The sequence below is a fragment of the Equus quagga genome, chromosome 4 (assembly GCF_021613505.1).
Source record: "Equus quagga isolate Etosha38 chromosome 4, UCLA_HA_Equagga_1.0, whole genome shotgun sequence".
NCBI lineage: Eukaryota > Metazoa > Chordata > Mammalia > Perissodactyla > Equidae > Equus > Equus quagga.
The window spans coordinates 64,818,778-64,931,885 of NC_060270.1; the positions used below are offsets into that span (position 1 = coordinate 64,818,778).

Sequence of the window (113,108 nt, forward strand, 5' to 3'; positions counted from 1 at the left end):
TAATGAAACTTCAGAAAAAATAAAAGAATGCAGATATCTGAACACAAAGGAGACTGTGCTCATCTGACTGCACAGCTGGCAGAGAGTATATGTGTAAAGTTTTGCAAATTCTGTTCAGTCTGTGAACTCTAACCAAAGAAAATGAAAAGATCTTACCTGCTGATGCCCTGCACACCTGTACACCACACGGCTCACGGTGTGTGGTTTCCTTCCTGCGGTATTGAGGCTTGCATTGTGACAGGTTCGGTTACTTCTGTTTTCTCCAAACATGCAAAAGCGCTTTATGAGATGTTTGACCTTCTGGAGATGAAAGGAGCTAGTCTCCTTTCGGCGGGTGCCCGCGGGATGACTGCCGTTGCTGCCAGTCGTAGAAGAGATGTGAACAAGCCAGCCTGCCATAAAATCACATTTGCCAAGTGTGGGACAAGAAGAATGTCCCTCTCTAATTTGGAAATATATTGAGAATGAGAACGGAGCGAAGGATTGTAGTCAAACAGAAATTTATAAACTTTTCCTTCAGAACTGTTCGATGATCTGCGAAGAGGCCATAAGGATCCCAAAAAAGGGTGAACTGACTGCACCTGAGTTGTTCAATGTTATGTGTAGTAGTGACAAAAACTCACATAACGGAAAATGGCTGGGAGAAATAAAGCAAAATATCACTAAAAAAGGACAACCAATTTAAACACAACTCTCTCATTTCTTTACTAAAACTGGGACTTATTTGTAATCCAACTTTAATTTCACAAGTTCAAATGTCTCTGTGCTTTAAAACCATTTTCCCTGAGAGAGAGGTTTAACTTATGGCATCCAGTGTGCTTTGAATGTTTTAAAAGGATGGACACTTTAGACGTGGGTATCCTATATGCCAAGTTTATGGATGGGAAGGAGCCATCTGACAAACAGCTGGCCTACCAAACCAGCCTGTCGATACAAAGTAGATGAACACCTTTGGTGAGCTGGAAACTAATCCCTACAAGTGTAAAAACTTGCTGTGTTAGTAAGATGCTAAGTCTCCCAGGCCTGGACGATTCTATTGAGATGCCATCACATGGGACTGACAGCGGGAACCAGTGTAATGTGGGCCTAGTGGGAGCAGAGCTGCAAGTGAAAGCCTTTTACGTTTGACCACATTCAGTTTGCTCAATCCGTAAAAGTGTTTCCTAAAGCTGCAGGTGACGAAACAGAAAGAGGTGAAAATAGCCTCTGTATCACAGAAGAGAAATGTCATGGTTGCTTTTTATTAAATGTTGGTAACATCTGTTTAGTCCCGTTGTATTTACATTCTTTTAAAAAGTCTTACAAGTATGTTTCTATTTTTTAAAAAAACCTTATTTTTGTAGAGCAGTTTTAGGTTCACAGCAAAATGGAGGGGAAGGTACAGAGATTTCCCACATACTTCCTGCCGCCACACGTGTGTAGTGTCCCCAGTTATCAACATCTCCCACCACCGTGGTACACTTGTTATAATCCCCAAGTCCATAGTTGACCTTAGGGTTCGCTCTTAGTGTTGTATATTCTGTGGGCTTGGACAGCTGTATAATGACTTGTACCCATCATTATGGTATCATACAGAGCATCTCCACTGCCTAAAATCATCTGTGCTTTCCCTATTCATCCCTACTGCCCCTCCCCCCCAGCAACCTCTGGCAACTGCTGATCTTTTTGCTGTCTCCATGGTTCTGCCATTTCCAGAATGACATATAATTGGAATCACGCAGTATCATACACCCTTTTACATGGAGGTATCTTAATACAAAATTTGAGTAGCCAATGAGTTAAAATAAATTGCTGTATCAGAGGAAAGAAAAACACTCCAAAGCTATTTTTATATTTTTCACACATATTATTTGTTTAATTAGTCTATTTATTCTTGCCATTGTTACTAATCTTGTGTTTAAATAATAGCATTTATGTAACAGAAAACTAAATACTACAGAATATATAATTTCAAATAAACACCTTTTTCATATTTTAATATGTGTAATTCTAATATATATGATTTCAAATCAACTGTTTTTTCACATTTCTACGTTAAAGTAACACACGCATACGTATAATTATTTTTACATATTATACTATTATGGTGTAAGACGTGTGTAACTATTTTTTGCATATTACACTATGAGTGGGTTTGGGATCTGGTATGGCTGTGTCCCAGACTGGATCTCTAAAGTCGGTCCCCCGAATGCGTGTTCTCCCCCCTCCTCTGCCGCGGCTTGTTTAAGCCCCGACAGGCGGAGCCCACTAAGAGCCGATGGCCGCACTCAAGGGGCTCACAGTCTGATGCTGAAGTCAGACGCAAAACAGGCAGGCGGAGAGCAACGGCGAAGGTGCGAAGACGGAGGCTCTCCCGGCTCCCTCTGGGCCAGTCCTCCCCCAGCGCCGAGGAGGCCCTCTGGGCAGGCTTCGTGGAGGAGGCCAGCCTGGCCGGACCGCTGGGCGAAGGCGGCGGGGGTGGCGGTGCTTGGAGTTCGAGGAGGGGCGTGCGAAGAGGGGGCCACACCGGCCCCTGGGCCTGGCCTCTCCCGGCAGGGGACCGGCCCCACGGGCCCGTGCAGACGGGGCTCCCTCCTGGGCCCTCCCTGCGTCCCGGGCCGCCGGCCTCCGGGGTCCAGCCTCCCGCGAGGCCGCCGCGCCGCTCCCACGGCTCGGCGGAGGTCCCGGCCGGCGGGGCTGCTCCCGCGGCGGGGGCGCGCCCAGGTTCCCGCCTCGCCGCGCCCCCTGCCCCGCTGCCGCCCCCGCCGCGATCCCCCACCCCCGCTCCCGCCCCCGCCGCGCCCCCCCGCCCCCGCTCCCGCCTCGCTGTCCCCGCCGCCGCGCCCCCCTCCTCGCTCCCGCTCCCGCAGCGCCCCCGCCCGGCACCGCCCCCGCCGGCGTCTGCTGGCCGCGCGCCTCCCGCTGAGTCAGCCGGTGAGTCAGCGCCGCCGCGCCGGCCGCCGCGGGAGCGGGAGGGAGAGGAGCGGGAGGGGCCGGGGAGGAAGGGCAACTTCCAAAGCAGGGTTTGCGCCCTGTGGCCTGCAGGCCACATCCAGCACGACTTACGGTTTTGTTCAGCCCAGGAACTAAGAGTGGTTTTTACATTTTTTGATGGTTGAAAAATATTAGAAGATGAATATTTTGTAACAAATGGAAACTGTATGAAATTCAAATTTCAGTGTCCACGGAAAGTTTTACTGGAACAGCAAGCTCCTTTGTTGCCTAGGTCCGCGGCTGCTTTGCACAACGACAGCAGAGTCGAGCCATTGTGAGAGACGGTATGGCCCCCAAACCTAAACCGCCTACCGTCTGTCCCCTTCAGAAGGTTTGCTGCCGCCCTCCGCAGGGTGCCCTGGCCCCGGCTGCTACGGAGGCAGCTCTGCCTGTGCAGAGCACGTGCTGGGGTGGGCTTCCCACCCTGAGGAGCCCTTCCAGGCCCTCTCAGCTACCCCAGGGTTTGTCAACTGGCAAGACAGCCCTTCTCACCAGCGCCCTCTGTGGGGCTGACCTTGCTGGGCTCTGGGGCAGGGGGCTCCCGGCTGCAGCCTGGGGACCCAGGTTTGTCTCATACTGTCTCTGGGAGCCCTACGGTGTGTGGTGTGGCTGGGTCCCCATGGGGCACATGCTCCCAGCTGAGGGCTTGTTGCTCCTGGTTACTCGCTAACCTGCCAGTCCTCACACAGAGTCTCAAGGAACTCTGGCCTGCACACGTGTTGCCTGGTGACTCCCAGGAACGTGACATGCCCCATCGCCTGCCGCCTGGGGTAAAGCGTCTTGGTGATCCAGGTCCCAGCCTTATGAAAGTTGTGGTTTAAGGCAGTGTTTTTCAAACTTTTTAAAAAAACCTCAACCTTCAGTAAGAAACACATTTTACATGGCAACAATGTTTCACCAAACTATCCACCCCTATTATACCTGATGGACTCTTGCCATTGTCTATGCCATTTCTGTTTTTTAAAAGTGATGATCATGAAACACTAAATTGATTTTGTGACCTACTAACAGGTTGCAACCTATCAGTAGGTCATCCAGACGTGCCTGTTTCTTCTTTTCTTCACTACAAAGCACAGCGGCAGGAAAGGGCCTCCTTCACTTCTTGCCAGGGGCTTCCTGCCTCTCAGTCCCGGTGACTCCACTTGACTTCCTCTGACCTAAGACAGAGCCCCCAACCTCAATGAGCGATAAATACACGGACCTGTGTGTTTGTCCCTGGTGTGTGTGAATCCTGTTAACTGTGATTACCTGGGGTGGGGGAGGGGAGGAAGCGGGGGTCCGAAGAGTACTGACTTTTCACTGTACTTTGGTGCTGTTTGAATTTTGTGGCATATAAATGACTTTAAAATGTTTGTTTAAAAACATTTCAAGCCTACAAAAAAGTGTCAGGAACAAATGCAACAGTCCTGTACCCACCAGCAAGTTCACCCATGCTCCTGCCCCTTCTCTCCCCCAGACTCTCCAACCAGCCTCGGCACCTCCCCCTGGGAGTGGATGAGGCCTCAGAATTCTTAAGATTCCAGGCAGCCCTGACAACTGGTCATGTCAAAACTTGAGTTGAAAATTATACACTGTCCCCTCCTGACACTGTCTACCAGCACCCAGTCTTTTTATTTTGAAAATCTAGACTTACAAAAAAGTTGCTAATCTAGCACCCTTCACTCATACTGCCCCAGTGTTATCTCGTATAACCACAGTCCAAGGATCAAAGGCAGGAAATTAACAAGGATAGAATACTATTAACTCATCTACTGACCTATTTCAATTTTGCCAAATGTCCCCCTAACATCCTGTTTCTGGTCCAGGATCCCATTCAGAATCCCACACGGCATTTAGTTGTCACATCTTCGTCTCCTCCAATCTGGGGTGGTTCCTTGGTGTTTCCTTATCACTGCCACACTTTGGCCAGTTATTTTGGAGGACATTCCCCACTTTGGGTTTGTCTGATGTGTTTTCGTTACTAGATTGAGGTTGTGCATTTTGGGCAAGAATACCGCGGAAGCGATGCTGTGCCCTGTGTTGATGTGTCTGGTTACTGGTCATGGTGCCGTGGACCTCTTAGAGTGGGATCTCCCTGAAGTTTCTCCACTGTAAAGTTACTATTTTCCTTTGTAGTTAATAAACATCCTGTGGGGAGATGCTTTATGACATGTAAATATCCTGTTTCATATACTTTTTCCTGCTCATTTTACCATCCATCAATAATTCCTGCTTGCAACAATTCTTACTGTTTTTTAATCAAATGATGATTTTTCTATTTCCATTGTTCTTTCTGCATTTATTAATTGGAATTCTACTGTAAAAAAGAGCGCTCTCTTTCCCCCACTTATTTATTCCATTATCTTTATATCTGTATGAACTCTTGGATATGTATTTCATTCTATAGATTACAATCCATTATTATTACTTATTTGTTTTTGCGCAGATTGTACAAGGTTTGGCTACTGGGAGTCCGTGTGTCCTTTGCGTGCCCCCATCATCCTTTGAGCACTTCCTTACTGTCTAGCACAAGATGTTCCAGGCTCCTCTGGTACTTTCCCTGCACCAGCCCTGGAATCAACTGTTTCTGTAGAAGCCCTGGTTTGTTTCATTAGAGAATGGTATTTAGAAAGGAAGATATAGGCACAGTCAGATTGAGCTTGATAAAATGAAAATGCAGAACTGGGCTGGCCTTGGGGCAGCTCCGGAAGGCACAGGGCAAGCTGTGCATGGCTGGGGGAGGGGGTCTAGGCAGGGAGGGCAGGCTGGCTGCCCCATGTCCGGCTGGGAGCACTGTGAGGTGCGGCCTCCATGCACATACAGGGTGGGTTCGGAGCAGCACTGTCCCTCGTCCCTCGGTGCCCTGGGCTCCACACACAGCTTGCCTCCGGGGTGTGTGCCTGGGGCCTCGAGTGGGGAGGGAGAGGACGACGTATTTTCTCCCTTGCATCAGTACTGTGTGATTTTTTTTTTTTAAACCATAAGTGTCTATTTTAAAGATAGTAAAGATCTACTTTGCTATTTTTTTCTTTAACAAAATCTATATTTATTGTTTCCTTTTTTCAAACCGAAGGACAACATGGATGGACTGTTGCAGTGGAGTTCACCCACCCCAAATGGGTCTTTGCATGGGGGTCCAGCTGCACTCCAGTTTCGAATGATGAAGGCCTTGGGAGCGCCAGAGGGAGAGGCGCTTTCAAACTCTCCTGATTGTCACCTACAGTAAAAAAATGTATTTTACAACATGTCCTAGCATACAGACTCATATTCAACTTGAACAAAATTTCACAACACAATATTCATTCTTGTTATGTGTGACACATTCTATTTTCTATTACCCGCTAGTTTGATTTCACAACATACTAATGAATGCAGCAGGACCTGCAGTTAGAAAAACACCCCTCTGGGCCAACCTCTTATTGTGTGAACAGGGAAAGTGAGGCCCTCAGAAGGGGAGTGAGAGCCCAAAATGCTGGGGCTTTTCAGGATGTGTTGATATATGACCTTTAAAACAGTGCTGCATTTTTATAGTTATTGGGGAGAAGTAGGTCTGAAGAGTAAGAGTAGATTTTTAAAAAGTCTCAAAAGCTGGATGAAATTTGGCTAAAGGTCTTGAGCCAGAGATTTCTGCCCTTATTCAGCAGCCCCAAATTCCTGATGTTGGAAGGCCTTGGCTCTTTAAAATGCAGTAAGTGTCTCGTCCTTCATCTGTCATTTACCCATTACCCAGCAGATACTCACAGATGGTGCCGGGCAGAAGCAGGCCTGCAAGATGGAGGTGTGAGGGCCTGGCCCTCAGAGTGCTTTCATCTGCCAGGGGCAGATGTACAAGCCGCCATGGAGGACCCTGCCATTACAGAGATGTACAGGCTGGGAGTGGGGGTACTGAGAGGAGCCTGGGGGTCTAGGTCTGGCAGGATGGGAGTGTAATCCTAGGAAAGTCATCTTGCTGAGCCTCAGTTTCCTCCCCTGTCAGATGGGGAAGGTAAGACCTGCCTCCCTGAGTGGCAGTGAGGCTGGGGAGGGCCTCCGTGCCTCAGGAGAGCCTGGTGGGGAGGCCTGCAGGAGGAGGAGAGGGGGAGGCATCCTGCAAGGCCTGCAGGCCTGCAGGACCCCAGGGGCTCCCGAGCTGGGGCTGCCTGAGGACTTGGGGCCTGGAGAGCAGGGAGCCATGAGGATGACAAGGAGGGGCTGGAGGCGCACAGGCCCCAGGATGGAGCCTTGTCTGCCTGGCCACACAACAGAGTTTAAACTTCACCCCATGGGCAGTGGGAGCCACTGAAGTGCTCTCAGAAGGGGAGTGACATGGCCAGGTTTGTATCCTTTCCACTGACTCCTACAAGACAGTCCTGTGGCCTTAAGGAAACTGGCAGTCAAAATCTGACACCGTGCAGCGCTTGGGAGATACCCTGTGAGGTGACTCAGGCAGCGAAAAGGGAAGCTGGGGTCTCCAGTGAGCGCCGGAAGCGACAGCGGGAGCAGGCAGGCTGAGGCATGAAGGTGGCCAGCCAGGCGCTAACGGCAGGCCAAATTCCCCCTGCCTCCGGGCTCCGTCCTCGAGGGGCGCCCTGCAGAACCACAGTCCCCACACCCCTCAGGTGGGCCATGCGCTTGAGCACATGAGGTGGGGTGTCAGTGTGAAAAGACATCTGGGGGTGTGTACCAACAGACCTGGGTTCCAGGTATAAATTAGGTGACTTTAGCAAAGTTAGTTAACTTTGCCCCGAACTACAGTCTCCTCACTGTCAAATGGGGGGAGGGGGTGAGAAGGAAGGAGTTAATCTTTAAAGGCTGTTGTAAGCCCCCAATAAGGAGTCACTCTTAATGTGATCTCATATTCTCCTTTTACAGATGAGGACACTGAGGTCAAAGAGGTTAAGTGACTCACCCAAAGCTACACAGCGGGCAGAACCAGGAGCCCAGTGGTGGTGTGACTCTCTGTGGCCCATGTTCCTTCGGGAGGGTGGCGCTGCGGCAGGCAGCGATCCCCCGGCAAGGCGAGCCACGGCCCACACCCAGCCTGAAGCTACATGTGCCTGTGAACCTAGTCCCAGGGGCCAGAGTGCGCAGCGATGAGTCACCCCAGCCCGCTCCCACATGGAGACCCTCCTCCCCAGCCCGCACACAGGCTGAGACCCGGTTGCCAAGCAATAAGACACAACATGCATAAATACAATGCCATCCCTTGCTGGACCTCGGCGCAGGGCTCTTGTGCTGCGGTCTTTTCCTTGCTTCTCCCCTCCGCCCCTCAGCCTTCCCTCCAGCTTCCCCTGGGACAGTAGGTTTGATCCTCAGGCGAAGCGCTTCCAGACCCGAGTGAATGCGGACTGCAGTGTGGACTCGAGGGTGGCTGTGGAGTCTGCCTGGGCGAGGAATGGGACAAGGCTGCGCCGAGCAGGCGGCAGGAGTGTGGGCTGCAGACAGGGTGGAATGTCACCATTCCGGGTGGGTGGGCGCGCCGAGTGGGGGCATGACTTCAGAGCTGGCCTTGGAGGACGGAGGAAGGCTCCTGCGATGGGAGCACGTGCCCACTGCCCAGGGACGGGAGGGGCTCCTGCTGCTCTGGAACCTCAGGATGACGACAGGATCCCGTGGCACCTCTCTTTGAGCCTGCACACCTCGCTGACCTGTGAGTTGGTTTAGCTGCACAACGCCCTGAGGGCGGCTGCCGGAGTGGGCAGCCGCTTGCACACGGGGAGCTCATGCACTGACTGCGCGCAGGGTAACAACTGTTCGTTTAGGACTGCTCTCCTGCTCAGGCACCGGACCTGGGGCTGCATATCTATCATCCCGTTAACCCTCACAAGGACATTGTATTATTTTTTCCTCAGCAATAAAATTCACCAAATTTTAGGTGTACAATTTGATGAGTTTTGACAAAAGTATACAATCTTGCAACCACCGTCGCAATGTCCGTGACATAGAGTGTCGCCATCACCCCTCTGTAGACAGTCCCTTTCCCTTGGCTCCTGGCAACCACTCACCACTAGTTTTACCTTTTCGAGGCTTTCATGTAAATAGGATCATATGATACGTTAGTTTTCTTGCCTGGCTTCTTTCGCTTAGCATAATGCTTTTGAAATTCATTCATGTTCTCATTGGTTTGTTCCTTTCTTTGCTAATTAGTTGATGAATATTTGGGTTGTTTTCCAGTTTGGGGCTATGAAAAAAGCAGCTATGATGTACAAGTCTTTGTGTGGACATGTGTTTTCATTTCTCTTGAGGAAATACCTAGGAGTGGAATTGTTGGTTCATTCAATAGGTATTATCATCATCTCCATTTTATAGATGAAAGATCGAAGCTCAGAGAGGTTAAGCAGCTTGCCTGAGCTCACACAGCTTGGCAGAAATTCAAAGCCAAGTCTGACCTCTATGCCAGGTGGTCACCCAGAGGAAATATTTGAGTACATTTTTGAGTTGAAAGTACTCCTTTGGTCAGTAATTACTGTAGTACTGTGTACATCGGCTGAATTCAGCTGTGTTCGGGTTCACAGCTTGCATAAATAGACTGACACTGAACACAAGCTGCTGAGCACAGCATGTGCACAGGGACAGAGGTCACTCTTTGAGGGCATTTCAGCAGTGACTTCAGGAAGCTTAAGGGGCGGGGCTGCAGGGTTCTCATTTGTTTTGTTTTGTTTTGTAAAGGTGGTGTTAGCCCCACTGTAAGGTACCATTTCCCCTGTGTAACGAGTAATTCGAGAGGAGAGACTTGCAGAGTATGCATAGTAGTCTCCCCTTATCCACGATGGATGCATTCCAAGACCCCCAGGGGATGCCTGAAACCGTGGATAGTGCTGAACCCTATATGTACTATGTTTTTTCCTATATATACACACCTATGATAAAGGTTGATTTGCAAATTAGGCACAGTAAGAGATTAACAACAATAACTAATAATAAAATAGAACAATTATAACAATATATTGTTATAAAATTTATCACAGATCTTAGCAACCTCAGCATACGATGTTCTTCTTTCCTTAAGTTGAGAACTTTTACCTTTTCACTGAAAGAAAGCACTTTATGGCTTCTCTTTGGCATATCCAAATTGCCAGCATCACTACTCTTGTGCTTTGGGGTGGTATTAAGTAAAATATGGGTTACTTGAACAGAAGCACTGCGATACCGAGACAGTTCATCTGATAACTGAGATGGATACTAAGTGACTAGCAGACAGGTAGCACATACAGCGTGGATCCACTGGACGAAGGGGTGAATCATGTCGGGTTGGGATGGGGTGAGATTTCATCATGCTACTCAGCACAGCTTGTACTTTAAAATTTATGAATTGTTTATTTGTGGAATTTTCCATTTAATATTTTCAGATCACAGTTGGCCACGGTAACTGAAACCCGAGAAAGTGAAAGCGCGGATAAGGGGGCTACTGCTTCCTGTTCCTCATCAAGCTTTCACCCACTGGTGTGAATATGCATTTTGAATTTCCCAACTCCACCATTCCTTTTTCGTTTGCCAGCTGGCATTCTTCCGTCAGGAAGAGCTTTCCCTTCTTCCTCATGTATGCTTCTATCAGTATACTTCCTGAGTTATTTTATTATATGGGATATAATCCACTACTACCATTGTTTTAATGTTCAACATGTCCCTGATTTGGCCAGAGGCAGTCCCTTTAGGCTGACTCCTGTGTCCTTTTAACATGCCCCCGTGACTTTCTGAGCACTTCCTTACTCAGTGTAAGATGGTCCAGACTCTTGTACTTCTGCACCAGCCCTGGTCTCTTTCAGTGGAGAATGGCAGTCAGAAACCAAGACTGGGGCTCTAGATATACTCGTAGTTCCTGGGCTGTCTGACTCCGAGGCCCCCTCAGGCTACAGGGTTTGAAGGCAGCAGGTTAGGTGAAAGGCAAGGGCATGAGACTGGACTTGTAAGGAAGGGCTTAGGAAAACCTCGCCTCGGCCCGTAAGGGAAGCTTTAATAAGCGCTGGGTTCACTGGGTGGGGGAACCTAGACTAGGCCAATCAGGCAGCGCAGTTTCTTGGCTCAGAAATATCTCTACAAGCCTGATACATTTACAAACCTCCCGGGGGGGGGGGGGGTCACATCTTTGAGCTCTTCTTGCTTTGGTGTGAATTACTTCTGGGGAAGAGGACGTGAGAGGCTGGTTTGCAAGGATGGTGGTGGAGGGTCAGGGAGAGTAGGGGCAGGCGTGGCAGGGGAAAAGCGGTCTCAGGGGCTCCAGATGGCAGATTCTCTCCCACTGCAACAGAAAACTGCACAGATTTCTCCTGGCACAGACCCTGCGCTGTGCCGAAGCCTAACTGGCCAGCTGGCTCATAAAGAGCCTCATCATCCGAGTGAACTCCAGGGATGGTGACTCACATGGGGCCACAATCTCAGAGTTGGTCTCCCTGAAAATAACTGTGCCTTCTGGTGGTGTTCGGGCACCCTCCGTTCTGAAGGACCTGCTGGCTCCGCCGCTGACTAGGGGAGGGGCAGCGCTGGGCCTCTTGTGGGCACGGGGGTGGGGGGTTGGGGGGACGGACAAGTGCTATCCGTCTCTAATGGCTTATCCTATCGGTGCTCACTGCAATCCTGGGGCAGGATGCCTTTTTTTTTTCTGTCTTCCAGATGAGGACGCTGAGTGAGCCAGGCTGAGAAGAGAGGCACTGGCCTCTGCCAACTTTAGTGTTCTTCCTGGTTCAGCCTGGCCATGGCAAGGTGGCCGCTGATTGAGGGCACAGGCCTCACTGTCTGCGACGGTGTGAGCAGCCTCTGCTGTGTGAAGGGGCCACGGGGTCAGTAGCACTGCTGCCTCGCAGGACACTGAAGCTGGCCCTGCCAGCTTCCACCAGGGCAGGCATGATGGAGAACCAGGCCTTCAGATGAAGAAAGGACGCCAACCCTTGTGACTTGACTTGTAGGAACCAGCTGCAGAAGGAGCTACATGACACTGGGTTGAGGAGTATGATGAGCCTTAAGGATGAAGATGACTAACTCTTTACTCGTCTCTGCTGGTGTCAGCCCCCTTGATGGCGCCCTGAGGGGCTTAGGGTCCTGCAAACCAGCTCTGAGACGAGGCTGGCAGGGCTTGGAGTGAAGGAAGCCAGTGGTTTCAAGAATGACAAGGCTGAACCTGAAGGGTAGAGCACCTGGGGTGCTGGGAGAGGTGGGAGACGCACAAGGCACGGAGTGGTGGCGTAGGCATTTGGCCACCAGGGAGAGGCTCTGGGACAGAGCATTAGGGAGAGACCATGAGACATCGGGCAGCAGGGAGGGCTGGCCAGATGGACCCCTGTGCAGGGCCGCTCCATGAGGTGTCCCAGGAGCCTGGTGACAGCAACCCAATCTTTCTCTGCCACTTTTTCCTCATATGCAAATAAAAATAATCCCGCTGACCTACTTCTCAGGATGTTTGTGAAAGATAACTAATAAAACATGGTAAATTAAAGAGAGAGGAAGAGACAGAAGGAAAAAAGGGAAGAGGAAGAGAATAAGAAGACAATATAAACAGGAGAAAAGGAAGAAAAGATTATTCTCGTTTTGCTGTCAAGACACAGAAGTCAGAAGCTAGGAGTGGACTATGACGGGGATGCTGCAGTGGCAGAGACCGCCAGGAGGGCCCAAGCAAACGGCCAACTTCTAAAAAACAGGTTATTACTGTTAACAATTTGATGTTTTAAAAGCATATCTTTTACTATAAGTCTTAGAATGCACTAATTCAGATAACCCATATGATTTAAGCACGTGTGGGTCTTTTTCCAAAATAGGAAGTTCTCCCCCAATAGCAATCTATAATCTTCCGTTTGCATTTATCATGGAAGTGAGCAGAATCAGCTCCTGCTGGGACAAGGGCTAAGGAAATGAGAAGGGGCCATTCCTCCCCTGCATGCGTCGCACTTCTCAGAGTGAAGTGAGCATTGCTATCCCACGTGGGCTCGCTCATTCTGCCTCAAACACTAAGGCAAAAGGAAATCTCTCTACTGTGTTCCCCAGCAGCCAAGAAGCCGTCATTAGCTCTATATCCCTTTTGTGAACATCTTTCATTAAAAAGAAATTAGAATAAAGTTAAAATTTTAAGTATAGATACAAGCTACTCAAATTTATGTTTGTAAGTATGAGGGAAGATAAAGCAAAACAACTTATGCTGTGTAAGTGAAAAAAGCAGGATACACAATTGCATGTAGAGGATGATCACAACTATTGAATATCTAAAAATGAAAAACACCAGTACAACAAAGATCTACACAGACAGAAAAGACTGGATGGCAACAGAGCTACAGAAGGAAGGAGGGATGTTGTTCTTGTGTTTTCCACATTTTCTAATATTAATATGTATAATACAATGAGAATATGTAACAAACAATTTAAAAAAATATACGTACTAGCGACTGATAAAAGAAAGAATTAGAGATGATCAAGATCATAGAAGATTCAAGACAATCCTCTGTTAGAAATCTATTCATATGGCCTCTTTCCATGCTCAGAAAACTTCTGAGGCAATTCCAAACAGCAGAAATCCCAGAAATGCCTTTTCTTTGGTTGCGGAAGCACTGTGGACTTTTTATCAGAGGACTTACCTTATTAATGTTTTGTTTTTTGAAACAGCAAAGTGAGTTTCCACCCCACCACCTTGGGGATAACAATAACAGACTTTCCACAGGTCCTTGTACAGCACATGGAATGCCTAAGAGGTCCCGCTCCAGCTCCCCAAGTCCTGACTCCATGCATTTCTCAGGGCAGAGGCTGTTGGCTGCTTCACAACAGCCATCCACCCCTCAGCTCCCTCATAACCTGACCTGGATTTCTGTCCAGACATGGCCTGGTAGTGTGCCCAGCCCCGGGGCAAATTTCCTGTGGGCTGAACCCATCACGGTAACGCTGATCCTTCGCAGGCACAGGCATGTGGCCCAGCTACAGCCAATGTGATGCTATTAGGAGTAGGTTTAGCTACCAGTGACACTTAGCCCTCTCTCATGTGAAAGTACAGAAGAAAGTGGTCCGGACTGGGAAGGGGGTTCTGCTTCCAGCTCCACCATTCCTGTGTGACCCCCTGTCCTCACTCTTCAAGATGGCCTGTAGGTGTTTCAGGATGGAGGAAAGGATGAAGACAGAGGCGCAAAAGCAGTGGTCCCTTGAGCAAGGGTCTCTCAAGGAAGGTTCTTGGACTGACACCTCCACTGACACTCCCTTTGCCAGTGCTTGGTCACATAGCCGCATTTAGCTGCAAGGGAGGCTGGGAAATGAACTCTATTATGGGGGACCTATATGCTCAGCTAACATTTGATTACTGTGGAAAGAGAAGAATGAACTTGGGGGCACCAGTAGCAGACTTGGCTGCAAAAACAAAAGGGGCAGTCTTCTGGGAGGCTGATGTGAGATTGTCCTCAGGGAAAAGAGAATCCCAAGCACACCTAGCCTCAGACTTTGGTTTCTAATGTCATCCTCCAATAAAAGGAAACAGGGTCCCGTGGAGAAGTGGCTGATTCTAGGATTCGGGCAGGAAATAGTCAAGACGAATCTGGTATCTGATGATGCCAGAAAGTAAGGAAGTGCTCAAAAAATTTTAAAAAATTAAAACCCCACAATGATGGGGGTATGTCAAAGGGTCACAGGAATCAATGGAAGGAGCTCCTAATGGCCAAACATGGAAAAATTTGAGCAAGAAAATAAATAATGTAGTGTTGGATTACAACCCAAACTATAAAACCAATATCTGAGTCGATATTAATTTAAATAAATGATGGCATAGGTAACAGAACAAGAAGAGACAAATCTCCCATGCAGAAGAATTCCAAGGAATTTCTTAGATCCCCTACAGAGTATCTGCAGTGGAGCATAACTCCTTGGGTGCGAGCACAGTGACTGTGCAAAGAGTAGAGTATGGAAAGGGGGAAAGGGAGGGGAGCAACCTGACAAATGATACCTCAAAAGGCAACCGAGGTCAACTTCGACAGTCATAATTCATGTTGACAGTATGTACCTTTGGTAGGCTGTGGTGACAATGACACTTTATCCCTGTGATCTTCATCCCGAAAACCTATAACCCCAGTCTAATCATGAGAAAAATATCAGACAAACCACAGTGGAGGAATAGTCTACAAGATACCTGACAGTGCTCCTCACAAGTGTCAAGGTCATCAAAAACAAGGGAAGTCCCAGCAAGAGGCGCATAAGGAGATATGAGGACTAACTGTAATGTGGGGTCCTGGATGGGATCCTGGGACAGAAACAGGACATTAGGTAAAAACTAAGGAAATCTGAATAAAGTATGGACTTGAGGTAATAGTAACGTACCAGTATTGGTTAATTGTGACAAATGTACCATACTAATGTAAGATATTAATAGTAGGGGAAACTGGATGTGGGGTGTATGGGAACTCTCTGTACCACTGTCTTAATTTTTCTATAAGTCTAAAACTGTTCATTAAAAGTTTATTACAGAGAGAGAGAGAGAGAGAGAGAGTGAATCCTTCTCCTCCTTCCTGTGTGGGAGGTCATATTTTGGAGCTGAGGTATCTTCTGACTGCAGAGATGACCATTCACAGCTCTCAACACCTCTGGACCCATCTATTGGAGTTTTGTTATGTGAGAAAATACACTTTAGTGTTTAAGCCGTTTTGGGTGAGGTGTCTCGTTCCTTGCAGCTGAAGGCATCCCAACTGACAGTGCTCCTAGCCCTTTCACAGCCACTGCTGTGCTCCAGACTTCATCTCCTCACTCAAGGTTTTCAGCCTGCTTCCACACTCTTCCTTCCGCATCTCCTGGTTGCTCTCTTCCTTCTCTGGCTTTGCCCCCTCCCGGCATCCCTCCCAATACCCTGAAGCTAGCAACTCTTGCTATTCCCAGGACGGGGCATGTTTTCCTACGCTTCCAAACTGTGCACACTTGCTTCCTCCTGCCTGGAGTGCCCGCTCCTCCATCCTCATTTCTCTCAGCAAATCACTAGCCCTGACTGAAGTTTCCGCTGACCGTGTGTGGTAGGCGGAAGAGCCCTGCCTGCTGCTAGACATGGCCTGCATAGCCCTGGGTACTGGGAATGCAGTGAGTTGCACTTCTGTCATTAGGTTATATTGTACAACACAGTTGACTTGAAGATGATCTGTGTGGGCCTGATTTAATCATATGAACTCTTTAAAGGCAGAGAGCTTTGTTCTGGCTGGGAGCAGAAGAGGAAGTCAGACAGAGATTCATGTGTGAGGGGGATCTGATGTGCAAGAAATTCTCTGTTGTTGGCTTTGAGGAATGCCGGAGGGCTCTAGAAGCTGACAGCAGGCCCTGGCTGACTGCCTGCAAGGAAATGGGGACCTCAACCCTACAACCACAAGGAACTGAATTCTGCCAACAAGAATGGGGCTGGAAGCAGACCTTTCCCAGGCCTCCAGACGAGAACCCAGCCCAGCTGCCAGCTTGACTGCAGCCTTGTGATATCGAATAGAGAACCCAGCCATGTTGCTGTGCAAACTTCTGACCTGTGAGCTAACAAATAGGAGTTGTTTTAAGCCACCGCGTCTGTAGAAGTCTGTTATGCAGCATTAGAAAATTAACAAACCATACCTCCTCTCTGAAGTCCTCCCTCATTCCTTGAGCACACCTGTGACATCTTCCTCTCTGCTGCTGTGGCACCTCATACACATCCCTGCTACAGGACAAGTCACTTGGTATTATAATGATCCACTTACCAGTCTGCCCTCCTCACAAGATTCTGAGTTCCTGGGAGGTGATAGGGTCTACCACTTTATCATTGCAATCCCAGGCACAGAGTAGGAAGGCAAAACATATCTGTTGAATAAAGGCTTCATCAAGAAAGAGAAAAATCCCAAGATCACTAATTTGTAATCATATATACTGAAATAACCAAGGATGCTAGAGATTTAATGTGTAAGCAAGAGGAAAGGTCACCAATGTAAAAAGGGAATGGAGAAAAAAAAGACAATATTATTACCATACCTGTGGGTGTTTCTAAGGAACCAGCATGAATGAAGTCCCTGGTATGGTAGGTGAGTGAAGGAAGGGAAGGAGTGAGCAGAGCTATGAAGAAAAATCCATCTCTATATTACCTAGTAAACAAGCATTTATTGAATGCCTGCTATGTGGTCAGGCCAGGAACTGTGAAAAACAATCCCTCCCTCAAGGATATTGAGGTTCTCCTTTCTGTGGCATACCAGACTTAGAACGTTAGAACCCAAAGGAATCTTAAAGAGCTTGATTTTAGGGGCCAGCCCTGTGGCCAAGTGATTAGGTTCCAGTGCTCCACTTTGGCAGCCCAGGGTTTCGAAGGTTCGGATCCTGGGCGCAGACATGGCACCGCTCATCAGGCCATGCTGAGGCGGCATCCCACATGGCAGAGCCAGAAGGACCTACAACTAGAATGTACAGCTATGTACTGGGGGGCTTTGGGGAGAAGAAGAAAAAAAGACCTTGATTTTATGTGTATATAAGCTTAAACATCTTCCACTTTTTAAACAGGTGGGAGCAAACTGATTTTCTATTTAGCTCTCTATTTTTGTGGTCCTTCGGTATTGGCCCTTTTTCGTGTTGGCTGTCTAATTCTTTGCAGAGCAGATGAACTGTTATTTATCAGCTCAGCCTGATGGTCACTCGGGCTGTTTTTAGGCTTTAACCACTACAAACACCTGTCAATGAACATCTTCCTTCCGGCACCTTTGACATCTCTGCTAATGGGTCTGCAATAAAAATTCCAGGAAAGGGACCCAGGTCTTCTGTTATTACACGACACTCTCTCCCTCAGTTCCTGCCCCACGGATGCCAGCTTCCCTGACCCGCTAGGGCACCTCAGTTAGGGCAGTTGCTTACCTTTGGGCCCGGTGGGTGCCGCTTCCATCTCTCGCATTTCAACTGTTGTGGTCTGGAACAGGCAGGCAGGGAGTGGGATCCATAAAATGTACCAAGAAACCAAGCAGCCATTGAATGAGAGAAAAAATGGTACGGGAAGTTGTAAGGGGTATTGACGGAAAGAGGAGATGGGGCGGGAAAGACGCTTTCTGGATAAGAGTAGGACTGGTTAAAGGCAATCGCAATGCAGGTTAGTCAAAACACGGAGGACCTCCAACGCGAGCGCGACGAGCTCGTACTTTATCCTGTGGGGGACAGGGGCCGAAAGAAGGATTCCGTGGAAGAGAATCGGGTTTTAGACTCTGCCCTAGATCCGGGGGTGGAGTGTGAACTCCCCTCCCTGGGCCGAGGTTTCCAAATCGGCTAAACTGGGAAAGTAAGACCTGCTGGGCCCACCTAGAATGGAAGAAAGAACTAAACAGAGAACACCTGTAAAGCTCAGAAGGCCGATCTCCAGGCAGGAGGTTTACGCTTCGGTGACAAGCCGACAATAATTTCAAAGTCCTTTAGAAAAAAAATTCTGAAAGGAGAGCCACAAATTAAGAGGCAGATGGCTTTTCGCCTGCAAACGCCTTGCCACGGGCTCGGAGTGGGCCGTAGCCACCCCTTGCTCGCCGCTCGGCATCCGGACGCCCCACGGGACACCCTTCGGAAGACCTGCTCGGAGCCTCGGCGCCGAAGACTCCCGCAGACGCTGGAGGATCACGGTGCGCGTGCGCGTGAGCGGCGCAGGGGCCCGGAGCCGGCTGCACGGAGCCAAGGGCGGGGCCGGCCAGGGGCTGAGCCCGCGCTGGGAATCCCCGCACCACCGAGCTGGCGCGGCGACGGAAGCGCAAGGGCGCAGCCAGCCACTGCGCAGGCGCGGGCACGCTCCCCTCGGCCTCCGCGCGGTGCTCCAGGCCGGGCGCGCGCCCGCGGCGGGTTCGCCCCCGGCGGGCGGAGGGCTGCGCGCGCTCGAGGGGGCCGGCCGTGACGTGCGTCGCTCTACGCTCGACGTCACGGGTCGGTGTGTAGTGGCGGCCGGGCTGCCCTCAGCGGCGGCGCCTGAGGAGGGCGGTGCGGCCGCTGGGTGCGGCGTTCGGGGGTCGCGCGGCCCGCGGCGGCGACGACGACGAGGACGACGACCGGGAGGCCCGGCACCCTAGCCGCGGAGTCGCCGCCCCAGCTCCTTCTCCGGCCTCCGGCGGCGCCCGGCCTGCGGCTTCCTCCTTTCCTGCCCAGCTTCCCGCGGGCCTCGGGCCGCGGCGGCAAGAAGCACCGGCCGGCTGCGACGGTCCGCGCCCGCCCCCGCCCGGCCCGGGCTGCATGTGAAGGAGGGACGGGCCTGACCCGCGGCCCGCGCCTGACTGCTCGCGCGCCCCTCCGGCCCCGGGCCGCGGCCTCCCCCGCCCGGGGGGCGCGGTGACAGGCCGCGCGGGGGCGGAGGGGCGGGCTCCAGGCGGCGGCCCCTCCTCGGGCCTGCGGCTGCCGACGTCCCCGCGGAGCGGCCGGTACGTGCCCGTGTAGGGGGCGGGGGTGGGAGCGGGAGTTGCGCGAGGGGGTTGCCCTGCTCCGGGTGGGCGGGCCTCGGGCCCCCTGCGTCCGGTCCTGAAGGCCGGTCTGAGCGAAGTGGACGGACTGCTGGGCCGGTGGCTGTCAGACGCGCTCTCGGCAGGGCTTTTCGCGGGGGGACTGCTGCTGGTCCCTGGGAGACCAGGGCTCTTACCTGCTGTAAGCGAACGGGGCTCGTCTGTGCGCGGCCGCGGCGTGGTCGTCTGTTGGTGAGGGTGATTCCCTCCTTTCTGTGCGGAACGCTTAGCTAGCGCTTTCCGCTTACTGCGCGCCGGGCGGGGGTCGTGCATTGTGTCGCTTCGTCTTAGCCCGATGAGGCAGGTGGGTACGGGCCTCCCCATTTTACAGATGAAAAAACGAGGCTCAGAGAAATTAAGGAACTTGCCCAAGGTCATGCAGCTGGTAATCTGAGAGGCCTTGATTTGAATGTGATGTCTTTTCTGTAGGACTGTATTTCTGCATCTTGCAAAAATAAATATTTGAGGAAAATGAGGATGGATGCAGAGTTTCTTCCTGGGAGTAAATTCTAAATTCATAGGTAGATATAATTTACTTGCCTCTGTTTTTTTTCAATTACTTTTAAAAGATGGTTCCTGGCACCTTTTCCTATTTTGCAGTAGGACTGAACAGAAAAATTTCCCCTCTTATCACAAAGAAATATATTTGATAACACTGCGTATTTCTTGAAAAGTTTCAATTTTACTTGTGCAGTTTGTTCTTAATGCATACAGGGAACTCGCAGTTGGGTTATTTGCTTGAGATTTCCTTATTGCAAAATTTGTTGCTGGATTATGTGGCAATGGCAACACACTTAGTAATTTGTGCGTTGTGTTATGCAATATTTCTGAGTTGTGTCAAAATTTAATGTGTACAATATTGTGTGTGATTACAATATTAATGTGATTTTTTTTCTTCCAGTTGTGTGTAGCAACTAATCAGTGTTTATAAACTAACCGACAATTGTCATTTTAGCATTGGCGTGTACTGTTTCTTTGATTATGGTTAATGAAAAAGTAGAGAGCCTTTACTTTTCTCTTTACAAAAGAAATTGTTGATAAATTCCTTTGAGTAATTGTATGCATTGTTGCAAATGTTTAAGAAATCTGTTGGTGACCAATTACTCTATAATTTTCTCTGGTATATTATCAGGTTTAAGGAAATTTGTAGTTGAATGTCTTTGTAATGGCTGTAGATAGAAGGTCAAATTATAGAGTTAACAAGTGGATAGGGCACAGATTTATTTGTTTGGTTAAAAATATAAACATATGTTGAGTCTTGAATTATGTTGAATATGATATCATTATAGAATGGTTATCTAGTCATGCTCTCCATGTGTCTCTTTTAAGAGAACTAGCTGTTAAGGGCTTAATCTTAAATAATTGCGTTATAGACTTAATCTTTTAAGCAGTGTTTTAGGTGGAGCTTTCATTCCTAGTTTATCTTATTGCTACCAAAAGGGTAAGCTATATTTAATAGATGCTGTATTAAGATGAAGTCATGTTTGCTTCTTTACAGTTCCCACAGCTTTGGTTTCAGGTTGACCTTTTTTCCTTGTAGAATTGGAAGTCTCTGGGCTCCCCCTCACCCCTGACTTTTTATTATGAAACAATTTCAAGCATATAGGAAATTGGTAATAGTGAGCATCCATATGATGACCCTCTAGATCCAACAACTGTTGACATCTTGCCATATTTCCTTTATCTGTAAATACGTGTATATTATTTTTGGCTAAACTAGTTGAAGCTAAGCTGTAGACATTTTGACACTTCACCCCTAAATAGGTCAGCATGCATCTCCAAAGGACATTTTCTTATATAGCCAAAATACCATTCTTGTTAAGTTTTTTAGTTAATATTTTCTTGTTGATAATTAGTTAATAGTTTCTTATTGATAATTCCTTAATGTAATCTAGCATCCATCCATATTTAAATCTCCCCATTTGTACCGAAAGGTCCTTTATGGCACTTTGCACCCAATCCCACCAAACCAGGATCCCATCAAGGTTTATTCCCTGCTTTTGGTTAAGTTCCTGATCTCTTCTAATCTAGAACACCCTCACCTCCCCCTTTTAAAATGACGTTGATATTTTTTAAGAGATCAGGCCAGTTGTCTTATAAAATAAGTCACATTCTCAATTGGTCTGAATTTTTCTCCTATGGTGTCATTTAGTGTGCTCCTCTGTTAACCCTTGTATTAGCTAACTGTGAACTAGGTTTAAAAGGTTGATTAGTTTCAAATTAAATATTTTGGGCAAGAATAACTGCTTAGTGATGCTGGTACTCCATATTGCTTCCCATCAGGAGACACATACTGTCAAGTCCCATTTTTTGTGACGCTGAGTTTGATCACTTGGTTATGGGGGTTAAGGTAAGGAATATTTTCCCCACTGCAATTAGCAGGTAATCTGTGGCATGATAAATTTGCACTGTGGTGCTAGCCTATTCTCTGATAATCTTTCACCAATAATCAGCATCTGTTGCTGATCCTTGTCAGGCTAACTTTTGAATTTCAGTGTTAATCTTTTGTTGGTCTATAGATAGAAACACAATCACAGGAATGTAAAATAGCCTATGCAGCTATATTAATCAGATTCTGATTTTGCAGATTTTTAAAATTTTTAGTTATGAATTCAAGGTATTTTCTTTTACGAATATAAGTAAACCTGGCTTGAGAAAAATAGGCAAAATTCAATGCCTGTCTTTTCCTGTACTCTCATTTAAGGCACGTGTTTAAGTTTTTCTTAGCCAATATTTGTTGCACAGGAATAATCAGAAATACAATAAGAGAAGAGTGGATTTACTAAAAAACATTTTGAGAAAGCTATTTTCTGGTGTCATACAAAGAGCCCTGGACTGTGAGTCAGAAGATGTAAATTCTAGTCCTAATTCTACCACTATGTGAAGTTCAAGAATTACAACTTTTTAAACTTCACTGCATGTTCTCATTTCATAATGATTAATTTAATATACATTTATGAATTTCTGATAAGGAGGCATGTTGGTTACGTTTAGAGGTGAATCTCATTTTAGTTAAGCTAGACAGAAATAAATCAAATATGTATAATACAAAATTGAATTTATTTCCCAAGTAACTATCTGACACTTAGTTGGTGATTGTTTTATACAAGGGTTCATAGTAGAATTTACTTAAGTAACACCTTCTCATTCATTAAAAATACGATTTAATTCATGGAATAGTTTACATGAAGTTTTTCCATACGTCTCCTTTGTAAGTCAAGATGGACTGTATATATGGAAATAAAAAAGCTTTTTCCTTATTCTCGAGTGTTGTGTGAGGTATATCTCTGTATCTGCTTACACACACACACACACATTTATATGAATCTTGTCTGTGTAATTTTGTCTTTTGTCTTGAATATCCCTGAGATTTATTGGAAATGTTGGTTGACTGCATTTCTCATGGTGGTTAATCACATATTTGTTTTGTAACATCTCTTGTATTGTTGCCTTTATTGTTACTTAACTCTTAGATTGTGCTTAATTTTTTTGTTATACTTTGTCTTCCCAACTGATAGGATAGAATAAAATCTTGTTTTGAGTCCTTCCTGTAAGTAGCACAGTGCCATTCTTATAAGTTCTCAAGAGTGCTTTGCTTGATAGTCATAGTACCATAAATTTAAAAAGCATTCTGTGGTTTATAAACTTCAGCAGTTTTTGTAAAGGTAATGTTTCCCCCTATTTCTGCAGTAGTCATTTACTGTTGACTTTAATAATTAAATAATGACAAATTAAAAGAACAATTTAAGATGTGACTGTATCGTTATTCTTTTGATAATTCCCAAATTAGGCCCCCTCTTTGCCACTACCTCAGGCAGGATGTTCCACAAGCACTGTGCACCTGCCTCTACCATAGTACCTACTGCATTGTCCTATAATGATGTCAGTGTCTTCCATTAGGAAGTTAGCTCTTCAAGGACAGCGGCAGTGTTTTGTGATTTTGGTGCCCCGACACCTAGCACAATGCCTGGAGCCAAATATTTATTAAGTGAACAGAGAGTTGACAGAAGGGACCTCCTTTTACAGTGTTCTAAGATTCTTGAAAGGTGATGCCTACCAAGTTACTGATGATTTACAAAATTTTTCTTCTGAATTTACTGGTTGAGTTTTCTTTATTCTTTCTTCCGGTATTATTTATTTTATTTTATTTTGCACACTTAAGCAATTTCTCTATTCTAGGCACTGCTTAAGTAGTACTTTGAAGATATTCATTTAATTCCTATTAACAGCCCAATGAATTAGTTACTATTGTTATACCTATATTACAGATGAGGCAACTGAAGCACAAAGACAATAAATACCTTGGCCATGTTCACACTCGTGCATGGTAGAGCTGGGACAGAATGCAGGCAGTCTGGCTTCAGAATCTGTACTCCTAACGACTGCACCCTGCCACCTCTCTGCTTCATCAGGGCAACCAGAAACTTGGATATGCTTTACCAAAGTAATATCATCATCATTCATGGAGTACCGACTATGTCCCAGGGTGGGGAGGGCACTTCCAGCAGGCCCTGAAGAGGAGGCAACAGTTGAACTCAATTAGCAAACCCTATACATTAACTGATTGTGTTTATAATGTTTATTGAAAAAAACATAGAAAAGATACAGAAGAAAATAAAAGTAGTAAGCAGTTAAAAGTATGAACTTAGGAGTCAGAGCTGAATGTGAGTCCCAGCTCTCCTGTTTAACCTCTCTAAGCCTCGTTTTCCTTATCTATAAAATAGAGATATTAGTACCTAACACAGATATGTTGTTAGGTTTAAATGAGATATGTTTAGTGTAGTGCCTAGTGTGTAATGTGTTCAAAAAACATTATCAGTTATTGTAAAATCTCCCATAGTCCACACAGTTCACGTCTATTTTGATGTACATGGAAGCCCTCTTATTTAATGTAATTAGATGGTGTTCAGTTTAATTAAAAAAATTAATATGAGAGGAATAAAAATAGCATGTTTTTATCTTAAATTATTTTGTTTAAAAAAACATGGAGGTGTAAAGCAGTCTGAGTACGTAATCCATCTAGAGTTGTATCATTTTTCCCCTAGTCTTTTACAGTTTACTCACCTATACCTACTTTAATAACAATTTATTTGGTAACTACTTTAATAACAATTTTTTTGGTAACTAGTCTTTGAGTCTAAACATTGAACTTCATTTTCATAGAAATAACAACTCGTTTCACATAATTTCATAGGTTTATGTACTATTAAACTATGTAATTATTTTAACAAGTGTATAAACATATCTAGTTCTTGGTAAGTTGATGGGAGCAGAAATGCACTGGTTTGGTAAAAAATAAGCTTAACTAGTGGTGAATGTTCAGCAGTTTATCAAGACTCTAAAGAGAGAATGGAGAGTGCTGGTTAATTTGCCAAATTTGTTAAGGAATTTGGATAAGAAAATATTGTTTCCTTGCCTTCTATCTCTGAGTATATGGATTTATGTATTATACAAATATTTAAACAAAGGATTCAAAGCTACATAGTCATAATATCTCAATTTTATTTCAGCTCCTTCAGGTTTTTTTTCCATTTGTGTCCACCTCCTGCCCCCCCCCCCCCTTTTTTTCTTTTAATACTCTGGTTCCTTGGCAATGTGTATAGTTTTTAGATTAGATCTCATTCTCCATCTTCCATATTTGTCATCGTCTATCAATATTGTCATCTCTTTGTTATTTTATTTTGCATTCTAGGAGAGATTCTTGGGTTTGACCTCCATAGCCACGTCGAAAATTCTGTTCTTTATACCCTCCAATATGTATTAAAAAATATTTTCCATCTCATGGGTATTTTATTTCTGCATTTAATCTCTATTATCTTGGCAATCCTTGATCTTGCTGATTTCCTTTTTCCTCTAATCCTTATTTCGCATCTCAGTCTGGTCTCTCCTTTGGCTTCTGTTTTTGCTTTATAAAGGCATGTCTTCTGGCATTGAGGCTACCATACAATTTTCTATAAATTTCAAAATGTATCTTGGAAGGAAGGAGAAGTAATATTTGAGCATCTCTTATGTGCCAGAAACTTGACACATTAATTTCGTAGTAATTATGGTAGATTATATTATCCTCACTTTACAGGTGAGGGAACAGGCTCAGAGGTGTTAAGAATCTTGCTCAAATCACAGAGTAGACTTGGGGATTTTTTATGGCTCTTCTAGTTAGAGCAAGGGTTTGCTAGCCTTCTCTTTTGCCTCCACATTGCTTACATACTGTCATTGTATATAGCACTCTCTATGGAACTGTGTGTATTAGAATCTTCCTGGGGTAGGGCCAACATGATTAAAGAAAATATATACTCAATTTCAGATATTATTCTCACCTCTCATCCTTTATAATCGCTAAGTGAAAGAGTTCTGAAAAATACTTGGTTAACTTGCATGATTTTATGTGTACACTAGTGCCCCCCTTATCCTTGGTTTCAGTTACCCACGGTTAACTACAGTTTGAAAATATTAAATGGAAAATTCCAGAAATAAACAATTCATAAGTTTTAAATTGCGAGCCGTTTTGAGTAGCATGGTGAAATCTCGTGCCATCCCATCCCAGATGTGAATCATGCCTTTGTCCAGTGTATCCATGCCATATATGCTAACCCACCTATTACTGAGTAGGCATCTTGGTTGTCAGATCAACTGTCATGGTATTGCAGTGCTTGTGTTCAGGTAACCCTTATTTTACCTAATGGCCCCAAAGCACAAGAGTGGTGATGCTGGCAATTCAGATATGCCAAAGAGAAGCTGTAAAGTGGTTCCTTTAAGTGAAAAGGTGAAAGATCTCGACTTAATAAGGAGAGGAAAAAAATCGTATGCTGAGGTTGCTGAGATCTGTGGTAAGAATGAGTCGTCTATCCATGAAATTGTACCTTGGCTTTGTATCCTGCAACTTTGCTGTAGTTGTCAATTATTTCTAATAGTTTTCCGACGCATTCTTTAGGGTTTTCTGTATGTAAAATCATGTTGTCTGCAAAGAGCAAGAGTCTCACGTCTTCAGTGCGTATTTGGATTCCTTTCATTTCTTTTTCCTGCCTAATTGCTCTGGCCAAAACCTCTAGTACCACATTGAATAAGAGGCTTGATTATGTTGAGGTATTTTCCTTCTATACCCATTTTATTGAGAGTTTTCATCATAAATGGATGTTGGATCTTGTCAAATGCTTTCTCTGCATCTGGGGAGATGATCATGTGGTTTTTAAATTCCTCCTTTTGTTAACATGGTGTGTCATATTGACTGATTTGCAGATGTTGAACCATCCCCGTGTCCCTGGTATGAATCTCACTTGATCATGGTGTATGATCTTTTTAATTTATTGCTGTATTGGGTTTGCCAAAATTTTGTTGAGGATTTTTGCATCTATGCTCATCAGCAATATTGTCCTGTAGTTTTCCTTCTTTGTGTTGTCCTTGTCTGGTTTTGGGATCCGGGTGGTGTTGGCCTCGTAGAATGTGTTAGGAAGTGTTCCATCTTCCTCAATTTTTTGGAATAGTTTGAGAAGAATAGGTAATAAATTATCTCTGAATGTCTGGTAGAATTCTCCTGAGAAGCCATCTGGTCCTGGACTTTTATTTTTGGGGAGGTTTTTTATTACTATTTCAATCTCTTTACTTGTGATTGATCTATTCAAATTCTCTGTTTATTGTTGATTCAGTTTTGGGAGGTTGTAAGAATCTAAGAATTTATCCATTTCTTCTAGATTATCCAGTTTGTTGGCGTATAGTTTTTTATAATATTCTCTTATAATCTTTGGTATTTCTGTGGTATCCGTTGTAATTTCTCCTCTTTCATTTCTAATTTTATTTATTTGAGCCTTCTCTCTTTTTTCTTAGTGAGTCTGGCTAGGGGTTTGTCAGTTTTGTTTATCCTCTCAAAGAGTCAGCTCCTTGTTTCATTGACCCTTTTTGCAGTCTTTTTTGTTTCAATTTCATTTATTTCTGTTCCAATTTTTATTATTTCCCTCCTTCTGCTGAGTGTGGGCTTTGTTTGTTGTTGTTCTTCTAATTCTGTTAGGTGTAGTTTAAGATTGTTTGAGCTTTTTCTTGTTTTGTTGTTTTTCTCATTCTGTTAGGTGTAGTTCAAGATAATTTATTTGAGCTTGTTCTTGTTTGTTAACGTGGGCTTGTATTGCTAAAAATTTCCCACTTAGGATCACTTTTGCTGCATCCCATAAGAGTTAGTATAGTGTGTTCTCATTCTCCTTTGCCTCTAAATATTTTTTGATTTCTCCCTTTATTTCTTTGACAACCCATTGGTTGTTCAGTATATCCGTGAAATTGTGAAGAAGGAAAAAGAAATTCGTGTTTCCTATTGGACCTCAAATACATATGTATAGGAAAAAACATAACATACATGGGGTTTGATCCTATTTGTGGTTTCTGGCATCCATTAGGGGTCTTAGAATGTATCTCCTTTGGATAAGGAGAGACTATTGTATTATATACACTTTTCAGTGGGATGAAAATAAATTGGTTTATTTTAAATAAATGATATGAGAAGTGTGTTTATTTTTCTGGTATCTAAGAAAGGTAATATGAAAGAGTTTAATGTACTTGATCAGAGAGTTGATGAAATTTCTTGAAATAAATATGATGAACATTAGGGATTTTCAGTGTGACTTTTTTAAAATTAAATTTTAGACTGTATCATTCTGAATAGGCTATGAACAATAACCCCCAAATCTCAGTGGCTTAAAATAACAAAGCTTTATTTTTTGCTCCTGCTGTGTGTTCATTGAGCATTGGTTGGGGGACTTCCACTCAACATGTGTCAATGAGTAAGAGGCATAAACTGCGAAAGAGACAAAAAGTTTATTTGAGACACAAATTTAAGTAGAAACTCAGATGTGCTCTGAGGAAGACAAAGGGTGCATGGGTTTATAAAGGCAAAGGACACAGGCCTATGAAGATTTACGTTGAACAGCTAATGATCGGTTCTGCCATGAGGTGAGCTGACTCGCCAGCTTGTAGTTGGTGCTTGGGTTGTATCTAGGCAGATTGTCCATTCGTGGAATGAGGATGTGTTTCAAGATGTGAGCTCTGCTGTCAGGTAAAGTTCACAAGTTCATTTAATATCTGGTGGTGGACATGGTATGTGTACGTAAGCCTCACTTTCTTAATGGCCTCCCAGCTCCATTTTAGAAGCCTTGACATATGTTACTCTATTTTGTTATCGTCATCCACATTTGTCGTCCTTACTTCGGGTCCAGCTTTGCATCCTCCATTTGGAACCTCACTGTCAGTAACATTACTGGTTGCCAGATGTAAAGAAAAAGACACACCATGTTTTTTCCTTTATCTTATACTCAATACTTCTGACGCTTCTGGTCACCAAATATGTGTGTGTGTAGTTTTCCATGCACCAGGCGATTCTGTGATACCAGCAGGGTGTGCTACAATTTAACTTGATTCTGACACTACCTGGAGATTGTGTCTGATCACACAGGTTAAGGGCTCAGTCCCACAAGACTGCCCTCCTCTTCAGACCCAGTTGGAAGGCCAGGTAGTAACCTGTGCTTCTGACCGACTGGCTATAAATCAGAGGTTCCCATCACTCCCGCCCCCGCTTGGCTTCAATTAATTTGCTCGAATGGCTCACAGAATTCAGGAAAACAGTTGCTAGATGACCAGTTTATTAAAAAGGACATAATTTAGGAACAGCCAGATGGAAGAGATACATAGGGCAAAGTATGGGGAAATGGGGGCAGATTTTCCATGCTCTCTCCAAGTGTGCCACTCTCCTGATGTGCCACTCTCTCAACCCCTCCAGGTGTCTGCCAACCCAGAAGCTCTCTGGACCCAGTCCTTTTGGGCTTCTAAGAGAGGCTTCATTACCTTAGTATGATTGATTAAATTATTGGCCATTGGTGGTTGAACTTAATCTCTAGTCCCTCCTCCTTCCCAGAGGCCAAGGGATGGGGCTGACAGTTCCAACCTCTAAGCATATGATTGGTTCCCCCTGGCAACCAGCCTCCATCACTGGGTGCTTTTCACAAGTCATGCCATTAACTTAAACTCAGGTGTGGTTTAAAGGAATTTGCTGTGGATGTCAAAAAACACCTACATTGTTCTTACCACTTAGGAAATTCCAAGGGTTTTAGGAGCTCTGTGCCAGAAATGGGGATGAAGACCAAATATATATTTATTATAAATCACAGTATCACACCAGGACAGAGGGAAAATAGAACTTGTCAAAGCATATGCTGGCTTTTAAAGCTTTAACTTGGAAGAAACATTCACTTCTTCACCCACAGGTATTGGCCTAAAGAAGTCTTGTGGCTGTACCTGAGTTGAACAGTGAGCTAAGTTCAGCATTTTCATATGCCCAGAAGGAGAAAATCAAGAATTTGTGAAGAGTCCTACCACACAGGCAATGCTATGGAAAAGGTTTTGAAAATTATTTTTGAAAATTAATTAATAGGAGCCAGTGGGGAAAATATGTAGATATCAGCTTAGCCTAACGAAAACATGACAAAAGCAACAGTTGGCAAAAAATTTTAAGAAATTCCAAGTTGGATGCATAGGATACCATGCACAGAATTCGGGGAAATGGAGTGCAAAGTGGTCAGAGGGGCAATTAAGTTAATTGGAGAAGCTTTCCTGAATAAGTTGTTTTGAGATGGATGTTAGGAGTAAGAATTCCTAAAGAGGAGAGAGAGGTGGGCATTCAGGGGATACACAGGAGCCAAGGCTCAGGAACTGGGATCTGTAAAGTCCCTTGGGAAAGCAAGAAGGTTAGATGGACTGAAACACATGTGTGCCGTGTTATGTTGTGGTCATAAGGAGAGTCAAATTTGAGATTTGTTTATTTAGGTACTTGTTAATGGGCTAGTGATGTACAAAGTGCTTTTAGGTGCTGTAGAAGATATAAAGATAGGTAGGTAATGTTTCCTGCCTTCCAGGAGCTTCCTGTATAATGAAGACACAGCCAGGCACACATGTAATGTTGTTACAAAGCATGTAGATGAAAGAGGTTATGGAAATTGATTTGATGAAAATTGGCTAGCCTTAAAGGTTTTATTTTGAGGTTTGAGGTTCTGGCAATATATACTAACTTGGGTGTTCTGATTAAGAAGTACTGTGTTTGGGCTGGCCTGGTGGCGTAGTGGTTAAGTTCATGCGCTCTGCTTCGGCGGCCCCGGGGTTCACAGATTTGGATCTCAGGAGTGGACCTAACACCGCTTGGCTGTGTCCCACATAAAATAGAAGAAAATTGGCACAGATGTTAGCTCAGGGCCAATCTTCCTCACACACAAAAGAAGAAGTACTATGTTTGATCTTATTTGGGAGTTTTGATTTATATGATAAGCAACAGAAAGTGTGCAGTCCTACCAGCAGAATGAGTGTGCTCAATATGATCCTATTTTGACTATAACCCTGGTCATGATTTTATTATATCAATATTAAAGTATAACTATAGTTTGACATTTTGTCATTTTTAAAATCCAGGGGATTAGTGAGGGGAGCATATTGGTACACAGTAGGCATGCGTTAAATGTTGGTTGAATAAATAAACACATGAGAGGCAATGTAATGTAGAATGTAAAAGTAGATTCTGAACAAGATTATGTGGGTTCCAATGCTGAACTTAATAAATGATAGCTCTTATTATATTTTTTGTGTTCACTATGCACTCGTATTGTTCTCAGTGCTTTACAAATAATATTTCATTTAAATCTTGTAATAATCATTTAAAGTGGGTACAGTTACTGTCCCCATTTTACAGATGAGGAAATGGGCACTGAGAGCCATTGTTATCATTATTGTCAGTGAATGTGGAGTAATGTTTTCGGTAAACCAGTTATGAGTTTTTTCTTTCCAGTGCCTGATAGAAATATTAGAGAGTGATGATCAGGGTATGAAGACCATATTTATATCAGCCTACAGTGATTTGAGAGTTTTAAAAAAAGCCTAAATTTGTTGAGTATTGATTTAAGAGCTGCGCCCTTCTCCTTTAAGATAAGTTAATAGGATGTAGAAAAGAATTAAGATTTATAGGCATTTAAAACAAATTCCCCAGCTTCCTCAGTTATGGATTAAGAACTGAGAGGAAAAAAACACAAAACTAAATAGATCAACTTAATTTTTTTGTGTTTATTTATTTATTGAGATCATAATAGTTTATAACATTGTGAAGTTTCACTTGTACATTATTTGTCAATCACCATATAAATGGTCCCGTTCACCCCCTTTCCCCTGGTAACCACTGAACTGTTCTCTTTGTCCATTTGTTTGTTTATCTTCCACATATGAGTGAAATCATGTGGTGCTTGTCTTTGTCTGGCTTGTTTTGCTTAACATAATACGCTCAAGGTCCATCCATGTTGTTGCAAATGGGACGATTTTGTCCTTTTTTTAAGACTGAGTAGTATTCTATTGTGTGTGTGTGTGTGTGTATATATATATATATATATATATATATATATATATACACACCACATCTTCTTTATCTAGTCATCAGTCGATGGGCACTTGGGTTGCTTCCACGTCTTGGCTACTGTGAATAATGCTGCAGTGAACATAGGGGAGCATAAGTCTCTTTGAATTGTTGATTTCATGTTCTTTGGATAGATACCCAGTAGTGGGATCACTGGGTCATATAGTATTTCTATTTTTAATTTTTTGAGGAATCTCCATACTGTTTTCCATAGTGGCTGCACCAGTTTGCATTCCCACCAGGAGTGTATGAGGGTTCCCTTTTCTCTGCATCCTCCCCAATGTTTGTTATTTTTTGTCTTGGTGGTTATAGCCATTCTAATGAGTGTAAGGTGATATCTTAGTGTAGTTTTGATTTGCATTTCCCTGATGATCAGTGATGATGAGCATCTTTTCATGTGCCTGTTAGCCATCTGTATATCTTCTTTGGAGAAATGTCTCTTCATATCCTCTGTCCATTTCTTGATTGGGTTGTTTGTTTTTGTTGTTGTTGAGTTGTGTGAGTTCTTTATATATTATGGAGATTAACCCCTTGTTGGATATATGATTTGTAAATATTTTCTCCCAATTGTTGAGTTATCTTTTCATTTTGATCCTGGTTTCCTTTGCCTTCTAGAAGCTCTTTAGTCTGATGGAGTCCCACTTGTTTATTTTTTCGTTTGTTTCCCTTGTCTGGGTAGATAAGGTATTTGCAAAGATTCTTTTAAGTCTGATGTCAAAGAGTGTACTGCCTACATTTTATTCCAGAAATTTTATGGTTTCAGGTCTTACCTTCAAGTCTTCTCTCATTTTGAGTCTATTTTTGTGTATGGGGAAAGATAATGGTCTACTTTCATTCTTTTGCATGTGGCTGTCCAGTTTTCCCAGCACCATTTATTGAAGAGATTTTCCTTTGTCCAGTGTATGTTCTTGGGGAGCACCTTTGTCAAAGATTAGCTGTCCATAGATGTGTGATTTTATTTCTGGGGTTTCAATTCTGTTCCATTGATCTGTGTGCCTGTTTTTGTACCATGCTGTTTTAATTGCTATGGCTTTGTAGTATTTTTTGAAGCCACGGATTGTGATGCTTCCAGCTTTGTTCTTTTTTCTCAGTATTACTTTAGCTATTTGGGATCTTTTGTTGCCCCACATGAATTTTAAGATTCTTTGTTCTATTTCTGTGAAGAATGTCATTGGGATTCTGACTGGGATTGCATTGAATCTGTAGATTGCTTTAGGTAATATGGACATTTTAACTATGTTTATTCTTCCAATCCATGTGCGTGGAATATCTTCCCATTTCTTTATGTCATCCTCAGTTTCTTTCAGTAGTGTTTTACGGTTTTCATTGAATAGGTCTTTTACTTCCTTGGTTAAATTTATCCCTAGATATTTTATTCTTTTTGTTGCGATTGTAAATGGGATTGTGTTCTTGAGTTCTCTTTCTGTTAGCCCGTTATTAGAGTATAGAAATGAAACTGATTTTTGTAAGTTGATTTTTGTACCCTGCAACATTGCTGTAATTGTCGATCATTTCCAATAGTTTTCTGATGGACTTTTTAGGGTTTTCTATAAATAAAATCATGTCCTGTGCAAAGAGTGAGAGTTTCACTTCTTCACTGCGTATTTGGATTACCTTTATTTCTTTTTCTTGCCTAATTGTTCTGGCCAAAACCTCCAGTACTGTGTTGAATAGGAGTGTTGAGAGTGGGCATCCTTGTCTTGTTCCTCTTCTCAGTGGGATGGCTTTCAATGTTTCCCCATTGAGTATGATGTTGGCTGTGGGTTTGTTATATATGGCCCTTATTATGTTGAGGGACTTTGCTTCTATACCCATTTTATTGAGACTTTTTGTCATAAGTGGATGTTGGATCTTGTCAAATGCTTTCTCTGTATCTATTGAGATGATCATGTGGTTTTTGTTCCTTGTTAATGTGGTGTATCACATTGATTGATTTGTGGATGTTGAACCATCCCTGCATCCCTTGTATAAAACCCACTTGATCATGGTGTATCATCTTTTTAATGTATTGCTGTATTGGGTTTGCCGAAATTTTGTTGAGGATTTTTGCATCTGTGCTCATCAGCAATATTGGGCTGTAATTTTCTGTCTTTGTTTTGTCCTTGTCTGGCTTTGGTATCAGGGTGGTGTTGGCTTCATAGAATGTGTTAGGAAGTGTTCCATCTTCCTTAATTTTTTTGAATAGTTTGAGAAGGATAGGTAATAAATCATCTTTGAATGTTTGGTAGAATTCTCAAGGGAAGCTGTCTGGTCCTGGACTTTTCTTTTTGGGGAGGTTTTTGATTATTGTTTCACTCTCTTTTCTTGTGATTGGTCTAGTCAGATTCTCTATTTCTTCTTGATTCAGTTTTGGGAGGTTCTAAGAGTCTAAGAATTTATTCACTGCTATATTGTCCAGTTTGTTGGTGTATAGTTTTTCATAGTATTCTCTTATAATCTTTTGTATTTTTGTGGTATGCGTTGTAATTTCTCCTCTTTCATTTCTAGTTTTATTTATTTGAAACTTCTCTCTTTTTTTCTTAGTGAGCCTGGCTAAGAGTTTGTTAATTTTACTTATCTTCTTAAAGAAGCAGCTCTTTGTTTCATTGGTGCTTTCTACTGTCTTTTTGTTTCAGTTTCATTTATTTCTGCTCTAATTTTTATTGTTTCCTTCCTTCTACTGACTTTGGGCTTTGTTTGTTCTTCTTTTTTGAATTCTGTTTGATGTAGTTTGAGACTCTTTATTTGGAATTTTTCTTGTTTTTTAAGATAAGCCTGTATTGCAGAGAATTTCCCCCTTAGGAGTGCTTTTACTGTATCCCATATGAGGTGGTATGGTGTGTTTTCATTTCCATTTGTTTCCTGATTTTTTTTTTTTATTTCTCCTTTAATTTCTTCAGTGATCTATTGGTTGTTCAGTATCATGTTGTTTAGTCTCCACATCTTTGTCCCTTTCCCAGCTTTTTTCTTGTAGTTTATTTCTAGTTTCATAGCATTATGGTTGGAAAAGATGCTTGGTATTATTTCAGTCTTCTTAAATTTATTGAAGTTTGCCTTGTTTTCCAACATATGGTCTATCCTTGAGAATGTTCCATGTGCACTTGAGAAGGATGTGTAATCTGCTGTTTTGGTTGGAGTACTCTGTATATATCTATTAAGTTCATCTGGTGTAGTTTTTGGTTTAATTCCACTATCTTCCGGTTGACTTTTTGTCTGGATGATCTATCTATTGGTGTAAGTGGGGTGTTGAGGTCCCCTACTATTATTGTAGTGTTGTGAATATCTCCTTTTAGATTTGTTAATAGTTGCTTTATGTACTTTGGTGCTCTCGTGTTGGGTGCATAGATATTTGTAAGTGTTATATCTTCTTGATGGAGTGTTCCTTTTATCATTATATACTGCCTTCTTTGTCTCTCTTTACCTCTGTTGTCTTGAAGTCTACTTTGTCTAAGTATGGCAACACCTGCTTTCTTTTGTTTGCCATTAAGTTGGAGTATCGCCTTCCATCTCTTCACTCTGAGTCTGTGTTTGTCTTTGCAGCTGAGATGTGTTTCCTGCAGGCAGCATATTGTTGGGTCTTGTTTTTCAATCCATCCTGCACTCTGTGTCTTTTGATTGGAGAATTCAATGTATTTATATTTAGAGTGATTATTGATAGATGAGGGCTGCCATTTTATCACTGGTTTTTGGTTCTTCTGCATTTCCTTTGTTTCTCATCCTGTGTATTTCAGACTACCAATTTGGTTAGGTAGTTTTATATGCTTGTTTTCTTAGTTTTCTCCTAATTTAAACATTTGTATCTCTCTTCTGATTATTTGTTTCGTGATTAGTACGAGGTTTGGATAAAAAAATGTAGATGAGATAGTCCGTTTTCTGATAACCTCTTATTTTCTTAGACTAAGGCATTTCCATCCCTTTCCTCTTCCCCTTCTAAGTGGTTCTTGTCACAACTTATTCCATCTTGTGTTGTGAGTTTGTGTTTCAAATGAGTATATTATATTTATTTTTGGTGTCTTCCTTCCCTTTATCTTTAATGTTATAATTAAGTGTTGGCTAACCTTTTCTTGTAGAGAGCTGCAATTTTATGATTTTGTCTACCTATTTATCTCCTTTCTGAAGGCTCTGTAACCCCTTTTTATTTTTTGTCAGGTATGAGGGCCTTCATGAGTATTTCTTGTGCAATGAACTCCCTTAGTTTTTATTTATCTGGGAAATCTTTTATTTCTCCATCAAATCTGAAGGATATTTTTGCTGGATAGAGTATTCTTGGCTGAAAGTTTTTGTCTTTCAGAATTTTGAATATGTCATTTCACTCTCTCCTAGCTTATAAGGTTTCTGCTGAGAAATCCACTGAAAGATTGATACAGGTTCCTTTGTAAGTTATTTTCTTTTGCGTTGCTGCCCTAAGTATTTTTCTTTGTCATTGACTTTTGCCAGCGTTACTGCTATATGCCTTGGAGAAGATCTTTTTACATTGATATAGTTAGGAGGTCTACTGGTTTCATTCACTTGTATTTCCAGCTCCTTCTCCAGGTTTGGGAAGTTCTTAGCTGTTATTTCTTTGAACAAGCTTTCTACTCCACTCTCCTTCTCTTTTCCTTCTGGAATACCTGTAATACTTATGTAGCATTTCCTAATTGAGTCAGATGTTTCTTGGAGAATTTCTTAATTTTTTTTTAGTTTTCCCTCCTCACCTGAAGCATTTCTGTGTTTCTGTGCTCCAGACTGCTTATTCGCTCCTGTATAAATCAGCTCTGTTATTCAGGGAGTCCACATTTTTCTTTGTCTCATCCATTGTGTTTTTCATTTCCAACAGTTCTGATTGGTTTGTCTTTACAGTTTCAATCTCTTTTGTCAAGATATTCCTGAATTCATTGAGCTGTCTTTCTGTATTGTAATTTGTTGAGGTTTTTATGACAGCTATTTTGAATTTTCTGTCATTTAGATTATAAATTTCTGTGCCTTCAGGATCGATTTCCTGGTGCTTGTCATGTTCCTTCTGGTCTGGAGAATTAATATATTTTTTCATATTGTTTCATGGTGTGAATTTGTGCTTTGGCATAGTGATAGTATGTGGTCAGAGCTTCCACCTACTTCCACTGGGTGGGGGTCAAGAGCTGTGTATTCTGAGCCTGCTGTGATCCATGGCTTGCTCACAGCTGCTGCTTCTCTGTCTGTGTGGATGCTCTGGCTGGCCGGCTGAGCTAGAGCACTGGGCCGGGGGAGAAGCACTTTCTTTTGCCTACTCAATCCCTGGGGTGTTCTCACTATGCCCTTGCTATCTGCTCCCCTGGGTGCTGGCTTGATGAAGTCACCCTGACAATAACTTCATCATCATCTTTGTGTGGGGCTTTCCCATGGGCTGTGAGGGAACTTGGAGAACAAAGATGTTTCCATTGAGGGCTTCCCCTCCCCCCTTTCCTCTCAGAGGTGTGCACAGTCCCAAGCCCAGGGTTGCTGCCATTGGGTGAGGGAGAGGAGATTCCCCTTACCTCCTTTCACTTCCTCTGGGCAGTTCAGCACCTCCACCTTCAGATGTATGACTTAATAGTTCTCTCAGACATCTTTTGTGTTGTGTGAGTGTTCTCTGTTGCTTTATGAATATCCTTTTCGTTATATCTTAGGCGGGAGAGTCTAAGGGGAGAGCTCACTCTGCCATGATGCTGACGTCACTCTCCTATATCAGCTTAATTTTAACAAACATTTACATAATTATCACTATATGTCAGGCATCTTTTAAGCAGTTTGTGACCACTTAGTTGTTTAATTCCCATGGCAATTCAGTGATGGTATTATATGAATATAAATCTTCATTTTACAGATAAGGAAACTAAGGCAAAAAGAGGTTGAGTCATCTACATAAGGTCACACAACTAGTGAGTGGCAGATGCAGATTTCAGACCCAGGCACTTTGGCTCCACAGTCCGAGCTCTTAACCACTATCCTTGCTCTTTTTGTTTTTGTGGGGAGCATGACCCGTTGAGAGGTAAAATGTGCATGAGTATGAAGTAATCTTAGAGATCACAAATATATTCAATTTCTGTGTAATATTTTAAAAAGGAGAAAAATCAGAATTTATTATTTAGGGCGTAATCTGCCTTTAGCGCTGAGCTGTTTGGAGGGAGAGAAGGGAACTGACGTTTCTTAAGTTAGAATTTCTATGTGAGGTCTTTGTGCTGGTGCTATACATATTATCTTATTAAGTGCTTAAAGTAAACCTGGAATATAATTTCTGATATCTTCATTTCGTAATCAAGGATATGGATACTCTGCATTCTGAATGGCCAGAGTCACACACAACTACAGCCAGGTTTTGTATGCAAGTCCCTGTGTGACTCTAAACATTGTACTGTAATCCTGTGCTTCCCAAGGAAATGTGAAAACTGAAATATGATTTGCCAAATAAACCACGTATTGTTTTGAAATATCAATTCAAGAAATGATAAAACATTTTAGTAACTAAAACGTCTTGTCTTTTAGAACTTGATGAGAGAAAGGAAGCAAATACATCTCAAATATGATGATTATCATAACAACAGGGACCACTAGATGGAAATTAGATTTTTCTCTGCTTTTCTGAGGATGTGTAGGTCTGTTTGCAAATGATTGCCACTTTACATGAGGTGTGATCATTCAACCAATTTAAAATTACATGAGTTATGGCTATTAAGTTATTACTAAGAATTAACCAAATCTCTTGTATCTAGGTAACCATTGTTTTCTTTAGTCATTTTAGAAAACTATATATTTATTGTTGTTATTACTTTTATTACTACTTAAAATGTTTTGGGAATACTAAAAATTTGAATTTTATGTAGTTTTGAGTAGAAATTGTGGTACAAAGTTCAGAAAGGTCTCAAAAGATACACAGTGAAAGTCTCTCTACCCAGTGACCCAGCTCTTAGCCAGAGGTGACTAATGTTATTACAGAAATACCTCTATTGAAACTGTCTTCAGAGTTTTTGAATTCTCCAATTAGGATATGTCTGATCAGTGATGACAGATTTTATTTTTTTCAGAGTCAGAATTTGTTTATAGTCTGGCAAATAAAGGGGCTGCCATTCAGGATAATATCTTTAAAAATCAGAAGCAAGGGGTGTCTGTAAGGTAGTGAGACTTGTGGTGTGTCTCATTAATTGGCTTAAAGTCAGTTCTTAGAGTTGTAGTGCTAGTATCATAATAGAATAAAATTTTTGTAACTTGATTGAGCTTCTTAGATCTGTAGATTGATATTTTTCATGAGATTTGGGAAGCTTTCAACCATTGTTTCTTCAGGTATTTTTCCTGCCCCTTTTAATCATCTCTCCTTCTGGGACACCCATTAAAATATGTTGGCCTTGGGGCCGGCCCCGTGGACAAGTGGTTAATTTTGCGCTCTCCGCTTCGGTGGCCCAGGGTTTTGCTGGTTCAGATCCTGGGCGTGAACGTGGCACTGCTCGTCAGGCCACATTGAGGCAGCGTCCCACATGCCACAACTAGAAGGACTCACAACTAAAATAGACAACTACGTACTGGGGGGATATGGGAAGAAAATGCAGGAAAAAAAATATGTTGGCCTGTTTAATGTTCATTTTCCTTCAGTCTTCTTTCTCTCTGTTGTTCAGGTTGGATAATTTCTGTTGACTTTTTTATTGAGTTTAATTCTTTCTTCTGCCATGTGAGAATTATTTTTGTGTCCGTGTAATACATTTTATGTTTGGATATTGTACTTTTCAACTCTAGAATTTCCACTTTAGTTCTTTTTTTTGTAGTTTGTTTCTCTATTGAGGTTTCCTATTTGTAGAATCATTTTCATCAGATTTTCCTTTAATTCTTTTAAATATGTTTATAATAGCTGCTTTGAAGTCTTTGCTAATTTCATCATCTGGGCCTCCCCAGACTCAGTTTCTGTTGACTGCTCTTTTATCTTGAGTATGGTTCACACTTTACTCTTTCTTTGCATGTCTTGTAATTTTTTTTCTTTTTTGAGAACTAGACATAATAGATAATATATTGTAGCAGTTCTGGAATTGGATTTTTTTTTAAACCAACTTGTTTCCACTTAATCTGTGGAATGTGTTATTCCCACTGCTTGGTTTGCTGCTCTTGTGTTTGCTTAGTTATTTTTGTTTTTCTGTTTGTGTTTTTTTAAGTCAGGTTTCCTAGGGGTTACCCTGTGAACACATAACTTAGTGCTCAGTCAGTGATGAGGCAGAGGTTGCACTCAAATACCTCAAACCTGTCAGACTTCACCTGTCTTCTCGTGGATATGTATGAATTGGATGGTGCAAATTTAAGGTAATTTCCAAGTGTGCCTCAATTTTTACTTTGTACCTGGCCCTCTTGGATCTCTACACATGCCCACAGTTTCCTGCTCAGCCAGGGATTTGTAGAGAGTCCATCTGGCACTTTTATGGCTCTCTCATTTTCCAGATCTTTCCATTAAATTTCTAGTTGGTCTTCCTCTCACTACAGAGATGCTGTCTTCCTCCTAGTAGAGCAGCTGGTTTTCCCCATTCGTTTTTGCCCTTTTATTGATAGTGTCATTCAGTGTGCGTTTTCGTCTTTCATACCAAATCAAGTCAACCCCTCTAGCAACACAACTGCTAGGTTTCCAGGCTACCTCTGCCCTGTTGCAAGTTCTTATGCAGACCAAGCTGGGCTAGTGAGTGGTAGGAGCATCCCCAGGCAAGAAGTCCACAGACTCCCGTTGCCTTACCTGAAGTTCTGGTAGTTTTCCCTGAATAAATACTTCTCAATTTGTTGTTTATCTTTTTGGCATTTCCAAATCCACAAAATGGTTATTTTTGGCAATTTGTCCAGTTTTATTCTTATTTGGGGGAGAAGATTTACTGCTGTCTTTATTCTGCAGTAGCTGGAAGTCCAACCAGCAAGTTCTTTTTATTCTGTCTTCAAAATATACCTTGAATCCATCTTTTTTTCTTCATCTTCCCTGCTGCCATGTTATTCCAAACACTTTAATACATCATCATCTCCTTCTGAACCTTAAGTAACTTTATGACTAGCTTTTGCTTCTTTGCCCTCTACCAGTTCATTTTCTTAAATAATTTTTTTAGTTTAGAAAAGTTTTAGATTTACAGAAATGTTTTAGATAGCACATAGAGTTCTTGTACTCTATGCCTAGTTTTCCTGTTGTTAACATCTTACATTATTATATGTTTATCACAACTATTGAATCAATGTTGACACATCATTATTAACTAAACTCCATAGTTTATTCTGATTTCATTGTCCTTTCTCTGTTCCAGGGTTTTATCTGAGATGCAGCATTACAGTAGTTTACACATCCCTTTAATCCTCTGGATTGTGGCAGTTTCTCAAAACCTTCCTTGTTTTTAATGACCTTAACAGTTTTGAGAAATATTGATCAGGTATTTCATAGAATGTCTTTCAGATTTCATTTTGGCAGCTATTTTTCTCCTATGTTACTTGGTTTATGAGTTTGAGGAGGAAGACCACAAAGTTAAAGTGCCATTTTCATCAGATTTCATCACATCATATCAGAAGTTGAGTATCAACATGATGTACCACTGTTGGTGTTGGCCTTGGTCCCCTGGCTGAGTGTTTGTTATATTTCTCCATGTTAAATTTATCCTTTCCTCCTTTTACAAATGAAAACACACTATAAGCGTTCTCTTTTTGCTTTTTTCGCTCATATATATATTTTTTCTTTTTCTTTCTTTTTGCTGAGGAAGATTCACCCTGAGCTAACGTCTTTTGTCAGTCTTCCTCTTCTTTTTTCGCTGAGGAGGCTTCTCCCTGAGCTAACATCTCTTGCCAATCCTCCTCTTTTTATATGTGAGCCACTGTGACAGCATGGCCGCTGACAGATGAGTGGTGTAGGTCCGCGTCTGGGAACCAAACCTGGGCTGCTGAAGCGGAGCAGGCTGAACTTAACCACTAGGCCACTGGGGCTGGCCTTCAAAATAACATTTTTAACTTTAAGCATTCTTTGCTCAACATGAATAAATATCCATGTTTTATTACGTGTATCTGTAGTAGTGCAAGTAAATCAACTAAATAACATTCAGTGTCTCAATTTATAATGTATTTATCCATTCTATGATTGATGCACATTTTTGGCTATTGTGTTTATTCAGCAGCCACAGTGATATTTAAAAACATAAGACATATCTTATCTCTGCTTATTTATTAGCTTTCCATTGTACTACATATGAAATGCAAACTCCTTTAAGAACATTCTTGCTTGTGACACCAGCTTACCTTTTCAGTTTATCTCTTGCCACTCTCCCTTTGCTCTGTAAAGTATTAACCATACAGTCCTTCCTACAGTTTCTGGACCATGCCAAGCTTTTTGGGCACTTGTATGTGCTGGTTTTTTTTTTTTTTTTTTTTTTTAAAGATTTTATTTTTTCCTTTTTCTCCCCAAAGCCCCCTGGTACATAGTTGTGTATTCTTCGTTGTGGGTTCTCCTAGTTGTGGCATGTGGGACGCTGCCTCAGCGTGGTCTGATGAGCAGTGCCATGTCCGCGCCCAGGATTCGAACCAACGAAACACTGGGCCGCCTACAGCGGAGCGCGCGCACTTAACCACTCGGCCACGGGGCCAGCCCCAATGTATGTGCTGTTTTTTAACCCTGAAAGGTTTTCTCCTGGCTCTTCTTATGGCTGGTACCTTCTCAGTTTTTAGAGATCTTACCTGTTTACTCATTCACTGAGTTTATTTTCTTCATTGGCACTTTATAGTTACTTGTATGTCTTTCTTATTAAAGTGTAAGCCCCAAGAGTAGGGGGACTTTGTTTTGTTTACTACTGTATTTGTGGCGTATAGTAGGCGAACGCTTAATAAAGTTTTGGGGTTTTGTTTAGAAATTAGTGAATAGTAGTCCTCAAAGCGCATGAAATGGAGGTATTTACAGTGTAAGTAGATCATTTAAGAAACAAAATGAAATCCTACATTTTAAAAGTAAATGGTTGCATTTGAAAGAAAGCACAGTGTAGGATCAGTAAATTTTAGATTTGATTCTTGTTGGAATTTTGCAAAAAGTGAGGGTTTTTTGGGTATTTTTTTTAAATTGTAGTAAAATACAAATAACATATAATTTACCATCTTAACTATTTTTAAATGTGCAGTTCAGTGGCATTAAGTATGTTCACAGTTGTTGTGCAGCCGTCACCACCATCCATTTCCAGAACTCTTTTCATCTTGCAAAACTGAAACTCTGTACACCTTAGACAATAACTCCTCTTTTTCCCCTGTCCCCAGCCCCTGGCAGCCACCTTTCTACTTTCTGTCTTTATGAATTTGGCTACTCTAGGTACTTCATATCAGTAGAATCATATAGTATTTGTATTTTGTTGGCTGGCTTATTTCACTTAGCAATAATGTCTTCCGAGTTCATCCATGTTGTAGCATCTGTCAAAATCTCCTTCCTTTTCAGTGCTGAATAATAATCCATTGTATGTGTATACCATGTTTTGTTTATCCATTCTTCTGTTGATGGACACTTGGTTTGCTTTCACTTTTTGGCTATTGTGAATAATGCTCCTATGAACATGGATGTACAAATATCTGTTTGAGTCTTTGCTTTCAATTCTTTTGGGTATATACCCAGAAGTGGAATTACTGGATGATATGGTAACTGAATTTTAAAATTTTTGAGGAGCCACCATACTGTTTTCAGTAGTGACTGCACCATTTTATATTCCTACCAAGAGTTTCAATTTCTGCACATCTTTGCCAACATTTATTATTTTCTGTTTTCTTGATAGTAGTCATCCTAATGTATGTGAGATGGTCTATCGTTGTGGTTTTGATTTGCATTTATTTCTCTAATGATTAGTGATGTTGAGCATCTTTTTATATTCTTATTGGCCATTTGTATATCCTCTTTGGAGAAATGTCTGTTCAAGTCCTTTGCCCATTTTTCGATTGTGTTATTTCCTTTTTTATTGTTGAATTTTAAGAATTCTTTATATATCCTGGGGGCCAGCTCCGTGGCCAAGTGGTTAAGTTTGCGTGCTCCGCTGTGGTGGCCCAGGGTTTGGATCCTGGGCGTGGACATGGTACTGCCCATCAGGCCACGTTGAGGCGGCGTCCCACATCCCACAACTAGAAGGACCTGCAGCTAAGATATACAACTGTGTACTGGGGGCGGGGGTTTTGGGAAATAAAGCAGGGGAAAAAAAAAAAAGGAAGATTGGCAACAGTTGTTAGCCCAGGTGCCAATCTTTAAAAAAAAAAAAAAAATTCTTTATATATTCTGGAAATTAACCTCTTATCAGATAAATGATTTGCAAATATTTCTGCTGATTCCATGAGTTGCATTTTCACTCTGTTGATTGTGTCCTTTGATACACAGAAGTTTAAAATTTTTTAACAGCTTTATTGAGGCATAATTGATATAAAAAGAACTGCACATATTTAATGTGTACAATTTTATGAGTTTGGACATATACAGACACTTCTCATTCCATCACTACAATCAAGGTAATAGACATCTCCAACACCTCCAAAAGGTCTTTGTGTCCCCCCCTTTTTTTTGGTGGTGGTAAGAACACGTAACATGAGATCTACCCTCTTAACAAAATTTTAAGTGCCCGATACCTTATTAACTATAGGCACTGTGTTGTACAGCAGATTTCTAGAACATAATCATCTAGCATAACTGGAACTTCATACCCACTGAGTAACAGCTCCCCATTTTCCTCACCCACCAACCTCAGCAACCACTGTTTTATTCTCTGATTTTATGAGTTTGGCTATTTTAGACACCTCATGTAGGTGGAATCATGTAGTAATTGTCTTTCTATGACTATATTATTTCACTTAACATAATGTCCTTCAGGTTCATCCATGAAAAGTTTTTAATTTTGATGAACTCCAGTTTATCTATGTTTTCTTTGGTTGATGGTGTTTTTGGTGTCCATCCAAGACATTGTTGCAAAAATCTTGTCGTAAAGCTTTTCTCCTACATTTTCTTTCTTTCTTTCTCTCTCTCTCTTTTTTATTTTTTTGCTTGAGGAAAATTCGCCCTGAGCTAACATCTGTGCCAGTCTTCCTCTATTTTTTATGTGGGTCCCCACTTCAGCATAGCCACTGATGAGTGGTGTAGGTCGGTGCCCAGGAATCAAACCTGGGCTGCTGCTGTGGAGCACGCCAAACTTAACCACTAGGCCAAGGAGCTGATCCCTCCTCTATATTTTCTGCCAGAGCTTTGTAATTTTACCTCTTACATTGAGGTTTATGATTCTTTTTGAGGCAATTTTGTATTTGGTATATGGTAAGGTATGGTCTAACTTCATTTTTTGTGCATGTGGCTGTCAACTTTTCCCATCACCGTATGTTTAAAAAACTGTCCTTTTCCTGTTAGTCTTGGCATCCTTGTTGAAAGTCATTTGACCATGTATGCAAAGATTTAATTCTAGATTCTATTCCATTGGTCTGCCTTTATGCCAGTACTACACTGTTTCGATTACTGTAATTTTGTATTAAATTTTGAAATCAAGAAGCGTGAATCTCTAGTTGTGTTCTCTTTCAAGATTGCTGTGGCTGTTTGGGGTCCCTTGAGACTCCATATGAACTTTTGGATGGGTTTTTCTCTTTCTGCAAAAAATGTCGTTGGAATTTTGATAGGGATTGCACCAAATCTGTAGATCACTTTGGGTAGTATTGACATCTTAACAATATTAAGTCTTCTAATCCATGCATGGGATGTGTTTCCATTATTTATGTCTTTTTAATTTCTTTCACCAATGTTTTGCAGTTTTCATTTTACAAGTCTTTCACCTCCTTGGTTAAGGTAATTCTTAAGTGTTTTTTTTTTTTTTTGATACTATTGTATAGTCATGCATCGCTTAATGATGGGGATACATTCTCAGAAATGTGTTAGGTGATTTCACTGTTGTGTGAACATCATAGAATGTACTTAATGTAAACCTAGATGGTATAGCTTATACACACCCAGGATATGTGGTTTAGCCTATTGTTCCTAGGCTGCAAACCTGTATGGCATGTTACTGTGCTGAATACTGAAGGCAATTGTAACACAATGGTAAGTCCTTGTGTATCTAAACATACCTAAACATAGAAAAGGTACAGTAAAAATATAGTATAAAAATCTCCATAATATATAAGGAACTCACACAACTGAACAATAAATAAACAAACAACCCAATCAAAAAATGGGCAGAGGAGATGAACAGACCTTTTTCCAAAGAAGATATACAGATAGTCAATAAACACATGAAAACATGTTCAACATCACTAATCATCAGGGAAATGCAAATCAAAACTACACTAAGATACCACCTTACACCTGTTCAAATGGCTGTAATCACTAAGAGTAAAAATAACAAATGTTGGAGAGGGTATGGAGAGGAGGGAACCCTCATACACTTCTGGTGGGAATGCAAACTGGTGCAGCCACTATGGAAAACAGTATGGAGATTCCTCAAAAAACTAAAAATGGAAATACCATATGACCCAGCCTCCCACTACTGGATATCTACCCAAACAACTTGAAATCAACAATCCAAAGTAGCATACACCACCCCTATGTTCATCGCAGCACTATTCACAATAGCCAAGACATGGAAGCAACCCAAGTGCCCATCGACTGATGATTGGATAAAGAAGATGTGGTACATATAGATAGAATGGAATACTACTCAGTGGGAAAAAAAAGACAAAATCATTCCATTTGCAACAACATGGGAAGACCTAGAGGGAATTCTGCTAAGCGAAATACATAGACAAAGAAAGCAGTTCAGTGGTTACCAGGGGAAGGGGGGTGGGGAGTGGGCACGGGGGTGAGGGGAGCACTATGTGGACAGTCAAAGAATGATGTACAACTGAAATCTCACATTGATGTAAACTATTATGAACTCAATAAAAAAAAACGAAAGAAAAAATATGGTATAAAGGATAATAAATAGTACACCTGTATTAGGGCACATGAATGGAGCTTGCAGGACTGGAAGTTGCTCCTCTGGGTGAGTCAGTGAGCAGGTACTGAGTCGGTGTGAAGGCCTAGGACGTTACCGTAACCACTGTGCACTACTGTAGACTTTGTAAACACTGTGCACTTAGGCTGCACTCAATTTATAAACAAATTTTTTTCTTCAATAGCAAATTGACCTTAGCTTACTGTAAGTTTTTTACTTTATACACTTGTAAATTTTTTTAACTTTTTGACTCCTTTGTAGTAACACTTAGCTTAAAACACCACCACGTTGTGCAACTGTAAAAAATATTTTGTTTCTTTATATCCCTATTCTGTAAGCTATTTCCCATTTTAAAATTTAAGTTTTACTTTTTTAAACTTTTTTGTTAAAAACTAAGACACACACACACACACGTTAGCCTAGGCCTGCACAGGGTCAGGATCACCAACATCACTGATTTCCACCTCCACATCTTGTCCCAGTGGAAGGTCCTCAGGGGCGCTAACACACAGGGGGCTGTCATCTCCTATGCTAACAGTGCCTCTTCTGGAATGCCTCCTGAAGGAACTGCCTGAGGCCCTTCTTGAGGAGGTGCCACTCTTTTCAGAAATATGTCCATGGTGGTTTGCTTGGTTTATTTCTTGTTTTATCATAGTTTTGCTTGTAAGCAGATAATGCACCATGAACATTTCCTCTCTATTAATGAAAACCTTTCAGTGTTGGGGTCCATGTTTTCAAGCTTTTTAAGGAGCTTGTTGAGGTTGCAAAAGTTTCTGCTAAACCCATCACTGAGTTTTCTTGGGGGTTCTTCTTCTTTTCCTTCTCCTGCGGTTTCCTTTTCTCTTGGCCTCTTCTTCAGCTTTGTGTTCCCGTTTAGTTCCAACAACTCCTCACTAGTCGGTTCCTCGGGAAGCACCTGTAGGAGCCCCTCAGCGTCATCCTCATCCACACCCTGGTCAAGGGGGTTTCCATCTCAACCACAGCCTTGTTGATTTTTGCAGCCTCCTCATCCTTGGCAAATCCTTTGAAGTCATGGACAAACCTCTTGAGTTCTTCTTCCGGATGCCATTCATACGCTTCTTGGTGACATCACCCCAAGTCCAAGCAAGGTTCTTTGTGCGGTCACAGATGCTGTAATCCTTCCAGAATTGCATCATTGTCTTCCTCAGTTGCAGCAATGGCCTGGTCGAAGGTCCTCCTCAGATAGCAGGCCTTAAAAGCTGCTGTTACTCCTTGATCCCTTGGTTGGATCCAGGAGGTGGTGTTTGGAGGGAGATATCAGAGACGCCACTCTGATGCTGGGATGAAGATCACCAGTAAAAGGAGGATGTCTGGGAGCTTTATCAACAGTAAACCAATCTTGAAAGGCATGTTATTCTCCAAACAGCACTTCTCCGTTTTGCTGGCACAGCAATTCAGGAGGGCACCTTGGAAGAGCAGCTGGGTCTTCTTACTGTTCCTGTAGTTCACTGGCAGTGTGTGCTCACTGATAGGCTTGGAGGCGCTGGAGTTCTCACTGTGCCAGATCACAAAGGGTTCAATTTGCAGCCTACACCATTGCCCCCAAGCAAGACTGTTATCTTGTCCTTAAAAGCCTTGAAACCTGGCACTGCCTTGGCCTCCTTATGGATGAAAGTCCTTTCAAGCGCCTGTTTCCAGAGTAGGGAGGTTTCATCCATACTGAATATTTGCTCTGGCAAGTAATTTGCCTCTACAGTTAGCTTATCTAGAGTTTGCAAGAATTCTTCGGCTGCCTTCCCATCAGCACTCACCCACTCAGCGCTCACTTTCATGTTATGTAATGAATAGGCGATTCTTGAATCACATAAACTATTCAGAGCCAGCAGTAAATTCAACATTGTACAAGTCTAGCCTTTTCTTTCAACATCGCAAACAAACTTTTTGCTTTGGCCAAGATCATCATGTGCCAAGACAGATACACTTCTGTGTCTGGTCTTCAATCCAGGTCCCTAGAAGTTTCTCCATGTCTCGTATAGGCCCTTCCCGAGTTTTTGTTAGTCTCCTTGCCTTCAATGAAGCAGATCCTTTAACAGCTTGTGTCGCTTTGTTCTTGTTCTTCAAGATGGTAGCTATGGTGGAATGAGACATGCCTGACTGGCGAGCAGTAACCAGCACTGGTTTTTCACCTTCGTAGTCCTTAGTCACTTTTAATTTCATTTCCAGGCCAGTCATTCCATGGGGCCTCTTACTGGCAGCATTAGCAATGGAGTTTGTTCCCTTAGGGGCCACGATGAGCACTGGATTAAATGGAGCAGAAGAGCAAATGATGCAAGGCAAACATGGGATGGATGAGACTGCTGCCGGTGTACCACGGCATACTATTTTACAGTAAACTGTTTTTTATAAGTAGAGAATGCACTCTAAAATAACAACAAAAAGTATAGTCAAAACATAAACCAGTAACATAGTCGTTTATTATCAGGCATTATGTACTGTACACAATTGTATGTGCTATGCTTTTATACACGTGGCAGCACAGTAGGTTTGTTTACACCAGCATCACCACAAACATGTGAGTAATGTGTTAAGCTACAGTGTTATGATGGCTACAACGTCACTAGGCAATTGGAATTTTTCAGCTCCATTATAATGTTGTGGGACCACCATTGTATATATAAAATGTTGTTGACCTAAATGTTGTTATGTGACACAAGAGTGTAAATGAATTGTTTTCTTAATTTTGTTTTCAGATTGTTCATAGTGTGTAGAAATGTAATTCATTTTTGTGTGTTGATTTTGTATCTTGCAGCTTTGCTGAATTCGTTTATTACCTCCAACATTTTTTGGTGTGTGTGTGTGTAATCTTTAGGCATTTCTACATATAACATCGCGTCACCTGCAAATAGAGATAATTTTACTTCTGTCATTCCAATTTGGATTCTTATTTTTTCTTTTTTAGCCTAATCGCTCTTACTAGAACTTTGAATACAATGTTGAATAGAAGTAGCAGAGTGAGCATCCACATTTTGTTCATAATCTGAGCAAGGAAAAGCTTTCACTGTTTTACCATTGAGTGTGATATTAGGAATGAGCTTTTCTTATATGGTGTTTATTATGTTTAGGAAGTTATCTTCTCTTGTTAGTTTCTTGAGTCTTTATCATGAAAATATGTTGTATTTCTCTGTATCAATTGAGATGATCATGTGTTTTTTTTCCCTTTCATCCTATTCATGTAATATGTTACCTTGATTTTTCATTTGTTGAAGCATCCTTACATTTCGGTAATCAATCCCACTTGGTTGTGGTCTATCATCCTTTTAATATGCTACTGAATTTGGTTTGCCGGTACTTTATTGAGAATTTTTGCATCGATATCCATAAGAGATAATTGGTCTATAGTTTCCCTGTAATGTCTTTGTCTGGCTTTGGTATCAGTGTAATGTTGGACTCACCAATGAGTTAGGAAGTGTTCCTTACTCTTCCGTTTTTTGGAAGAATTTCTTTAAGTATTTGATAGAATTCACCAGTGAAACCATCCGTGGGCTTTTCTTCTTGGGAGGTTTTTGGTTACTGATTCAGTATCCTTGCTAATTACAGATCTATTCAGATTTTCTCTTTCTTCAGTGTTCAGTCTTGGTAGATTTTGTATTTCTAGAAATTTGTCCATTTCATCTAGGTTATACAGTTATTTGTGTATAGTTGTTCATACTACTCTAATGTGATCCTTTTTATTTCTGTAATGTTCCCTCTTTCGTTTCTGATTTTAATTGTTTGAATCTTTCCTTTTTTCTTAAGGGTTTGTTTTGTTGATCTTGGTGAAGAACCAACTCTTGGTTTTATTGATTTTTCTCTTCTATATTTTATTTATCTCTGCTCTAATTTTTATTATTTCTTTCTTTATGCTAGCTTTGGGTTTAGTTTGTTCTTTTTGTAGTTCCTTAAGATGTAGTATTAGGCTTTGATTTGAAATCTTTTTTTAATGTAAGCATCTACTGCTATAAATTTCTCTATTAGCACTACTTTTGTTGCTTCCCATAAGTTTGGTATGTTGTGTTTTTGTTTTCATTTGTTTCAAGATATTTTCTAATTTCCCTTGTGATTTCTTTGACTCATTGGTTATTTAAGAATTTCCTGTTTAATTTCCACATATTTGTGAATTTTCCAGTTTTCCTTCTCCTGATTTCTAGTTTATCCTGTTGTGATTGGAAAAGATACTGTGTCTGATTTCAATCTTATTAAATTTATTAAGACTTTTTTTGTGGCCTAACATGGTTTATACTGGAGAATGTTTCATGTGAACTCGAGAAGAATATAAGAATATATATTTTGCTGTTTTGGGGTTGAGTATTTTGTATATGTCTGCTAAGTTCAATTGGTCTCTAGTGTTGTTCAGATCCTCTATTTCCTTATTAATCTGTTTGGTGGTTCTATCCATTACTGAAAAGTGAGGTACTGAGTCTCCTATGGTATTGTGTAGCTATGTCTATTCTGTTTAATTCTGTCAATGTTTGCTTAATACATTTTGGAGCTCTGATATTTGGTGCACATATGTTCATAATTGTCATATCTTCTTCATGAATTGACCCTTTTGTCAATATTTAATGTCCTTATTCATCTCTTGACAAAGTTTTTGACTTACAGTCTGTTTTATCTGATATTAGTGTAGCCACTCCAGCTCTTTTCTGGTTATTATTTGCATGGAATATCTTTTTCTTTCCTTTCTCTTTAAACCTGTTGTGTCCTTAGATCTAAACTGTGTCTGTTGTCACAGCATATGATTGGTTCGTGCTTTTTTAATCCATTCTGCCAACCTGTGCTTGTTGATTGGAGTCTTGAATCCATTAACATTTAAAGTAATTACTGATAGCTAAGGACTTACTTTTGCCATTTTGTTTTCTGTATGTCTTATGTTTTTTTGTCGCTCATTCCCTCCATTAGTCTTTCTTGGTGTTTAGTTGATTATTTTATAGTGATACATTTTGATTTCTTTGTCACTTCCTTTTTGTATATTCTGTATTTTCTTTGTGGTTAGCGTGGGATTATATATAACAGTTTATTTTTAATTGAAATGAACTTAACTTCGGTCACATACAAAAGCTCTATATCCCTGTACAGCTCTTTATGTATGTTCACTGTGTTTGTTATCAACGTCACAAATTACATCTTTATACATTGTTTACCCATTAATGTAGATTTATAATTATTTTTGTGCATTTGTCTTTTATATCCTGTAGAAAATAAAAAGTGGAGTTACAAACCAGTATTGCAGTGATGTTGGTTTTTATGTTTGTCCATGTAGTTACTTTTACTGGGGATCTTTATATCTTCATATGTCTTAGAGTTACTGTCTAGTATTCTTTCATTTCAACCTGAAGAACTCCCATTAGCATTTCTGTATGGCACTTCTAATGGTAATGAACTCCGTCAGCTTTTGATGGATATAGAATTCTTGGTTGGCAGTTTTTTTATTTAGCACTTTTAATGTGTTATCTCAGTGCCTTGTGGTTGCCAAGGTGTCTACTGATAATCTTTTGAGAATCCATTGTATGTGATGAGTCACTTTTCTCTGGCTGCTTTCAAGGTTCTCTCTTTGTCTTTCACCAGTTTGATTATATTGTGACTTGGTGATGATTTGTTTGGGTTTATCCTACATAGAATTCATTGAGGGGCCGGCCCACTGATGTAGTGAGTAAGTTCGCATGCTCAACTTTGGTGGCCCAGGGTTCACAGTTTCAGATCCTGGGTGCAAAACTACACACTGCTCGTCAAGCCATGCTGTGGTGGCATCCAACATACAAAATAGAGGAAGATTGGCACAGACATTAGCTCAGTGACAATCTTTCTCATGCAAAAAAAGAGGTAAATTGGCAACAGATGTTGCTCAGGGCCAATCTTCCTCACAAAAAAAAAAATATATATATATATATATATATATATTTTGAACTCCTTGGATTTGTGAATCCATGTCTTCTGTCACATTTAGAAAGTTTTTGGCCATTGTTTCTTCAGATAATCTCTCTTCCGCTTTCACTCTATCTTTTCCTTCTTGGACTCGTATAATGCTTATATTGGTCTGCTCATTGGTGTTTCGTAAGTTCTTAGGCTCTGTTCACTTTTCTTCATTATGTTTTCTTTCTTTTTCACAGTGTTGATAATTTTAAATGTCCTATCTTCAAGTTTGCTGGTTCATCTTTTTGCTTAAATCTGCTGTTGAACCGCTTTAGTGTATTTTTCAGCTCCAGAATTTCTATTTGGTTTCTTTTTACAATTCCTATCTTTTTGTTGACAGTCTTATTTTGTTTATATATTGTTTCCCTTATTTCATTTTTTCTTTGTCTCTGCCTTTTTTGGTTTTGGTTTTGGTTTTGGTTTTTTAGCTCTTTAGATGTATTTAGGACAGTTGATTTAAAGCTTTATCCAGTAAGTCCATTGCCTATTCTTCTCTAGGGCTGGTTTCTGCCAGTTTATTTTCTTCCTTTGAATGGACCATGTTTTCCTGTGGGGTTTTTCTTTTTTTTGGTATACTTTGGTGTTTTTTGTTGAAAATTGGTAATTTGGAAAAACAACCACTTCTCTCCATATTTTCAGACTAGTTCTGTGTCAGACTAGTTCTTCACTAATTAGCTCATTGTGGTCTGGGGCTTAGGATTAGCCCAGTGTAAAGTCTTCTGGTCTTCTTAGACCTTTTCTGGGCCTGCCTCTTGCCAAATCTCTGTGTGGCTTTTTGATTCTCCCGTAAACACAGCTGCATTTAGAGGTCTTAAATTCCCAAAGCATCTTACCCCAACTTCTCCTCACAGCCCTAGATGTTCTACTGTATGTGTGTCTACCTGTATCTCTTCCAGGCATCTGCAGGTCTGTAGGCCCCCTGCAGTTCTCCTGAGTAGTACTGGCATCTTTGCCATCTGAGCTCCCAGTTAGGTAGAGAGCAGTCCTTCAAGCAGCCCTCAGCTGCTTAGAACTTTGCAAAGGTCTGCTCTGCTCCCTCTAGGTTGAGGGAGGGAATTGGGAACTGGGCTGCTGCTTCCTCCAGACCAAGACGGCACAGGGAGGGGTGGAGCAAGGTCAAGTAACAAGGCCGCAAAATTTTCTTGTATTTTGAGTGTAGCTTTTACTTGATTTATTTGGTTATTCTACTCATTTGACTGTTTTCCAGAGTTCTTATAAGGTTATTTTTGTCAGCCTCTGGTTGTTTTTAAATGTTTCCATAGGGGAATGACGGCTTGGAACTTCATAGTCCTTCATGTTGCTGACGTCACTCCTGAGTATCTCGTCTCTTCATATTGCCTCATAATAGTCTACTATATACATAGACCACATTTTTCTTATCAGTTCCTCAGTTGACGGACATTTGGGTTGGTTCCATTTTTTGGCTTTATAAACTATGCTGTAATTAATCCAGTCACTTTTGAGGGAAAGATACTCTATGCATCAAAAATGCCCTCTTCATTTTATGAAGCATAAGTAATATTCTAGTAAATGTCAATATAAAGATATATATATATTTAAAAAATATTTTTATGTATGTATTTAGCCATACTTTGGCAGAATGGCATGTGTATTATTAGAAGTGCATCACTTTGTAGCACATGCATCCATGTTTAGTTGTTCTTAATTTTGTCTGGAAATACCAATTGACATTTACAGATATATAAAAAGTTAATTTGTTGCTTTCTATGTTAATTGTCTGTTACTACATAACTAGTTTCCCCAAAACTCAGGGTTTAAAACAGCGATCATTTATGATGTTACAGTTTATGTGGAGCAGGAATCTGGGCACAGCTTACCTGGGTGCCCTTGGCTCAGGATTTCTCACAAGGCTGCAGTGAAGGTTTTGGCCAGGCTGTACTCATTGTAAGGCTCAGCTCGGGGGTGACCTCCCTCCCAGTTCATTCATTTGGCTGTTGGCAGGGCTTAAGTTCTTGTTAGTTGTTGGCTGAGACGTCAAATCTTTGCCATGTGAGCCTTTCCATAGGGCAGTGTACAACATGCTGTCTGGCTTTGTTCAGAGTGCGCCAGTGGAAGTCAGTCTTCTTGTAACATAATCTTAGAGATGACATCTCATCATTGTTTTCATGTTTCTTTTTTTGGATAAGCGAGTCACTAGATCCAGCTGCACTTCACAGGAGGACCTTGTACAAGAGCATGAATACCAGGAGATGGGGTCATTGGGAGTCCTTCCAGAAGCTACCTACCACTCCCTCTAATAAGTTTTCAATATGCCATCTGGTTGAAATGAATGCTTATAATGGAGGTTATGGACAGTGAGGAACATTGTGATATAAAGGCTTTTTCTTAGTCTAAGCCTAAATTATCTTGGATAAATGTTGTAGGTTGTGGATGACGTGAAGTGCGTGGCCGGTGTAAATTATTTTCTCTTTTGAAAGTTTCAAAAGATTATGGAGTGTTAATGACATTTCACTGTAAAGTAGTTTTCGTTTTTAGCATATGTGAAAGTTGTTTGAATTAGTGAGTTTTAGAAATAGGTTACTTTGTTTGAAGTGTGTTTTGATTAGATCCTGGAATGAGAATGATTGTTACATTTCAGAAATAAAACCACATATAATCAAAATTAAAAAAAATTTAGTGATACATAGAATGTAGGTCATCTTTGCTTTAGATTGAGTTTTTATAGGCTGAAATGTCATGAGATGCTCTCAGTTTACTGTTGATTTCTCAGAATGTTTTCATAGATCTCTTTTAACTTGTAATTTACTCATGTCAATAGAATAGAATGCATCTTCTAATCATTATTACTTTCTTATAAATGTGAAAGTCAGTATCTTGTTAAAACAATTTGATAAGTTTAGATTGTGTTCCAGTTTTGACTGTCTTTTGTAGGTGAAGACAAAGAGACAAATAAGGTTTGGTTTGTTCTCAGTGGATTCATGATCTACTTGTGGAAAAAGGTGGGCTTAATTACAATGAAATACTTATTTTAATAAAACAAATAATTTTAGTACAGTATGGTAAATGCTACAAATAGTTGGATATTTCTTTTTCTTTTTTTTTTTTTTAAAGATTGGCAACAGATGTTAGCTCAGGTGCCATCTCTTTTTTAAATTTTATTTTCTATTTTTACTCTTTGTTTTTCTTCTCTTTCTTCTCCCCAAAGCCCCCCAGTATATAGTTGTGTACTCAAGTTGTGAATGCCTCTGGTTGTGCTATGTGGGACGCCGCCTCAGCATGGCTTGATGAGCCATGCCATGTCCGCACCCAGGATCTGAACCTGTGAAACTCAGGGCCTCTGAAGCAGAGTGTGCAAACTTAACCACTGGGCCACAGGGGCAGCCCCTGGGTATTTCTTACCTGTGTTTTAAAGACATGTCTCTGTTAATATCCGTGACACTACAGCAGTGTCTTTTTCTTTCCTAGTCTCTGGGCTTCGTGAGTGTAAAGTGCAAGACTTGGTCTTAATGTCTTACTAATTTTCTTATAGTCTGAGCCTTTGTGTGGACCTTTTCCTTCCTGTTCTTTTAGCTTCAGTTTTCTATCTTTGCAAACTATTTCCTGTCCTGACTCCCATCCCCCACCCCACTTTGTTGTCTTCTGTCATGCATTCTAAAATACTCAGCACCTTCCATGAGCCAGGCGTTTTTCTGAGCATAAGAGGTGCAGCGATCGACCCAATCAACAAAATCTCTGCTCTTAAGGCACTCACATGCCAGTGGGGGTGGAGGCACAATAAATAAGTAAATTAATTAAGTTAAAAGTATCTTTATATCGTGATAAGTGCTGTCAAGATGCAAAAATAGGATGATAAAATAATGCAGTGAGGAGGGAAATGTTTTAGGTTGGATGATCAGGAAGTTCTCCTGGAGATCTGAGCAGCCATTTAAAGACCGTTAGGTGTAAAGAAAGCAAGTGCAGAGGCCCTAGGGTGGGTGTTGTGATTTGAACTAAGGCAGATTGGTTGTGCTTAATTGTGTTCTTTTAGGTAGATAAAAGTAGCTAGTGGGGCTGGCCTGGTGGTGTAGTGATTAAGTTCACATGCTCTGCTTCAGCGGCCTGGAGTTCACAGGTTCGAATCCCGGGTGCACATCTACACGCAGCACATCAAGCTGTGCTGTGGCAGCATCCCACATACAAAATAGAGGAAGATTGGCACAGATATTAGCTCAGGGCCAGTCTTCCTCACGCACACACACACACAAAAGCTACCAATAGATAAAGTTAAGGGAGGATCAGCTGCTTCTTTAAAATCTGTTAGCTTATAATGAAAGAAAACCTTAGATTAGATTCTTCCAAATGTAATAGACACTTATTCACTAACAAGTTCAAAAAAAATAAGTGCCATTTATTTTATAAACTTAACTTCCTAGCTTTCTATCCTTAGGTACTTACACCTAGCTTGAAAGGTTCACTTGATATACAAGATGCAACAAAATTTTAGAGGCAGGAGTTGGTTAATCTTATAAGTGGCATCAGATAACCAGAATCCTCAAAACAAATGACTGGCCTTGGGGTACTATCTTTAAGAATATATAGGCTTTATACCTTGTTCGTGCAAGGTATTTTAGCCAGTATGATATTTTAGCCAGTCCCTATATTTGAACCCCACCAATTTCATGAATGAAAACTCATTTCTAGTATCTTTTATGCCAGTTAAAAACATATGCCAGTTAAAAACACACAGGTACATTTTTATTCATAATGCAAATACCGAAGGCTCTGATTTGGGAATAAGGGAATAAAGATGGCAGAAACAGTAGTAACTGGAATGTAGCCTTTCTGAATAAATAATAACTGTTCATATTCCAGTTTTGTCAGTTGGCCCAATAATGGCCTTTAGAGCATTGTTTCCCTCTAGTACAGGATCCAGTCTAGGGTCAGCATCCATTCAGTCCTTGTCTCTCTTTACTCTCCTTGAGCCTGCAACATTTCCATAGCCTTTCTTTGACTTTTGTCTTATTGACATTTTTGAAGAGTGCAGTCTCCCTTTTTATTTCAATATAGTGTCTCTTATTGTCTATTTGTCTCAAGTTTCTTCTATAATTATATTTAGATTGTGCATTCTCAGAAAACTGCTTAGTTGATGTTGTGTCCTTAGGGTATTACACCTAGAAACACAGGATGTCCATCTGTCCTTCATATGTGACGTTAATTTTAAGCACCTTGTTAAGGAGTTTCCCAAATCCTCCACTGTATATTTACTGACTGCATTAAACTTGTTTGAGTAAAGATACCATAAACAAAGTGTAGGGATGAGACACAGACCATAATGGATCTGTCTGACAAAGGTCTTGTATCCAGAATTTTAAAATGTGCAGAAAGACTTAATTACTTTACAAAAGAGGATATCAAAGTAGCTGGTGAAGCAATGAATTGGTACTCAACATCATTAACATCAGATAAATGTAAGTTAAAACTGTAGTGAGATACTACACAACCAGCAGAATGACTAATTGAGTTGGTGAGGATGTGGAATAGCTGGAACTCTCTTACATTGCTGGTGGGAGTATATAAATTGACATAGCTACTTTGAAAAAATGTTTGGCCATATCTGCTAAAGCTAACTATATATGTGTCTTAGAGACCTAGTAATTCCTTCCTGGGTATATATCCAACAGAAGTATATATTTATGTTTGCCAAAAGTTGTGTTCAGGGAGGTTCATAGAGGCTTTATTTCTCATAGCCAAGAACACGACTTTCACATCCATCAGTAGAATGAATAAATTAATTGAGGTAAAGTCAAATAATGGAATATTATGCAGCAATGAAAATGAACAAAATACCCATACAGATACTGTGGGCGAATTTTAGAGACATAATAGATATTGAGTGAAAATAAGTTCAAAAGAATATGTCTTATATGATTTAATTAATAAGTAATTTAAAAAGAGGCAAAACTAACCTATGGTAATAAAAGTCAAGATAATGATTACTCTAGTAGGGAAAGGGTGAACTGACTGGGAATGGGTACAGGGGAGCCGTGATTGGTGCTGGAAATCTCTGTATTTTTATCCTTTTGGTGGTTATTTGGGTGAATGCAGATGTAAAATGTATATTTAAAATTTGTGCACTTTATTTTTTATTTATTTTTTGCTAAGGAAGACTCACCCTGAGCTAACATCCATTGCCAATCTTCCTCTTTTTGCTTGAGGAAACAAAGCTCGGCAGCCGAAGTGGAACACCAAACTTAACCATTAGGCCATGGACCCAGCCGCTACAATTTGTGCACTTTATAGTAGATAAGTTCTGCATTCGAAAAATTGGAGTGGTAGGTAGAAAAATGGCCTTTACCTTTTTCTGTATGCTTGAAATACTTTATCATTAAATGTTAAGAATAAAATTATACGGTTAATTTTTGACTGTCAATACTAATAGAAAACAAATTTGAATTATCAAAAAACATGGTAATAGTCAAGTACTTGTTTGGCTTTGGAATATGTTCTTATTGTAGGCTTGAGATGTAATTCAATCCAGAAAACATTTGCTTGTCCAAAAGGGATGCGTGGTGTTCCTCAGACTGTCCTGGCTGTTACATCCTTTTTGTTGCAACTAGTTTGGTCCTTGTATGTAAATATGTTGAGCCTACATTAAACCTATCATTTTTTTCATAGATTTTTTCATAGATTTCATAGAGCTCATAGTTCAAGAGCTCGTGTTTTTATATTATTGTGAATACTGAGAAAATGAATCTCTCTCTCATATCTTTCCCCAAAGAAAGATGGGAATAGGTGTTTTAGTTCCTGAGGTTTCCCTGCACGTGTGTGCACTCACACACGTGTGTTTGTGTTTGTTGGGTGAGTGGTGGGGTTTAGTTTCAAGCTTCAAGGGAAAAAGCAGAAAAGCAGAGCGCCAAGGTTCAATAAAGCAAGTCGCTCACAAGGTATATAAGCTCTCAGGAGAGTGTGCTGACAGAATGACTGAGTAGGCCGGGCAGTGAGTTCAAAAATATGATATAGCTACATGTGTAGCAGTTAGACTGTGTTAACCATGGACAATTGACAAAAGAAAAGTTAAAATAATTTGTGGATAAGGCCTTTCAGGTATAGATGTGAGTCATCTTTGCTTAGCTTTTCCTATTAATTTGTTTGTACACTTAATTTTGTAATTTTTTCATGTTTTTGCCTATTTTGGTGTCAGAATATTGTTGAAAGTACCATAGTTGTTTACACGGATGCAACTTTGAGCTGATTTCTGTTAGATTTGTGTTTCCCTAACTGTTGTGTTTTGGGCAATTTCTGTTGCTTTTCCTGAAAGGGATGTTAATGGTTTGTTTATTTGAAACAGTTTTAGTTTTTACAGTACTTTATTTCTGAGATTTGTCTTAAACATTTTAAGTTAAAAATTCAGTTGAGAATTTAAATTTGTGGACAGAAAATGTAGTGAATAAAACCTCCTCCACCACTTTGTGGTGTTCTCTATGTGTATATTGTTTGGGAGGAGAATTTCCCATGCTAGTCATTGTCCCTAAAGGTGAGCTAGAATGACATAGAGTATTAGAGAAAGTTTACTTAAGGGAAAGAAACAAGAAATGGGTTTTCAGGCCCTAGCTTTGCCCTGCCTTAGGACCTTGAGTGGATTATATTATCTTTTTGGCCCTCAGGTCTCTCATTTATAAAATATTCTTAGACTAGATCTATTTAAAATTTAGCTCTAAATTTGCCTTGATTAAAAAACCCTAAAAACTCAGATAGCATAGTGGTTGCCTTTAGCTATGGTACTGATAGGGTGATGAAAAGAGCATTTTCAGGGGGCTGGCCCTGTGGCCGAGTGGTTAAGTTCTCGCGCTGCACTTCTGCGGCCCAGGGTTTCGCCAGTTTGGGTTTGGGTGTAGACATGGCACCGCTCATCAAGCCATGCTGAGGCGGCATCACACATGCCACGACTAGAAGGACCCACAACTAAAATATACAACTATGTGCTGGGGAACTTTGGGGAGAAAGAAAAAAAATAGAGTATTTTCATGTTTTATGTTGTATTCCACGTATTAATGTATTTAAAATTTTTTGTTTGATAATCCTTTGATGTTATTTGACATTTCAAAATAATACTTAAGCTAAAAAGAAATTAAAGCAGTGGTAATGTTGAGTTTGGTTTTTCAAACTGTATGTAACTCATCCCCCAGTAGACAATTACTAGAATATGTCAGTGGTTGCAAAGTGGCAGCATGAAAGGAACATAACACACAATGGTTTTTGTAAAAATATGAATTAATTGCTAATATTTGAAGATGAGGAGATCTCACATTAAATTAGTAGCTTTTTGAACATCAGCATATCTGATAAGAACGGAGCCTGAATTCCTGTAGGCAGCTGTTGACTGGAACTGTTGCTGTTGCTCCCCTAGGTGGGCACATGATCTCGTTATTCACAGAATCTGCCACTTCTGTTATCTCTTTTCTTTCTTCTTCCCTCCCTTTCTTCTTTCCTCCCTCCCTTCCTTTCTCCCGAGATATAATTCGTATACCATGAAATTCACTTTTTTAAAGTATACAATTTAGTAGTTTTTAATATATTCACAGAGTTGTGTAACCATTACCACTGTCTGATTCCACAACATTTGATCACCACTTTTTGTACGTGTTCGCAGTTATTCTCTATTTTCCATACTCTGGCCCTAGGAAACAACTGATCTATTTTGTCTCTATAAGATTTGAGTGTTCTGGACATTTCATATAAATGCAGTCATACAATATGGTGGCCTTTTGTGTCTGGCTTATTTCACTTAGCATGTTTTTAAGGTTTGCAACATTTCATTCCTTTTAATGATAGAAGATGACTGAATAATATTCCATTGTGTGCATATATACCACTTGTTTATTCACTCATCAGTTAGTTGATGGACATTTGAGTTTTCACTTTTAGGCTCTTATAAATAATGCTGTATTGAATGTTAGTGTACAAGTTTTTGTGTGGTTATATGTTTTCAGTTCTCTTGGGTATACACCTAGAAGTGGAAATAGTGATTCATATGGTTCCAATTTGTCCACATCTTCGCCAGCAGTTATTATTGTCTGTCATTTTGATTATACCCATCCTAGTGAGTGTGAAGTGGTATGTCATTGTGGTTTTGATTTGCATTTCCGTGATAACTGATGATATTAAGCATCTTCTCAAGTGCTTATTGGCCATTTTTATATCATCTTTGAAGAAATCTCTATTGAAATCCTTTGCCCATTTTATAATTGGGTTGGTTGTCTTGTTATTGTTGAGTTGTAATAATTCTTTATATATTCTGTATATTAAACCCTTATTATCAGTTAGATGATTTGCAAATGCTTTCTCCCATTTCTGTAGATTGTCTTGTCACTGTCTTGATAGTGTCCTTTGCACAAAAATGTTTAATTTTGATGAAGTCCAATTTATTTTTCATTTGTTGCTTGTGCTTTTCGTGTCACATTTAAGAAACTATTGCCTAACCCAAGGTCATGAAGATTTATATCTCTGTTCCTTTCTAAGAGTTTTATAGTTTTAGCTTTTACATTTAGCGCTTTGATCCATTTTGAATTAATTTTTGTATATTGTCTGAGGTAGGGGTCCAACTTCATGCTTTGGCATGTGGATATCCAGTTGTCCAGCACCATTTATTGAAGACTATTCTTTCCCCATTTTCTTGGCACCCTTGTCAAAAATCATTTGACCATAGATGTTTGGGTTTCTTTCTTGACTCTCAATTGTATTCCACCAGTCTTTATCCTTATGTCAGTATTCCCACTATTTTGATTGCTATAGCTTTGTAGTAAATTTTGAAATCAGGAAATGTGAGTGCTCCACCTTTATTTCTCTTTTTTAGTGTTGTTTTAGGCTATTCAGGGCCCCTTGTAGGTCTATATGAATTTAATGATCAGCTTTTCCATATTTGCAAAAAAGGCCATTGGAATTTTGATAGAGATTGCATTGACTGTGTAGATCACTTTGGGATTGTCGCCCTCTTAAAAATAGTATCTTCCAGGGGCCAGCCTGGTGGTGTAGTGGTTAAGTTCACGTACTCTGCTTCAGCGGCCTGGGGTTTGTGGGTTCAGATCCTGGGCACAGACCTACACACTCCTCATCAAGCCATGCTGTGGTGGTGTCCCACATACGAAATAGAGGAAGACTGGCACAGATTGTAGCTCAGGGACAATCTTCCTCAAGCAAAAGAGGAAGATTGGTAACAGACATTATTAGCTCAGGGCCAGTCTCACTCACCAAAAGAATATAATAATAATAATAAGAAGAAGAGTATCTTCCAATCCATAAACATGGGATGTCTTTCCATATATTTAGACGTTTCAATTTCTTTCAGTAATGTTTTGTAGTTTTCAGTGTACAAGACTTGTTTTTTTGTTAAATATATTCCTAAGTACTTTATTCTTTTTGATGCTATTATAAATGGAATTTATTTCTTAATTTCATTTCCGTCTTGTTCATTGCTCGTGTAGAAATACAACTGATGTTTGAATATTGATCCTGTATCCTGCAACTGTGCTGAACTCTTTCATTAGCTTTAATAGTGTTTTTGTGAACTTTTTAGGGCTTTCTGTTTACAGGATTGTCACTTGCACATAGGGATAGTTTTACTTCTTATCCAATCTGGATTCCTTTTACTTCATTTTCTTGCCTCATCTTCTGATTGCAACCTCCAGCACAATATTAAATAGGAGTGATAAGACTGGACATCCTTGTCTTGTTCCTGATCTTAGGGAGTATGCATCCAGTCTTTCACCATTAAGTATGGGTTTTTCATGGATGCCCTTTATCAACTTGAGGAAATTCCCTTCTATCCCTAGTCTTTTCAGTATTAAAGGCAGTTGGATTTTGGCATGTGCATTTTCTGTGTCTACTGAGATGATCATATGGTTTTTGTCCTTTATTCTATCAATGTGGTTTATTGCATTGATTGATTTTTGTATGCTGAACCTGCCTTGCTTTTGTGGGGTATATCTCACGTGTTTATGGTGTATAATTCCTTTTTCTATGTTCTGGATTAAGTGTGCTATTATTTTGTTGAGGATTTTTGTATATATATTAACAAAAGTATCAATCTGCAGTTTTCTCTTCTTGTAATGTCTTTGGTTGGTTATCAGAGTAATACTGGCTTTCATATTCTCTCTCTTTTTTTTTAAATGATTGGTGGTAGTTCTTCCTTAAATTTTTGTTTGTGGGAAGATTTTCATTTCTAATTCAATCTCTTTACTTTTTATAGTTCCGTTCAGATGTTTAAATTTCTTCTTGAGTTGGTTTTGGTCATTTGTATCTTTCTAATAATTTGTCTGTTTCAGCTAGGTAATCTGATTTGTTGTTGTACAGTTGTTCATAGTATTCCTTTATCTTTTCATTTCTGTAAGGCTGATAGTAATGTTCCTTTAATTCCTGAGTTTAGTTATTTATGTCTTCCCCCTTTTTCTTATTTAGTCTAGCTATAAGCTTGTCAATTTTATTGATCTTTTCAAAGAACGAATTTGTTGTTTCATTGATTTTTAAAATTTCTATTTTTATTTTCTAGTTTATCTATTGCCACTCTAATCCTTTTTGGTTTTTTTCCTTCTACTTACTTTAGGTTTAAAATGCTTTTCTTTTTCCAGTGTCTTAAGGTTCAAGGTTAGGTTATTGATTTGAGATCTTTCTTGACTTTTAATATAAACATTTACAGTTATAAATTTCTCTTTTAGTTGCACTTTAGGTGCATCCAGTAAGTTTCAATATGTTTTGTTTTCATTTTCATTCATCTCAAAGTATTTTCTAATTTTCCTGATGACTTCTTTTTTTTTGTTCTTTTTTTTTTAGAATTTTTTTTTTTCCCTTTTTATCCCCAAAGCCCCCCGGTACATAGTTGCATATTCTTTGTTGTGAGTCCTTCTAGTTGTGGCCTGTGGGATGCTGCCTCAGCGTGGTTTGATGAGCAGTGCCATGTCCGCGCCCGGGATTCGAGCCAACGAAACACTGGGCCGCTTGCAGCGGAGTGCACGAACTTAACCACTCGGCCACGGGGCCAGCCCTCCTCATGACTTCTTTTTTGATCAACGTTGGTTCTTTAGGAATGTGTTGTTTAATTTGCACGTATTTGTGAATTCCCCAAATTTTCCTCTATAATCAATTTCTAATTTCATTGCGTTGTTGTCAGGGAACATACTTCATATCACATCAGTCCGTTTACACTTACTGAGATTAGTTTTATTCCCTAACATATGGTGTGTTCTGGAAAATGTTCTTCATGCATTTGAGAAGAATGTGTATTCTGCTGTTTTGGGGTTGAGTATTCTGTAGCTCTCTATTAAGTTTAGTTGTTTTCTGGTGTTATTCAAGTCTTCAGTTTTCTCATTGATTTTCTGTGTACTTGTTTTACTCATTATTGAAAATGGGACATTGAAATCTGTTATTTTCAAGTTGTCTATTTCTTGTTTCAACTCTTATTTTTTTCTTTATGTATTTTCAAGAGTCTGTTGTTAAGTGCATACATGCATATAATTACTATATCTTGATGACTTGGCCATTCTTTCATTATAAATGTCCTTCTTTGTCTCTAATAACAATCTTTATATTATATTTTATTTTGTCTGCTATTAGTATAGCCGTTCCATGTCTCTTTTGGCTACTGTTTACATGGTATGTTTTTTTCTGTCTTTTTGCTTTTAGCCTATTTTGTCTTTGAATCTAAAGTGTGTCTATTGTATACAGCATATAGTTGGAACATATTTTTTATCTATTCTTCTAATCTCTACCTTTTTACTGGTTTGTTCATTCCACTTATATTTAATGTAATTACACATAAGGTAGGATTACATCTGCCATTTTAAATTTGTATTAGGTCTCTTTTTTTTTTTTTTTCATTTTTTCGGTTTCCTTATTCCTCCATTCCTGCCTTCTTTTGTGTTAAATAGATATTTTCTAGGGTGCTATTTTAATTTTCTTGTTTCTTTTGCTATTTTTTTAAAAATTTATCTTTTAATGGTTTACTTGGGGATTAAAATTAACTTCTCAACTTAGAACAATTTAGTTTGAGTTAATACCAACTTAATTACAGTGGTATACAAACACTTTTCTTTTATATAACTCCATCCTTCCCCTTTCCTTTGTGCTATTATTAATATACTAATTATATCATTATGTATTAGATGCCCAACAACATACTTATGATTATTGCTTTATGCAATTTCTTTAAACCTGTGTATTAGTTCCCTGTTGCTGCTTGTGTAGAAAAGAGTTAATGTAGCAGGCTCACTGCTTGTCCTTAGAATCAACCACTTATGAGGTCCATCCTTGGCTGGCATATGAGACTTGGATTTCAGGAAGGCCCACCTACCTGACTGATAAGAATGGTATACTGTGCCTAAACTGCTTGTACAAAGAGTATAGTTTATTCTGAACACTGTTTTTTCTGGGAGTCTGGACTTTGGGTTTGTGCTGGGCAGAGGGTACCTGTATAATCAGCCCCTAGTAAAAACCCTGGGTGCTGAGTCTCTGATGATCCTTCCTGCTTGATGACATTTCATACATGTTGTCATAACTCATTGCTGGGGGTGGAATTAAGTGTGTCCTATGTGATTCTACTGAAGAAAGGTCCTCGGAGCTTGCCCTGGCCTCCCCTGACTTTGCCCCGTGTGCCCTTTCCCTTTGCCGATTTTGCTTTGTATCCTTTCACCATAATAAATTATAGCTATCAGTGATTATATTGTTGAGTCCTCTAGCAAGTCGTTAAACAAGTCTTGAATACTCCCTACATACTGCTGTAACAGCTTATGGCAAATTCAATGGCTTAAAACAGCATAAGTTTACTATCTTACAGTTTTGGAAGTTAGAAGTCTGAAATCACTGGGTCAGCATTGCTCTGTTCCTTCTGGAGGCTTTAGGGGAGTATCCATTTTCTTACCTTTTCCACCTTCTGGCAGCCACCTGCATTCATTGACTCATGGCCATCCCATCCCATCTTCAAAGCCAACATTTGGTCAAGCCTTTCTCATGCAGCATCACTTTGACACTCACTTTCCTGCTTGTTCCTTTCATTTATAAGGACTCCTGTGATTATCTTGGGTCTAGCCAAATAATCCAGGATTATCTTCCCATCTTAAATTTCTTGATTTATCATATCTGCAAAGTCCCCTTTGCCACTTAAAGTAATATATATGCCAAGGTTTTAGGAATTGGGACCTGAACATCTTTGGGGTCGACTATTTTTGGACCTACCAAGTTGGATAGGGAGATATAAAGAACTAGAAACAAATATATTTATGCTGTCTTTTATCTTTACTTATGTAATCATCCTTACTGGTGCTCTTTCTGCATGTGGATTGGATTTACTGTCCAGTGTCCTTTCATTCCAGCCTGAAGGACTCTCTTGTTATTTCTTGTAGGGTAAATTTGGTTGTGAGGACTTCTCTGTGTTGGTATATCTAGGAATGTCTTAATTTTGTCTTCAGTTTTGCAGGATGCAGAATTCTTGGTTGACAGTCTTTTTCTTTTAGTACTTTGAATATGTCATCCCACTACCTTCTGGCCTCCTAGGGAACCAGCAAGAAATCACTTAGCATCCTTGTACATGATGAGTTCCTTCTCTCTTGCTGTTCTCAAGATTCTTCGTCTTTCAACAGTTTGATTATGATGTCTCTAGGTGTGCATCACTTTGATTTTATTCTACTTGGAGTTTGTTGAGCTTCTTGGATATGCAGATTGTTTGTCACCATATTTGGGAAGTTTCTGGCCATTATTTCTTGAAATATTCTTTCTGCCCATTTCTTTTTCTCCTTTTGTCTTGGGACTCCTGTTATGTATTTGTTGGTGTGCTTGACAGTTTCAGTTGTACTTTATAACTTCAAAATTTCTATCTGGTTCCTTTTATAATTTCTGTTTTCTTTACTGGTACTGTTTGATGCAACATCATTCTCATAGATTCTTTAGTTCTTTAGACATGGCTTCCTTAGTTCCTTGAACATATTTAAAATAGCTGATTTAATGTCTTTGTCTAGTTAGTCCAACAGTTGGGCTTCCTCAGGGTCAGTTTGTTGATTACTTTTTTCTCTGTGTATAGACCACCCTGTCTTTGCATGGCTCATAATTTTTTCTTAAAAACTGGACGTTTAAAAAATTATAATTAACTACCTCTGGAAATGAGATTCTCCTCCCTCCTCAGTGTTTTTTGTTTATTGTTATTATTTGTTTGTTTAGTGACCTTCCAGAACTGATTTTTTTAAAAGTCTATGTTCTTTGTTGTGTGTGGTCATTGAAGACTGGTCAGTTAATTTAGTTGGCAACTAATGATTAGACAGAGATGTCCTTAGATGCCTGGAACCAGAAAGTCTCTCAGTCTTTTTTTGAGAGGTTCTCTCTGTATGTGTTGGGGCTGGCCTTCAACATTCATCTAGGCACTTACAACTCCATCTTAGCCTTCACTTACTGCTGCACAGAGCCTCAAGGTTAGCCAGAAGTGAAAGCCTCAGGCCTTCTTATACCTTTCTTAAGTATGCAACAACGCCGGGTATTTATGTGACTTCTAGATTTACAGGAATCTGTTGGAACTTTTCAAAACTCCCTGTTGACATCCCTGTTGACAAAATAAAAGCATTTTCCATCTTATTCCTCAGCTTTTCTAAAAGAATTTTTTATTAACCTATTGTTTACCCTAACTGTTCTCCCCTTTCTCAGACAATTGAGATGTGCAGCAGTGCCCGTGTTTGGTTTCAACAAACGCCCCAAGCTCTTTGCACTGTAGGAGCTTTGAGTCAGGTTAAATAAAGACACTCGTTGAAGTGGAGTCTACCAGCCAACCACTAGACGGTCAAATAATGACAGTTTTTTGGGACTCAGACTTTGAAGGTGTTCCCATCCCGTTCTGCCCTCCCCAGTGGCTACAAGGCTGTTCATTTTCACTGTGACTGTGGACTGTTGGTTTACCTTGCAGGGGGCAGGGGGATAGAAATAGGGAAGGTCAGACTACCATAAGGCTCTCTCTTTTTATCAGGACTCTTAAATGCTGCCCAGATTGCTGTAAGCCTTTAGTTAATTTGGTTGATTCTGACAACTTTTTTCTTTTATAGAAGAGAGATTTTCTGTAGGTCTTTACTGTTTTTGTTGATGTCCTCCCTTTTCTCGCAAACATGACCTTTTCTACTCATCTTTGTATCTGCTATTGCCCTGTAGGAATTTGAGTTTGTTAGATTAACTCTTAAGATTTTGACTCTCAAAAATTCTGAATTTTTTTTTCCAGCTTAGATAGACAGAAGCCTAAAAAATACTGAGTTAAATTTAATATAAAATAGTAGTGATCTTTAGTTTGTTTTCAATAATTGAGTATCTGGGAAAAATAAAGCATCTCTCCCCAGCAGAATGTGTGAAGTATTAATATTGTATATTTCTCATTAGTGTTATTTATACTTTTTCTTTTGTGGCTGCCTCTTCTTTTTATTGTTAACATGTTTGTCTTTTTACTTCCTAAGGCAGTAAAGAATGCTGATGGGAGAACCATTTCCCTAATTTTCAAGTTGTCAAGCTGGTTGCCATAATGGGTGAGTTCAAACTAAAAGCACTTTTCGTCTATAATTAAAAGATGAGAGAGAAAGATTTTTCTCTGTGTGTATGAGAAACGTTTTTATGAAGAAATTTTATGATGTAGTAGATTTAAGTAATGTTTTGTATTTATTTACTTAATAGATTTTCAGTTAAAGCACGTTTTGTGTTAACTGTTAGGGTTTTTGGATGACCGTTTTATGTAGGACATAGTAGGGATATTCAGAATAAATTGTTAAGATGGATTGTGATTTTTCTTAGGATCTTAGGATGGATTGTGATCAATTTTCTTTTGATGGCCAAAGAGAATACTTGATAAAGAAACCTGACTTTTAAAAGTTGAGTAAATGCTGAGGAATAAATTTTTGTAATGACCCAACAATGTTATAGATAGACTGAAGAAAGTAGCAGCATTAAAATAATAAATTAAAATTTTATAACAGAACAGAGCAACATATCATTGGTACTCAGGGAGGATATGTTTTACAACTCTCGTGAATATCCTGTTGTCTTGTGAATATCCTGTGGTATCATCATGTTAAGGTGAAAGGGAAGCTAAAGTATGGGAATAGGTTGTGGGTGTTCAGTTTACATATCATTTTGTTTTCTTCTTTACCTCCTTTTCTTTTTTATTTTTTGCCTTTTCTCCTTGGGGTGGAGGGTTCCAAGGTGAGGCAGGGATTGGAGAGGGAAACATTACAGAGAAATGGAGCCAATGGCCCACTCTATCCTACATGGGGAAAAATGGACTGAGTAGTTGGAAGCTAAGTTTTTAAATTAGACTCATTCTCATTTCTTAACTGACACGTACTTGCCAGTGTTTGTCTTTGTCACAATTTGTCACACTTTTCCAAACACTTGCTTAACAAATGTATTATTTACTCTTATATGTGTATATATGACATTATAGGCCAAAGATCTTAAATTTCTCCATCATCTTTAGTGGAAGGTCTAGCACACTTTCGTGTGTCTACTTGTGGCAGATGTGTAAGCCAAAACTCTACCTTCCTACTTTTTACATTTCTCGTCTGATTTCTCTTTTTGTAACCATGAGTGCAGTGCTGTCATGTAGTCCAAATTCTCCACTCTTTTCAGCTTCACCTCTAGTTCCAAATTGGATGTCCTTTTACTGAACTCCTGTCAACTTCATTTTGGTTATTTTCACTTATGATCTGAGCTGTGTATTATACAAATTGATTTCTACCTTACTTCTCAAATAATGCTTCACTATAGTAAGCCATAAAGCAAAGAACAGTTATTGCTTAAAAACATATACAAAGGTGAACACAGAAAACCATGAGTATTTAAGAGTAAATCACAGATAGCTGAATTTTTGATTGAGGATGTTCTCCTGTATTTTTTTTTCAAATATAATTAATAAGCATATAACGTATCTAATTAACCATTTCTAGTAAAAGATTTTATTTGAAATTATTTCCCAAATGTTTTCTGTGTTTGTGCTCAGCTAAATGTTCTTTCAGCATGTGTCAGAAACCCACTGCTTCTTCATTGTGACTTGGTCAGACTCTGGGATCCTCTGGGCATCCTCACTGCCTTTTGGATCAACTCATCATGTTTGACATTTATAACCTCCCTAATCTGCCAAGTACCTGTGACCACCACAGAGATTCTTAATAGAGCAAAACCATCTAAGAACTGTTAAAAACAATGCTAATAGTGTGTGTTCACTACTTCGCTTGATCTTTCGTGGATTTGTTAGCTTACATCTTGTCAGGCTCCTCAAAGTAAGTTTCCTGTTGGGTACTTATCTACCATGTGATGCTTCTTCAAGCCAGAAAAAAGAAGGAACTCTGTTAAGTTGCCCTTCATTTGTATGTCCTCTCCTTAAGAAGTTACTTTTATTCAAATTCTTTACTTTCTTACATCTACAATAGAAAATACTTCTCATTTTTTAAACGAGGAAATTAGTATATGTAAATATAAGAAATTTAAGCCAAAGCCTTCCCAGGCATTTATTTATTTTAGTATTTTGATATTGAACGTATGAAAATGCCTAAATTCAAGTGTTTAAGTTTCTAGTAATGAAGGAAATAATTGGAAAATAAATACACTTAAATATTAGAGTTCCTCTCTCCCCAGTGTAGAATTAAGGATCTTACCTTTCTTAAGAAGGTTACATCAGATAATTTTATTCCAGTTGATATTATTCTCAGTTTAGTCTTTGTTAAGGGAAGATGTATTTTTGTCAATAAATGACATAGTCAGGCTTGGAGCCGTGGACAGTATACATGTTGTAATTACATTATGCTTGACTGGTGCAGTTACTATTTGGCTAAGCTAATGTTATGATGAAATTTTGTGTTACAAAGGATACTTTGTGAAGGATTATAAACATTTCTCTAAAAATAGAAATTAATAAAATCTTTAGAGCCGTTAATTTTAATATGCAAATAGTTTCACTATATAACAATATATTGAGTGATATAAAAACTTAATATATTAGAGAAGTCAGCTGTTTGTGTATTTGAAAGACTGATGAAGCCTTTGAATTACCACATTCTTTTTAATTATTTCCCCTTAGAGTATAAAGCATGTTTTAATTATTACTACTCTGGAACATAAATTATTGCTCACCAAAATGGTTGCATTTTAAAATGTAAGCAGTAAAGTCCCTCAATTCCTTTATTTATCAGTTGTTGATTATCATTAGTAGAATTGATTTACTAGTGAAAATCAATTAAATTTTTCCTGAAGTTTTCCGGAGAGCATATAATTTGTATTACTAGGAGGCTTGTACTTATAGTCTTGCAAAGAAATCTTTGATATATTTGGAAGAGATGAAAAGTTCATAGTTCATGATCCTTTCACTCAGTTTTATAGATTCAGTACTTTGAATGGATTTTTCTTGCATTGTTACTTTTTAAATTGTTACTGGCTGAGATCATTAAATAGTCTGTTAAATGTGTGTAGTCATGTTGTGCCTTATGGGGAAGAAGTTCAAGAAAACACTTCCAAATATCAGTAGTGCATTATCCACAGATAAAGATTTTCTTTGTTTCTGACTTGAAGTACTGATAAAAGAGAACTCTAAAAGGAATTCTGTACTTTGAATATACATGCTAAATAATGATGATATTTATAGAAAGTTGTTTATTGTTTTAATTAAGATTTTAGGTGTCTTGTTGGTGTTTTGTTTAGGAGTCATAGAAAATAACACAGGGCTGTTTTGACCCATATCCTAGGATGTTACATCATTAGAAGAATCAGAATGACTTTTTCTTGCCTATAAATGTCTCATATGTGGACACCTAGTATGTTGCTAGTGCTTGGAGTATAGTGCAGTTTTAATGTTACTTGTTTTCAGTTTTTAAAGAATTAAAATTTTATTTCACCAGAATAACAGAAGTGTAGGTATTGAGAATGTTCTAGATGCAGTTTTGCGTTAATTTTTGTGTGTGTATGTGGTTAGGAAGATTGGCCCTGAGCTAATGTGTTGCCAATCTTCCTTTTTTTCTTGAGGAAGATTGTCACTGAGCTAACGTCTGTGCCAGTCTTCCTCCATTTTATGTGGGATCCTGCCACAAGGGGGCTTGACAAACAGTGCTAGGTCTGTGCCCGGGATCTGAACCTGCGAACCCTGGGCTGCTGAAGTGGAGTGTGCAAACTTAACCACTGTGCCACTGGGCTGGCCCCACATTAGTGCATTTTTTGCATTAGATTTCACTATAAATTTTGTGTTTGATGTCTATGATAAATACATATTGAAATTACAATTCTGTCTGTATGTTACTTTAAAAATACGTAGATGATCAGCAAGCTTTGAACTCAATCATGCAAGATTTGGCTGTTCTTCATAAGGCCAGTCGACCAGCATTATCGTTACAGGAAACCAGAAAAACAAAATCTTCATCACCAAAAAAGCAGGTATTTGTTTCAATAATATTTTAATAAATATATATTGTTGTTTTGTAAATTATTTTCCTTGAATATTGTGATCTTATAGAGAGTTTGTTTACAGTGTTTAGCTTTTACGCTTTTGAATCACATATTTTGTTGTCTGTCATGCATTTTTCCATAAGAGTGTATGTTTTTAAAAAACGGTAGTTTTATTTAATGTGCTAACTGCTCTCTAAAACTGATATTTCATCCATTCTTAAAGCACTTAAGATAAGCAAATGATTTTTATTTAAAATAGTCTATTAATTTTGTATATTTACAAATGAGGATCATTTTGATTCTTATAAAGATAATTTGTTTGGGATGTCCACTATGAAAAGTGGAAATATACTATTCTACATTTCCCTTTAACAGTATTCTCAAATGTCTTCTAGCCGTGATGCCGTCGCTGATAGGTCTTGGTGCTTTCCTCTTGAGCCCAGATTCAGCAACTTGGTTCTCAACTCAGCTCTTTGGCAGACACTATCAGTCGATTGGAGTTGACACTGAAAATGAAACCTCCCTCCCCTGCTTTAAAAATATCTCTATTTTAGATGAGTGACTAAGAAAAAAATGATTTGGAAATTTTATGTGATCTCTGAAATGATTTGTCATTTCATTACAGAATGATGTCCGAGTCAAATTTGAACATAGAGGAGAAAAAAGGTAAAGAAAGAGACACTACATGCCGGTTTGTTGATTTAATCAAATGTGCGTCCTAGTTAAAGCCATTAGAGATTCTTTCTAAATTTTAATGAAGATTCATGGCTTGCAAGTTGAGAGTGGAATAATAGTCCTTGGTATTGTGTAACATGCACTTAGACTTAAGATAGAATCTGTCAAAATTCAGGCTAAACATTAAAAATTACTGATGTTTTTACTTCGTAATATTAGGAAATACATAAGATCATCACCTAATGCACCCTTTAAATATTACCATTTCCTTCTATTTTACTCAGTGGAAATTAAATATATTTCTCCTCATCATAATTATATCATTCCTTCAGATACTCTACAGAATTTATGTATTTGGACTCAGCATTCACAGTTTTGATTATTCTCAAATGTCAATCATACGACATGTATTTAATTAGTAACATTGAGGAATGAGAGTTGGAATGGTGGCTGTAAATTATTTAGCACAGGTGTAAGCCTAGCCTTCCACTGGATATCTGTGTCTCAGTGCATTGGTGGAGGTGGTGGTAGTGATTGACAACAGAATTGCTAGCAAGGCCTAATAGGAGTTAGAGAAGATAGGATTTCATTTCTGTTATTAGTATCTCATTAAATTAATTTAATGAAAGATCTATCCATTTTAGGGACTTTAAAAAGGCTCACAAATGATATAACCTGAAGATGTAAAAATGTTTTACACAGATGTTTAAAAAATGGGATATACCAGATACACCTTACAAGTGTTGTCAAATCTTCTTTTTTCCTATTACAATTCTTCTATGGATATTTTCTCAATTGTAATTTATTTTTTGAGTATTTACTATATGGTGGGTCATGAATAAAGTGAGTGAAACAGACATCGTTCCTCCCCTTAGAGAGTTCACAGTCTAGCTACAGTAGTCTCCAAGCTCAGGTGCATGCTCCCCAGGGGCAGCACAGGCCAACCCTTTGCAATATAGGAAGAAAATACTAGAATTTTAAAATTTTAGTCCTCTGAAGATATTTATTTTGGGGGTATGCTTACATGATGTGCTCAAAAACGTGGAGTTGATAAGGGTACAGAAATCAAAATTTGAATCCCCAAAGAATGGCTTTATTCTTCTTAACAGTTTTGTTACATTCCGTTTATGGATGTCACATAGTTGGGTTTAATCACTCTCAACAAACATTTTAGGTTGCTCTGTAATATTCATATAACAGTTTCAGTGAGAGTTATAAACTACAGAGCATTCTGAGAATTTCTTTTTTATAATTTTTATTAGGATAGAACAAACTTGAGTTTTTTAACTTTGTGTTAAGAATTAGTGCACTTGATCAAAATTGAGCTGTTGTAGTGTTCAAGTAAAGTGAATGTTAACATTTTTGCTTAATTTTGTATTTCTCTACACAAGAGATAAATCTGATATGTTATTTAACTATGCCTAAAAAAATAAAATATCTTAAAATTCTGTCTCTATAGAATCCTTCAGTTCCCCAGACCAGTTAAACTGGAAGATCTGAGGTCTAAAGCTAAAATTGCCTTTGGACAGTCTATGGATCTCCATTATACCAATAACGAGGTAAAAACATATAGTTTAACTTTCAGTAGTTCTTTGGAAAGTAGTGTGTTCATTTAAGAGATTGCTTTAAGACTGTTGTGCTTTTATTTAGGGATTGATAAGGATAGAAAAATAATCACAAGTAAATTTGTAAATTTTAACTTATTAAAGTGAATTTTTCCATTGTGGAAAATATTGAAAGGTGCTACTCTGCAAATAATTGAATGAGAATCTATTAAAGGAGGAAATATATGTATTACAAAGAAGTTTGCTGCTTATTTATGTTTTATTTTTCTCTGTGTACTTTATTGATGAACTCTTTTTTTCTCATACTCTACACTTGACTACAGAGACAATAGAGCTTTGGTAGTTGGCCAGTTTCGTTAAAACTTAAAGGATTATTTTCATGTCGTAGACATGTTTAGATCAGTATGTTTATGTTTGGGAGTCAGTACACGTGATCTTAGAGCTCACTCTGGCACTGAGGAGCTCTGTGTTCTGGGGAACCTGCTTTTGAACCTTCTGTAAAATTCAGTTTGGATTACATCACCTCTGAGGTTTCTTTCAGGTCCTATGAGATCTCAAGATATTGAGATCTTGAAATTTTCAGGGACGATTTAGTTAATTGGTTAATTTGTTGTTGGGTTTTTCTCTCAGAAAATACTTGTTGAATTTGCCAGGTATAATGCTGTGATTTGTGAATTGCAGCTCCTCATGGAGTTTATAGACTTGTGGTAGAAGCAGATAATTAATAAATGAATTGTATAAATATATGGAGTTCTTTGAAGGAAATGCATGAAGCGTTGTGATAGAGAATAAAGGCAAGGGCAGTAGTGTCCTATTTAGATAGTACTCAGGAAGAACTAACTGTGATGCTAATATTTAAGCACTGAGACGAAGTGTGAAAGACCAACCCTGCAGGGAGTTTAGGGGAAGACCGTTCCTGGTAGAGAGAGCAGCTTGAGAGCAGTGCATACCAAGATCCTAAGACAGAAAAGACCTGTGCTTTTCAGGAATGGAAAAGGTGCAAGTGGAAATGGAGTGACACTGGAGAGCTCAGTAAAAATTAGTTTGAGAAAACATGTGAAAGTGCTTTGCAAATGTTAAAGCATTGTGCAAATAAAAATAGTTGAAAATATTATATTTTCAAATAAATTCTTGTTAATTTAAAGCAAAAGAATATGCTAATGTAGCTTGTCTGAAGAAACCGCTTGCAGCTGAAAGTGGAAAATATTTTGATAAAGTAAAAATCCATATCCAAACAAATAATATCCCTGAACAAAGTGATGAATACCATCCTATAGTAATACCTTAAAATTTTATTTTTCAAATACTTTTTGGGTTTTCAGTTAGCCATGAATACCTCTTGTTGCCTGGCCCTGTCTTGGTACTTACTATTTCTGTTTGTGCTGGTCTGATTTTCAGCTGCTAGCCCCTGAGACTCTGAGGGCGTTTCAGAGGTACAGCCGTAGGATTTAGGCTGAAGTACATATGGGGGTGACAGGTGGGAGATGAGGCTCAAGGAGGGGGTGTGGGTGGGAGGTGGGGATGGATGGCCTCCACTTACCCACAGTGGTAACTTGCTGGATAATACACCCTTTATAGGCCTCCTGTTCTTCCGTATCTTCCCCATTCCCCTACCAGTGCTTCCTAGTATTTTTTTCCCACATAAACAGACTTGAACTTGAATCTTTATCTCATGGTATGATTCTATGGGAACTCAGATATATCTTTGTTTCTGTTTGTTCTAAAATTATATCATGGAAAACTTTCAGATGCCAAGATACCTTAAGACTACAATATTGTCTTGATCTACCAGCCTAGTAGGTCTATCAAGAAAACTGTTAGTTTGACATGATTTGTTCACATATTTTATGTATTCTAGCTCCTAGAGTTGCTGTTTATTTTCTGAGTTCTCCCAATTTGTTTATATAATTTTTGTAGTGTTTTCTTGAGGATTGACATCAAACTAACTGATCTATAGTTTCAGGAATCCTCTCCCATTTTTAAAACTTGGAAAATTTCTCCATTTTCAATTTCTTTTGCTCATGATTTCTGAAAGATTTTTGGGAGTGATTCTACCATTATATATGGGTGGCCTCTTGGCAGGAATGTGGTAGAGGAGGCATTAGGGTAAGATGATGTTGTTTAAAATTTCTTGCAATTCAGACATCCTGTGAGAGTCTGTGATTCTGTGAGTTACCCATGTCCTGATTCACATCATGACAAACCCAGTGCATGCCCTTGGACATTGAGGGTACTGGGGAAAAACTTAGAAGGGGTGTAAGTTTTGTGGACCTGTGGACAAACAAAAAACTTATTTATACTGCTTGTTATTCCAGTTCTATAAATATTTTTTCTAGTGTAATATAAATTCCAGTGTTCTAAAAGAACCATTATTCTATAAACTTCTAGTTTGCCAGAATCAAAACAACCAGGAAATTTAAGCTGGGATTGGTTGGATTTGTTAGTTGAGTTCCTCTTTAATAAAATGTTGAGTGTGTATGTGTTTGTTGTCATGGAGGGTAGACGTGGGAGTGTGCAGGCAAAGTAAGTGGATGTTCTGAGATCTTTCCCACTTTCGATGAGAGACGAAGGAAACTTTCTTAGGACTCTTTTCATGTTTTAATATGTAAAGTCAGGAAGATAATTTACTTCTTTCCAATTTAGGTTCTATTTAATGGGTTTTGGGACTCAATTTTTAGTTTCCTTTCCAGAAAGGATTTATATTAACATATTACTGATCTATCAATAATAAGCCAGAGGGAAATAGATTTCATGAATGAGGCTGAAATGAATTCACCAAGCAGGAAAACATTATGTGGTTTATATAGTATACTTTAGACAAGCTGGGACTTGTTCTTGACTGTTAGTCCTCATTTTAAAATTTGTAATAGGTGGCCTTAGAACATACAAGGGATCACATTAGAACTGGAGGCAGTAGTCTAAGCTACTGCTCCAGGCACTCCTCCAGAATGTCCAGATTTCATGTTAGCAAACTGAAGAAGAGCAGAATCATTTATGTTAATATTTTGTTTATGTGATTTAAACTAGTGTCTTTTCCCCCCAAAGCAACAGTATCTTGGAGAAGTAGACAATCCAATTTATAAATAAAATCTGTAGTAGAAGTAAATATTCAGGTTTTCCCCCTTAAACAAAAAATTGGCAAAACAGTCCTTATCATTGCTTTAAAATGTTTTTAGCGCTTAAAGTATAATAAAACAATGTTGAAGACATGAACAAGATGTACCAATATGGTTCATTATTGATAGGAAAATGAAATGAATTTAATTAAGTAGAACAGGCTTGTTTTATAATACCAAACAGTTATTATTCTTTTTTTATTATAAGAAAATTCTCATGGGGAAAAAAAGGGCCTTGTTAGTAGATAGGTTGTAGTAGTATAAAATTAGCTACAAACAGGAATTGGGGATATAATTTCAAGTACAGAGTAAGTAAATGTAAGCAGATTGTAGGATGGAATTCACATTAGTCCTGCTTTCTATTTGTGTCTGACAGCCTTTCTTAAAACAAGGAATTTTTTAAATAAAGAAATCTGCAGAGAATGAATGAACATCACGTCAGCTAGTGGGTTTGGGTACAGATGAAGCTTTCACCTTATCATATTTGTTGAACAATATTTACCAAGTGATTGCTCTTTCCTGTGCTCTGTGTTAATTGCTGGGGGGGGGGGGGGGGGGGTCCTTGTCCTCAAGGAATTTATACTGTAGAGGACCCAAAACTAACTAGGCCTTTACATTTGAGTGACTTATGTACTGTGCTATAGGCTAACAAGTGTGAAATATGTTCACTTCTTAGTCTATCCTTCTTTCAATGAAATGGAATATACTTTGAAGATTATTGACTGAGTCGTCTTAAACTTACTAAAGTTTACTTTTTTTTTAAAGAAGAAAAAAGTATTTTGATTTTAAGTTGTGTGAATCATGCTTTTTCTCATAGGTGCTTTGTCCTTTATAATCTCTGATTCATGAGAAGACTAATGAAAGCAGATTTCCACACTTAAGATTTACTATGGGATTTTTAGCTTATTTGTTTTAGAGTGTAGTAGTCAAATCACCAGGGTCAAAGAAGGAGCCCCAGGTGGTCTGTAGATTGCAGGCAAACTATTAATGGCACCCCTCCATGGCAGCTGTCACAGATGCTCATTGTATTTGCTGTGTTGATAAGCACACTGGGTAACAATACAAATCCATGGTTACTATTAAAAAAAAAAAACTGAAATTTTCATCAATACAGATGGAAGATAGTACCTTTATTTTATACAGTTTTTATATGTACTCCTTAATGCTGTTTTGGAGTGAAGATACTGTAACTTAAGTTCAGCAATATTATGGAAATATCCTAGAAAATTAATCTTTAATTTTCAAATATGTTTTCTGGAAGAATTTAATGGTTAATAAAGCAAAAAACATTTCATCCAGATTCATTTTATGATTTCAGTGGTGGCAGGATGGCTGATCTAGTGGTTAAGATTTGAAGCTCTCACGGCTGGAGCCGAGGTTCGTTTCCTGGTCAGGGAACCACACCATCCAACTGTGGGTTGTTATACTGTGGCAGCTGCCTGTTGCTGTGATTCTGATAGCTATGCTACCAGTATTTCTAACACCAGCAGGGTCACCTGTGGTGGACAGGTTTCAGTGGGGCTTCCACCCTAGGAAGAGGGAACTGGCCACCCACTTCCAGAAAAAGTGGCCATGAAAACCGTCTGAGTAGCAGCAGAGTATTGTCTGATATAGCACTGGAAGGTGAGAGGATGGTGCAAAAGACCAGGTAGGGTTCTGTTCTGCTGTACACAGGGTCACTAGGAGTTGGAATCCACGCAAGGCCACTAACAACCAAGGGTGGGAAGAGCAAAACATTTTAGATACATATATTCATGTGGAATTTCATTACACTGACAAAGAGCAAGGTATTTTGAGATTTATAATTTTGTAGTAATGGAGATGCTCCTGGAAGGACTTGACTGGGTGAGATGGCTGCATGATTCCTTGTGTTCCTTTTTGTTTAGTTGGTAATCCCATTAACTACCCAGGATGACTTGGACAAAGCTGTGGAACTGCTGGATCGTAGTATTCATATGAAGAGCCTCAAGATATTACTTGTAATAAATGGAAGTACACAGGTATGAATTGGGACTTTTTTCAGTAAGGATTATAGGCTTTATGCTTGTAAAACCCAATATATGAAACATGGTTCCATTCTATAATCATCGATCTACTTTCAATATGATTAAATATAAACATACACATTATAATTGCTATAGTTTAATATCCTTACTCCTTACAACTTTAGCCAAAACTACAAATAAGTATAATATACTATACATAAGAAACTAATAGAAACTGAGAAATTAGGAAGAATTATGTTAGAATTAAAATTCCCAAGAGTAGATTTGATGAGACCCACAAACCATATAGAATATCTAGGTTGTATTTGGTAGGGGAGAGGATTCTGTTTAAAGCCCTAAAGCGGAAGAAGAATAGCATTGATCACCCTTTTTCCTTTGTAGGCTACTAATTTAGAACCACTGCCATCACTAGAAGATTTGGATAACACAGTATTTGGAGCAGAGAGGAAAAAACGGCTTTCTATAATAGGTAAGAAAGCTAATGTTTGAGTCATGAAATGGAATGGATGATTTCTCAGTTTCTTCTTCATCCTTTAATATAGGGTGACACTAAACATAACCCTAATAAATAGCCTATCTCTGTGCTCACTGTAATTTACCTCAGTTAATTACGTTCTGGTATCTGAGGTCGCTTGAAAAGTTATGTCAAGTATTGCAGGATTCATAATCTCCAACTTACATATTTTCTTTCTTTAAATATCCAGGGTATTTTAATGTTTAACAAATTCAAATAAAACCTCAAACAGATAGACTGAAGGGAAAAACTTAAAAGAAATAATTCTAATATATTAAAATTAATGGATGGACTTAGTTCATAAGCCTTTCTCTAAGTTTTAGTTATTGCCAAGAATGCTATCAAAATAAAGATTGCCAAGAGTTTCCAGATTATGCTTTATTATTACTTTATTAGTATTCAGTTTTTATTTGTCATTAATAATACACTGTTATAATGAAGCTTGTGGTATAAAGAAAAATGGATCCTGTGTGCTGTTTTTATAGGAGGTCTATTAGAGAGGCATGGGCTGGGCAGAGGGGCGCTCTACTGCCCAGTTGTGTGTATCTTCTTCAATTTGTACAAAACATTGATAATCTGCATTTTTATGTGATAAAAGCATTACGTTGCTCAAACGCCACTGGTATAAATATTTTTAACAGGGCAGCAAGTGTGATCATTAAAGATAGCATGAAAACATGCGACGGATGGATTTGAAGGGGAAAGCTGGAAGAGGAGGCAAAGCATGAATAGGGAAGAAGTAGGAGAGTGGGACAAAATAAGAGATGATGTGGGGAACCTAAGACCAGTAAGAGAAGAGGCGTGTTAGTAACAAAAGAAAAGAGCCAATTGATCTGTGAACCACCAAAAACTCTGTTACTCATCTTCTGTTTTGGTCCCTAGAAGAAGCTATTTTATGACTACTTCCTTCCAAGTGTGTGACTTATATAAGTCCTACTTTTGGTTTCAGAAATGCTGGAAATGTGAGCAGCAGAGATAATATACAAATAAAATAAAAATTTCTTTTCTTCCTTTGGATGTATTTTGATATAATTTAAAATTTTGGTGAAAAAACATGAGAGATATCTGAATTCAAATTCCGGCTAATTAACCTGAGACTAGTACCTTTGTCCACATCTTTAAATCATGGGATTGTTGTAGTAGTAAATTGAGAGAACACTTTTAAAGTACATTCTACTTTTCAAACTAGAAAGCATGACTATTATTAATCACACATTTCTTTCTTTATTTCCCTTATCACATTATAGTATCTATCATTTTAAAGTAAAAATTGCCAATTCACTTTAGTTGCATTAGACAGAACAAGCTAAATGCACTAAATTGATGTTTTAAATTCATTTTGAATTGAAACTGTACTGAGTACCTCACTCTTGTTCTACTAATAAATATTCTTGTTGTTTGACTTCAGTGCCAGAAGAAGAAGAAATTGGAAATTATAAAGTATAAAATTTCTGGTCTTTTATTGGCACCTCCTTAAACTTGGAATGGCTTTGATAGATAGGACTATTATCTTTTTTCCTAATTCATTGACAGTTCTTCCCTGTAATTATTGTCATAAAAGACAGCTAGAGGAAAAACTTCCTTTGGGCTTGGAGTATATGCTGGTGTGGAGGTTGCAACCAAGAGTGCATTGGCATACCCATTACTAACAAAAGTTAAGAAAAATGGGGTATCAAGTAAGGAGATGAAGATGTTTTCATAGCCTTTTTCCCCCATCTCCTTTTAGTAATGAATATATTGATCTTCTTTTATAAACAAGGGTATATGGAAGGAATAAAAATATTAGGGACCATGTGATCATAGTTGTTACAAAGCCTAAATCAACTGCTGGCTCAAAGTTGAGTCCCTAATCATTTTAGAGTCAAGTGTAGAAAATTCTCTCTTTTATGCACATCTCTTGGTAATCATTTTGTTCTCTTTCTCTCTGTCTCATCACTAACAGGTGCTGGCATATACTTAAAATGACCCCTTTTACATAAGGCAAAAGCCTTGTTGGCTTTAAATCTGACCAGAACTTAAATGCCCATGTAACTGCCCCTATCTTTTTTATAGTTTAATTTCAAAAAATTAGGAAGAAAGGAGAGAAACTGTGTTAATAAACATAGCATTATTGCTGTAGAGCCAGGTAAAAATAAAGTGAATTATTGTCTCATAAGAAATGATGTGATTAATTAGATGAATTATATTAGATTCTCTGATTTTCCAAACTATGAAGAAATTTAATTCCAGGAATATGGCTTGCCACAGAAAAGCTGAATTTTTTTTTTTAACTCTTTATTGGCTCTGTAGTGCTCACAGATTCATTTTTTTCCTTGTTAGCATGGCATGTGTGGTTCCTGCCTGTTATTTTCCCTCCTGCCTGAGAAGTAAGCCTCTAATGATGCACAAACTTTGTGTTTCCTTGCACACGCTACACTGTTTCAATTCTCAAAGACTTTGCTAGCACCACTCTCTCTTTTTTTTTTTTGAGGAAGATTAGCCCTAAGCTAACATCTGCCACCAATCCTCTTTTTGTTGAGGAAGACTGGCCCTCAGCTAACATCCATGCCCATCTTCCTCTGCTTTATATGTGGGATACCTGCCACAGCATGGCTTGCCAAGCAGTGCTGTGTCCGCACCTGGAATGCGAACCAGCAAACCCCTGGCCGCCCACATGGAACGTGCTCACTTAACCACTGTGCCACCGGGCGGGCCCCGAAAGCTGAATTTTAAGTACCCGAGAATAAAATCCAGGATTCCAAATTGAAAACAGTTTAATATGGACTAAATGACTAAGAAGTAATCTCACCTTAGGTTTCTAAAGATTAAAGAGAGGGAATGGAAAGAACATCATGGAGCCAAATGTGCATAGCACGTGTTCATTATGAATCATTTCACCATCACAACACCCTTGCAAAGGGGGCATTTAGTCCCATGTTTACAGATGAGGAAACAGGTTCTTGGAGATTGGATAACTTTCCCACAGACACACAGCTGGTAAATAACTAGAACTGGGATTCAAACTGAGGTCTGACTCTAAAGCCCGTATTCTTGCCACTACATCCTGATGCCTTCCATAAATTACAGTAAAAGATAACGTACGTTTGGGTACAAACGACCTCTGGAACTTCAGAAGCAGTGACATTTATCTAAAAATCTTCGTTGTATTATCAACCCCATAATGCAGTTGTCAGCAGTCAGAAGAACGTACCGCTTAATAAGTAGAAAGGAATATTACAGTGAGGTTAATAATAATAGTAGAGTGAGAATTTATAAAGGTATAAAAACATTTGAAGTTTTACAGACATGACTGTTGTAAGTTTTAATAAAAACTGGATTTTAGTTGCTAAAATTATTCATACTCTAGTCCAGAAATTCTGTGTGTATATATTAAAACAAATTGGTTCCCTGCTGATATTTATAAAATCATATAATTTTTCTCCTATGAGGTCCCACTAGTAGAGATAGAAGCTCCCCTCCCCCGGGATACATTCCGGATGAATTACACCAGGTTGCCCGGAATGGGTCATTCACCAGTATCAACAGTGAAGGAGAGTTCATCCCAGAGAGCATGGACCAAGTAAGCAAAAGCTGGATGTGGTTTGTCATTTCATTTAAAGGGATGTTGTGTGGTTTGGCAGGTATCTCAGGTGTGTGTGTGTGTGTGTGTGTGTTTTATCTCTTCTCCAATTCTATATCTTCTTTCTTAAATGAACAAAACAATAGAAAATATAGGAAAATGCCCACTAGTTTTCATCTGCTTTTGTGCATTTATGTATAAAGAAAGCCGGATTTTCTTATATTGCTCATCCATAAATGAAGGAATGCATTTGTTCATAATCCTGCAATTAACATTCAGACCTTTTCATTAACACTTGAGACTACAAATATTTAACTTTTTGAAACTGGGGTTTGTCAACTTTCTGAAACATCTTTAAATGTTTTTTAATTTTTAAATGTTTTGAAAAGTTTTTTAGTGTGGAAGTATTTTCATGGAGTTGTTTCCTTACATTACCTTGGCTGCTTATACTGTTGTAGGAGTTTACATTTTCTAATAATGTAGCGGTCACGGTGTCATTAGTCTCAGTTTGAGTGGGGCCATTGTTCAGTTTTCAGTAAGCAAAATTATGTGAAATCTTTTAGCTTTTAATTATTTAGCTAATAGACCAGATAGAGAAAGAATATATTTCTCTTAGGAAAATTTGAAGTTATAGCCTACCTAACAAGGGACAACTACATTTAAAACATTTAAAAATGAGTAATTCTAGGGGGTGACTGCTGTTTGATAGGAGGTTTCTTTTTTGAGAACTATAAGTGTTTTGAGATTGTGGTGAGGGTTACTCTCAATATACCAAGAACTATTGAATTGTATGCTTTAAATGGGTGAATTTTATGTTACATGAATTATATCTCAATAAAGCTGTTTAGATTAAAAACAGTAACTTCTTGGTATATCACATTGAATCATGTTGGAACTCTTCATTTTTCTAGATGTTGGACCCATTATCTTTAAGCAGCCCTGAAAATTCTGGCTCAGGAAGTTGTCCATCACTTGATAGTCCTTTGGATGGGTAATGTTGATTTTAGTTTTTGTTTTTAAATATATGTAGGTAAATAAGCGCATATATATATATATATATATATAGCATGTTGAATTATCAACTGTTTTGTGCTACATTCAGAGAAATGTAATTGATACTAGTCTATACTTATGGCAAATGAATTTTTGACAGTTTTGACAAATCCCTTAACCTCATGGGACTGAGTATTTGTATTAGTTAAAATGATATCTGATTATAATATTCTGAGTATTCCTGCTTGCCAAAATTGTGTGTTTGAAGGTAAATGTAAACTTAGAATTTATGTACATTTTACTTTTAAAACTGTATTGGTGAAACCACTATCAAATTTTTCGTTACTATGTTTGGTTTTGGAGATTTCTTGAGTTGTTCACCTGTTCAGGATTATGTTCATTCTGGCACTAAATTATAAATAACTTAACATTCTTGGAAATTGCGGCCCAGTATGTTGGTTGTCGTTTAAAACTTAAGGGCTTTTGTGAAGTAGCTGTTCCGGAATATAAACTGGGTCAAGTTGCAGGGTGAATTTTTTGTTAGAAGTGATTCCTCTCTCCTGGTCTCAATAGGATAGTGTTCACCTGTAGCACACAAAATTACCCTGTAGCACACAGAGTCAAATCTTTATTAACATCTTTACCTGTTTAGTCTCCTCTGTGATTGCTTTATGAAAGCAAATTCTGGAAATAGAACTAATGTTGTATGGGGATATACATTTAATTTTCTGTTACCTGTATACATGAAGTCTTTGTGCCCCTGTCTACCTCAAGATAGATATTTAAAACACTTAAATTCAGGGAAATAGTAATGTGAAAGCTGTATGTCGAGTGCTTAATATTTGAAAAACACTGTCCTGAGCGCTTTACATATGTATACGTATATGTATATGTGTGTGTTTGTGTGTATATGCATACACACATTTATATAAACCCATATATATATGTACTTGATGAGTTAGAAATTATCTTTTGTGTGTGTGTGAGAGAGGAATATTTGCCCTGAGCTAACATCTGTTGCCAATCCACCTCTTTCTGCTTGAGGAAGATTGTCGCTGAGCTAACATCTATGCCAATCTTCCTCTGTTTTACGTGGGATGCTGCCATAGTGTGGCTTGGTCTGCTCATGGGATCCATACCGGCTAACCCTGGGCCACCGAAGCAGAGCACGCAAACTTAAACACTACACCGCTGGGCTGGCCCCTATTATCTCTTTTATAGATGTGGAAACAGTCTCAGAGAAGTGATTTGCCAAGGTTGCAATAGCTAGTTAAGAGACAGAGCTAGGATTGAAACACAGGTGTTTCCAAACCTCTCTAATTCCAAAATATATCATTCTTACCACTATACTCTTTGGGTTAATTTTAAAAGCCAGGCTCTTTGCCCGCATGTACCAAATAAGTGTTTAAAGAGGTTTCTCTTTTTTCACTTATGTTAACATTTCAGAGTGAGCTCCTTTATATATATATATATATATATATATGTATCTCCACACATACATACAGATCAATATTGATATTGCATAAAGATTTTTTTTAAATGTCTTATTTACATACTTTCTCTTAATTTAATGTGACATTTTCTTTTAGAGAGAGCTATCCGAAATCACGAATGCCTAGGGCACAGAGCTACCCAGATAATCATCAGGAATTTTCAGGTTAGACTCTACATTCTAAATGTTTACGTATTGAATAATGTTTTGGCTGGGAGGGAGAGGGAAATTAAAAAATAAAAATGTATAAATGTGTTTTTCATCATTAGAAATATTTTTATTTTTTTTAATAAAATATAATTCTCTCATATGTCTTAATAGACTATGATAACCCTATCTTTGAGAAATTTGGAAAAGGAGGAACATATCCACGAAGGTATCATGTTTCATATCACCATCAAGACTATAATGATGGTAAGTTTCTGGCAATTAGACCACAAGAACAGTTTGTTAAAAATATCAAAAGTAATCAAAGTAAAAATAAATTTTAAAAAATTTGATATTTATTTAATACCGTTAGAAATAAATTGTTCCTAAATCACTTAGTTTTCAAGGGTGAAGTGGTGCACCTACAACACGACTGACAAACGATAATGTACAACTGAAATTTCACAAGATTGTAACCTATCATTAACTCAATAAAAAATAATAATAATAATAAAAATACGAAAAACAAAAAAATCACTTAGTTTTCTACTTAAAAAAATTTATTTAGAGAAATCGGATAACTAAAACTATAATAACAGCTTTATGCCAACTTACCTCATAATCCTTAATTTCCCTTAGATGAAAAGGAGTAATTAAAAAATGATATTAAGTAGAAAATTACTCCTTGATGATGAAATTCATACTTGAATTATCTTTTTTAAGGGAAAAAATATTATTATGTATAAACTTTCTAGTTTTTGTATTATATTTTAAGTCATTATTGGAAATGAGAATAAAATATATATAGTTTTCTCCTTTTTATCCAAAAGTGAGAGAATGCTATGATTTTATGAATGTTTGTGTATTTTAATATAAGAGATTATTTGAATTTGTATTCAGATCCTTTCTTTTTCCCCCACTTTTCTCTTCATTTCTGTTTTCACCTTTTCTCGTATTTTCATTTATGACTTCATGATTCAATGTTAACAAGAATATTTCCTTGAACTATTTTAAAAAATACTACTCATAAGTTTAAAACGTATAATTAAATAATCATTGCTATTTCAGTTTTTTAGCCTGGTCACAGGACAAATTTCTGCTCCTTATGTTGCAAGTTTTAAATACTTTCAATACAACATACTAATAAAAGTTGTAAGGTAATTCTGTTTTCATCTTGTAGGTCGTAAAACTTTTCCAAGAGCTAGAAGAACCCAGGGGACCAGCTTCCGGTCTCCTGTGAGTTTCAGTCCTACTGATCACTCCTTAAGCACTAGTAGTGGGAGCAGCATCTTTACCCCAGAGTATGATGACACTCGAATAAGAAGAAGGGGAAGTGACATAGACAACCCTACTTTGACTGTAATGGACATCAGCCCGCCCAGCCGCTGTAAGTCATGGAAACTGGCACAGTGAGATGCACAGCAGCACTTCTACGGAATTTTATGGTAGTAAAGACAGTAAATACCAAGCCAGTCCTCAGGGTGATACCATCTTCTCAAAAGAGGCAAAAATAGTATTTCTAAAAGTGGTTGGAATGTCAGGTATAGGCATGGTATTACTGCTAATTCTGTAGATGATTCTGTCCTTGGCTTTTATTAGGAAAATTGTTGCCAGTTAGTCTTTCATTCATTCATTCCACATATCCTTGTTGAGTGCCTAGTACTAAGGTTTCAAATATGATCTCTAAGATATAGTCTAATGGGGAGAATGACGTGTGGAGAAATAATTATGGTATGGCATTTAATCTAGATCTTGAATGTGAATGGGAATTCACCAGTTAAGGAGGTGACATGTGCAAGAGGCTGTGGCATGTTCTGTAAATGAGGAATAGTTCATTTTTGGCTGAAGTGGAGGATGTCTTACTTGAAACAGTGGGAATAGGACTAGAATGGTAACTAAGGCCAGACTGTGAGGGATTTGGACTTTATCACATAAGCAATGCATAAAGAGATTCATGCTCAAGGATATTTATTGCAGCAATATTTCCATACTCTGGATTCTTCCCTTTTGTGCTAGTGTTGTCATATTTTATTTTTACATCTGTGACTTCACACCACATTGCTGTTATTTTAGCTTTAGACAGCTATCTTTTAAAGTGGTTAAAATAAGAGAAGAATGTCTTTTATGTATACCTTCAGTTTACCTTTTTCTATAGCTCTTTGTTTATGCAGATCCAAGTTTCAGGTATCAAATTCCTTCTGCCTCAAGAATTGCTTTTAACCTTTCATATACAAGTCTGCTGGTAATAAATTCTTTCAGCTTTTGTTTGTTTGAAAAATATTCATTTCTCTGTTTTTGAAAGATTTTTTTTTCTGGGTATAGACATCTGGGCAGTTTTTTTTTCCTTTCAGCACTTTAAAATTATTTCTCCATTGTCTTCTGGTTTGTATACTTTCTGAGAAGTCTTCTGTAATTCTTGTCTTTATAACTCTGTCTGTAGTATGGTTTTTTCCCTCTGGCTGCTTTCAAGGTTTTCTCTTGTTAGAATGAGAGAGTTGCTCTTTCTGGCTTTCTACATCAGAGGCAAATGAAAAACTACTTTCACATATTGCTGCAATAAAGATTAGAAATAGTGCATCTTACAATCAGTGACGTCTTAGATTGAATGAGAGATGCTATTACATTTGTAATCAGGGGGACAAAAGTGAATCATGGGGATAGGAACATTGTTTGGGTTTAGAATTCTTGGAAAATTGCCTAAAGAAGAAAATTTTCAAAGATGATGATCATTATTAGTTTGGATGATCTTGATTTTTCCCTGTATCCACGCATATTCAATTAAGGATATCACTACTGCAGTATACTCATTTAGTCCTTAACCATTTGTGTGCCATCTGGCTTTTCCATTTTAAGAAAGTGTTCTTTTTTAGCACCTCGTGCTCCAACCAACTGGAGATTGGGCAAACTGCTTGGCCAGGGAGCCTTTGGCAGGGTCTACCTCTGTTATGATGTCGATACAGGAAGAGAATTGGCTGTTAAGCAAGTTCAATTTGACCCTGATAGTCCTGAGACCAGCAAGGTAAGAATCAGTACACAAGCTACTCTGTCACATCATTAGAAGCATTTTTACTAAAATATAACACACAGTAGAATTTTTTTTTCCTTAATACAAATTATTTGCAAAACAGATAGTAAGATATATTTATCTACTTTGTACTGTGGATTTTTCTCTTTTAGTACTCAGTTATATTCCTAATCTGGTTTAGTGTTGCTTTAGCATACCATCAAGGACTGCTATAGAAATTATTATTTTAGAGATTTTAAAACGCTTATTCCTTGGGAAGTAAAATTTCAGAATGAAATCACCCGATGGTCCATGAATTTCGAATTTTTTGCTTTTACCAATAGTGCTGTAAAGACTTAACAGTGAGTTCTGTCTTTCAGGAAGTAAATGCACTTGAGTGTGAAATTCAGTTGTTGAAAAACTTGCTGCATGAACGAATTGTTCAGTATTATGGCTGTTTGAGGGATCCCCAGGAAAAAACACTTTCCATATTTATGGAGTATATGCCAGGGGTAAGTTAGTACATCCTCTGAAAATAGACATATTCTATTTAAAGTCTTAGTTAAGGAAAGAAAAACAACAAAACTTTGATTATAAAATGTTAAACCTAGTTAAGGACATTTTAGAAGAATTTTAAATTAGAGTTGGGTAATATAATTTTATTTTCTATCCTTTTCATCTATCTTTGTATTTTTTAACTCATTTTTTTAAATTGCTGAAGTATACTAAAATAGGTTACAGCCATCATAGTAGTCCATACTCAGATTTCCCTCAATACCCTAGAAATATCCCTAATAGTTGGTTTACCCAAACCAGGATACTGCCCAGGACCACACATCACATTTAGCTATTATGTCCTTTACTCATCTTTTATTCTAGAACAGTTTTTGCATGACATAGATTTGACAAAGAGACCAGGCTAGTCGTTCTGTTGACAGTCTCATCTCATAGATTTCTCTAATTGCATCCTCATGGTGGTGTTTAATTTGTTCCTTTCCCCTCATTTCCTGTAAACTCCAAGTTAGATCTAAAGTCTAAATCAGATTCAAATTCAGCGTTTTTTTTTAATTAGAATGCACCATAGATGATGTGTGCATTTCGTGTTGTATCCCATTAGGAGACATACAGTTGCTGATTGTGCCACTGTTACTGATTCTAAGATTGAGTGCTAGATTAGGGTGATCAGCATCCCAATTCCTCTCTTGTGAAGTTTTGTTTTTTCCTGAAGACCAGAAAATAATCTGAGCTACAGCAGTGGCACATAGGCATATCTAGTTCCTTTTCAACGGTCTACCTAATGCTTTTTAACACAAATTGATAGTCATTGCCTGAGTCATTAATTTCATTAGGAGTTACAAAATGTGATTTGCAAACTCTGTCATTCCTTCTATGTTATTTTTAGTATCTACATTCTAATACTAATGATTTTCAAGATGGTGGTATATTTACTCACTTAAAAATAACATTCACTCCCATAATTTAATACGCAGTATGTTAGAAAAAAGGTTTGATTTATGGGTCTTTAAGGGAGAGTAGCTTATTAGAATTGTATGTAGAATGTACAAGGTTGCAATTTAAGCTTATAGATCAATAAAACTGTGGATCAGTATCTGATAGTAATGGTTTTAACCATTCTCGGTGTCACAAGAGCAACAGTAAACTTTGTTTCTTATCATCATGAATAATTAATTGTTTATAATGACATCATTGTTACTGAGTATTGCACTTTTTTATTTTCAAAGATTATGTTGGCAATGGAAATTGTTTTTTTTTAAAAAAATCCCCTTTGGAAAACAAATTGGTGGGATGTATTAAAGAGCATAAAAATATTGAGGCCTTTTGACCTGGTACTCTCACAGAAATTTATTCTACAGAAATAATTCAAAAGACAAAGAAAACTGTGTACATTTTTGTTTTTAGTATTATCTGTGATGGAAAAAAATGAAAATATCAGTGCCCACATGGAAGTAAATTATGGTATTTTCTAAGAGACTATATATTAAAATTAAAATTGTGAAGGCTATGTAGAAAAGTTGGAGGAAGTCCTATAATAAGAGAGAGAAAAAGAATATACATAAAAGTCTTTTTAAATGATTATATTTTAAAAGTATCTGTATTTGGACAAGGATAGAAGAAACAGAAAAATGAAAATGTGTTATGTTGGGATTGTGATTGATTTTTGTCTTTTATTCAGATTTCCATTACTGTTTGTGCAATGAATATTTAAATTAAAAATAGAAAGTAATTATGAATAAGGGTGAATAGTGATCCAGATTGTGAAGATAAGATTAATTGAAATTGTTAATTGGTTAGAACTGATTTACATCACAGATGGAGATGGGTAATCTTTATATATTTAGCTGTCTTAAGACTAAACCAGGACTTCAGGAAGAGGCATTAGATCCTGTTTCTCATTAGCTACACTTGGTTTTCTAAGGGCAGCTATGTCTTCAAAGTATGGGTCATCCTTCCTGGAATTTGAAAAGCATGTTACTAAATGAATAATAATTCATGGACAATCTAAATGAATTATACATATGGCAAGCCCAGGGCATTTATGGGCTAAACATCTATGTTCCTAGTCTTTCCTGAATCTCCAAGTTTGTGAATGATGCTATATAATTTCTCTCATTAAATTTAGTATGATGGACCCCTTTATGCCCTAGGTTCAAGCTTTGCCAAAATCGTCATTCCATTCTTCATTTTCCCAAACATAACATTCCATTCCTTAGTTTATCTAGAACTACTTTCAGACTAGAACCATAACTTTCTTTTCAGTACCTGGACTGTTGATTTCTCACACACACACACACCCACACACATTTCTTTTCAGTACCTGGACTGTTGATTTCACACACACACACACACACACACACACACACACACACACACACACGCACGGCAAGTTTGGGTCAGCAGAATTGTATCCTGCTTGTTCCTTCAGGGATTGCTTATAAATAGTGGAAACGGCAAATGGTTAAACCTATAAAATCCAATGATCTACTTTTATATGACAAAGTACACAGTTTACCAACATTCAAGGAAAAGCAGAAACATTTGGATATAGTCTCGATTTAAAAGAAAAGATTTTATCCTTTATAAAGCACTTTATGTCCATCTCTTAAAGTGGTGATTAAGCATCATATTTGCACATTGGAATCAGTAGGGAAGCTTTTTCAAAATTCCAGTGCCTATGTCTCACCTCACACGGATTCAGCAACCTGAGATTGCATTTCATCCTGCCCTAAAAAAAGCACGGCAGGGCCAGCCGTGGCCACAGTGGTTGAGTTTGGTGCTCTCCACTTGGCAGCCTGGGATGTTAGGTCAGAGCAAACTTTCTTCAGCAAAAAAAAACAAACAAAACCACTTAAGAAAATTTGAAATTTCTTTTTAATATATTTTCTCATGTTTTGAACTAGAATATTGCGTATATAAAGGAAAAACTAAAATCTCATATAAGTTCTTAATTTTCTAAATATACCCATTCTTTCTTCCGAGAAGTGAATTAACAAATATCAATAAAACACTGTTTTAAAACCAGAATGAGAACAAAATAAATAAAATTAAAGTAAGACGTATATAGAAGAGCAAGTAGGAAAAACAAAAATATATTTATGGCAAAAAAGCAAGATAAAAGTACTGGAGGATTTTTAAAAACATGATTGCAAAGGAATAGGAAATAGAACTAACATAATCATAGAAACAAGATGATCTATCAAAAAATAGTTCTGAAGACTTCCTTCAGCTGTGACCCGTGCTCCTCCACAGCTCTAGTCAGGGAATACGGTAGAGCTGTGTGTTAAATTAGATGGTAGATAATGTCCTCACTGAGAATTCCTGTGTTCTCCAACCAAAGCCTCTCAGTCATGAACTAGGATTCTTTTAAAAATAAAGATTTAATAGTGGCTTTCATTTCAGACCATATCATAGTTTGTTTTTTTTTTTTAATCTTAGGGTTCAATTAAGGACCAATTAAAAGCATATGGAGCTCTTACTGAGAATGTGACTAGGAAATACACTCGTCAGATTCTGGAGGGTGTCCATTATTTGCACAGTAATATGATTGTTCATAGAGATATCAAAGGTAAGTAATGAGGTATTTTTTATTTTAAGTACACGGTTGTTTTTATGTGAATGAAACAAGTGATATGGTTAAGGAATTTAATATTTAAATTAATATATCCACCTTTAAAATGCCATAGGAAAACAATTCTGCATTCTTACGGACTCAGTCAATATTTTGACTACTCCTGATGTTCGGGTCTCCATAAATGAGTGCTCCCCTGTGGGGGTTCACAGAATTAATAAAGTTCAAACCATCAGAAGAATGACACAGTGTTTTCATAGAGCATAGGCATTTGAGTATAGTGGCTAAGAGTAGGGGCTCTGACATCAGATGGCCTGATTCAAAGTCAGTGCTCTTTCAATCACTAACTGTGTGTGACCTTGGACAAGATACTTCATCTCTTTATGCCTTAGTTTCTCATTTTTAAGGATGGTGATAATAGTATCTAACTCATAGGATTCTTGTAAGATTGTTAGTTAATGCATATAATATGCTTAAAACAGTGCCTACACCTAAAAATCACTCAGACATTGGCTGCGATGATGATGTCCTTTATGGTGAGATCATATTTAAAGCTATGGGAATGGATCTTCTTAGCTAGGGAGAAAATAAGAAGAGGGGAGGAAAAAGCCTAAGACTGAGCTCTGATGAACTCCAACTCAGTTAAGCTCACTGTTTAAAATTCAAAAACTCAGCTCTTTTCAGGGATCCAGTGTGTAAGGTAAATGCATGAAGTGAGACAAAAGTGAGTGGTGGAGATGTGTAAAATTTGAGAGTGCTTAAAACTGTACTGCAAAGCATACCTGGAGGTTAGATTCTATAAAAATGGGGTTGTGACCCCAAATTTAAAGATCACTTTATTCAGTCAATAAGAATAATAAATACACACATATATAAATGATAAGTATATTTTTCATTGGTCTTTCTGGGGGCTCTTATGAGTTACCAGGTATTTACTTCCTTCCTCTTGTGGTGTGCCACATCCTGAATATGGCCATAGTCAGGCCAAAGAGAACATCCCTAACCAGTCTCTGGTGAATGAGTAGAATCTGCTGCAGAATGCCTGAGCCAGATCACATGTCCTAGAATGGAGCGTACTAGTGAGTCTGAGAGGATGAGGACATGGTTCCTGATGTAAAAGAAATAGGAGGGGCCTGCCCCGTGGCTAAGTGGTTAAGTTCGTGTGCTCTGCTTCACTTTGGCAGCCCAGGGTTTCACTGGTTCTGATCGTGGCTGTGGACCTAGCACCACTCATCAAGCCATGTTGAGGTGGCGTCCAACATGCCACAAGTAGAAAGACCTACAATTAGAAAATACAACTATGTACTGGGGGCCTTTGGGAAGAAGAGGAAAAAAAAGAGCAAGATTGGCAACAGATGTTAGCTCAGGGCCAATCTTCTTCACCAAAAAACAAAAATGAAAAGAAACCTGTGAAAAGCACTGAGTATATGTTTAATAATATTAAGGAGTTCTTGTCCATCCTCTTAGGTGTGATAAGAGTCCCTATCTTTTAAAGATATATACTGACCTGTTTATTGATCATGATGTCTTAAATTTGCTTCAATAATATGAGAGAGGATGAGGGAGTGGCTGGCAGTATGGTTGGGGAAGATAGTCCAGATGGTTGTTGGAGCTGGGTGATGGGTACATATACTATTCTATTTGCTTTTATGTATGTTTGAAAAGTCTCCTAAATAGCTTGCTTTTAACGTATCCAAAATAAGTTTTAAAAAATTAGAAAACTCTCTTGGAACCTGGGCACACATTTTGTCTTCTTCCCTTTATATGGATCTGCATTGGTTCAGCATTGGTGATTACTCCCCAGAGATAGCTCTCCCTGTCTCTGACCTGCCCAGGACTATTCTTCCAAGCTCATGGCCAGTAAAAACTGGCTTGTTCGTTGTCCTTCCCCTGGTTAAATATTTTAGAGACAGTAGCTTTTTTGACAGAATCCATTAAGTATTGGACAGTGGGAAGTGTTAGGTGGGCAGGTGTAGTTTAGAGAATCGTTGGTGCCGTGGCACACTCGAGCTGATGGCATGCAGAAGGGGTCCTGGAGCCACCCCTGCGGAGAGGCCTGGGGAGCCTTCACTGACGAGGCTGGGGATCTGCAGGGAGAACAGAAAGACAGGTGCAGAGCTCACAGTGCGGATGGCAGTCTACATTCTCTCCGACCTGTTAGAGAGATTTTCTCCACTATTCACTCCCCTTCTTAGAGGCATTTACCAAAAGAAGGATAAGAGGCCAAATAAGGACTTTTCTTTTTTTTTTTAATACAAAATGTGGTTAGGGTTACGCAAAACTTAAAAATAAGAGTTGAAGTTCGATAATTAAAATTAGATAAGTTAATAAAATAAATCACTTATTTAAAAAGTTTATAGAAAAAGCTAAAAATGAGAATAGAAACAATTTATATAAGATAGAAACTAGACTTAGAATCCCAAGAAAAAAGATTGAGTTTAAAAATGATAAATAAGTGGGAAAATAGAGAATGAAAAATAAATGAACCTAGCATCTAGATCTTGGTTTTTGATACCATTCTCCACTAAAAGGAACCAGAGCTCCTTGGAGAAATGGCTGATTCTAGGACTGATGCAGGAAATACACAAGTTGAACCTGAAGCATCTTCTAGTGCCAGAAAGTAAGAAGATGCTAAAAACATCCCCCAAACCAAAACCAAACAAGAACACAGTGATCACGGTATCGCAAAGGGGCACAGGATGTCGATGGAAAGAGCTCCCAATGCCAAAGCTGGAACAACGTGAGCAAAACAAATAAAGTCATATTGGATTATAAACACAAGTATAAATAAGTATCCATGTGTTCCTACCGATACCAATGAATGGTCAAATAAATAAATGAGGGAATAATATTCCCTCGTGCAAAATAATTCCAAATAATTATGTAGCTACTCAGCCTGGAGCATAACTCCTCACTCCTTGATTGTGGGCTGCACATGATGAACTTCTTCCAAAGAGTACAGTATAGAGGGGGGAAAGAGCCACCTTACAGTGGAGAGCTCAACAAACACCACTGCAAGCCGGGCCACCGAGGTCAGTTCATAAGAAATAAAATTCGAAGTTTATTATAAAAGCAAATGAAATTTTAAAACAGAAAGCTCAAAGCTTGCTTAGAAGAGATTTAAAATATATCTGGAAACTGGGAAGTAAAATCAATATAAAGCGAAACACAATATTAAGAAAACTATCAAATGAAGATAACTAACAATTAGGTTATATATAGCAGAGAGAAAAAAGTGCTAGAAGTTTTTGATTATGAGGGTCTCTGGAAGTTTCTGAGGAGAAGCTAACTTCTCAGGGGACTAAGCTTCAGGCATGGGCTTCTTGCTTTATGACAGAGAAACTGGGGCCTAAGAGCCTCTTATCACTTTCTTCATCCTTTGAGCTTCACATTCTTAGCTGTTTTCCCCTTTTTCTTATTCATCCTCCTCCCCCCCCCCCCGCCACCAGTCCTTTTCAAAAGTGGGAGAACCTTCTTAGGTCCTGAAGCACACACAGCTGACTCTGAAAAATTGAGTGTTCATGTAGTAAATCCTTAATGAGCACTGACTGTGTGACTGGTGAAAAGCAGCTTAATTTTGGAGACAGATTGAAGAGTGTACCATGTAATTCTCTGCCGTTGTTCTTTTGTGTTATATTCCAAACTGCCAGTAAAAATAATGAAATGAGGATGTTTTTTATTTTTAGGCGCAAATATTCTGCGAGATTCAACAGGCAATGTCAAACTAGGAGATTTTGGGGCCAGCAAACGGCTTCAAACCATCTGTCTTTCGGGAACAGGAATGAAGTCTGTCACAGGCACACCATACTGGATGAGCCCTGAAGTCATTAGTGGGGAAGGCTATGGCCGAAAAGCAGATGTCTGGTAGGTTTTGATGCTGGGTTCGCCTGAAAACACCTGTCTTCTCAGGTATTTCCACCCAGAATGGAAATTCCTGAGCCAGATTTAAATTATCCTCTGTATTTTTAAAATAGGATGTCAGGATTACAAAGATTAATATCATTTTAATTATGCCTCTTTGAGGCTTAATAATTGACCAAATAAATAGAGTCCTTGCACCTGTCTTCCATTCTTTAGGAAGGATTTCGTCTTAAGCTAACTTCAGCATTAGACAGCTATCTTCATTTTATTTCCCTGAAGAACTTTAAAAGTAATTAATCTTTATTGTTAGTCTCTTATAATTCAGTTGATGTTTAATTGCTTCATAATTTTAAGTTAGAACATAAAAGGGCCATTTCCTGCTTTTCACCCAGAAAAGTGTTTAATAGATATTCATTTTAGGCACCTAAAGGCAAGCAAAGAATTTCTAATGTTTGTATTCTTTGTAAGATAAAGACAAAAAATTATATTTAATGTCAGGTTAGAGAATTATATAAAGCAAAAATTATAAAATTATAAGAAGAATATGTTCTTTGCCTAACCATTTGAGTCAATCATTAAATTGTATTTTCATTGATTTTTATGTTTAAATTACAGTTTTATATAATTATAACCTTTTAATGAAACTTTAAACTTGAAATCAAGTTGTATTTAAATGTTTGTGGACTTTGCTTCTGTTTCTCATTTTGTAGTTAACTTGCTTTCTTTCATCATGATATTGTTTGTGTAATGCATTATTATGTTTTCTTTTTAGGAGTGTGGGCTGTACTGTGGTAGAAATGCTAACTGAAAAGCCTCCTTGGGCAGAATTTGAAGCAATGGCTGCAATCTTTAAAATTGCCACTCAGCCAACAAATCCAAAGCTGCCACCTCATGTCTCAGACTACACTCGAGATTTCCTCAAACGGATCTTTGTAGAGGCCAAACTGAGGCCTTCAGCTGATGAACTCCTACGGCACATGTTTGTGCACTATCACTAGCAGCCGGTAACCTCGCCTGTGCCTCTCCCCAGCTCCCGGCTCTTCATTCACCTTCTCTCTGACTGCACTTTTCTTCTTTATAAACAAGAGAGATGGGGGAGAAAAGAAGACAAGAGGGAAAGTGTTTCTCTTGATTCTTGGTTAAATTTGCTTAATAGTAACCTAAATTTTTTATATTTAATCTTTTTTTCCCCTTGCAAGAACTTGAAACTTCTTTTTTTTTTTTAATTTTTATAATGTACTGATGTGGTTCAGAGAGCTAAAGCACTTTAGTACATAGTCACTCTTTTTAGTACAAATCGTTTGGAATACCTAAAGATTGTAGAGTCTTTCCCTGTGTCACTGACAGAATGGTGGTGATGGGGAGACACGAAAAACAAGGAGAAGAAAATGATGTATAATTTGTAGTTTTTAGTGATAGTATTTAAAGTAGATCCTCATTTATGGGGTTGAGCCCTAAACTTAAGTTTAGGGTAGGTACTCAACTTAAAGAATATAGGTTCCTTCTTATATCTGTATTCTTTAGATCCTAACCTCTGTCTACCAAGCTTTTTGCTCAGTAGGAATCTTGATAGAAAATACCATTCTCTAAGAGGTATGTTTATTTGTTAATCCTAACCAGTATAATAAGCAAATACACTATAATAGATCCATGTTACTGGAATCTATGAACCTTGAGGGATAGCTTTCTGATTAAAAAAAAAAGAGAGATACTATTTTATTTTAAAGCAGATATGGGAGTCAGTGAGCAAACCTAAATTAAAAGACAAAAGGAGATTGCTCTAATTAAATGTGTGAGCAGTAGAAGAGACCACATTTGCCAGTCAACAGAAATAATGAAAAAAAGAACTAAATGTTGTTTAGTATATTTTAAACTATGTTCATTACTTGAGGAGGAAAGTCCCAAAATTAAGAGAAAGGAGAAATAATCAAAATCATGTATACTATATCTTCCTGTTTCTAGCTCCTGAATTCTCCAAAAGTAACATTCTTCAGGAACTAAGAGTGTAACCCACAGTGTCCATGTATTAAAGCTAGTGTCATGAGATACCCTTGTTCTCAGGATCGCAGAATACTAAAGCACCTCAAAAAACAGTTATGATGTAAAACAGTGATTCTCAAGGGCGGGCTGGGGAAAATTTCACTTGGCATTTGGCAATGCCTGGAAACATTTTTGGTTGTCATAACTAGGAGGATGCTAATGGCATCTAGTGGGTAGAGGACAGGGATGCTTCTAAACAAACTACAACACACAAGGACAGCACCCCCCGCTGACCCTTCAGCAAAGAATTATCCTGCCCAAAATGTCACAAGTGCCAAAGTTGAGAGACCCTTATGTAAAAAAATAGCCCTGCTTTAAAATTGAAAACAGCCATTTATAAAAGCAAGTTCTTTGCAAAAACTAAATATGAGAGAGAAAGTGATATAATACATAATGAGGATTTTACAAGAGCAGATACCTCTGCTTCAAGTCAAGGGTGAATGGTCTCAACAAACAGCAAACAGCGATCCTGTCCTTAGCAGCTGCGTATTACACCTGAATCAGTAACTTCCATTGTACAAACAAAATGAATGTAAACATGGAGCCTATGGAACTCAACCGTCTATATATATTATTTCCTCAAAAGTCAATTCATTATTGTGGGAAAAGAAAAGCATATCAAAACAAAGTATAACTACTTCATAGGAAGATTAAAAACTGCCAGGTATTTCTAGGACATATTAAGTGCAAGGAGACAGCTGGGAAAGTCCCAGTATCTCTGCTGGACTTGTGCTACTGAAAAACATGAATGATATCAGTAATTTGGCCACTTGCAGTTTTTTTCAGCATATTAAAGCAAGTGCTAAGTACTTTGTTTTTAAAGATTTAAAAAATAGTAGTCTTCCTAGAGGCCCTAAATGTGATGCCTTGATTCATAAGGGACTCAGGTATTTTATTTCCTGCTAAAAGTTAGGCTCCTTTAGGGACTCTTTTAAAATACTTTGTTTCTGAAGTTAGGTAGATCTTGGTTTACTGCATCAAGGTTCTATCTGGCATTCCCTGTAGGAATATTTGAAATTCCACTCGCTAGTCTGAGAAGAAGTCAAAGCACAAATATAGTTGTCAAAGGTTCTCCTATACCCTTATACTCAGAGGAAGCAGCCTGCAAGGAAGGGTATGAATTAGAGGCCGCCTCCCCCTGGAAAATCAACTGCCAAATCTTGTGCTATACACATAGTCCCCAAGGATGTGGATCTATTATAATTTCTCTTTTATGAGTGAAGCCATCTCTTCTACTTGAGCAAGATCATGGTATCTGGACTAGTGGGCTTTTCCTTTGTTTCTTTGTCTTGTGTGGTTGTGATTTCCTTTTGGCTCATTTTTGGTGTGTCAGGGTAACCAGCAGTGCAGAATATATGAGACAATGCTCTTTAGAGAGAAATCTTGGGAGACTGTGAAGCCCAAAGCAAAACTGTTTGCTTTTTTCAGTCTCTTTTTTCTTTTCTAAATGCTACAGAAAATAAAATCACCTGAAAAGAAACTACTATTTTAACACTGCTGCAGAAGACTTTGTTTTATAAGAAAAATATTATTAGCTATGGGAAAGTATTGTTCTTTATGTAAAGATTTAAAAATAGACTAATAGTTTACAGAGTTACTATATAAAATGTGATGTGAATTTATTTCAAACAAGTTGTAAAGGTACCAGAAACCACAGTAAAAGTTAATATATATAAAAACTACTAAACAAAAAAGCTTGAAGTGGGGTGAGGTATGGAAGACCAAAAGTAAATTTAAAAAAGAAAATTTGAAAGGAAACACCTCTATTAGGGGCAGTTAAATATAACACTCCAGTTTTTTCTAATAATGGTATGGATCAACAAATGAAATTTGAACTTTTAAAGATGACTCTAAGTGTATTTTGTTTTTTAAATGCACAACTGATTCTTCTATACTGTAATGTTTCTTTGCTGAGGCTGGAAGATGGCCAGACTGCTGACTTTGTGCCTTTAAAATGCATTCTGCTTTGATAGTGGCAGACTTTTTTGGTGCTGGAGAAGATTCATTAGCAGTCTTATATGTGCTTTTCAGGAAATAATCTTTCTACTTAGGCCTTGAGAAATTCAAAATGGCATGATTTAGGCTTGGACCAAATAATAAGATCTTTTACAATGCAAACAAAGTGTATTGAATAAAGGGTTGAAAAATATCATAATGACAAGTGGAAATTTTGATGGTTGGTAATTCTTTAAAATGTATTAAAAAATATACAGAGTTTGAAATTTTCAGTATGACTATCTTGAAAATTTTCAAATTTTCCTCATTTACAGAATGTTTCTAACTTGAAAAATGGTTAAAGACTATTGCCTTAGAAAGTTTTCAGAGGCACAGTCAACCTTACATAATTTGTATATGAGATTGAAATGTTTACACACAGAGTTAACTATAAAAGAACAATTAAAACTTATTTCAGAGTAAATTGAATTGGCTTTGACTTGAGAGAGTCTATCTTATTCCCAATAGAAACTACATTAAGAAGGTGACATTATTTCTTTAGCTTTCTGCTACTTCAGCTCTTAGATATGTCAGGTCTGGTCTATAGTATTGCTGAGATGGAGTTGTTATAAGATACGTGAAATCACTAAGAAAATCAAATCTGAATAGTTTATAGAGACGACCAAGCTTGGGTGCAAAAACCAAGATGTTTGCCAGATGCAGACTCCTTGGCCCACGGCAGAGTTCTGTGCCAGGGATTTCATTTCGGGTCTAGGGACCAATGGCTTAATATAAAATCACCGGGTGTCAATCAAGTATAGGAATCTATCAATTTTTTTTAAATAGGGTGAATCTTTTTCATTTGCTTATTCAACAGTTGTGGCTTATTGTGTCAGGTACTAAATTAATTTACCCTTAAGGAGGTCACAGTCTAGGAGGAAACATGGGCAAACCAGATAGTTACTTATTTAATGGCATACCCTAACTCTGAGAGTTTAGCAATGATATTTTAAAATGCTCTTATTTTTTATGAATTGAGGGGAAAGCAATTTTGTGTAATCATTGGCTATTAAAAACTAAAATGTCATTAACAACAGGAATTAAAAGTATCCCCAAATTGGAGGAACCCCCATAGGTCAGGCAGCCTCTCTCTCAGGACTCCCTCTTACAAAACCCAGCCTCTGCTCTAACAGTCCCAGTAATGGGGGGCATTTATTACATAGCATAGTGGTTTTTTCCTGCTGTTTCTTTTAAAGAAAAAAAAAATTTTCTTTTCGTCTAAATTGTTAAAATACCCAAAACATTTGATAGAAATTGAATTCTGTCAACAGTATTATTTATACTAAGATCAGAACAATTTCTTGAGACCTTATTGTCTTATATTAAGTTTGGCCTTTGTTGCGAATGTAATGTTCATATTTATTTGAATTTTAAGATTGGTTAAATGTTAATGAAAAGCAATTTAATTGTTAATTTTTGGCAGTGCCTTTTTCTCTGTATGCCTTAATTTTATTTTATATCAATAATAATTCAAGTTACCCACCGAAATGAAGGTTTTTCCAAAATCAGGAGGCTTCAAGAGGTCATTTGGCCTTAGGCTGTGTGTTGGCCCTTAAACATTTTTTAATGCCTGCTTCCTCCTCCTACCCTTTTCTACCTCTTTTTTTTTTTTTTTTTTATGTTAGCATTAGTCTGTGATAGACACACTGCAGTCTCCACTAGGTGTGAATTCCTAAGATAAGGAGGTATTCTAATTCTAAAGAGACATAGTAAATTGCTTTTCAGGTTGATTACTTGATTTTCAGTCCCATTGGCAGTGTCCAAATTCTTTGTATATCATGTCAGTTATGATTTTCATAGCAGAGCTGGAATGGTTGTTTTTGCCCTAAAGAGGTCCTTTAAATGGTTTACAGGTGTTAAGGCAATGAGACTTAGGGCAATGAGCAAGAAGTACAGGGATAGCAAATTCTAATCCTTACTTTTTAACTAACATCTTGACTAAAACTCTAGCTTACTTCTCTGTGAAGTGTGTGTGTGTTTGCAGTTGGGGCAGGGGTGGGAAGGAAGAAAAGATATGAATGTTCAATTAGATTAGTCTCTGTTCTTGGAAGAACAACTCAAATGTGTATGACCTACTGATGATGGATGAGTGTAATTGTCCTCGGGTAGGAATGCCAGCACATTTTCCACAAGTAGCTAGTACAAATGATTGTTTAATAAAGGTATTTATTGTAAATTGCCAAGCTCTTGGTTGCTAAAAGTAGATTAAAATTGAATTTGTATGTGTGTATAATAGTGAGCTTATATATAATTCTTCAATAGAAAGTAAGTGATTTTGCATAGCTCTTCATGAACTCTTTGGAATAGAAATTCTGCCAGACATTATCAAAACAAGCTTCCTTAGCTTACCAAGTGTTCAAAAGGAAATTGTCTTATACCTCTTTTTGGTTGGCTAGGGAAGGCATGCTGTGAAGCCACTGTTCCTTCTTCATAGTCGTCTTTAGCTTTGCTTTGGCTTCTGCCACAGTCTGGACAGGATGCCATAATAGGTGTGAGAAGTGTCAGGGCCAACTATTCTCCTTACTCACCTTTCAGAGCTGTAGATGGTACTGAGCTCTCAGGAGAGTCTAGAGAATCTTCTCTTGGTGATAGTGAGAGTGGACATGGTTTAGTTTCAGAAAGTTGAGGGAGAAGTCTTAACTATATAAAGAATAGAATAAATTTTCTGTATTGCCTATCTCATGTAAATTCTTCATATTTTTCATAATTGTGCATTTTAATTGACAGTAATGATATTTTTGTTAATAAGAGCAAAGACATTAAATCAGTGAGCACTATTATTCCCTGACTGATGACTTCTTGTTTGTATTCACACTCTGTATTATCAGAATCACTTTAAAACCAAAGCTTTTATATTCCCTGTACACATAGCCAAAATGATTAGCACTGTTATGTCTGCCCACCTGTAAGCTAATAGTATAAAAATGATAAAGCAGGTACTCGTAGAATTTGTATCTTAATCTGTCCTTCAAGTAAAAGGACAGGTGCTCAGTGTTTGCATTTAGACATGCAGAATTTACTTCAACTCTTACAGAATCATATAGACATTACGAACTTGAGCTTGCACATGTGCCAATCTTACCAACGCCACTTGGCCACAGACACTTCTACATATACATTGACATGTGATGCCTCAGGTTGGTGGCATACTTTCTTCCTGGTGTCTTAACATTTATGAACTTGTATTTGACTTGAGGGGCATTTCAGGAACGCTGTGAAGAAAAGTAGGTTATGGATAGACATCTGCTTTGTGCCATAGACATTTTGGAACATAAGGAAGGGTCTGCTCTCCAGTATACATGCAGAATTTGTCCCAAATAAGGATTTTTGAGTCCATTAATGCCAGTTGAGAACAGTAAAGTTTGTGACTATACTCAAAAGCACCTTTGTGTTCACTTACTTATATTTTTTTAGAATTTATTTTTTAAAAGCATATGTAACTAGTGATTTTAGCATTAGCATTACTTGGAGGGGAGAGATAAGTAACAAAATTACATCTTAAACTCTATTAGATACTTAGGTTCCAAAATGGATTTGACATATTCTCATTTTTCCAAAGACTTTTTTCCACCAGGAACAAGAAGAGAAGATTAGTGGAAACATTTGAGCTGGAAAGGCTTATGGGCAAAAGAAAGTGGGCCAAACCCTTGCAATATACCCTATTCAAGTGAAGGTACAGTGTCTAAGGATAAGAATACTTCTTTAAAAACAAACAATTGTTTTTAATACAATCTTAATTAGTAAGTAAAAGGTTTACATTTTTTCTATTGCTATTGGTTTTAAAATTTGCTACCCTGCATTCTGAAATATTATAAAAGAGTTAATACCAAAAATACTTTTAATGTCTGACATCTCTTACATTTCACATGGTTTTTTTAATTCAAGTATCATTGTAAATAAAAGTAAACTTGGATAAATTTGAGAATAAACTTTTAATTGTTGCAAACTATGATTATCAATTTGTAAATTTACCCTTTGACCTAATGTACATTTTTAAATGTAGCCATTAAATTCTCTATATTTAATCTATTAGTTTCTCTCTGTAAATGTTTTTAATCTCAGTTGAATGCTGGGCAGTTTATAATTATGTACAAAGGTGTTTTTTTCCTATCAAGGTTGACTTTTTTGCACATTTTTGGAAATGTTTAATTTGTACACTGATTTACTACTCTGACCAATAATTGTTGATGGGTGTATGAGCATTGTGAATGCGTGCATTGAACTACTGTCTGTGTCTCTATGTTTTAACTTTTTTCAAGATGTAGCCATCAGTAACTGCACTGCTATTACTGACTTAAATGGACCTTCTTGCTTTTACAAAGTCTACTTCTCTATGGTTCTATCTTTGTTGAAGAACTCAGGAGTTCGACATCACTTTCTCATTTTATATGTATCCTAAAACCCATGACTAAGTTGAAAGTATGCGTCTAACTCTGTGTATCAGGGGATGTGTGTATGGAGATGTCCTTTTCTGTCTGTAGGCACATGTATATATCCCAGTAATTTCTTATTTTAATTTCATTTCTACATTTTTATGAACTTGTTTTATAAGGGTACTGTTTAGTTAGAACAATTAAATATATATAAAAGCTTTCTGAGAGATTATTTACTATATGAATATATTTTCAGCTGGCTGATCAAAACTATTTTTTTAATTTTGTTTTTAACCACGGGCAAAATGTATTTGTATTTCCACAATTGGAAGCAAATTTACTTATATATCAATTAAAATACTCTTGCAAGGAAGAGCATTGAATTCTCTTGAGGATTCTATGAAATGCAAATTAAGAGGAAAAAATAGGTTGTAAGCAGTAGCAAAAACACACTATCCACTAAAATGGCCTCAATTCTCAGAGCTGTGAATAAATGTGAGAAACTAAATTGTCTTCAAGAGATATCAAGACTTTTATATCTCCAGTTGCTGTTGGCCTGTCCTCCTTTTGTTTTTGAATATTTTCTTTATTCTACCCCAAAGATTTCAACTTTTAGTTTTTCTCTTACTGGGCAAGGTCAGACTGCATTTATACAACAATACATTGACGTATTGTGGTTCTCTGTAATTGACTATAAATTGGTTTAGAAATGTCCAAACATACGTTTGTTTTGTCTTTATACTTACTGTACTGTGTATTTTAAGTAACTGGCAGAAAAAGCATTGGCAATTTCCAGTCTGACAATGTTGTTGTACCTAAGAAAAACCTTGCTTTTAGTATGCGGTACCATGTAAAATTACTTGTGTTAGGAATAAAGTCCACTGTTGAAGTTGAATGTCACTAAGTTTATTATGTTACAAGGAGCCAGTATGATTAGAAAAACCTACCAGAAGCCAGATACAGTGTGGTATGTGCCACATTTCATGCACATTTTGACTTTGTGTTGTTCATTCAAAACTGTGCTTGTAAAAATGTATAAATTTTCTGAGTTTTACAATTTTTATGTACTTGTTTTTTCTTGCTGGTAAATAGCTTTTTTTTTTTAATCTAATGTGAAAGAAACCATGTTTATATTTTGTTAGTGATCAATGAATTTGTTTATATGGAAATTTGTATATTGTTGGCACACGTCTTCGTTTAGATTTATTGTGCATGAAGGCCTGCAATAATTAGCACAACGAAAATTGCTTTTTCCTACATGTTCATTTTTTTGAAAGATTGTGGTGCAAAGGCTTACTCTAAGTAACCTTCTGGACTATGGAATGAATATAAATGAATGGCACTTTGAGTGTTAATAAAGCTGATATTTATTTCCACTGTGATTGGTTTGTCCAGATCTGCTCTTGGACACAGCGTGTTCACTGCTGTCCCTCCTTTGCCTGCGCCAGTTACTTTCTAGGAGACCAAGAACAGACTGACCTGGAAACACTGCAGCTACATCTTTTCAGGATCTAAGTGTGTAATGTCCCACCCAACACGCTCCAGCATATCTCTTTCTGGACACTTTGATTACGCAAATCAGAAATGAGCAATGATTAAAAACAAAGCCTGCTGTCAGAGTTTAAGGAATGGATGCTCCCACAGGACTGGAGATCATTTACATTAACACCTTCATGTAGAGGGCAAGTTATATATCCTCTTACCCAGCAATTCTCTACCTAGAAATTAATCCTGTGGAAATGATTGCAGCTATGCTAAGACATATGTATAAAAGCCCAAAGTGGAGGCTCTGCGTGTCCAACAATAGGGGCTATTGTAACAAAGTACCACAAACTGTGTGGCTTATAACAACAGAAATATATTGTCTCAGCTTCTGAGACTAGAAGTCTGAAATCAAGGTGTCAGCAGGGCCATGTTCCCTCTGAAACTTGTAGGGTACTCCTTCCTCACTTTTTTTTTTTGGTATTTTATTGAGGTCATATTGGTTTATAACATTGTGTAAATTTCAGGTGTACATTATTGTATACCAGTTTCTCTATAGACTGCATCTTGCACACCCCCAATAGTTTAGTTTTTATCCATCACTATACATATGTGCCCCTTTACTCCTTTCACCCTCTTCCCTACCCCTTTCCCCTCTGGTAACCACTAATCTGTTGTCCTTATCCATGAGTTTATCTTCTACATATGAGTGAAATCATACAGTGTTTGTCTTTCTCTGGCTTATTTCACTTAACATAATACTCTCAAGATCCATCCATGTAGTTGCAAATAGGACGATTTTGTCTTTTCTTATGGCTGAGTAGTAGTACATTGTATATATATGGCACATCTTTATCCATTCATCAGTTGGTATGCACTTGTGTTGCTTCCACATCTTGGCTGTTGTGAATAATGCTGCACTGAACATAGGGGTGCATAGATCTCTTTCTACTGTTGATTTCATGTTCTTTATAAGATTGAAATCATATCAAGCATCTTTTCCAAGCACAATGCTATGAAACTAGGAATCAACTACAAGAAAAAACCTTGGAAAGTCACAAATATGTGGAGACAAACAACATGCTATGAAACAACTGTTGAATCAATGAATAAAACAAAGGAGAAGTCAAAAAATACCTGGAGACAAATGAAAAATGAAAACACAATGTACCAACTCATGGGATGCAGCAAAAGCAGTACTAAGAGGGAAATTTATAACCATACAGGCCTACCTCAACAAACAAGAAAAATCTCAAATAAGTAATTTAAACTACACCTAACAGGACTAGAAAAAGAAGAACAAACAAAGCCCAAACTCAGCAGAAGGAGGGAAATAATAAAAATTAGAGGAGAAATAGAGACTAAAAACACAGTAGAAAGGATCAATGAAACTAAGAGCCAGTTCTTTGAGAAGATAAACAAAATTGACAAACCCTTAGCCAGACTCACTAAGAAAAAGAGAAGGCTCAAATAAGTGAAAGAGGAGGGGGCCAGCCCAGTTGTGCAGCAGTTAAGTGTGCATGTTCTGCTTCAGTGGCCTGGGGTTTGCCGGTTTGGATCCTGGGTGTGGACATGGCACCGCTTGGCAAGCCATGCTGTGGTAGGCGTCCCACATATAAAGTAGAGGAAGACGGGCACAGATATTAGCTCAGGGCCAGGCTTCCTCAGCAAAAAGAGGAGGATTGGCAGCAGATGTTAGTTCAGGGCTAATCTTCCTCAAAAAAAAAAAAGTGAAAGAGGAGAAATTACAACAGATAACACAGAAATACAAAGGATTATAAGAGAATACTATGAAAAACTACATGCCAACAAATTGGATAATCTAGAAGAAATGGATAAATTCTTAAACCCATACAACCTCCCAAAACTGAATCAAGAAGAAATAAAGAATCTGAATAGACCAATCACAAGAGATTGAAACAGTAATCAAAACCTCCCACAAACCAAAAGTTCCTGCCTATTTTCTAGCTTCTGGTAGCTCCAGGCATTCCTTGGCTTGTGGCAACATAACTCCAATCCCTGACTCCTGTCTTCACATGGTGCTCTGTGTGTGTGTGTCTGTCCATTTGTGTGTGTTTCCCTTTTTTATCAAGACACCAGTCATATTGGATTAGGGCCCACAGTGATGGCCTCATTTTTACTTGATTACTTCTGTAAAGACCCTATTTCCAATTAAGGTCACATTCTGAGGTATTGGAGGTTTGGACTTAAAAATATCTTTTGGGGGGAACACAAACCCATTACAGTCTGCCCTATGGCCCCTAAAATTTCATCTCCTTCTTGCACGCAAAATCCATTTATGCCATCCCAACATCCCCCAAAGTCTTAATCATTCCAGCATCAATTCTAATATCTCATCTAAGCATTATCAACTCAACTCTCATCATCTAAATCATGCAAATCAATTATGGGTAAGACTTGGAATATAATTCATATCGGAGCAAAATTCCTTCCCATCTATGAACCTGTGAAACCACACTAGTTTACTGCTCCCAAAGTGCAATGGTGGGACAAGCAGAGGATAGACATTTCCTTTCCAGAATGGAGAAATTAGAAGAGGAAAAAAGGCACGGATCGCAAGCAAGACAAACTGGCAGGGCAAATTCCATTAGATTTTAAGATTTGAGAATAATTCTCATTGGCTCCATGCTCTGTCCTGAGAAACTCAGTGGGACAATGGCACTACCCCCTCAGAACCAAGGAGGTGGCCGAAGGAGTCAGCAGACCTGCACCCTAAGCCTGTCCCTTCTGGGCTTGTGGTGTCAGCAGAAGCCCTGCGGGCCTCTCAGCTGCCCTCAAGTCAGTCTTGTCTTGTCTTTAAAGAGAACACGTTTGCAGCTGAATAGCTCTTCAGTCCTTTTCCTGCCTGTACAATCCCAGGAGGCCAACAGCCTGCCCTCATTTCATCCCATCCCTGTCCCCTTCCAAGCTGGAAAGCTTGCCGCTGGGATGACTGATTGGATCCACAATCACAAGCCTAATTTGTTTTCACGCTGTTGTCCAGCCGTACCCTTTGTCTTTTCTCCAGAGCATACTTTCTCGTTATTGGCAATATGGGTAGGCTGAGAATTTTCCAAATCTTCACCTTCTGGTTTGTTTTTTCTGAACAATTCCTTCGTTTGTTTATCTCTTTACTCTCACCTTTTACTTTTAGCAGCAAGGAGAAAGCAGGCCACACCTTCAACCTTTCCTTAGAAATCTTCTCAGCTAAATATCCAAGTTCATTGCTTTCAAGTTCTACTTTCCACCCAACAGAACACAATTCAGACAAGTTCTCTGCCACGTTATAGCAAGGATCACTTTTTCTCTAGTTTCCAATAACATATTCCTTATTTCCATCTGAGTGCTCAGCAGAATCACCTTTAATGTCCATGTTTCTACCGACAGTCTCTTCAAGGCAGTTGAGGCTTTTTCTATCATACATCTCAGAGTTCTTCCAGCTCTAACTATTACCCAGTTCCAAAGCCACTTCCACATTTTTAGGTATTTGTTACAGTGGCACCCCACTTCCCCTTACCAAAGGGGAAGTCTGTGTTAGTCAGGGTTCTCCAGAGAGGCAGAACTTCCATGTTGCATTCTGGAGGCAGAATTCCTTTTTCTTTGGGAAACCTGTCTTTGCTCTTTAGGCTTCCAACCGATTGGATGAGGCCCACCCACATTATTGAGGATGTTCTGCTTTACTCAACTTCTACTCATTGTAAACGTTAATTATATCTTAAAAGTACCTTAACAGCAACATCTAGACTGGTGTTTGATGAAACAACTGGACACCAGAGCCTAGCCAATTTGACATATAAAGTTAACCATCACAGGGACTGAGCAAATAAATTTGGTATATCCATAGAATAGACCTCTTCACCATGTATTACTGACTGAAAGAAAGCAAGTTACATGAGATGCATAGTATGATCCCACTTTTCGTTTAAAAAGAGAAACAAATATTTGAGTGGCTATTATTTTTGCTTATCTATAATGTTTAAGCTTTTATAATAAATATGGGTGTTTTTGCTTAGTACAGAATATTTTCCTTTTTTCCCAGCTTTATTGAGATATAATTGACATATAACACTGTGCAAGTTTGAGGTGTACAACGTATTAATTTGATACACATATACTGGAAAATGATTACCACCATAGCAATATCCATCATGTCACATAATTACCATTTCCTTTTTTTGTGGTGAGAACATTAAGATCTACTCTCTTAGCAACTTTCAAGGATGTAATACAGTATTATTAACTGTAATCGCCATCTTGTACGTTAGATCCCCAGAACTTATTCATCTTCTAACTGGAAGTGTTACTCTTTGACCAACATCTCCCCATTTCCCCCACCCTCCCAGCCCCTGGTAACCACCACTCTATGTTTTTATGAGTCCAGATTTTTTTAGATTCTACATATAAATGAGATCATACAGTATTTGTCTTTCTCCTTCTGAACTATTTCACTTAGCATAATGCCCTCAAAGTCCATCCATACTGTGGCAAATGGCAGGATTTCCCTACTTCTCATGAGTGAATAATATTCCATTGTATATATATCCCATATCTTCTTTATCCATCCATTCCCTGACAGCCACTCAGGTTGTTTCCATACCTTGACTATCGTGAATAATGCTGCAATAAACGTGAGAGTGCAGATAATTCTTCAAGATCCTATTTTCATTTCCTTTGGAAATATACCCAGAAGTGGGACAGCTGGATCATATGGTAGCTCTATTTTTATTTTTTTTATTTTATTATTTTTTGGGGGAGGTCAGGAAGATTGGCCCTGAGCTAACATCTGTTGCCAATCTTCCTCTTTTTGCTTGAGGAAGACTGTCCCTGAGCTAACACCTGTGCCAATCTTCCTCTATTTTGTACGTGGGATGCCGCCACAGCATAGCTTGATGTGTGTAGGTCCATGCCCAGGATCTGAACCTGCAAACCCCGGGCCACCAAAGCAGAGCACACGAACTCAACCACTACGACACTGGGCCAGCCCCCATATTAATTTTTTGAGGAACCTCCATACTGTTTTCTGTAGTGACTGTACCAATTTACATTCCCACCAACAGTTCACCAGGGTTCCCTTTTCTCCACATTCTTGCCAACACTTGTTATCTCTTGTCTTTTTGATGACAGCCATTGTAACAGGTGTGAGGTAATATCTCACTGTGGTCTTGATTTGCATTTCCCTGATGGTGAGTATCCTTTCATGTACCTGTTGTGCATTTGTATTTCTTCTCTGGAAAAATGTCTATTCAGTTCTTCTGCCCATTTTTAAATTG

At 38.6% G+C, this 113,108-nt stretch overlaps 1 protein-coding gene across 3 annotated transcripts; it reads left to right on the forward strand.

The window, feature by feature from the left end:
• The first annotated feature begins 19,128 nt into the window (after positions 1–19,128).
• MAP3K2 (mitogen-activated protein kinase kinase kinase 2) lies at positions 19,129–107,738 on the forward strand. Of its 3 annotated transcripts, none has more exons than XM_046658056.1 (17): positions 19,129–19,256; positions 68,963–69,031; positions 72,799–72,917; positions 73,555–73,595; positions 75,064–75,163; positions 80,172–80,285; positions 80,673–80,760; positions 84,234–84,364; positions 85,276–85,355; positions 86,947–87,014; positions 87,171–87,263; positions 88,177–88,383; positions 89,867–90,015; positions 90,381–90,512; positions 93,955–94,084; positions 97,774–97,951; positions 98,721–107,738. In XM_046658056.1, the coding sequence occupies exons 2-17, from the start codon at positions 69,028–69,030 to the stop codon at positions 98,944–98,946; spliced, it is 1,860 nt and encodes a 619-aa protein (XP_046514012.1). In that variant the 5' UTR covers positions 19,129–19,256; positions 68,963–69,027; the 3' UTR covers positions 98,947–107,738. The 3 variants fall into 3 exon arrangements, with proteins under 3 accessions (XP_046514012.1, XP_046514014.1, XP_046514013.1); XM_046658057.1 differs by lacking the exon at positions 19,129–19,256 and adding an exon at positions 19,323–19,855; XM_046658058.1 differs by lacking the exon at positions 90,381–90,512.
• The last annotated feature ends 5,370 nt before the right edge of the window (positions 107,739–113,108 follow it).

What these genes read in the sequence shown, in the direction of transcription:
- MAP3K2 (XM_046658056.1), top strand. An exon ending in ATAGTCCTGAGACCAGCAAG is followed by an intron (nt 90,016 to 90,380) that starts GTAAGAATCAGT and finishes TCTGTCTTTCAG; the next exon opens with GAAGTAAATGCACTTGAGTG. An exon ending in TTATGGAGTATATGCCAGGG is followed by an intron (nt 90,513 to 93,954) that starts GTAAGTTAGTAC and finishes TTTTAATCTTAG; the next exon opens with GGTTCAATTAAGGACCAATT.